The sequence below is a fragment of the Diabrotica virgifera genome, chromosome 10 (assembly GCF_917563875.1).
Source record: "Diabrotica virgifera virgifera chromosome 10, PGI_DIABVI_V3a".
In the NCBI taxonomy this organism is placed as follows: domain Eukaryota; kingdom Metazoa; phylum Arthropoda; class Insecta; order Coleoptera; family Chrysomelidae; genus Diabrotica; species Diabrotica virgifera.
In genome coordinates, this window is record NC_065452.1 from 105049301 (window position 1) to 105193479 (window position 144179).

At 34.4% G+C, this 144179-nt stretch overlaps 1 protein-coding gene across 8 annotated transcripts; it reads right to left on the reverse strand.

Moving 5' to 3' along the window:
- Nucleotides 1-5754: 5754 nt before the first annotated feature.
- On the reverse strand, nt 5755-102634 carry LOC114339958 (DNA-binding protein Ewg). Of its 8 annotated transcripts, none has more exons than XM_050663627.1 (9): nt 102132-102634; nt 76555-76783; nt 52934-53058; nt 52449-52874; nt 41183-41311; nt 25285-25413; nt 11173-11311; nt 10918-11090; nt 5755-7076 (listed from the first exon to the last, which is right to left on the reverse strand). In XM_050663627.1, the coding sequence occupies exons 2-9, from the start codon at nt 76754-76756 to the stop codon at nt 6870-6872; spliced, it is 1530 nt and encodes a 509-aa protein (XP_050519584.1). In that variant the 5' UTR covers nt 76757-76783; nt 102132-102634; the 3' UTR covers nt 5755-6869. The 8 variants fall into 8 exon arrangements, with proteins under 8 accessions (XP_050519584.1, XP_028146451.1, XP_050519585.1 ...); XM_028290650.2 differs by having other exon boundaries at nt 11173-11326; XM_050663628.1 differs by having other exon boundaries at nt 10918-11036; nt 25285-25425.
- Nucleotides 102635-144179: the final 41545 nt, after the last annotated feature.

Consider the following 144179-nt stretch of genomic DNA (forward strand, 5'->3'; position numbering starts at 1 on the left):
AGGGTAAAAACAGACATCAGCACAATATCACTTGTTTTGTTTGACATGTTAGCTACGTGTATGCCAAATTTCAGATCAATCCCAGTGGATTTTTTAAAAATTAGAGCAAAGTCGGAACGTGGTTTAAACTATCACGACTAGCGGCAATCGATTTAGCGTATAAAAATACTATGAAAAATACAACCTTGCTGTAGATAGCGCATTTCGGCGAATAAACAATTATTTTGTTATTAACAAAATAAGAACACATTTTGAGTAATCGCGACTAGTCGCATTCGATTCAGCGACCAAAAATACACCAGAGAAGACCTTAACACTATCAATTTATTTACAGGGCTTCTAATAATTCCTGAAAAACACCTAATTTTATCATAATTTGTTATTAACAATTAAACGCACCACATTTGTGCTTCCAGACCACTGCCATGGGATTCAGCGACCCAAAAACCTATAATACCACCATCAAATCGCGGCGAACTAAAAGTGTCCACGGGACCCTCCATGTTGCGACTAGACTATAAGTTTTACTCGTTATTAAAAATGTCTTTTTAGCTTCACAAATTCCTAAACGATATTTCGACATTCACCAAGAAAAAATAATTCGGGACAATTAGTGGCTGAGGTGGTAACTGATTCCTTAAGTTATAGTCGATATTATCCGGTGAGGAAAAGTCCTAAAACCTTTATTTAATATACATATGTATATACTAAGAATTTCCACAGTTTTCACTGTATTCCTTTACTCAACCGTTCTCTCCAGTTTTCTGTTTTACCAGTCTCCCTCCTGCAGACGGCTTCTTTCCATTGCTTCATCCACATCATCTCTGAAAGATTTTCAGGGTCTACCTCTCTTTCTTCTGCCTATCGGGCTCCACTCTGTTATTCTGTTTATCCAACGTTTTTGGTATGCTCTTCTGACATGCTCGTACAAGGTTAATCCCTTCTGTTCTATGTAGTCTATTATATCTGAGTTCATTCCCATTCTTTCTTAATCTCTGTTATTTAGTCTATCTCTTCTTGTTATTGCAGCCTCTCTCAACTACAATTTTCACATCCATAAGTGAGGATACGTCTTGTCATGGTGTTATATATTCTTCTTTTTGTTTTTATACTGACACACAATACGGGTTCAATTTTCGTATGCACTCTCTTTTTTGACCTAGTCTATTTTTTATCTTTTTCAGTTGTTTCTTTGTTTGATATTACGAAACCTAAATACTTGTACTTGTCTCTTCCTTTGATTTTTTTTACCTGCATCTATTTCCAGCTATTTTATTTCTGTGTTTTCCGTTGTTAGGTATTCAGTTATTTAGGTTTATTTCCCTCTCATTCTTTGTATATTCTTGTTCCAGTTCTAATAATAAAACAGGCCACCTTCGTCTTGTGCGATCATTATTTGGTCGTCAGCAAAACTTAGGGTATTTATATAGGTACTCATTTCTTCCTGGTACACCCATTTCTTCGCACTTTCTTTTCCATGGTTTCAGGGTTTCTTCCAGGATTATTTTGAACAGGGTAGGGGATGTGGAGCAGCCCTGTAGCAGTCCCTTTGTCGTCGTAAATGGACTACATATTCTATTGCCCGCATTGATAGCTACTTTGTTATTCTTGTAGAGTGCTTTTACTGCTTTAATTAACATTTGTGGAACTTCGATGTCTTCCATTGCTTCCTATAGCTTGGTTCTAGGTATCAAGTCATAGGCCTTCTTAAGATCTACAAAAGCCAGATGGACGTATCTATTTTTGGACATTCTGTTTTCTGTTTTTTGACCGTGTAAATGTGATCTAAGCATGCTTTTCCAGCTATGCACCCTGCCTGTATCATGCCACTTTCTTAAAATCGCTCAAAATTTGGAAAAACTCCCACTGACAATCAAAGAAGTTTCGATGACAGTGATGCTGAAAATATGATCCATCATTTTTTTAGGAATTGTGGGACCGACTATATCTAGTCTTTGGTTTTAAAACTGCGATTTAAAGTTAATACTAAAAGAAATAGTAGGCAAATTTAAGTTACATAATATTATGTTACTTTGTTTAAACAATAGTATAAGGAATACCCTATCTTATACCCGGCTTACATCAACAATAAATTCATGAAGAAATTCAAAGTTCTTTAAGATCAAATTTGAGTGTACAAAGCACAGTTTGACATCCAATTTTGCCGCGAATAAAAAGAAAATGAAGAAACTTGACGAAATAAAACAAGTCGTATAATAGGACATGTTCTATTTCTTCAAACTTCTTCATTTTCTTTTTATTCACGGCAAAATTAGACGTCAAATTGTGCTTTGTACCACAGATCACTTATTTTGAACACGTCAAATTTGACCTTGAAGAACTTGGTGAATTTCTTCATGAATTTATCGTTGGTGTAAAGCGGGTATTACTAGTGTAATTAACACTAACTCACTAAAAAGCGCAGCAGTGACCTCTGTTAGCAGTCAGAAGACTAGATTAAGCTTACAGTGTTGTAAGATACATCTTTTGTATAGTAGATTTCAAAGGCTTTAGACCATCGTGAGACTTAGTTTCATGCTACTGATTAGTATTCCTGCTCAGTACGGGGAACTGAATTGACTGATGTACTTACTAAAGTAGAAGCCACAGTTAGAATGCAGTGTTGGTCTTACGACGCGCAGCGATGCCGCTCATGTCGGCACAGTGGTAGGTGCGTGGTAGTTTGGAGATAGACTTAGAAATCACCGGTCATGATGCGCCGCTCGGGGCAAACCGACAACGTGGTCGGTCGTTCTCCCGTAAGAAATACATTGTCCTATGCTATGCGCACTGCATTCTAACTGTGGCTTTTAGTATAGAGCAGGTAAAGGTGCTAAGAACCATTATGGCATAATGATGGAATTATGCCAGCCCGTCTCTAAGACCGTATGCTTTCTAGTAAAAGGTGGCAACTATATCTCGTGGAAGTTCTGACTAAGCCCTAGGAACTACAATAAATTCTCTTACTAGACAATCATAGTTCGCTAGCTTTACTCCGAGTTCAGTCTTATGAAGCCCCAAGAGTATTTTTGCAACGCGAGCTGAGATTGCCATAGCCTTTTGCTTGGTTTTGGCCTAAAATCTTTTTCCATTGGGCTCTACTATCTTCTTGGCATCCTGTGTTACCCCGTCTATACACCTCAGCTTTGGTCTACCTCGTCTTCTCATTCCCATTGGTTGCGCTATAAGAATTTTTTTTATCATGTTCGATTTCAGTGTCCGAACTACATGCCCTACCCACTGCAGACGATTTTACTTGATTATAGTGGTGATATAATTTTTATATTATTAGTGTTGTTACAGCAGTCCATTGTGAGATTTATGGTATCCTCTAAATTAAATATCCATATAATTCAATATATTTGCTGTATAATCAATTAAATTTATTTGATATAAAATTATTTTTTATTTCCTAATAACGTGATCAATGTATAAACATTTAGCTGCAACCTTCAAGGTCACTCTAACCGTAAATCGAGGAGCAAATAGTTAGTCTCATGAAGATAACAGAGGTATAAAAATCCATTTAGTTAACATTGGACACAATTTTAGAGGGGTTTCAACGTTGCCAGATAACTTCATAATTCGTGAAATGTTGTTGGTTGAATTTTCTATAAGACACTAAGAGGTGAATTAATTCTTTATTAAAATGAATGACATTCTGAGTGCACAAGCTCGTGAAATCATTATATTCTATTTTAAAATATACGCAACAGGAAGCAGAAGGAAATGCACTTCCTACTGAGTTATCCATAAGTACATAAATGAGTAGCTGCTTTGACAGGTGCTCAAGAGGTAGTGTTATAATATAAAGATATGAAATAATCGAATATGGGGAAAAAGTTTATAATATTGACCAAAAAAGTCCTCAAAAAAACAGCTAGATGCATGTGATCAAGTTATATTACGGAGACAGATATATGATTTTCATATTAGCGATCAACAAATTCCCACAATTAAAAAAATTCATCAGAAATTTGTAAACGAGATGAATTATGCAAGAAGGAGAGAAGGTATTAGAAGGAAATTTCACAAACTGGGGTTTCGCTGAAAAAAACAGTAGACAATAAAACAAATGTTGATAGAGAAACATGAAATTAGACATAAGACTACAATACCTGAGGAACATTAAGGAAGATAGAAAACCAAATAAATTTATAGTGTTTATCGACGAGACTTATTTTTAATAATTCATATTTCAAAAATCAATTAGGCAACGCTGCATTACCGACCCTCTCTCTCGTTTTCATCTTCACGGTTGCAGATAAATGTGTTCTACTGTACCTTATGTTTATCACAAATAATATAATATAAACTATATTATTGTATTCTGTTTATGTAGACCTGCGGATTTACTCCAGGTGCTGTGAATTTTCTCTTTTTCCATTATTTCTAAGAAAGAAAGAGTAAGCGTTTTCTTCATTTTAGCGTTTCTATATTATGCAATTTTGTCCAGAAGTTTTATTGGATTTTTTTATTTTATTGTTTATTTAGGATTTATTACTTACTGGTTGAACATCAGGTTTCATTGTTATTTCTACTTCTATTCATTTGTGTAAGTTTCCTAAAGTTTGGCTAGGGACTTTATTGATTTGGTTTTCTGAATTTTTCATTCCTCATTTTTTTGTTGATTTTGTTAATCTCTATGAATGATATACAGTTTGACTGCTTAAGTTGGAACCATGTGAGGAACTTTTTTATTATTAATTTTACGAAAAAAGTTATTCTTCATAAAAAGCTTTTTATTTTTTTTTCAATTAGTAGGATGTAATTACATATTAAAACATAGTTTTTAATACCAAATAACTTTTCATAAAATTTTTCGATATTGTGTAACTTGTGAGAGTACTCTTGAGCGAAATTCATATTTTTTTATATATCTCTTATAAGATTGATAAAATTTTATACCTGATGGTTGCATCTTAGATTGTAGACCATGCAGGGCTTTTTATGAAGAATAACTTTTGTCCGTAAAATTAATAACAAAAAAGTTTCAACTTAGTCAGACACTAGATTATGTTAATAATTTTCCTGTTCCAATATTCTCTTTTAACCCGGGAGTAGTCGCGCTCACTTCTGTAACGTGAATAGTCGCGTGTTAGATTCTATCTCAAAATACGAATTTACAACAAATTTTTATTTTATAGTATTTTTATTTACTTGTCATGTTAAAAATATTATTTCTAACAATTATTAAAGCTAATTGGCTCTCCCCAAAGCCATAAATTCCACAAAAAGAAGAAGAAAAAAATAAATAAAAAATTCCTTCGCATTACTACACCCTTCCTCGAGGCACTTATGAAATTTTTTCAAAATTGCAAAGTTTTTCATCAAGTTATCGAGAAAAAGGATAAAATGTGAGATTCTATCTAACGGCGCGACTACTCTGGGGTTAATTGCTAAATCTTTTGTTTTTCCTGAAATGTACATACCATTTACTTTATCTACCTCTAATATTTCCATTTCTTTGCGTACTGTAAGTTCATTGGAACCGTTATCTCATCTATATTTTTGATTATAATAATAAACTGACAATTCTTCTTGACGTGCAGCCACCCTATTAAAAAATTGCAGCCTCAATACTTAATAGCTACTAATCTAGAAGTTATGACTGCATAAGTTCATCGTCAAAGTAACACATTCAATATCCCCCAAAACTTAAAAAGCATTGCTAGTAAATATTTTGACAAGTCAAACCTTTCTTTCAAATTGAAATAAAATAAAAATATAAAGTAACTAAAAAATTCTAACAGCAACGTCAATAAGCGTCTGTATTTTATAAATACCTAAGAAAAAAGTAATCTAACATTCTAGAACTTGGTATAAACAGGTGAATTCGTGATTTGTAAAAAAAAAATAATTAAACATTCTCGAAACTGGTGTAAAATGCCATTTCATGATTCTACAGATGTTTTCTTTATCTGAGTTACATATATGCTATTTATTGAGTTATATAAAGTGTCTACAAAAACTAAATTCTAAAACGAAAAAACAGGATTCCTTGATAACTCAATAAAAAGCAATGAGACTTATTATATTGTAGGACTCCAGGGAAATAAGCAAACAATAGACCATGTTCGGGACACTGAATTATCCAGGGATCTGACAACTTTTTTAGTTCTTGTAAACCTGTAGGAAGAAAACCTACGTGTTTCCTGTCTAGAGTTCGAAGCCGTTTTTCAATTATTAACAATTTAGTGCAAAAAACGCGATTTTTTCGATTTTTTGCGCCCCATAAAAAAGCTAAATAGTTAACAAAAATGCTGATTTTTAAAATTTAAAAAGTCAATTTGTTAATAACTTTTATTAAAACTAACGTTTGGTACTGAGGTACTTAACAAATCTCTTAAAATTTGAGACCCATCCATTAATCATCCCAGAGACCTTTGTTTTGCAATAAAAAACGTCTTCGTCTACACCAAAGTTCTACGTTAGTTTTAATTAAAAGTTATTAACAAATAACGATTTTCACTTATTTTGCAGTTTGCGAAGCAAAAAATGGTTTTTTAACTTTCAAAAATCGGCATTTTGAAAGCTTTTTTAATGTTCTAAAAAATCAAATTTTGTAATTTTATATCAACTATTTAGCTTTTTAATGGAGTGCAACAAAACGAAAAAATCGCGTTTCTTTGTACTAAATTGTTAATTATTAAAAAACGGCTTCGAACTCTAGACAGAAAACACGTAGGTTTTCTTCCTACATGTTTACAATAACTGAAAAAGTTGTCAGATACCAGGATAATTCAGGGCCCTGAGAAAATCCTTATTTCCCTGGACTATTGTTATAACCAAACGCTTTACCCATTTAGTTATAACTTTAACAAAAAGCGATACTAAACATATACACAATTAATTTATAAAATTTAAACCTATTGGTCCGTTATAATAGTTTCTTCGGTTTTAACATCGGCCAAGCCTTGCATTGCCTTCGTCAACACTGTTGCATCCTTAAGAGATAAAACCTGAAGTACCTGTGGAGCCTCACCGGCCGACCCTTGAATCATCATTGAATGGGTGGTAATACCGTTGGGAGTCACTGTTAAAGTGTCCATATTGTCACTTGAATTGGGTTCCACCTTTAAATACAATAAAATTAAAATTATTCTTGTCGTTACTAGGTAACAGACACCAAAAAGGATGTTGCGCTTGTTCAGTGAATTTTGGCATCCTATAGGAGTTTCATTTGTTAAAAATTTGCCTCGCTATTGTTCTTTGACGAGAATATCTATTCTAAAAAATAAATACTATACAAATCAAAAACAAAATAATACTAAGTGTTCAAACAAAAACAATATAAAATAAACGTAAAAAAAGTGATGACGTCACCTGACGTCACATATTTGACTAGCTATCTTGACAAATGTTAATTGTATCGTAAGCTGTACCGAAAGTTCTTTAAAAGTCCGTGTTGCTATATACAAATTCACCAATTGGCGTAATCAAATTTAGCTAATAAGAAGATAAAAACCATGTCTAGGACACAACAGTCTAAAGAACACACCCCTGTTGAACTGCCCCCCCCCCACTTGCAGAAATTAAAAAACAAATAGCGCTGATTTACGAGCTTTCATATCACGCAAATTAAAAATTTTGAGCTCGTTACACTGGACAGGAATTTAGTACACTGACTCAGCCCCCCCCCCCCTCCCCAACTACTTAAAAATATAGATATTGAATCGATCTTTGCGACAGAATTACGAGCTATTTATGAGCTTTCGAATTTATATAGTTTCTATTTTTGAGCTCATCCCCTTAACCCCCAAACAACCCTTTAATTGATTCAACTCAAGAGAAAAATGTTGAGAAAAATTAAAATATATCCTATTGCGGATATAATTCGTATAAATTCTAAGAATAAACTCGTAACGCGCACTTAGATTATTGAGCTACACCTCCTTCGCAAAAAAACCTCCCCATCTTCCCAACTTAAGAGAGAATTGTACTTAAAATGAATAAAATTTAATAATTATTTTGCGAATACGTATCATTTAATAATTTACCTCCACCGATTTTCACGAAAATCGGTGAGTGGTTAGAGGATACCTCAAGAAACAAAAGGGACATGATACCACCTTGCGCTTTTACTCTGGGGTGGATACAACCCCGTCTTGGGGTGAAGAGGTTTTCTTGCGAAGGGGTTGTAGCTCAATAATTGAAATGCGCGTGTATCATTTATTCTTAGAATTTACAGCTATACGAATTATATTCGCGATACGGTATATTTTAGTTTTTCTCAACATTTTTCTCATCAATTAACGGGTTGTTTGGGGGTGAAGGGGACGAGGTCAAAAATCGAAACCATATCCCTTCTAAAGCTCACAAATAGCTCGTAATTCTGCCGCAAATATAGATTCAATATCCCTATTTTGAAGTAGTGGGGGGAGGGGGAATTTTTAATTTACGGGATATGACAGCTCATAAATAGCTCGTAAATCAGCGCTATTTGTTTTTTAATTTCTGCAAGGGGGGGCGTAGTGATATTTACAATAATATCACTAGCTGGATGGAAGAAACTGAACACAAAACAAAATAGCTTCAGCCAAAGTAGATGTAAAGCGCGTCTACTTCAAGAGATTTATCTTGATCATATTAACTGTACATCATATATCAAGAGACCCGACTAGCTATGATATAAAAATAAAGGATGGGAAAATATCAAAAGAGAAAAACAAAACAAAAATAAACTTGCGATTGTGAAACGAAGAACTACAGACTTATATAGACCTTCAGCTTATATAGAGCTCCCACAGAAAAAAACAGACGAAACTGAGGCTCTAAAGAAATCTCCCAAGCTGAAAGACAAGGAACCACAAAATCTTCAGAATAACAACGTTGAAAGATACTGATCTCATGAAAGACGAAAAGATTAAGGCTGTAAAGCAATCTGACATCTCCAAGGCCAAAATCAGAAAGCTAGTGAAACAAGGCCAAGATTACATGCAAGCCAAAAGGGCTGCAATCAAGGCCGCTAAAAGGGCAAAAGAGATGTCGTCAAAGCTACTAGAGACTATTTCAAAACACAAACAAACTCAGAAGGCCACAGGGTCAAAAAGGCCAAGGTCAGATGGAAACACACCACCCGGAAGTCAAAGCAAAGGGAAAAGGCCAAGAACCGAGGGTGTGACTTTCAGCGAAGCTGCCAATTCTGTTAAGGTTGCAACAGTATTAACAGGAATCCCAGAAGCCAAGATGGATGTGGATAAACTTAGGGGAGTTCAAAAAGCCATCTTGGTCGATTATGAAGAAATTCCGGAAACAGGATCTTGGGTTCGCTTTCTGAAGAGTACCCACAGACCGCGTTTTCTAGAACTTAACTGTGCGGATGACATAAGTACGAAGTGATTAAAGGAGGTCTCAATCCTAAGGCCTTGGGAGGATGCATCTCTCAGGTCTTTGGAGGGGGAAGATATTCCCAAGGCGCACTCATGTACTGCCCTCGTATAGGATTCTTAATAGACTAAGGATAAGTAACCATGGGCTTAGGACACATCTATGGATAATTTAGAATAAAAAACCTTCAGACAAAGAAGTTTTATAGACCTTATCAATGGATTTTAAAAAGTTCCAGTTTAAAAAGTTCTAAAAGAGTTCCAGAAATTCCAAATGTCACCCTTTTTCGGAGTGCGAAAGTTAACTTTTCGATCCAAGGAAGGGAAGACAAAAACACTTCACTCCAGTGAATAAGGGGAAACTTCCCTACATATGGTATAGTAGGCATAAAGCAAGGGATACATTTTCGGGTAAGTATAAAGCCATCATTACTGCCAGGAAGAAATAGAGAGCCAGAAAAGAACGTACCGATCAATTGACATCTTTACAGATGGCCAGGCATCACTTAAGGCACTAAATTCTGTAGAGTTCAATTTTAGCTAGTCATAAGGGCAATGAATGGCCAAACAAGGAGAACCAATGCCATTCGTTGGACAGGAACCCTTCTGCGGCGTTGCAAAGGCAATAACAAGAACGGCTGCAAGAAAGTGGGTGGCCCACAAATCTCTAGAATGGTTGAGGAATTCAACAGGACAAAAAGAGACGAAACAGTTTACAGAACATTCACCAAAATTTGCGGTAGACTTAATAGGCGGACATAAAAACAGTCAAAGCCATAGTAGGTCTGCTAACAGGGCACTGTAGGTTGAACAGGGAGTTGAAGCACCTAGAAAAAGAGCCAAAAAATAGCAGAGCACATTTTATGTCAGTGTGACAGCCTGGCAAGTGTGTGGTTCTTTGCATTACGCGAAGAAAAGCCATCGATAAAAAGCTACATGGAAGGTTCAGTCTCGAAGTTATTAGATCTTTTAAAAAGGTTCAGTCTAAAGAATGTAATCTAGGGCTAGAGGACCACAACAGATCTGAAAAGGTCACAGAGGAATAGGCAAAAGCTACCTCATTGGATCTAGATACTAGAATCTAGTAAAAAGTTTTTCCTTAAAACTTTTTTGTAAACCTGAGAAAGATAAATAAGGGAACTACGCTACATTAAAACTATTCCTAGTCATCTTAGCCTCATGTCTCAGGTATCTCTGGTATATCTCTCTACCATATCTGTGTACTTGCCATACAGTCTATGGATTCTCGCAATGGTTTCTACATTAGGTCTGAGTACTTTGCAGATAGTCGAAATACATTTCCTTTGCCAAATATGCAAAATTGTCAGTGTTTCCCCAAAAAAACGATATGCCAATTGTTCTTTATGTAGCGTATCGATAATGTACCAATGGAACTTGTTTATATTTTCAGGAGTACTTCCAAATCCCTTTTTTCATATAATTTTTTCTCCACTTTAACCTCTATGATGATCAGTTCCAATTAACAAGTTATTTACAATTAAAAGTGCTTGAATCTCCATTGTCTTAAATAAATTCTTTTTGTTTGAACAAAAAAATACAAATAAAAATATAATTAAATAGTACTTACTTTTGGTACTTGAACAACAGGAGCAACACAAACAGTACCATCACTACTCGCGTGAAGAGCCTGGATATTGGCCACCATAGAGTGGTACGCTGTGACAGGTACGGTGATGACGCCGCTAACTGTAGAATTGTTTACTTTTAGTATGTCTCTTGACCAAAAGTTTAAAAACTTACCTTAAAACAAAAAATAAAACTATAATGAGATTTACATAACTATACATATAGAACATCCGAGTAATGGCTTCCACATACGTACCATGTCCATCTTCTGCTGTCAAAATAATCTGCCCTTCGGAATTCAAGGTGGCTTCCGTTACAGAATTAAGGTCTACTACTTCACCCGCGGCACCACCTTCTGTAATCGTTTGGATGGCGTGAACCTGGTTTCCATCACCCTGTGCAGACTGTAACTATTAGAAGTGGAAATGTTAAATATTTACCGTTCCCCTTTCCTTTAAACCAAACCAAAACACACTGAAAGCAAAACTTAAAAAACAAACAAACACATTAACCCTTTCAGCTCCGGTGACGCGTCAGCGCGTCCACGGTAATACGTAAGTATTCAAACGAAACTATTTCTGCCGGCACAGGAGCTAAGGCTGGAAATATTACAGCGGAGCTGAAAGGGTTAAAAGATGCAAAAATTGGATACGAAGGAGCTGTAAGATACATTATATTGTAGAAAATAAAATCAAGAAGGAGGAGAACAGAAAGTTTCGCACCTTATTAATAAAAAATTGGTACCCCAGTCTGACCTTTTACATTCAACTTAGTTTCTTTAAGAAGGTTCATCCCTAGACCAAGAGATTAAGATAGCTATGAGCCCTAACCACTATCCTAAGCTGTTTAATAAGTTTTGCGGTTCGACAAGAGAGGGCGTTGCTACTAGCCAAATTTTATTTTGTTAGTATTGGTACACTCTTCATATAAAAGTGAGTGAAGTTTCATTTCAATCTGTCAATTTATTCTTTGTTTACAAGCCATTTAGTATCGACGTGTCACAGTATTTTTTAAAATGGAAACAATCAAGTATCGTGCAGTGGTTGAATTTTTATTTTTGAAAGGTTTAAAAGTAAAGGAAATTTATGAACGAATGTTATAAGGACTCTTCGCCTTCAATTAGTACAGTACAAAGATGAATTGCTGAATTTAAACGTGGTCGTACAAGCCTTGAAGTTGATCCACGTCAAAGACTTCCAAAAACAGCAACAACGCCCGAAGAAAAAATACAGGATATGGTATTGGAAAATAATCTAGTGACTGAAAGAGATTTAGTAGAAGCCCTAGGCATCTCATTTGGCAGTGTAACCATTATTTTGACTGAAGTATTGGGTTTCAGAAAGCTGTGTTCACAATGGGTGCCGCATTCGCTAACAATGGAACAAAAACACATTCGAATGCGACTTTCTTAGCAATATTTAGAGCGTTTTCGAAAGGATAAAGTACATTTTATGTCTCGATTTATCACTATGGATGAGACTTGGGTCTATCACCATTATATTGAATCAAAACAAGAAGCTAAAGAGTACTGTGGACCTGGTTCTTCGGCTCTGAGTTCGTGTCCAGAAATCGAGCGAGATGTTAGCATCAGTTTTTTGGTATCCGAGAGGGATTTTGATTGTTGATTACTTGAAATCAATTGAGCAAAGAATGCTCAAACTATAGAGGAATAACACTTGAAGCACAGTAGGAAAACTATATGCTAGTATACTGAAAAACAGGCTCAGAGAAAAACTAGAAAACACCTTTGAGGAGAGCCAGAGTGGTTTCAGAAAAGAAAGAGGGACGAACGATCAGATTTTCATAATAAGACAAATAATAGAAAAAGATCTTAAAACAGAAAAAGAAGTACATGCATGTTTCATAGATATGGAAAAAGCTTTCGACATAATTTAAAAAACAGATATTTGGAAAATACTAAAGAGAAAAATTGAACAAGAGCTAATAGGATGCATCCAGAGTTTATACGAAAAAACGAAAAGCGTAAGGACAAGAAATGAAAAATCAAAAGTATTCGACAGCAACATTGGATTAAAACAGGGCTGTGTCCTCAGCCCACTATTCTTTAACCTAGTACTAGATGACGTAATAAAAGAATGCAAACACAAATGGAGAAAATATAATGTAGGATATTGGAAATTGAGAATGATACAAATAACAGAACTATGCTACGCAGACGATCTAGTGATCATTGGGGAGTCAGAAAAACAATTACAAGAAAATATAAACATATTGTATGAAGAGCCAAAAAGCAGAAACATGAAAATAAACAAAGAAAAATCAAAAACAATGATAATTGGAAGACAAAAAGGAAAACATGCAATAGAAGTAGATGGCAAGCAACTTGAACAGGTAGACAGATATAAGTATTCGGGGGTAATCATAAGCCTGGATGGAAAATTAGAAGATGAGATAAATGAAAGAATTGCAAAGACTGTTAAGCTGTACAATATTATTAAGAGTAACTTTTTAAAAAAGAAAGAAATACCTAAGAATATAAAAACGGAAATAGTAAAAAAGATTGTAAAACCAACTCTAACTTATGCCTGTGAATCATGGGCATTAACAAAAAGGCAAAAGAATAGACTAATCAGCACAGAAATGAGATTTTTGAGAACAATAGAGGGAAAAACAAGGAAAGATAAAATTAGAAATCAAACCTTTAGAGAAAATCTGAAAATACACCCAGTTACAACAACAATCGAACAAGGACAACTTAGATGGCTCGGACATGTACTGAGAAGAGGAAAAGAAAAAATAGTAAGACAGATATATGAAGCGAAAGATATGGGAAGAAAGAAGAGAGGAAGACCAAGAAAGACGTTGACAGAAGAAGTGAGGGAAGCGGTCGACAAAAGAGGAATAAAATGGGAGGAAACAAAAGTATTGGCCATGGATAGAAGGAAATGTGGAAGAAAACGACGGAGAACCTAACTCCGTAATAACACACCGAAAGGTAGACGAGTTCTGGATTAAGTAAGTAAGTAAGTGATTACTTGAAAATTGGTAAAACAATAAATTCTGAATATTATTGTAACCTTTTATACCGACTGAAGGAAAAAATTCGTGTTAAAATACCCAGTTTGCTGAACAAAAAAATCCTTTTAATCAGTACCATGTGTCGTGTCATATGAGCATTTTAACAATGGCTAAAATGCATGAATTGAAGTTCGAATTGTTGAAGAATCCACCGTATTCATCAGATTTGGCCCCTAGCGACTTTCATCTGTTTTCGTATCTAAAAACAATTCATGCTTGGAAAGCGTTTATTATCAAATGAGGGGTCATAAGAGCCGTGGAAGCGTATTTTGCAGACCTTCCAGATTATCACTTCACGGATGGCATGTATCAATAATTGGAATGTCGTTGGAACAAATGTGCTGATGTTCAGGGAGACTATACTGAATAAAAAAATGTATTTCAAACCATGAAATTGTGTTTTTCTTTCTTATCGAACCGCAAAACTTAATAAACAGCCTACTACATTGGGACAAATTCAAATATATAACAAATTCAGGTGTTCGACTGTTAATTTATTATTTTTTAATAATCATGATAATAATGCTAAATAAGCAATATTCTAATTGATTAATAACCATAAAACATTTTTTATACAACCCATATAACCTATCAATGTCATGAGAATCATCAAAATAGGTAAAAATTAGTGACAACTAAATAGTGGGACAGTATAAAGTACGAGTAATTGCCAAAAACCAAACAAGATAAGATAGTCTAAGAGCTAGTGAACCTTTTGACTAACGGTCGTCCTGTAAGGCTAGAAATTTGTAGAGTGATAATTCATAGCACACCAAAGCTAAAAACCATGACCTGGCAGGCCTCAGCGGTGCACGTGTATCTACCAGGTGAATCGAAAAGTGCAAATTTAGGGGGTAAAATAAACTTTCTCCTGTAAGGTTTAAATTTAAGTATGTGTTTGAGTAAGTCATTTAAAAGAAATGTGTAAAATGACAGGCGATTCTGAAGAGCATAAGACCTTGCCAGGCGAGGGGAAAGATTAGGGGTTTTTCCTAAATTTATTTTTTTTGCATCGAACAAATTTTTTTTAAGTTTTTTAAATCATTCCAAACAGAAAAGGTCTTTGGTGATTTTTCTCTTAAGTTAATAGTTTTTGTTATATAAGCGATTGAAAATTTTGAAAATTGCGAAATCGACCATTTTTAACCCCAAATCGGATATTTATCTAAAAATCTCAAAGTTGCCAAGGTAGGTAGATATTCTTTAAACATTGATTGATGAAATCCCAAAGAGTTTTTTGCAATACAGTATCGGAAACCCCTTTGTTTTTTAATTGCTAATCAAGCGGACGCTTCACTGTAGTATAAGTGAGGACGTTTGAGTTGGCATAAATTCATTATCTCGAGAATTGGCAAATTTCAAGAGCAATCTTCAGACAGGTCGATTTTTATTTTTAAATTAGGACTTTATGGCATATATATAATACTAGTGACGTCATCCATCTGAGCGTGATGACGTAATCGATGATTTTTTTAAATGAGAGTAGGGGTTGTGTGATAGCTCATTTGAAAGGTTATTTAATTCTCTATTCACTAATATAAACAATAACATAATTATTTATACAGGGTGTACAAAAAATTTTTTTTTATTAAATTAACTTTGATTAAATTTGACAAATAGAAGAAAAAATTTTTTTTGTACACCCTGTATAAATAATTATGTTAATGTTTATATTACTGAATAGAGAATTAAATAACCTTTCAAATGAGCTATCACACAACCCCTACTCTTATTTAAAAAAATAATCGATTACGTCATCACGCCCAGATGGATGACGTCACTAGTATTATATATATACCAAAAAGTCCTAATTCAAAAATAAAAATCGACCTGTCTGAGGATTTCTCTTCAAATTTGCCCATTCTCGAGATAATGAATTTATGCAAGCTCAAACGTCCTCAATTATACTACAGTGTAGCGCCCGCTTGATTAGCAATTAAAAAAACAAAGCGGTTTTCGATATTTTATTGCAAAAAACTCTTCGGGATTTCATCAATCAATGTTTAAGGAATATCTGCGTACCTTGCCAATATTGAAATTTTTAGATAAATGTCCGATTTGGGTTAAAAATGGCCGATTTCGCAATTTTCAAAATTTTCAATCGCTTATATAACAAAAACTATTAACTTAAGAGAAAAATAACTAAGGACCTTTTCTGTTTGGAATGATTCAAAAAGCCTAAAAAAAATTTGTTCGATGCAAAAAGAATAATTTTAGGAAAAACCCCTAATCTTTCCCCTCGCCTGGCAAGGTCTTATGCTCTTCAGAATCGCCTGTCATTGTACACATTTCTTCTAAATGACTTACTCAAACACATACTTAAATTTAAACCTTACAGGAGAAAGTTTATTTTACCCCCTAAATTTGCACTTTTCGATTCACCTGGTAGATACACGTGCACCGCTGAGGCCTGCCAGGTCATGGTTTTTAGCTTTGGTGTGCTATGAATTATCACTCTACAAATTTTTAGCCTTACAGGAAGACCGTTAGTCAAAAGGTTCACTAGCTCTTAGACTAAGACAAGTGGGCTGTAAAAACAATGCAGCAGGTCACTCCAAGAAACGTCAATATATTTTACAGCTATTTTTTTTTGTCAAATTGAGTGAATCACTGCAAGTGGCGGATGAACTTAATATTACTAAAACTACAGTGTGGAATATAACTAAGCAGTTTGGGGAAACATGAAGTATCTTAGATAAAAAAGGTAAAAGCCTGGGTCGTCCAAAACTAGATTATAATAGGACTAGGAGAATATTAGTAAAAGTGTGCAAAACGACAGAACACCTAGTAGAACGCTTAGCGGAACTATGGTGGGACGTCGGCCAGTATGAAGACCAAAGAATAGGTGGATAGACGAAGTTAGAACCGATGTTAAAGAGATATTGAGGGTGGACAACTGGAGGAGAGCAGGTAGAGATAAAGATACTTGGAGGCGGATGCTGGGGGATGCCAGGACCCCACTTGGGCTGTAGCGCCATAGGAGAGAGAGTAAAAGTGTGCAATAAAGTCTATATATAAGCAATAAAGTGTGCAATAAAGCGGCTTCCCACGATCGGCAATATCGCGGACGGACACGGACCAGCTCGCACCACGCACCGTGGGAAGTGTATCGTCCGTGGTAGCACAGACGCGTCGGTGCTGGTCCGTAATAACAACGGCTTCCCAGGATCGGCAATTTCGCGGACGGGCACAGACCAGCTCGCAACGCGCACCGTGGGAAGTGGTCGTCCGTGGTAGCACAGACACGTATGTGGTGATCCGTCGAAAATCGGTAAAGATCAAAGGTGCGTTATACGCCCGTGCGGTGTCATGATTTTTTAACACGTAAACGCCAGTTGTATCATTTGGGCAACCTGCATCCAAACGGATACAAAGGAATACTTTCACTTTGGGCTAACTGCGTTTGTATTTACTTGAATGGGGGATTTATAGCCCGGGAGGTAGTGTCAAATTTGACCAGAGCATTTTAGCATGGCTGTTTTTTCTTTATTTAGTTAGGGGTTCCAAAGCTTATTAACAAATAATGTCTCAGCTGGCCCAAAACCAGGGTTTTAGTGAAAAAAAGATAAAATATGAAACTAGATGGAAAAACCTTATAGCTTATATGTGAAATATTTATCTCCTGGCCTAAAATACCTAGCTCCTGGCTTTCACTCAGGCGAGTCGGCTTCGATTTCCCGCGTTGGTAGTTTTTTTGTTTTTAAAATTGACATTTTGATTTGAAAAATATTTTTTTTTATAATACCACGTTTTTATTATTTATACGACACAAATCGTAAACTATGCATTTGATCATAGTATGATGACCTTAAGCAAAGTTGTTGTACATGAACCCCTGAAGGTTGCTGAGTTGGTACGACCAATCTAGGGGTTTACCAAAAGATACATACAACCCTAAACAACCTTTTTTTCTAATAAACAATAGTTTTTTGTGGTGTCTGCGTAAATAATGATTACTTAGGTTGGTCGTATTAATTCAGAAACCTTCCCGGGTTCATGTACAACAACTTTGCTTGAGGTCATCATATTATGATCAAATGAATAGTCTACGATTCTATAAAGGACACACAGAGTTTTTTATAAATATTGTGTCGTATAAATAATAAAAACGTGGTATTATAAAAATAATGGTTTTTCAAATCAAAATGTCAATTTTAAAAACAAAAAAACTTCCCAACGTAAGGAATGGAACCCGCCTCGAAGGATGAAAGCCAGGAGCTATCTATTTTAGGCCATGATGGATGTAAGCCACGGAGAAAACTATTTGACATATAAGTTGTAGGGTTTTTCCATCTAGTTTCATATTTTATCTTGTTTTGCCTAAAAGCCCCGGTTTTGGGCCAGCTGAAACCTTATTTGTTAATGGAACACCTAACCAAAATAAAGAAAAATACCCATGCTAAAATGCTCCGGTCAAATTTGACACTACCTCCCGGGCTATTATAAAGCATATCCAAAGTTGGTCCAAAATTTGTTTTTGGCCAACGATTTTGTATAAGTTGATAATTTAACACATTTTGTTAAAAATAAAACAAATATTATGTGTATAATTATTGATTTACATGGAATGTGCATACTACACATTTCACACCGTATGCTATTAACGAAAACATTGAAAGAGATAAGAAACATGAGAAACGCAATGTAATCAATATCCAAATTAAATGAGTCACATACATAATTATTATCTTTCGCTAGCGAGGAATAAAGTTAAATAGTTTAATCTCAATCAAAAACACAGACTGTCGCGGACCATGGGAAGACCTCTGTCCGCGGTGCGTTGCTGTCCGTGGTCGTCGGCTGTGCGTGATGATCCGTAGAATCGCAGACCGTGGGAAGGAGCTATAAGAAACAAGAAACACTAAGGCCGCTGAGTGGAACCATAAAACTGGATTAAGTGTGCCAAGGGAATGCTACTTCAAGTGGATACATAAATCTGCAGTGGCCTTTTGAGGCTGGACGATGAGGGTTAAATTACAGGTAATAAAAGTTTATTCGTAATTTAAAAAATCATATTTTCTGATAGGCAATGGAAAAGCCACTGCAAACAGCAAAACAAAAGCAAGCCAGGCATGATGGCCAGGGTAGTCATGTGGACAAGATCTAAATTTTCTTGGTCGGTAGAGGATTGGTTCAGAGTAATTTTTAGTGACGAATTAGTTTAGATTACATGTACGGGTTAGTGATTACCCGCAAATGAGTCAGGACCACAAAAAACTGGTTTGGAAACCCTAATATAAACGACCTTTCTTGGCCTTCTAACAGTCCTGGCCTAAATGTCATTGAAACAGACACTAAGAAACGGACATTACACGAACTTAAAGACAAAATAGAGCAGATTTGGAATAAATTTACCCCTGAACAGATGCAGTTGAGTCAATGCCCAACCCAATTCGAGCTATCATAAAGTTTAAGGGCGATACTAGCCCGTTTTAAAAATACATAATATGCGTTCTATGCCCCAATATTTACTTGATAACAAAATTAACATTCTATATTATTAATTAGTTATGTTAGAGTAAGTACATTTTGTTTTATGTTGTTAATTGTACTTATATTGTTAGTAATTAACTAATTACATAGTATTACATTAAAACACATTATTAGAAAAAAATAAAGCGTGAACTATCTGAATTATGCATGTAGTTTATTTTGTTCTGCTATATAGTTGTTAGGGCTCGTAGATACTGATACACTAGACGAAATAAAAAGAATATTGGAGACAATAATAGGAGACAGTCGTTTCTACCGAAACAACGAAAACCTACATAGAAACTAGCATTCATTCTAAAAAAGAAAGAATTCTAGAAAATAATTTTAGCTGCAAATTCATATATGATTTTAAACGAATACAATTATGGATTTCTTCTAACCAATTACTCTTCCCACCATGATATTAATTGAATAAACAAATAAAAAAAAACAAAAATAATAAAATAATAGATGACCAAAAGATAACGTTCAAATGTAAAGTAAAGACACAGTAACATGTAACGAATTACAGATACCTAGGCACCATAGTGCTAAACGATTAGAAAAAGACTAACGCACAATAATTGGCATGTTGTGGAAAAAATCAACAAAAATATATTATTTTTGTGCATAACAATAAATTAAAATAAAAGCAATGCACAAAGGTTTTAGAAAAGAAGCAAAACAAGATAGAAGTCAATAACAAATGAAGAAATCAGGAAACCTTTAACCAAAAATTGATAATCACCATAATTTATTTGTTACTTGAATTAAAAAAATAAAATAGAAACTAGAAAGAAATAAGTAATTTAACAAGTAAAAAGAAAAATAAAAGGAATGAAATAATTTGGGATACCAAACTACAATATGACACCCTGGAAACGAGGATATTTCTCCATATAAACTATGATTCTAGCATGGGAAACAAATACAGCCATCGTCAACCAACCAACAATTTTTACAACATATACAATTTGTTTGGCATGCCATTAAGCAAAACGTCAATTAATTATAAGAATTAGTAGCGTTCATTTATTTTACAGATAAAGCAAAGCAACACGAAAACAAAAATTATAAAATATACTTTAAAAAAGAGGTTGTTCTACATTAACAAATAAAAGTTCAATTTAGAGTCGCTCTATTAATTTTTCGGAATTCTTGATCCTTATAAGTAGTGTGTCTTCATACTATTACACCTGTTGTTTTAGATTACAGCTGTATAAAGTTATTTTCGCTTATTTAATTAAAGAGTACTGACATGGCTTTATTAATCATCAGGCCGTTACATGGAAATTTGCCAACAGTGAGTATAGGGCTTTTTTATATATAGGAAATCTGTTGGTGTTTATACAGTCTGCGTAACTTGGAACCATATGGGAAACTTTTTTAATATCAATTTTACGACTAAAAGTTATTCTCTATAAAGTGCTCTGCATAGTCTAAAACCTAAGATGCAATCATCAGATATCAAATCTTGTCAACAGTATACGAGGTATGTCAAAAAATATGAATTTCGCTCAAGAGCAAACTACCTTTATATTTCAAAATATCAAAAAATTTTATTATGAAAAGTTATTTGTAATTAAAAACCATATTCAAATATGCAATAACAGCCTTCTACTTGAAAAAAAAAAAAATTCTGAAATTTTCCTAAATTTCCGATTCCGAACATCATTTTAATTTATTAGACATGTAATAACTCTTTTATTAATAATTTTAGGAAAAAAGTTATTTTTCATAAAAATCTGTGCATGGTCTAAACCTCAAGATGCAACCATCAGTTATCCAAGTTTGTTAATTTTATACGAGGTGTGTCAAATAATATGAATTTAGAAAGAATTTCTAAATGCTTTCTAAATTCATATTATTTGACACACCTTGTATAAAATTAACAAACTTGGATAACTGATGGTTGAATCTTGAGGTTTAGACCATGCACAGATTTTTATGAAAAATAACTTTTTTTCCTAAAATTATTAATAAAAGAGTTATTACATGTCTAATAAATTAAAATGATGTTCGGAATCGGTAATTTAGGAAAATTTCAGAAATTTTTTTTTCAAGTAGAAGGCTGTTATTACATATTTGAATATGGTTTTTAATTACAAATAACTTTTCATAATAAAATTTTTTGATATTTTGAAATATAAAGGTAGTTTGCTCTTGAGCGAAATACATATTTTTTGACATACCTCGTATACTGTTGACAAAATTTGCAGAGCACTTTATAAAGAATGACTTTTTTTCGTAAAATTGATATTAAAAAAGTTCCCCATATGGTTCCAAGTTACGCAGACACCCTGTATATGCAGATGGTGTGTTAAAAAAACTTTTCCAAGAAAAATACCTACTCTTATAGAAATTACTGTTCCAAAGATATTTTCAGGGCTTCCAAAATATTTGACAAAGCAAGAAGATGGTTCTAAAAGGAACAGTCCCACGAAAAGAAGATAATTAATTATAAATAGGCAGCAAAAACAACAAAAAATGGCTTCAAAGTGATGTGATTGAATTTTTGTAGTTTCAGTGAAAAATTTAAGTGTAAATTAAGTTATTATGCGGTGAAATGGAAGTGGCACCAAGAAGAAAATCACATTTATTTTATCTCTTGAAATTTGAGTTTGGTGACCCAGAAATCAGGTGTGGTATTAAAATTAAAGAAATGATGCAAATTCAAGTACATATTATTTATACAGTATTATTAACAGATGAATTAAGATGGATATTACCCATAACTTCAAAACTAAGTATTTGGTCAAAAATTGAAAATATTTTATCTTGTTTTTCTGAAACCGTAAGGTTGCGGTAGCCTGGTTACTTGGGTACGAGGGTCATAAGGGTAATAATGAAAAAGCAGATGAAATGGCCAAACAAGGTTCATTAATGCCATTCATTGGACTGGAAGCCCTCTGCGGCGTAGCAAAGACAGTAAAAAGAACCGCTACAAGAAAGTGGATAGCTCACAAATCTCTGGTGGAGAAATTCAACAGGACAAAGACAGGTGAAGCAGTTCATTATAGAAAATTCGCCAAATTTACGGCAGACCTAATAAGCAAAAAGGCATGAAAACAGCCAAAGCCATAGTAAGTCTATTAACAGGGCACTCGAAGCTGAATAGGCAGTTGAAGCTGATGAGATTTGCAGATGATGAGCTGTGTAGATTCTGTCAATTAGTGGAAGAAACAGAAAACACATTTTATGTCAGTGTAACAGTCTGGCAAATGTGTGGTTCATTAGGCGAAGAAAAGCTACCGGCAAAGAGCTACAAGGAAGTTCAGTTCAGTCTCTTAAGTTATTAGACCTTGTAAAAAGAGTTTCTCATAGGATAGGACTGCGTCTAATTCTTGAATGAAAATGTAGAAAAATCCTTTATTTCTCAGCATATTTTTAAAGCTAACCAAACTACACTGCGCGCCAAAATTAACGCATATTTTAAAAATTCTGGTAATTTTAATGTTCCGATTTTTGTGATAATACAGGGTGTAACAAAAATACAGGTCATAAATTTAATCACATATTCTGAGACCAAAAATAGATCGATTGAACTTAACTTACCTTAGTACAAATGTAAACATAAAAAAGTTACAGTCCTTTGAAGTTACAAAATAAAAATCGATTTTTTCCAATATATCGAAGACTATTTGAGATATTTTATTGAAAATGGACAAGTGGCATTCTTATGGCAGTAGTATCTTAAAAAAAATTATAGTGAAATTTAGACACCCCGTAAAAATTTTATGGGGGTTTTGTTCCTTTAAACCCCCCAAACTTTTGTGTACGTTCCAATTTAATTATTATTGTAGTACCATTAGTTAAACACAATGTTTTAAAAACTTTTTGCCTCTTAGTACTTTTTCGAAAAGTCGAGTTTTTATCGAGATATTTTGAATATTTGACAAATCCACCACATATTTGTATATGGTTAAGTACGATTATGGAGACTTGGTAATAATATGAAAATTTATTTATAATTTACATTTTAATGAATATTTTGAACCATATTAAAAAAGAAGCCACATCTCGATAAAAGGTGCCTTATCGAAAAAATACAAACAGGCAAAAAAGTTTTAAAAACAGTGTGTTTAACTAATAGTATTGCTGTAATAGTTTAACTGGAACGTACACAAACATTTTGTGGGTTTAAAGGAACAAAACCCCCATAAAATTTTTATGTAAACATATTAAAAAAGAAGCCACAACTCGATAAAAACTGCCTTATCGAAAAAATACTACGAGCCAAAAAAGTTTTAAAAATATTGAATTTAACGAATGGTACTACAATAATAATTTAATTGGAACGTACACAAAAGTTTGGGGGGTTTAAGGGAACAAAACCCCCATAAAATTTTTATGGGGAGCACAAATTTCACTATAATTTTTTGTTAAGATGTTCCTGCCATAAGAATGCCACATGTCCATTTTTAATAAAAAATCTCTAATAGTTTTCGATATATTCGAAAAAATCGATTTTCATTTTGTAACTTCAAAGGGCTGTAACTTTTTTTATATGCATATTAGTACTCAGGTAAGTTAGGTTCATTCGAACTATTTTTGGTCCCAGAATATGTGGTTTAATTTATGACCTGTATTTTTGTTACACTCTGTATATCATTGTTATCTCCGCTATATTAAAATTTATCAAAAGAACCGTAAAACACGCTGATTTTTTATCATTTTTTGCAAACAAATTAAAAACATGCTAGTTGTGCTTCATTTTAATTCGAATTTAATTTGGTTGGAATACGTTGTCCTGAATGTTCGAAGTGTTTTTCCTTTGAAATGAATCACCAGCAGCAAGAAAATCGAAATTTTGTCAGAAAGTGACTGTATTAGAATCGTTACTCTTCACGAAGAAGGACACCGTCAAGTTGAACTCGTTGAACGGTTTAATGTCACTTAGTCAATTATTTCAAGAGTCTTGACACGTTTTACCGTTACTGTAAGTAACACGAGAAGATACGGTCAAGGCCGTAGAAGGGTTACAACTCCTAATCAAGACCTTTTTTTGACACTGCGTACACTGAGACAAAAGTTTGTTACCAGTACTTCTCCACAAAATGAATTTTTGGATCGTTATAACTTTAGAATCAGTCAAAATACGATAGGGAGAAGACTTGCCACAAACGATGTGCGCCCTAGAAGGGCACCCACCGCCATTATTGACCATAGATGGCAAATATTGCATTCTGCTCGTGAACATGTTTTTTGGAATAATGACGATTGGGGAAGGATATTGTTTACCGGTGAATCCAGGTACTGTCTTTTTTCTGATGACAGGCGGAACAGAGTGTACAGAAGGACTAGGGAACGCTAAGTACACTGTAACAGTACAGTATGGTGGCGGTTTAGTAATGGTGTGGGATAGAATTAATTTGGAGGTTCGTACGGAGTTAGTTAGAACATATCACAGGCGGCTTACATCACACAGGTACATTACAGAAATTTTAGAAGAACATGTCGTGCCATTTGCAGCATTTATTGGAGATAATTCCATACTTATGCAAGATAATGCCTGGTCACAAATTTCTGGGCAAGAATTGTGCAGCAATACCGTCAGGAGGTTGGGATTCCTGCCATGGCCAAGCAGTAATAAATACGAGAGGAGGCAATACTCGCTACTAGTTTAATTTTCTTCAACTTTGAAAATTTCCAATTCCGTAATTTATTTATGTTAGGTAGTTTTATGACTATACATTTTTCGTAAAAAAAATATTTTTATTTCAGGTAAAAGCAGCCTTAAAGAATAAACATTTTTTTTTTCATTACGACTGAAATTATAATTTTGAAATGCGTTAATTTTGGCGAGCAGTGTATAAACATTAGTGTGTAAAAAAACTAATCATTCTAATTTACTTACCGTTGCCATTCCCTGGACATGGGCAGTAGTACCGTCTGGTAACGTGATGATGGGGTTATTGGGATCAACTTGTACGATACTGACTGTGCCATCTGGGTTGGTAATAGTATGAAGTACTGCCGGTGTATACTGCGTAGTAATCTGTAATGTGGTTCAGATCCCTTATTTGATACTAAATATTACAAAAAGTGGAATGTCAGCAAATTAAATGAAAAAAAAATGAAAGTAATTTAAACAACTAACTAATACTTAAAAGAAACAAAACCAAGCTAATAGGAGCACGCAACTAAAAGTTATAAATAATTATTTTTAAGAATCTCATAGTACGTTTCTATTTTGATCAAACAACTTAAGTGTAATGATAACAAAAGGTGCCACCCCGTTAAAATAGGCAAAATGCGCTCACTCACAGAATTATTTTGTTTTCATTTTTTACGTTCTATGTGATTGAAAAATAGCTCAATTTTAACCCGCCACCTCCCCCACTAACAAACACGTCATTTTTCCGTTTTTATTTTTGGGGTGCAATCAATTTAAAATTTCAAAAAATTCGCACGCATGTATGAGGCTTTTACGAAACATTTATTTTTATAGACCCGTAAGTTGAGTGTGCCCCCATAACCTCAAAATGCATTTTTATTCATTTTTTTCAGTGTATAAATTTTTTCGGGATGGTTGCAGGTCTATTTTTTTTATTTTGTGTATTTTATGAAAATATATATTGCTAATATTTATTAGACTTTCCGTAAGGTGCGTCACCTTCAAAAATCCAAAAAAACTGTGTTTTTAGGGTGTTTTCCCCATTTTATAGACTTTAAAATAAATCAAATCAAAGTATATTTATAATTTGAATTCACCGAGTCCGTTAGTACATTCAAAGATGAAAGAAACACGTTCAAGTGTTTGGGGGGGGGGGAGCATTCAACGGGCATACGTTTATAAAGCAAACTGTCATTATTTTACCATGCAGAGTTACCCCTCAAAGTTTGCCGTACTTATTTAAAAACACCCTGTATTGACGAAAAACAGGGGTAGTTGTTAAAGTGCCTAACTTTTTTATTATCCAACATAAGCGAATGAAACAAAAAACATAATGTTAAGAAAACCTGAGGCTATAGTTGGGTTTTAATTTCAGTATTTTATAAAAGCTAGAACATTCCACAGGGTGTTCCAAAGTTTGAGAAAAAAACACAGTTTGATTCGTACACCCTGTATACAATGACAATGTACCTGTCTAGCAACAATATTATTACAGCGATATTGTTAAAGAATAAGGCTATAACATATTAAAAGAATTACTTAAATCGGACATCAGGTTTAGGAAATACAAGACATTAAAAATGACCTCCCTAGACATTTTTGGGATGGCGGTTTTGTGCCGGTGAGTGTATGTATGTATGCATCCCACCTAAAAAAAAATAAAAACGAAAAAATGACGCATTTCGTGGTAAGGGGAGGAAGAAAAGAGGGTGGAGAGTTAAAGCTGCACCGAGACTTATTTTTTAATCACATACATTGTAAAAAAATTAATTCTGGGAATGAGAACATTTTGCCTATCTTAATGGGGAGTGCCCTTTACAGAAAACATCTCATAAATGGAAATATCTTTCACAAATATTTGCATATCGGTGTGTAAAAAGTAAAATAAAAAAAAACTATTGCAAATCACCCAGAAAGGTACGAAAAACAATATGGATCATTCAGAAATTAATAAGCAATACCAACTGTGGCACAGAAAAAGGCTCGATTAGATCTGACGATAATGTAGGCAATATTATTAAATGTTTTTCGTCTTTTTTGTAAAATTCACAATAAAAATGAAGAAAATTGCTGTATTGAAAGTCGAGAAAATACATTTTTTTACGTATACCGATTTTGAACTTTGAAATTCAGTTTTCTTAAACCTTTTTTATTTTGGCATTTTTCAGGTGCAATAACGACACAGAAAATTTAATTTTCGTTAATGTTGTTCTGAAGCTATTTTCTTGTGGCATTTTTATAATCAAGTATATTCAAATGGGAAATAAGCCACAATTTTACCTAAAAATGATTTTATTAACGTTTCGACGCCCAAGTCGGGTGTCGTTGTCAAAATACAAAATAATTTTTGTATTTTGACAACGACACCCGACTTGGGCGTCGAAACGTTAATAAAATCATTTTTAGGTAAAATTGTGGCTTATTTCCCATTTGAATATACTTGATTAATTTTCGTTATTTTATTTCCTTACGACTTTGCTCCAAAAAGAATCGGTTAGAGTGATAAGCAAGGAAAGTAGAAAAACACCATATTTTTAGTAATTTTTAAATATTTTAATTTTTTTATTAATGTTCCCGACCTACTGGAGAGGGAAGATAAGTCAATTATTATTACTGAAGTTATCACAACTTTTTCTGCAAAAATCCGTCTCTTTCACATCCAAATGTAAAAAATACTTCAAATGTTCAAAATGCTCTTAAAAGTTCACATCCTCACAATCTGTAAGCATATTTTTAATTTATTATATATACAAATAAAAGGCATGATTGACTATTTGAAAGAAATAATCGTTGGGCTGAAAAGTTCGTAGGCTAAGATAGAAAGAATTTTTTTTGATAAAATTTGATTTTATTATTCAATATTATAACGGTCATACAGCTTTTCAATACCATTTTTATAAAACAATTTGTCTTTAGCCTAAAAATAAGCCTCAGTTTCGGCGATTACCTCTTCATTGGTGCTAAATTTCTTTCAAGCGAGCATTCTCTTAAGGTCAGCGAACAGGAGGTAGTCGCTAAGAGCCATATCTGGTGAATATGGTGGCTGCGAAAGCAATTCGAAGCCCAATTCATAAAATTTTGCCATCGTTTTCATTGATTTGTGGACACCGTGCGTTGTCTTGATCAAATAGCACTTTCTTCTTCAAATGGGGCCGTTTTTTTCGCGAGTTCGTCCTTCAAACGCTTAAATAACGCAATGTAATAGTCGCTGTTAATGGTTTTTACCTTTTCAAGATAGTCGATGAATCTTATACCTTGCGCATCCCAAAATACTGATGCCATAACCTTGCCAGCCGACTGTTGCGTCTTTCCACGCTTTGGAGTCGGTTCATCACGTGCAGTCAACTCGGCAGACTGTCGATTGGACACCTGTATGAAATGATGAAGCCATGTCTCATCCATTGTAATATATCGACGAAAGAAATCCGGTTTTATTACGACTGAATAGCTTGAAACACTTCTCAGAATCATCAATTCGTTGTTGTTTTTGATCGATTGTGAGCTCTCGCGGCACCCACTTTGCACAGCTTTTGCATACCCAAATATTCATGCACAATGCACAATATATCCAACACGTTCCTTTGATATCTTTAGAGTCTCAGCTATCTCGAACAACTTCACTTTACGGTCATGCAAAATTATTTTTTGAACTTTTTTGATGTTTTCGTCAGTAACAGCTTCTTTGGGGCATCCATTGCGTGCATCGGGCTCGGCGCTCGTTTCGTCTCGCTTAAACTTAGCAAACCATTTCTCAATGGTTGATTTTCCTGGTGCAGAGTCCAATAATGTTTATCAAGCCAAGCTTTGGCTTCAACAGTATTTTTTTCGCCAAAAAGCAATGGTTTATTAAGGCACGAAATTCCTTTTTATACATTTTTTTAAAACTAACACAAGTTGCTTCATTCAAAATGCTATATCTCATAAACTAATAGTCGACAGCTGTCAAATTTATACACGCATCATTTGAAGGTTAGGGTTGACTAAAAATCATATGGATTTAATACCAGTAGTGTCATCTATGTGTCAGCCTACAAACTTTTATCCCACCTGTTAAATATTGTCATTTAAGTTAAACAGGTATAAATATAACAACACTATAGATCATCGCAAAAAACAAACAAAAATCTGTTGTTAACGGACCTGCTTCCAAGCCATCTTCTCTCTCTCTCTCTCTCTCACACACACACAAATTTTTTTAAACCTGGAAAAATATACAGTGTCCTACTTAAATTAAATAAGTTGAGGGTATTTCCAGTGAAACCTGAGGTGGAGTAGTAACAAAACATATGGCGTCAGATGCGTTATGTGTCATTGTACTTACAAGTTTCACGAATGGCGTCTTTTTTGTCTCAAAGATATTTAGTTGGTTCCATACTTCATCCTAACACTGTCGAAACAAATTTTATCTATACATTGATCTAAATTTTAAATCTTGCCGAGTGTCTCACATTTATGATTTGGTCCTTTCTATCCGGCATTTTCTTGATGTCCAACTTTACATGTCTTCTGTTCTGGCACTACCTGATAGTTCTGGATAGTTCTCAATAAGAAGAAACATGGTCCATCGTAGTGTGAACGAGGACAGACTTTTACAGTTACTCTGCTACTATGAGAAATTCATTTAATGCACATGTGTAACATTCTCTCGGGTTCCGCAGCTATGATGTGCTACGTCTCCCTATGCTTCTTCTCTTTCATTAGATCTTTTCCTGCATAATCAGTTGGACTAAATTGTATTTTCTCCAAGTGTAATATGTCCCAGATATTCCTATTTTCTTGTTTTGATTGTACTAAAAATTTCCATTTCCTCTTCACAACCATCCATTTCAGAACCTCTTTGTGACGTGATCTGTGCAAGATATTTTCAAAATTCTTCTATACATCTAAAACTCGAGTGGCTTGGGCATTAATTTCCTAAAAGTCTAAGAGCTAGTAAACCCTCCGACTAACGGTCTTCCTGTAAGGCTAGAAAGGGCCAGGCAACACTCCTTATGGAAAAGTAGTCCCGGTCAAATTTGATGAAAGTTTGGTCAATGATACTTCTTGATGTGTAGATTAAAAAAAGTCCATGGCACCTGGGTCTGAATAACTACTATTCTCGAGTTACAGCCTTCTGAAGTTATTGGATTCGAGTGCTCGGTTTATGTTAAGTGCACTAATTTACGGTCAAGTGAACGAAAATATTTATTATTAGAAGAAGAGAAACTCATGGTCTTCATACATTCTTGCGTGTTGTATATGAATTCGTGGTCAAAAATAGTTGGATCGTATTTTAGTCTTAAGAAAACCTCCGAAAAGTCTTCAGAAAACTAAAGAAGTGTGGTATAAAAGGTGTTGCTCGATCGATATAAGCGTTATCATGTTTTCATGAAAGCTTCTCAGTTATGGAATACCAGCAAAACTACAGTTCCGCCTTATCTTTAGAAAACTACTGAACAGTGGCGGATCTAGGGGGGATGGGGGTAATTCCACTCGTAACATGTTCCAGAATAATTAAAGAAAAAGAATGTGTGTGTACTTTGTACGCACGTAAGAAGTTATACTTCTATTATATGATTTAAACGAAATTAATATACTTTTTATTTATATTTTATTTAAATATTAAACTAATTTATACTTACTACTTCTCAAACATTTTTATTAAAACAGTGCCAAAAATTAAAATAATAAAAGAATAAAACACACAAACACATTAAAAATGCCACAAATGATTTCTGAACATTAATTGTCGGAAATTTTTTTAACTAAATACGTATTTTCTGAAAATAAAATTATATAATAAATATACTTACAATCATAAAATGTATAAAAAAAATAAAAAAGTAAAAGTTTCTATTGGGATTTGAACCAGCTTATCAGCGCGGTTGGTATTGACGTTGTATTGGGGTTCATTCGCCTTAAACGCTTCGCCACGGAGACAATGTGTCATTATGTGCGAAGATCGACTAATTAAACGGATTAAACTTTTGACATTTTTGAATTAAATTAAATTATTTGGATTTTGAATTGAAATGATTTAGAATTGAAAAAATACAATAAAACATAGAGTAAGAAAACAATATATTAGGTGAATATTGATAGAAATTTTGATTTTAACTATTTATATAAATAGTTAAAATTGTAAAAATGCCACAAGAAAAATAGCTTCAGAACATTAAGAAATTTTGATGGTAATCAAATTATGTAAATAAAAGTATTACATACTATGTATTTTGGTAGGTTCAAATAGGTAGGTGTAGGTACCTATGATACATTTACAATTATTACGTACCTGTTGCTTTAAAAACTATTTAAAAGTCACTACAGTTATAAACTTTTTTGTTTCTGTCCTCACAACAATAAAACTAATATATTATACATTTGTTTACCTTCATATTGAACAATTATTTACTATTGACAGATCATTTCAACACCCAATCAGAGCCCGTATAACGACTAATACCATACTGTCGGTGTGCGCATGCGCGCAGATTAATATAAATTCACCCTCAATCTCAACAAAAAAATACATTAGTTGACATACAACTTGTGCCACATATCAGATATAAGACAGGTAGAGAACATGGACTTGATTTCAATACAAAAAAAAAACAAAGTAAATGGTAGTTTGTAAATGCTAAATATTAATTACAATTGTCTATGGAAAAATCGGGTTTAAATCATCTTCGACTATTCGTATGTTAACATTTTGCTGATTTCGGTTAGATGCATCATATGTCGTGTTAACTAACGACCTATCAGGATACTTAACATTGGGTTGATGTCTTGCAAAGCCTAAAAACCATAACACACTGGTGATATGAGCACAAGTACCTACAGTTCTCGCACCAGATTGATAGGTACAGTAGTACCCGTTAATCTGTTCTTCTACAGGCTCATCTTCATCATTATCTTCATCAACCGTATAGGAAATGAATATTTGGTGTTTTGTAGCTTTCCGAAACCTAGAAAATATTCGAACTCTTATGAATCCCGGTTCATCCATATTCTCATCAATTTGAAACTCTTCGTCATTTTCTCTTATTATTTTATCTTGTATGTAAGATGGTGCCAGTTTAATTTGATATATCCCAATCGTAAGGTCTTTTAGGTGTTATAAAAATAACCCTACAAAATTATTCTCCATATTTTGTATTAAAAAGCTCATCATCATTGGCTGTAGAACCCCTGGTGGACCTCGGTCTGTTCGAGAATCAGCTTCCATTCCATTTTATCCTCCGCCTTGGTTTTCTAATTTTGTACTCTTAACACCAGTAATTCATCTTTTCTGGTCCTTAAATCGTACTCTGGGCCATGGGCGCCCATACCTATGCGCAGGGGGGGGCGTGACCCCTCTGGCTTTTCGGGTGCTTTGAATTATATATGGTTATTCAAAGTATACAAAATATAATGTGCAACATCTTCACGTTTGCCACCCCCCTAAAAATTTTTATATGGGCGCCCGTGCTCTGGGCTTACGTCTTTTCGTCACACTCTCCGCTCTTTGGTTATAAATGTGTTTTGATGGCTCCATCTCGTTCATTTTCGTTAAATAAAGTTATTCCATTATTTCTGGAACATGTTACCGGCGGAATTACCCCTATCCCCCTTAGATCCGCCACTGTTTAGTAGTTTTCTAAAGATAAAGCCGAACTGCAGTTTTGCTGGTATTGCATAACTGAGAAGCATTCATGAAAACATGATAATGCTTATACCGATCTAGCAGCACATTTTATACCGCACTTCTTTAGTTTTCTGAAGACTTTTCGGAGGTTTTCTTAAGACTAAAATACGATCCAACTATTTTTGACGACAAGTTCATATACAACACGCAAGTATGTATGAAGAACATGAATTTCTCTTCTAATAATAAATATTTTCGTTCACTTGACCGTAAATTAGTGCACTTAACGTAAACCGAGCACCCGAATCCAATAACTTCAAAAGGCTGTAACTCGAGAATAGTAGTTATTCAGACCCAGCTGCCATGGACTTTTTTAATCTACACATCAAGAAGTATCATTCACCAAACTTTCATCAAATTTGACCGGGACCACTTTTCCATAAGGAGTGTTGCCTGGTCCTTTGTATAGTGATAATTTATAGAACACCAAGGCTAAAAACCATCACCTGGCAGGCATCAGCCCTGCACGTGTATCTACCAGGTGAATCAAAAAGTGCATAGTTTAGGGAAAAATAAACTTTTTCCTGTAAAGTTTAAATTTAAGTATGTGTTTGAGTAAGTCATTTCAAAGAACTGTGTACAATGACAGGCGATTCTGAACAGCATAATACCTTGCCAGGCGATAGAAAAGATTAGGGTTTTTTCCTAAAATTATTATTTTTGATCTAACAAAGTTTTTTTATGTTTTTCGAATCATTCCAAACAGAATAGGTCTTTAGTGACTTTTCTCTTAGATTAATAGTTTTTGACATATAAGCGATTAAAATTTTAAAAATTGCGAAATCGGCCGTTTTTAACTCAAAAACTATGTGAAAAACTGAAAATTTCCATATTGCCTAGGTAGGTAGATATTCTTTAAACATCGATTGATGAAATCCCAAAGTTTTTTTGCAATACAATATCGAAAACCCCTTTGTTTTTTAATTGCTAATAAAGCGGGCGCGACACTGTAGTATAAGTGAGGACGTTTGAGTTTGCATAAATTCATTTCGAGAATGGGCAAATTTGAAGAGAAATCCTCAGACTATCGATTTTTATTTTTAAATTAGGACTTTTTGGCATATATCTAATACTAGTGACGTCATCCATCTGGGCGTGATAACGTAATCGATGATTTTATTGAATGTAAGTTTTAGGGGTCGCGTGATGGCTCATTTGAAAGGTTATTTAATTCCCTATTTAGTAATATAAACGTTAACATAATTATTTATACAGGGTGTGCATAAATTTTTTCTTCTTTTTGTGTAAATTAATTTAATATTTTTTTTTGTTTATCCTGTACAAATAATTATGTTAATGTTACACCATGTTAGCTACCACACAACCCTTACTCTCATTTAAAAAAATCATCGATTAATGGCGGATTTTTGAAAAAAAAAACGTTGACTTTTTTTATTAAAACACCCAGTATATTTTTTTGTATCTTGAAAAAACGGTCATTTACCTATCCAGCGATATAAAATTTTTTAAAATCGGTTGCCAAATAAATGACTGAGCAATTAGTTTTTAAAATAAGAGATGCAATGTGGAAATCACATAACATAATATCATTTTGCTCAGTTATGTTATTTAGGTATGTGATATCCACGTTGCACACCTCCTTTTAAAAAATATATAGTGATTTGACAACCGATTTTGAAAAACTTTATATCGCTGGATAGATGAATGACCTTTCTTTCAATTTACAAAAAAGGTACTGGGTGTCCCATTAAAAAAAAGTCAACGTTTTTTTTTAAAAAAATCCGCCATTTTTTTTTCGTATTTGAAAGCGATATAAAAAATGCAATCCATTCAGACAAAACTTTTACTAAAATAAAACATTTCAGCGAAAACCGCATATTTCTATATTGAGCCGTTTAGAAGTTATAGGCAGTTAAAATGGGGGAAAATATAAGTGGACACCCGGTAGTACAGTGTCGCGCCCGCTTGATTAGCAATTAAAAATCAAAGAGGTTTTCTATATTGTACTGCAAAAAACTCTTCGGGATTTCATCAATCGATGTTTAAAGAATATCTACCTACCTTGGCAACATTGAAATTTTCAGTTTTTCACATAGTTTTTCAGTTAAAAATGGCCGATTTCGCAATTTTTAATCGCTTGTATGTCAAAAACTATTAACCTAAAAGAAACGTCACTAAAGACCTTTTCTGTTTGGAATGATTCAGAAAACCTAAAAAAACTTTATTCAATGCAAAAAAAAAATTTTAGTAAAAAACCCTAATCTTTCCCCTCGCCTGGCAAGGTCTTATGCTGTTCAGAATCGCCTGTCATTGTACACATTTCTTCTAAATGACTTACTCAAACACATACTTAAATTTAAACTTTACAGGAGAAAGTTTATTTTTCCCCTAAACTATGCACTTTTCGATTCACCTAGTAGATACACGTGCAGGGCTGATGCCTGCCAGGTCATGGTTTTTAGTCTTGGTGTGCTGTGAATTATGTGTGCTATGAATTATCACCATACAAATTTTTAGTCTTACAGGAAGAACGTTAATCGGAGGGTTCACTAGCTCTTAGACTACAAAACAAAGCCGAGAAAGCGTAGCACCTCGCCAACGTAACTCTTAGCTCCAACTTTAACTCACTTGTCCAGAGCACTCTTCTCTTTTTGTTGAAATTGGCTCTAGCCTTTTCTGATTTTGATTTCCTGAAAGCAATAATTTGTGGAGTTAATCATTATTACAAGATATGCATATTTGTTCACTCGTTCGACATTGATTCCGTTTCTTAAAAGATTATTTGTTTCGCTTAATTGTTTCTGTAAGATAGAGATTATATACGTAAAAGATATTAATATTTAAAATAGTTTGTCACTAAATAGTTAACTTATAAATAAGAAATGGGTTCTCTTGATTGAAAAACATGTTTCTCTGATAGATAACTCTAGTATCTTTCGCTAGTTCAATTTTTCTGGAAACTTTCATTAAAACAAAATTATATGTGCGGAAAAAATAAAATACAAAAATAACATGAAATTGCAATTCAACTGAATAATTTATATATATACTTTACCCCAACTTTAGAAGAAATGTTTGCTGAAAACAAACTATACAAGACACCGTCAGAATATTGAAATATAGATTTTCAAAAATAATAATCCTTAAAATTGCTCCAATTTCTACAAACCAAACAAAAACTACAATAGGTGTCTACCAATTTTTGCCTAAAACCTTAATTGTAATTTTAGTGTACTTCGTGATAATCTCTATACTAAAATTGCAATAAAGATGCACTAGAAATAAACAAACCAAGACACGTTGAACGTTACGAGGAGCACTCCCGAACAATGAGTATCATGATTTGGAATTTACAATGTATATATGTAACGGGATGCATTATGTTACCCTAAAGTTAGGTAAACGGGTAATCCTAGGATTACCCGGGTAAAGTGCGAAGTGCCCGCCAGGTTTTGGTAAAATAAATGCAAATGTATAATGTAAAGCTGCTGGAAATATTTGTAACTAGAAATGCCACAGCAGCTTGTCTTGTTTGAACAAATAGATAATAATTTTTATTTCTGCAGTATTTATAGTTTCTCTTTCCTTACGTTTGTAAAATATTTTCCTTTTCCTTAAATTAAGATACCTTTTCTTTCAAACAGTTACGGCCATGGCATTACTAGTATACCCAATCAAGCATTTAACCAAGAGGCAGCAGATCGAATGTGTTTTACCCGAATAACGCCCGAAATTTGAACTATTTAAATTATAAAGTAAGTTATCAATCGAAGTAACACAGAAAACGACAATAAATATCGTTCCCATACCACCAGATTGACAACAGGTGGAATACTTTCTTTGGTTACACCTCCTGAGATTTTCAAAATTTATAAATCAAACAGGATGCCGAGGAAATTAGGATGAGAGAATTTTAAATAATTCACAACTCATCTGCTCAGCGTGGTAAAAGTTTCAACAAGAAAGATTCCTTAATACTCCTACAAAAGAGTAAGGCCATCCGCACACACAGCTGCTAAAAAGAAACCAGTTGGTAATTTTAGTTACCAATCAGTTACTTAGTAGTCACTGTCCATGTATTTTAATGAGCGTCCGCACACAGCACTACTAGTTAGCAGCCGGTCTATAATGCGGGAGTGATCAGTGGACAGCGGACTGGACATGCAGGTCGCTGGGGGACTAGTTTCTAGCCTTTTGTGATATTTTGACACGCAAAATTGGCGGAATCGTTTAATATAAAATTAGTGCAAGAAGTGGAAAACATCCGTGCCTATATAAACTTAATTAACTAGTACCTATTGATGGGAAATAAGCCACAATTTTACTAAAAAAATGATTTTATTAACGTTTCGACGTCCAAATCGGATGCCGTTGTCAAAATACAAAAAATCTTAATGAATTAAACAAAAATGTTGTTGCTTAGTAAAAAATTCTTCTAATATGTAATTCATTTTTAATCTGACTCATTTATATCGACAATTCAGATATATTATACATTTTAAAGTAGAAGACTTTAAAATGATATTGCTAATATTTATGAGTTGCGTTCCTGGGACGACTTTACTGAAAGATAGTTTATTCGATTACATGAAATCAACCCCAACTCAAGAATATCCGTCACAAAAAAATCATGACATGTGATCTGTTTTTCAAAATACAACTACGTGCAACGGTGACAATAAATAATAACAACAATATGATTTTAAAGTCTTCTACGTTAAAATGTATAATATATGTCTAAATTGCCGATATAAATGAGTCAGATTAAATAAATTATTAGAAGAATTTTTTTACTAAGCAACAACATTTTTGTTTAATTCATTAATATTTTTTGTACTTTGACAACGGCATCCGATTTGTTAAAAACTAGTTAATTACAAAAATTTCACAAGAAAATAGCTTCAGGACAACATAATAATATATAAACTTAAACACCGCCTAACAAAGCTACTCAGTACAAAGTACAGTCAAGAAGTGACTCGTTTTATTAATTTTCGGTAGCGTAATGTGCGAGCCATAGTTGATAACCCGTTGATAACTCTAGTTACCAACTAGTTTAGTTTCTTTTTAGTAGCTGTGTGTGCGAAAGGCCTTAATGAATTAAAAATGTATAAACATTTTCAATTTCTTTGCAACACGAAAATGCAGCAGCTGCATAATACTCTGGTTAAATCGGAGAGTGCAGGAAGAGTCTATACCGGTTTCGGAGGTCTTTTCCCCCTCATCAGTAGTCCCATATCATCTTCTCTCCGATTTCTCCAGGTATCATACTTTGGGTTTTTCCGAATTGCAAAGAAAGACATGTCACGGATGACTAGTCATCTACCGAAAAACAAAGTAAGTTATCAATCGAAGTAGCACAGAAAACGACAATAAATATCGTTCCCATACCACCAGATTGACAACAGGTGGAATACTTTCTTTGCTTTCCAAAGTATGATACCTGGAGAAATCGGAGAGAAGAGGATATGGGACTACTGATGAGGGGGAAAAGACCTCCGAAACCGGTATAGACTCTTCCTGCACTCTCCGATTTAACCAGAGTATTTGCAGCTGCTGCATTTTCGTGTTGCAAAGAAATTGAAAATGTTTATACAGTCTTAATTCATTTACTATTTTGTAGGAGTATTAAGGAATCTTTCTTGTTGGAACTTTTACCACGCTGAGCAGATGAATTGTGAATTATTTAAAATTCTCTCATCTTAATTTCCTCGGCATCCTGTTTGATTTATAAATTTTGAAAATCTCAGGAGGTGTAACCAAAGAAAGTATTCCACCTGTTGTCAATCTGGTGGTATGGGAACGATATTTATTATCGTTTTCTGTGCTACTTCGATTGATAACTTACTTTGTTTTTCGGTAGATGGCTCTAGTTCATCCGTGACATTTCTTTCTTTGCAATTCGGAAAGGCCCAAAGTATGATACCTGGAGAAATCGGAGAGAAGAGGATATGGGACTACTGATGAGGGGGGAAAAGACCTCCGAAACCGGTATAGACTCTTCCTGCACTCTCCGATTTAATTAGAGTATTATGCAGCTGCTGCATTTTCGTGTTGCAAAGAAATTGAAAATGTTCATACATATTTAAATTATATTTCTGACTTACTACTCCCGGATATTACCGGTACCTCGAGGGTACTTCGCACTTTACCCGGGTAATCCTAGGATTACATACACGTTTACCTAACTTTACCCGTAACATATACATTGTAAATTATGATTTGTAAGTGCTCCTCGTAACATTCAACGTGTCTTTTTTTTGTTTATTTCTAGTGCATATTTATTGTGATTGTAGTATAGAAATATTCAAAATAAATTAGATAATTTATTAGAAAAAAAAAGGATATAAGGAAATAGATAATTTAAAAGATTTGCAGATTAAAAATATTTTAGCACGAAATATTACATTTTAAGAGAATATTAATTTTGCTGTTTAAATATATGTCCAAGGACAAATAGAAGTAAGTTAGAAACCAAATTTTTTACTATGGTAAAAAACGTATTGAAACCATTACTGAAATGAAATGAGTCAACGATTAATGGTGTATAATCGATTCGTATCAGCTTTGTGGACGAAATAATTACTATAAGTACAGATATGAAACAGATATATCATGGGTAATTGACCTGAATGGCAATACATAGTTGTAGACAGAATCACACAATTAATCTTGGCCATAAGATTCTGATTGGTAAAGAATTCATAACATCGCACTGTGATTCCAAATGCCGAAAACGTGGTCATGATCTTTTAAAAGCGTATATTGTTCATATACTTCGTGATTTCTTTCGTACTTAAGGGTTTTTGGCATCGTTGATTACGAATCTGCCTTTTTTTTGGCGGAACAAAACAATTTCTTTCCGCCATTTTAACAAAATGGCGAAAAGAAATTGAAAATATCAATCAAAACGCAATAATTTTTCCATATTTGGTAATTTAAAGAGTATTTAATGTTGCTGATTAAAAATATAATATTATTTTTTTGAGAAACAAAATAGAGGATCTAATATGACGGAAAGAAAGTGAAAATATTATTTTAACGCATATTTTTTGATTTTTATAATATAAGGGATTTTTGAAACTTCTGATTAAGAATGACGTTCTGATTAAAAATAAAATGACGGATCCAATATGACTGAAAAAATTAAAAATACTAATTAAAATTCATAATGTATTTTGAATTTTGATAATTTAGGGGCTTTTTAAGATCTATCATTACTAATCTAATTACTAATCTGTCACTCTCAGAAAAAATAAAATGACGGCACTAATGTGGCGGAAATTTTTCAAAACATATAACAAACGGATACTTTTTTGAAATGAGTTAATTAAAAACTAATATATGTAACGTTACATATACTGGCAGCGCCATTTCACACTTGTGTATTCAAACAGCTGCCAGCAATGCAATTGCAGCTAAACCAATGTGATTCTGTATCTTCTTACTATACATTTTCGGATTAATAAACGTTAATCGCAGAATTATGTAGATACTTTTTGAATGTATTTTTACAAAATTTTGATTATTTCAAATATATTTTTACTGTTTAGTCAGTCATTAACAAATTTTATGCATTTTTTGTTATAAAATCTTTAAAGTACCTATAGTAATGTAGGATAAGTCAACTTTTCCTACATTAACACATACTTATAGGAACTTTTTTTGTCTCATAACAGTATTTGGAACCACAGTGCATCGAGATTATACAAAGAATTCAATGAAGTTCTGCAAAATGTTTAATTATAGGTTCAACTTTAAAATACCTTCTAGTTAATAATATCTAAGAAGTATTTTTTCTAACGAAGAGACAGTTTATGCTTCATTTCGGTTCAGAGGCGATCATCATCCCCTTAAGTAGGTTTCACTCTCTCAGGGATCTTCAGAGAAGCTATACGATATACTAGAGATATATAGCCTCTCTGAAGATCCCTGAGAGAGTGAAACGTACATAAGGGGATGATGATCGCCTCTGAACCGAAATGAATCATAACTATCTTTCATTTTCTCAGTTTACTCATATTGTGAGTACACAGAATCAACTTTCGTTGGAATTTTTACATAGACGAATGGACGGAATGTGACTGCATATTGTAGAGTCCCTTTCGTCTTCTTGCCTTGCAAATTGTACAAGGCACAGATTGAGGTTGTACCCAGAATTTGACTCTTCGGTGGTCTTCAGATTTTCGGATCTGGGATTCTCTCATTTTGTATTTTATCTAAATTGGTAGACACCTTAAAATATCGAACTAAAAAAGAAAGACAAAACGAACCAAATTGAACCAAAGTATAAACAACAACGAAACAAGGACATTTAATATAGATAAAATTTCTACACACATCGACGTCGGAACTATATCCGCTTGGATCTAGGCAAACCTGCGTCGATGAGCCTGAAAGGCCATCGGGTGAGGCTGCTATAATTTGTGGCGACCCGTTAGCTTGGATCTGAATCTTATGGGTGGGTACCATGCCCGATGAATGCATTTTTAATACTCCTACTGATGTACTGACATTAGCGTTTGCTGTTGCCGCCTGGTTGGCCTTCTCATCTTCTTCTGTAAAAGCGGGAAGGAGGTCTTCTCTACCATGAAACTTGTAACAGTTTATAACAATCTGTCGGAGAGCATGCGTCCAAGATATCTGGAAAAAAATTAATTTTTGAGCATACATACATATATCCAATATATCTATTATAGATAAATACTTACATACAGATACTCCCAAATGAAAAAAAATCTAAACTAGCTCCTAAATCATCGGAGTATCCGGCAAAGAAAATAACAAAGCCTAAAACAACAAGAGAAACATTCGATGATGAATTAGAACAAGTAGTAGACTATCAGAGGAAAGATGCTAATACTGGGAGATTTTAACGCTCAAATAGGCATACCGGAATTAACCAAAAATATAACCAGAATGTTAAAAACGAAAATGAAGAACTGATGATAAACCTCTTCGCGAATAAGGAACTTGAATAAACAACACATTTTTGACCACAAAGACCAACACAAATATGCATTCAATAATGTCCGTGGACAAAGATATATGACAGAATATGATATACCCAACAGAGATTATACATCAATCAAAAATAATCGATGTCAGATGCTCCAATTCAGTAGATTTAGGTAGTGATCATAGTGATTCCACGGAATACCTATACAGAAAAAGAATATCAGAGATGATTGCTGAGAATGGAATATTAGAAAACGATAACATCGAGGAAAGAGTCAAAAATAACATAATTAACCCAGTAACAGAAGCACTTCGAGACAGAAAAGTAACGATCACTAATATATCAAAAAAACCCCATGGTTTAGAGAGGAAATGAGGACAAAATGTGAAGAAAAGAAGAACGCCTTTTTACAATACAGAACACAACAAACAAAGCAGGCATACAAACACTATAAACGAATCCGAAATGAAACGAACACCTTAGTTAGACAAATAAAAAGGAAACACACGGAGAGCTTCTCAAAACAGATGGAGCACGGCTGCTATGGAACACAAAGAGAAATATGGAGAATGATTAGAGAACAAAGAAAAGAGATGAACGAACTAATAAAAACGATACAGATTTAAAAGGGCAGAGTACATTAAATCCTTATTTGCTAAAAGTGACAATAATAAACCACCAATACAAGAAGTGACAACAAATGAAGAAATAAACATTGAGGAGGGAGAACTAAAGGAGTCATTAAGAGACGGAGAGGGATAGAACGCCGAATGAACTCCAAAGGTATGGAAGACCAGATCTGACCAAACAACTATCTAAACTAATTCAAAAAATAATAGAACAAAACAGAATACCACAAGAATGTAGGTCAAGCATACTAATACACCTCTTCAAAAAGGGAGACAAGTCGGACCCAGAGAACTACAGAGTAATTAATTTATTAAACAAAACAGTAAAACTAACAACCAAAGTGATAACAAATAAACTGAATGAAGTTATAATACTAGCAGAAGAACAACAAGTTTTTAGGTCGGGAAGATCATGTACCGACACTATATTTAATGAGGCATTTGACTGGGTCACATTAAAGGACGTTACTCACTTATTGTACGCAAAAGAGATATCTCTAGGAATAATCAAAACCCTCGAAAATATCTACCAGAACAACACAAAAAAAGTAAAAGTAGAAGAGGTACTAACCGACCTAATTGAAGCTGGCAATCACATACGACACGAGGAGTTTGGATATACCCAAAAATTTCGACCAATACATACTCTCAGTCTTAACAAATGGACCCAAAACGTGGGCTTTCAATAACAGCATAAACTCTAGAAGAGAGACTCGGCGCATGTATTTTAAAAGATTGATAAGTTAAAATGAAACTTGCAGGTATAGAGACAACCGATGGACACAGCGAATTGTTGAATGAAGACCAAGAGCACACAAGAGAATCAGAACACTCGAACTAGATAGATCGATAAAATAAAAAGAATTACTTGTTATACGCCACATTCCTGTGACAAATCTTTGTTTGAAGGTCCACTTTTTAACTGTGAATAGATTGTTTATGACATTTGAAAAAACCTAAAAATATACCCTAACAGCCTCAATTTGCTACCCCCACTCCTCAGCTAACGCGACTTAAAGGTTTAAACTCACTAAGGTACTTTTTAAAAAGACCCTTTATTAACTTTTACAAATATACTTCACTTTTAATTGATCGAAAATAACTGAAATTAATTACAATGATATTACTTTTATATAAAATCAAAATGCTGAATATAAAAGGTAAAACTGCTGATTGCGATCGCTGACCTCTGGGGTTATTGCACCATAATTTCTCCATCCCTTTAGAAGTTTTGTGAGGGAGGACAAAACTGAAGGCGTTGGTTCCGGATCGGCTGCATCCTCTTCTTCTTCGTCTTCTTCCATTTTCTTCTTTTTCCATAACTCTCGTAATTTGTAAACCAGGAGAATGATAAGGGCAATTACCAAGAAATATATTGGTGGTGTCCACAGATGAGAATGGTCCATTGTTGTTAGGGACACGGGTTGGAGTCTTTCTTCTTCGGTTGAGAGTTTATGCAGTTCATCTAATTGGATTCTGTCTAACTTTAGAGGCTTCACTGATGGATCTTCTCCTTGGAATTTAATTTTGATCTTTGGCAGGGTTAATGGTTCTTCTTTTACTGCTGCTTTGGAGTTGATGTAAACTTCGTTGTTGGTTCTGAACTCGCATCCTGGGGGTAGTTCTATCAGGAATGTTCCTTCTAGTACTTCAATTTTGGAAGTAGAACAGTGGGTGGAAATTTTAGTAGCTTTTGGAAAAACAGCAATATAGTGGGCTTCAGATAATTTTTGGATAATTGTTGTGCTAATTGTGATCGGCACGTTTTGACATTGAGCAGCGTCGTTGGATAATTTTAGGATTTGATTTATGCAGTCATCGGTTTCTGTATTTTCTTGTGGGAATTTCTCTGGACAGATGAATTTCTTCGGTTCGCTTTTTCTGCATGGTAGGTCCATGTATTGGAAAAGTTCCGAATTAGAAACTAAATATGGCCCAGGTGGGATAATTATTGTATTGTTGATGGTGGGAAGTGAATATAAATGAAAATATGTAAATACTTTGGAATGAAGAATGGGGAAATGTAAGATAAAGACTAGAGAATGGTTGGAATAGTAACCATCTACTTCTACTATCTCGTAGTATTTCATCAGATCTTCTTCTTGGAGGTATGGTAGCTGAGAAGCTGGGTGATGTTCTAGCATCTTCTGGATGGTCCATCTGATTTCGTCTGGTTTTATAAGTCCATTGTGAAGAGTTTTGATTTTGCAAACGTAATTGCTGTCTGTAAGTCATCTAATATTTGTATGATCGTTTGTAAGGCTAAATTCATCTGGTCTAGAACGTTTCGAACTTGCATGTAGTGGTTGAAATCAAAGACGAATTGGTTTAAATCCGTTCTGATTCTGTTGGTTTCTGCTGCTATTATCTCTTGATTGTGGGTTAGCAACGTTACTGTCTCATTATAGTTGTTCATTATTTTCTTATTAAGGCTTAATTGGTTGTTGATGTTGTTAATAATATTCTGTTGATTAAGTTCAAGTGTCTGAATTGCAGCATCATATCTTACTGCATCTTCTTGATCTAAGTTTCCTGATATGGATTTTATAATACTTCCTAAGCCATTGATAAGACCTCTTTTACTTCTGGTTGCTGGAGAGATTGAGTCGAGTTTCTCTTGGGCTGTTTTGAGGAGATATCGCAATGTTTGGTCGAAGTTCTGTAGACTGTCGAAGTACGGTTGGCTGAGTCCATTTTTAAATTCGGTTCCACTGTCCGAAATTATCATATGTGGTAGTCCATGATGTGTGATGAATAACAGGAATGCGTTTAAAATGTTGATAGCGTTTGATCCTTCTATTGGGTATGCTTGTCCGTATTTTGAAAATGCGTCGATGATGGTAAGGAATTTTTGTCCTGCTGCTTGGAATGTGTCTACGTGAACAATTTCCAGTGGTTTCGTTGGTGTTGGGGTTAACATAAACTTCGGTTTTTCGGGATTTCTGTCGTATTTGTTTGTTTGACAAGTATCGCAGAGATTAATATATTCTTCTATGTCCTTTTTCAACGTTGGCCAATAATAGTGTTTTCTGATTTGAATTTCTGTTTCGTTAATTCCTCTATGGTTTGTTTTTCCTTGATGATAGTCTTGTACGATGGTTTTCTGTCTCTCTGTACTGTTTATATCTTCTAAGAGGTTGTTGCATTTGACAAGATCAAATGCAGAATTCTTGAATGTTTCACGAAGTATGTTGCAGACAGTCTGGTAGAGTTCATCAGTTTCGAATAGGATGGCGTATTTCTTTTTTGTGTCAACGTAATTTTTGAAGAAGTTGAAAATATCATTTTTCAGGTCGCTTTTGTCGAGTTGGACGTGCATTCTTTTCTTTGTTGCGAAGCACTGTTCTGTTATGGGTTTTGCAGGATTGTAGTTTACCAATTTGAATATGATTTGATTGTTGTAACAGTTCAATGGTTTTTCGCTGATTGGAATTCCGAGTATTGGGTTTTCTTCTGTAGAATGCTGGGTACCATCTGTGTTGTTACCTTGTTGATATAGAGAACTTATTGGCTGACTTTCAATTTTTTGATTTTGTTCCTGAAGAATTTCATCTATTACTTTCATTTCTTCTGCAGTGAGGCCGGATGTTTGTTTTTCTTTAATAATTTCTTCTAAGTCATCCATAGGAATTACTTCGTCTGGATCGCATACTGAACTTGGGTGGTTGACCATGGATATGTCGTCATCTTCTTTTCTGGATAATAGGCTGATTATTTCTTCCATGTGCTCATCAACGGTGTTCATTTCTTTAGTGTGGATTTCAATACGGGATAATGCATCAGCGTTGGTGTTGAATTTTCCTTTTTTGTATATGACTTCGTAGTCGAATTCTTCGAGTTTTAACCTCCATCTAACAAGTTTTGAGTTCGGATCTTTTAGAGAAAATAGCCATTGAAGTGGTCGATGATCGGAGAGGATTTTGAACTTTCTTCCAAATAAATAAGGTCGAAAATATTTAGTAGCCCATACGATTGCAAGCATTTCCTTTTCAATAGTGGAATATTTGAGCTCTGTTTCGTTCAGTGTTCGTGATGCATATGCGATGGGTTTATCTTGTCCTACAGGACCCTGTGACAGGATAGCACCTATAGCAAAGTTGCTTGCATCTGTGGTGAGGTTGAAAGGCTGCGTAAAATCCGGGTATTGTAAAAGTGGTTCGTTGGTTAGCAGGTTCTTGCAGATTTTGATACAGTTGAGGAATTGTTCAGTGTGTTCTATCTTGGCATCTTTCTTCAAACATGAGGTGAGAGGCTTTGTTATTTTTGCGAAATCCTTGATGAACTTCCTGTAATAGCCAAGTAGTCCGAGAAATCCTCTAATCTCTTTTGTTGTCCTTGGTATGGGATAGTCTATGATGGCTTTAATTTTGCTTGGATTTGGCTTTATTCCTTCAGGAGTTACGACATGACCCAAAAATTCGACTTCCTTTTTCAGAAATTCGCATTTATCTATCTGTATCTTGAACTTTGTTTCTCGTAGTCTCTCGAAGATTTTCTTAAGGTTGACCATGTGTTCCTGGAGTGAGGTTGAGTATACGATAATGTCATCCATGTATACTAAGCAGATGTCTCCTACAAATCCTTTAAGCACGTTGTCCATTATCCTCTGGAATGTAGCTGGTGCATTCTTCAATCCAAAAGGCATTCTGAGATATTCGTAGTGGCCATTTTCAACGTTAAATGATGTTTTCTGTATATCTTCCTCTGCCATTTCTATCTGGTGAAATCCACTGGCTAGATCAAGGGTGGAAAAATATTGACAGCGTCCCAGTTTATCGAGGATGTCCGTGATATTTGGGATTGGGTATCTATCATCTATAGTCTTCTCATTCAACTTCCTATAATCGACTACGATTCTCCATTTGACTTTTCCTGAGGCGTCTGGTTTTTTTGCCACGACCCAGATTGGCGACGACAGGGCGACTGACTTGGTCTGATGATGCCTTGGTCCAGCATTGATGTTATCTGCTTGTTAACTTCTTCTCGATGAACATGTGGATATCGATATGATTTTGTGAAAACTGGGACTTCATCTGTTGTTCTTATATGGTGTTTTATTTGATTTGTAAATGTTAAAGTCTCATCAGGATTATGGAATATGTCTGCAAATTTTCTGCATAAACGTCTGATATGCATCTCCTCTTCTGGATTTAGATGATCTGTTCTGATGAGGGGATCAATGTCTATTAGTGTTTCTGTTTCCATAGGAATGATGTCCGAAGTGTACAGATGATATTCATGAAGATCTATTGGATTGCTCTTAACAGGATCGGTGAGTGCTACTTGAATAGGTTCATCGGTGTTGTTGATCATTTCGGTCCAGGCTAGTTGATTGCAGGCTTCGCTGAGAGTTTCTCTTAAAATCGCCCCCTGTATTTCCTGTTTCGGTATAAGTATGGTGCCTTTTGTTTGTTTCACTGGAAGTCGTACTTGTGTGATTGTTCTGGGTTCTAATTGAATTATATAAAACTGTGTCTTATTGGTTTCATAATAAAAGATAGGGAGAACTGAATGTGCCGTAGTTAGTGTGGATGCTGGGAAATTAAGATGTGCTTGTAGAAGTTTTAAGTTATCAAGGCCTATAAGACCATCAAATGTTTTATGAAATTTAAAAAGGTAAAATTTTAGGTTAATATTAGAATTAAATTCAGGGAAGATGGGAATTTCGGCACAATATTCTTGTGAATGGTTTTGAAATATTGAACTGACTACAAACGGTTCGTGCTTGATGAAATTTTTATAAAATTTGGAAGCAATTTCGGGGTTAAGAAATGATTTGGTTGCCCCTGTATCAAGAAGAAGTTTGAGTGGGGGATTTTGGATTTTGATATACGGAAGTTCTTTTTTGTCTGAATAAGAATTGAGTTCGACTACGTTTCTTCGTTTTCCTCTTGGGGTTTTGGAAAATTTACATCTTCTTCCTCCTCGTATTGGGTATTCTGGTAGTCTTCTACGTGGTAGTCATCCGAATATGTGTCCTGATTTGGGTAGTACTATGCCTGTTCTCCATAGTAGGCATTGGTGTCGTTTTCGTCTTGCTGTTCAATATTAAACAGCTCTTCTACGATGATATTTGGAGCGTATTGTTGCTGTGGCTGTGGTCTAAAATTTCTGAAGCTTTGTCCTCTGTTAAATCCTGTTTGGCGTGTGCTTACAGACATCGGTGTTGGCTTGTATTGTTGCGGTGGTTTGCTTGCCCATGGGTTAGGTCTTGGAGGTTGTGTATTTGTTATGGTTTGTTGTTTCTGTGGTTGGAATCGAGCGGGTTGTATTGGCCATCTTGGATTAAATGTGGACTGTTGTGGTCGTGACGGTCCTGGATTATTTCCAAAAAATTGTTGATGTAACTGGGGCCTGGGCATGGGTTGTTGCCATTGTGGTGCTGTTACGAACTGCGGCTGTCTCTGGGGTTGTATGTGAGTAGTTTTATTTGGCAATGAGAAATTGGTTCTTTGTAAGTATCTGATACTGTTCTCTTCTTGGATAAATCGGAGAGCGACAGCGAGGCTTGTAGGCCTCATTGATCTTATGGTTGATCCTATTGGTTCCCTTAATCATGCTAGGAACGTAGTTAGGGCTTGTTGTTGGAAGAATGTCTTTTTGCTTGCTTTTACAGCTTCATTATCGTTATGGAGTTCGATATGATTTGAAATTGTGTTTAAAAGTGTCATTACTTTTTCATGAAATTGTTGGGGAGACTCATTGGGCCCTTGCTTCCAGTTTACCATATCTCGTGTGAGCGAATTTTCATTGCGTTGGTCGGCAAAATTTTGTATTAGCGTGGTCCTTATTGTGTTCCAGTCTTTACACCCATATACAGAAATGACTTCTCGAGCACGACCTTTAATTTTATTCATTACGCCTCGAGTCAACATGTGATTTTGAAAGCTTTCGGGATTAGCACGATCCCAGAAATGATCAAGAACCATTGTAGTAACTTCAATGAAGTTATGCAGTTCGTTAGGGTTTCCATCGTAATCAGGTACGACAGATAGATGTTTATTGACATCAAAAACAAGAGCGGGAGCAGGTGCCACGGCCATAATATCTAATTGACTAGCGGGAGCAGGAGTAATAATTATAGACGGTATATCTAAGCTTATTGGAGTATCATTTGAAGAATTATCGTTAGCTTTTAAACTAAATTGAGCAACTGAGTTATTTTGCGAAATAGAAGCAGCACCAGGTTCGACAATCGATTCACTGATAGTTGCAAGAGAATTACTAATTTTAAGCGATGAAATTTGTGAAGCAATTCAATTAGGATTAGAAAAAATATTAAATTTGCTTACAGATAGAAGATTATGCTTTGGTGCATTTCTTCTCGAAGGAACTGGCTTCTTTTCTGCTTTCTTCTTATCGTCTTTCGGCATATAAATGGATTTTTACACTTTGACACTGGTCTTCCGTAGACTTCTGGGGTTGAACGGCTGTGGTTTTCCCTGGAAGTTGGTTCGTAGCGGGTAAACGTTTAAAAACGACGAGGATCACTAAATGACTCTCCCACTTATCTTACTGCACTGTGCCACTTAAAGGTTTAAACTCACTAAGGTACTTTTTAAAAAGACCCTTTATTAACTTTTACAAATATACTTCACTTTTAATTGATCGAAAATAACTGAAATTAATTACAATGATATTACTTTTATATAAAATCAAAATGCTGAATATAAAAGGTAAAACTGCTGATTGCGATCGCTGACCTCTGGGGTTATTGCACCATAATTCGCGCAAGAAGGGGTAACAAGGGGTGTGACCGGCCAGCTATTACTTTGTCAGGCAGCGGGATGGGTCGTGGGCCTTAAGACAACTAAAAGAAAACCATAAAGTACGGGCGCCAGTCGGATCCTCGACGGTACAACCCCTAGGCAACAGTGATCTTACTTCTGAACCGACAAGAAGAAGAATATACCTAATTGATCGAATACTATGAATGCTACGCTATTAAACACAAATACATCAAAATAAATAAAACCACAATATACCACATTGATTAAATATATTATTACCTAAAGAAAACAAAAAAATAATTGATTAAGAAAATACAGGGTGTCCCCGAAAATAGTGCGTTCCTTTAAGGTATGGATATAATACACAATTTAGGACAAAAAAGTCGTCCTATAAATTTTTGTTCTAAAGTTAACCGTTTCCAAGAAAAAATTACATTGTTCACCATATAAGTGAATTTTTATTTTCATAAATTTGAATGACATGGCAACGTAGCCTAGAAGAACTTGCTGTGACTGTTGAAATTTAACCTAATAACCCCTTGTTTATTTACTTTGAGGTGTGATTTTTGGGGTTCGTAGGTTTGGGGAAGGTACCTACCTGCAAAATAATGCATATGGGTTTGGTTGATATTTACATTATTTTACCTACCAGATGCAACTGACCTACAAACATACTTTTAATCTTTAGATTTTTGAGTTGCGCGTTGTTGCCAGACTTCAATTTGCATATCAAAATGTATTTTCGTTTTTTGGTCAAACGGATCAATTTAAAAAAAATGTTAAAAGACTTTTTTGCTCTACATTGTGCCGTCTACCTATACCTTTAAAGAACGCACTATTTTCGGGGACACCCTGTATATGTGTGACTCTCTTATGCTGCTTTTATCTATGCAAGAAATTATATAACACAATCAGTTAAATCTAATAAACAGTAAATGAATAATTAAAAAAAAATCATTCCAATAGACCTGGGCACATCAGTAAGTAGTCGAGTCTTTAAAATCATAAATTCCCATTACACATTTTCAAATTATATTTCAGATTGACAAAATAAATTTATACACATAGCTACTATTACCCTGTATGGTTCCCCCAGAACCTTAATGGAACCACATGCAAGCGAATCCAGGAAACTACAATTCACCAAAACTCCAAGTACTACAGCAAATATGCAATCTCTTTGCAAAAACTCTCATCAGAGATAAAATTATACGGGAAAACTGGTCCCCCCAAAAAAAAACCTCAAAATAATGCCACAATTCAGATTATCTCGAGGTTTTTCTATAATTGGTCTCTTTTGATCCAAATAATTGAAAAAGGGTTTGGTCCAACCACACTCACCACCCTTCTAGGTATGCTACGGCCTTTAAAACCACCATCTGGCAAAGAGAACACCTCTTTTCCGAGCGCCGTACACAAAATAAAAGAACATACTTTCCACTTTCAACAAAGGACACCGCACACATCTTATGGAAAATATAATGTCACTCAAGTTCAATAAAATTTATATGAATAGATTTTTTCAAATTAACGGTCAATTCTTATCATTGCGCCAACTTTGAATTTTCAATAGTAAGAGCAGAAATTGATATAAATAAATCTAAATCAAATGGGTACGTACATAAGTTAGAGAGAGAAAAAATATTTTAAAATACCCAAATTATCGGTACTTCATAAATCTTTCCGGGCTATTAAGCATCTTTCATCTTATTATAATAGTTTCACTAATCCGCTTAGGCCCAGCGAGGTTTAAGCTGTTTTGAGCAATAGTGATTGTAACTGACACTGTTATAGACTCCAAAAATGTGATTTCGATAAACTTTAATTGCAATTTGAGCCGTAATTAATCATAATTAAGAGTTGGAGCAATGATAAGAATTGACCGTTAATTTAAAACGAATCTATTCGTATAAATTTTATTGAATTTGAGTGTCATTATATTTTCCATAAGATGTGTGCGGTGTCCTTTCTTCGTTCTATCCAAAGTGTCAAACGCCTACGACGTTGCCAAGCATCTACAACCACCTAGAATACCCGCAGAACAGCCCATCTACGGCATTCTCACATTACACAGTATTATTCCTATTTATACTAAAATATCCTACAAGTATTTCCAACATTACTAAGATATGGGAAATTATGGAAAAACACGCTCCGCGAGAATTCCTTTTTCCCTTAGTAAAACAATCCCCATGAACAAATACAATAAGACAACAACGAAACGGTACTTCAAGCAACACCAAAAGTCCATCTGTTTTCCAATTAACGAAATAGATCTACACCAGACGTAGGAATTATAGCTGACAACACCTGCGTTCTGGGTTTTTGACCTCAAGGTGACACCATAGGTATGAAATAATTGAATATTAATTTACAAATATCAATGTTGTGATGGATATACAGGGTGGAGTGTCGTAGTATGATTTTGAAACGTAACAAATTATTAACAAAATACACATTACCTTTTGTTTTTCATCCTCACTTCTAGCATCCATTCTGACATTTGCCCAAGGCAACTCTTTGGGCCACCACGGTGGTCTTGTAGATTCTCTGCCCCAACCGGGTTTTCCCCTTCCTGTCGAGTATTTAAGCATTAAAGGAATAAACGCTCGCAACTGTGCTTGCGTCATTTTTTCAACAGGTGTTGGAATTCCGTCAATGATCAGTGGAGGTAGTTCGAAAAGGGTGGGATCTTCTTGAATTGGTGGAGGCGCTTGAGTTGCAAGCGCAGTGTCAAGTTCGTCCATTATCATTCCCCTAAGATTCTTAATTACGTCTTCAAGAGGTTTGGCCCCAAAGACCTTATAACTAGTATTTGGTTTTCCAGGTGTAGCTACTAGTACTATGGCTTGTTGACCAACTCTAGTTGCAAATTCGTCAATTGTTTGCTGTAAATAATCATTCGAATTTATATATATTCGTCGATACACATATAATAAAAACTTACTCGTAATTTCCTTAGCAGTCTATTTTGTTGCCGCTTACGTATCGATGGATTGGTCTCAAAAGAATGTGGCCTCTTTCGTTTTTTCGATGAAACAATGGCAGCTGCTGCAGCTACACCAACTGGCCCTGGAAAATTTAATATTAACTATTATATATTTAATTTTAATTAATAATTTTAAAAGTATATTATTAACCTGAAAGAAATGTACTTTGTAAACACAAGGCAGGCGTGATCAAGTCATTCACACCCTCTAGAGGTGCTGAAGAAAGTATCTACTTGTTACAAAATCAAGAAATCTGTAACTGATTAGGTACATATACAAAAGCGTAACAATAACAAGTAGGTACTCACAAGTAACGACAATCAACACCTCTATTCACGTGTTCTGCGCATGTACGTATTGACAAGCTATATTTCTTACAAGTGAATATACTTATAGTACAGTCACTCATATTATACATGTTTAATCAGAATGTATTAACGAATTAGTTAGTAACTTTTTTATTCTCTTTTGCGTATCGATATTTTAATATTAGGTTTGTTCCATCTCAATACAAAACCGTTCTTGAATCGTTATGCGCATGCGCAATAACGAATAATTATGCGCAGTAACACATTTTTCGTTACTGCGCATACTCGTAACTGTTCAAGAACGGTTTTGTATCGAGTTGGAACAAATCTATTATGTTTGGTTTTATTTGCACAGTTAATCCATTGCAAAGAGGACTTAGGCTAGTTCTCACGTTTACGCATATAGTTATGATATTTGAGGGGTTTAACTGCAAAACTAACATTCTTCACTTTTTCAAATTTAACAAGAACTAAAAAAAAACTTAATTTAAAAAATTAACTAGTTTTCAATTATTTCTTTTTTGTAAATTATAGTGTAACATAAGCAACTTTTTTGATAACATATAAAATCATTAACTGGCCTAATAGGGCAGAAATTCCACATTACATGTTGGAGAATGTGTTGTTCCTTTATTATCGTTTGAGTTATTTCGTTTTCCTTGGTTTCTCTTTGTTGGAAGTACATTCAGGAGTTACTGGAGTTACATTTAATTCCATTTTATAAAAAATTTATTCAAAAATATAAAATTAAATTAAGGTATTAATTAATTATAAAGTACTAACTAAAATATCTAGTGTGGGCAGATCAACACGTGAAAAATCAGGCTCTCTAAAAATTCAATTTTTTGGCGAATAAGAAATAGTTTCTAAAGTGATTTTAGTTACAGTGTGTCAAAGACGATTAGTGTTAAGTGAAGTTATAGAAATAAACTTTTGAAACAGACTGTAAGTACAATAATATTAAATACAATACATAAACTTAAAACAACAAATACAATTTAATTCAACATCAAGCCAAAAAAGTAGATCATTAGAACGTTGATTACAAGCTCCAGAAACTGGAATTTTGAAAGTTAAAGGTGGGAACTGTTGAATCGAACTGCTCCAAAATAACGTAAAATAATTTAACTTAATTTAATTCAATTTAGGGGTAACACATTCGAAAGAGAAACATATTGCTTGAGAAAATCATCTTCCTCTGGCGCGATAGGTGGTGAGGGTGATTTTATCGCGAGCAATTTCGGTAAGAAAATGAACCCCGACGATTACACATCCGACGATAATCGGAAAAGATATAGAGAAAATGAAGAGCAGTCTTTTTCGAAAAGCAAAAAAGTATCAAGAACCCCAGATAAAAGGAACACAGAGGAAGACAAACTAGACCAAATATTAAATATGATGGCAAACTTAACGAAAGAGACACAAGATCTGAAAATTCACGTAAAAGAAATTAAAGAGGAGCAAAGGCAATACAGAGAAGAAATGAGGGAACTCCGAATTGAATTAGAAGAATTAAGACAAGAGAATGGTGAAGTGCGAAGAGAAAATGAACACATGAAAAAGGAACTGGAAGATGTAAAAGTGCGCCTTGAAAGACTCGATAGAGCAAGAAAAGAAAATAATGTTATAGTACAGGGAATGACAATAGATACGGGAGATAGAAGATTACTAAAAGAAACAATGGAGAACTTTATGAAAAAAGAACTAGATATTAATATAAAGATAGAAGAAGCTGTGAAATTAGGAAACAAAACATGTTTAGTCAGATTGCCAAACAAAGAGGAAAAAATAAAAGTAATGGAAAATAAAAGAAAACTTAAAGAAGTAAAAGAAGAAAGAATATATATAAACAATGATTTAACGAAAGAGGAATTACAAATACAAAAAGAAATAGTCAAAATAGCAAATGATGAAATAAAGAAAGGAAAACGCGTCCAAATTAAGCACAACAAATTGATAATAGATGGACGGGAGAGGAAATGGAATAAGAACAAGAATCAGTTGGATGAGGTTTTTCAAAACGTTTCAAAAAACTAGCAACTGATGAGAGAATACAAGACAATACTTATTTGGCGACGGACGAGGCAAATAAAAAGGAAATGAGTGCAGATAAATTGATGTATCACAAAAAAGAAATAAATAAGAGCAGACAAGGAAACAAAAATACAAGACGAAAACAAAAAAATAAAAAACATAAAGAACTGAAAATAAGCACATGGAATATAAGAACGATGTTGGCACCAGGAAAAATGCTAGAAATAAGCAAAGAACTAGCAAAGTATAAAATAGATATTGCAGCACTGCAAGAGATACGGTGGGAGGGACAAGGACAGATTGATAAACAAGACTTTACACTATTATACTCAGGAGGAAAGAAGCAAGGACAAAAAGGAGTGGGATTCATGATTCTAGGACAGCTAAGAGAAAAAGTCATAAACTTTAAACCGATATGTGAAAGAATTGCGTATGTAAGAATAAATAATAAACCATTCAATATATCACTATTAAACCTATACGCACCTACAGAAACAAGCAACACAGACGATAAAGACAATTTTTATGATAAGATAGAAGAAGAGATGGAAAAAATACCCAAAGAAGATGTTATAATTATACTAGGAGACCTCAATGCCCAGATTGGAAAAGAAGATTTTTTACAGCAAATTGCAGGAAAACACACCGTACACAAAAACACTAATGATAATGGTCTAAGACTATGTAACCTAGCAACAAGAACAAACATGATAATAAGCTCAACAAAATTTGAACACCCTAAAATGCATAAAGTAACATGGAGGTCACCTGATCAGAAAACGTATAGCCAAATTGATCACAAACTAATAAACAAAAGAAAACAATCTTCAATGAAGGACGTGAGAACTTTCAGAGGTGCGTGTGCGGATTCAGACCACTATATGGTCGCAGCCACCATAAGACAAAAAGTTAAAATCCAAACTAAACAGAAAAATCAACAGAAAAAATGGAATGTCAATAAATTGCAGAATGCAGATATTAGAAAAAAATATGAAGAAGAAGTAACAGTGCAAATAAGAGAGAAATATAAAGCAGAGGACATCAAATCAGAATGGGACATGATCAAAAAGTCAATAGAAGAAGCTGCAAAAAAGCAGGTAGGCAAACACCAGAAGAAAACAAAAAACGAATGGTATAACAACGAATGTAAAGAACTAACAGCACAAAAGGTGCAAGCAAGAATTAAATGGCTGAGAACGGATAAAGAGGAAGACAGAGAAAGTTATGAAAAATTAAGAAAGGACGCTAAGAAAATTATAAGACAAAATAAAAGAAGATGGGCAGATGAAAAGATGCAAGAAATAGAACAGGAAAGAACAAATAGAAACACGAAACATTTCTATAAAAATATTAAAGAACAAACCAAAAAATACAAAGGTAAAACAAACGGAATAAAAAATAAAGAGGGAATAGTCATTGTAGAAGACACTGAATATAGGCAGGTATGGGCAGATCACTACAGAGAACTCTTGACGGAGGAATACACTGGAGAAGAAATGCACGAAGAGGAAACGGTGGACGAAGATGCAGACGAAATACACATTGCAGTCTCAAAAGAGCCAACAATAGATGAACTCGAGGAAGTAATACAGAAGAGCAAAAATGGAAAAGCTCCAGGAAAAGACGAAATTAACATGGAAGTTATAAAATATGGAGGAAAGGAACTGAAGGAAAAAATACTATCACTATTGAAAAATATATGGAAGGAAGAGAAGATGCCAGAGGACTGGGAGATAGGGCAGGTAATAACAATACATAAAAAGGGAGACCAACAAATTTGTGAAAATTATAGAGGAATAACACTACTAAGCACAACATATAAAATATTGACTTCGATAATAAGAAAAAGATTGTCAAAGATCACGAAGAAGAGAGTGGGACAGTACCAATGTGGATTCACAGAAGGAAGATCAACAATAGATGCTATACACACAATAAAACAAATAATGGAGAAAGCAAATGAATACAAACTGCAATTAGAAATGCTATTCATCGATTTCAAACAGGCATTTGATTCGATTAAGAGAAAACAACTAATGATTGCCCTGGAAAAATTAAAAATCCCACATAAACTCAGAAAATTAATAAATATGACAATGAGAACTACCAAAATTAGCATAAAGACGCAAAGAGGCGAGACAGATGAATTCATTATAAATAAAGGAGTGAAACAAGGGGATGCCTTATCCACGACACTGTTTAATCTAGCTTTAGAATATGTACTACGAAATATAAACAAAGGAAACCTAAGAACAAGAGGTGGACAAATAATCGCATATGCAGACGACATTGTTATTATTACAAAAAATAGAAACATAATGAAAGAAATGCTAGAAGAAATAAAAGAGAAAGGGGAGACAATGGGACATTAAATGAAGAAAAGACGAAAATATTAAGACTAGGGAAACCAGCAATAAAAGGAAAAACCAAAATAGGAAATTCAGAGTTTGAAGATGTAGAACATTTCAAATACCTAGGAGTGACAATAAGCAAAACGGGTGAAAGAATACCAGAAATAAAAGAAAAAATATTGGCAGCGAATAAAGCTTATTTTGCAAATAAAACACTACTTAAAAGCAAAATACTGTCTATTAAAACCAAGATGAGAATGTGTAACACCATAATTAGACCAATATTATTATACGCAGCAGAAACAATGACGATGACTAAAAAAGATGAAGAAAACTTAAGAATAGTGGAGAGAAAGATCATGAGAACCATACTGGGACCAATCAGAACAGAGCAAAATGAATATCGAAGCCGAACAAATGCAGAGATTAAGAAAGTACTAAAAGAAGATATCGTGACCAAAATAAAGCAATGCAGAGTTAGATGGTTAGGTCACATCTGGCGGGCAGGAGATGAAGCAGTGACATATGCTATGATAGAATGGAATCCAGGAGGAAGAAAGAAAAGAGGAAGACCAAGATCAAAGTGGTTGCAAGAAGTTGAAGAAGACTTAAAAAACGCAGGAGTCAGAGAATGGCGGGGAAAAACTAGAGATAGGAAAAAATGGAGAGAAATCGTTAAGAAGATAACATAAGCAAAAGGGACTGATCCTCCTAAGAAATAGGATCTAGAAAGCTTACGCGACTTAGCCCCATATCGGGGTGTAGTCACTATATATATATATATATATATATATATATATATATATATATATATATATATAGTTTGAGTTTAATTCTTGAACCTTGATATATTTTTTTACCAATGTTTCTTAGGTTTAGGTTCATAAAAAAAAAAAAAAAAAAAAATAACAAAGCTGTCAATGATAAACGGGATGTCAAAAACCTTAATAGGGTATATTTCAACTTAATCTAAAATTAACTATATAATATTTCAGCACGCCTATGAGACGAAGACAACTATTTTGACTTAACATAAAATCAAACATCAATAAACACCATAATAATTTTTGACACAGTTCATTACTCTCTTAACGCAATGACTTAGTGGGTCCGTTCCTATGCTTTAACATTTTAACATTGTTTTAATTGTGACGTCTATTTGTGTACTTGTTTCAAAACTAAATTTACGATTGCATGGTAAGTTGATTTTCTTTTAAATTGTATTGTAGCTTTCAATAAATGTTGTTTTAGTCAATCCTTGAAAAAGGCATGGATTTCCTGCCGAAACGTCGGATAATATATCAATAAATATGGTCATAACATCATAGACAAGCTTTTTTTATGAACCTAAACCTAAGAAACATTGGTAAAAAAATATATATATATATATATATATATATATATATATATATATAACTAAAATATCAAGAGCAACTCACTACTGTAGTATCTAGTACATCTTGTATAATATCCAACCACACAATGTTGTAAACACATGCGTCATGTGACTATGTGACCGAAATGCGTGCCTTTGATTGTCGAAAATGTGAGTTTTGGAAATGACCCTTGGTTTTGTACTTGATTTTATATGGCATATTGTTAGTTTTGGTTATCATCCTATAGTACAAATTATGTAGTTTAACATGTACAGCTGGAATCGATTAAAAAGTCATATTTGAAAAAAGTGGAGAATGTGAGTTTTGCAATTAGACTCTCCTCATTTGATATAATTGATATGATAATTCACTATTTCATTTGCTATGATAACAACTATTTTTTGGTATGTATGGAATGTGTATATTTTTGAATATAGTTTGATATAGTGAATTTTGCCATTTTTTATTTAAGATGATAAATCTCTTTGTTTTGTAAATATCTCATTCTGTATTTTTTGTGATTCAAATATTTAAAAACAGTGGCTGCATTGTCTTTTTAGGAGTTGTTCTCTTCATTGTTTCTTTTATGATGTTTCGTATTCGTTCTTTTGTTTCTCAGTTCTACGAACGACCCCGCCCATAATCTACCGTACTGAGTACAACAAAACCTTCGAACCTATTGAGTACCGGTGTTCCAAGATTAATTCTTCATAATCTAGATTTTCTGGATCACTAGATATGGTGCAATAGTATGTTCTTGAATTTTTGAAATTATACCAATATTTATGTTAACTTTCTATTCGCGCAAAAATAAATAGCTAGTGACAATACTAGCAGTGGCGTAACCGGGTGGGGGTTTTGGGGGTTATAACTCCCCTCATTGGAATGTACTTTGAGCTCTATATGCTTAACACCATTACTATTCCATACCCCCAGAGACCCTCCAGTAGTTGTAACCCCTCCCCTCTTAGGATCATACTGGTTCCGCCGTTGAATACTAGCAAATAAGCAAATATTCTGTACAGGTTTTCATAAATACTGACAAATACACAAATTCTGAACTCTTTACATGGATCAGACAGTACCGGTTTAAAAATTTTCAAGTGGACAATGGTCTAAGTGTACCGGGTGTCCCAATAAGAATGGCTCTCGGCCATATCTCAGGAACCGTTTATAGTAGAGCTTTGAAATAAAAAATTTTATAACAAAAGTTGCCTCAGGAAAAGCCTGGAAATTATTTTCATAATTGTGGGACCACCGCTAGAGGGCGTAATTGAATATCAAAAATGAAAAAATCTAAATTTTACAAAATTTTCCTAATGAAGGGGCACTGGAAATCCGATCGTCGTATTCTTCATAAAATTCTACGCATATTTGATTTGACAAGTTTAGGTTTACCTTTGGAAATAAGAGGTGTGGGGGTGAGTGGGAACCTTGTTATGAAAAACTGGCTGTGAGTCCGGTTCTGCTTAATCAAATTTTGCAAACTTGGTCTTGTTGAAGACAGATCTTGTTCGTTAATGTAAAAGTTATGATTTCGAAGCAACTTACTGAGTAATATGCCAGCTAGAAGGCGTTACTTAATTTTTTTCAGAAATCTAGTGTTCCTTGGAAAATATTAAATACAAACATGCATTTTTAATACCATATTACAAAATTAGACAAAATTAGCAACAGAATAGCGAAAACCGCATGTTAATACCTTTTTTCTATCTCGAGATATCTTACAAAACGTGTAAATTTAAAAACATAACTGTTACTGTCACCGGTAAACGAAATTCATTAAAAGTAGTGTGCTATGGAAACAACAAAGAAACATTTTCCAGCTGTCAACGTATATTAGGTCTTTTCAACGCTTCTCATTTGTTTCGAGCCTCGTTCATATCTCGTATATTAATATTATACACGGATTATACGGCATAAGACAGAGGCTCGAAACAAATGAGAAGCGTTGAAAAGCCCTATTACAAAGAAATAAAAACAACTATTTAGTGATGACATAAACGTTCAAATTTTTGCCCATCATTTTCGTTGCATACATTTACTCTTTCAAGAGTAGATTGAACAGCAGTCTCAATTTCTGCTCTCGATATGCTTTGAATGGCGTTTAGTATTATCTGGATAATGTATTCTAGAGTAGTGTATGATGGGCAACAATTTGAATATTTAGGTCGTCACTAAGTAGTTCTTTTTGTTCTGTGTTATATTTAATTTTAATAGTATTGTTTCTCTTTATATTGTTGTTTTAATTAATTATATTTTTATACGTTGACATCTGGAAAATGTTATTTTGTTTTTTTCCACAGCACACTACTTTTCATTAACTTAGTTTACCGGTGATAGTAACAGTTATGTATATAATTTACACGTTTCTCGAGATATCTTGGGATAGAAAAAAGGTATCGACATGCGGTTTTCGCTATTCTATTGCTAATTTAATCTAATTTTATAAAGTATGATTAAAAATGCATACTTGTATTTAATATTTTCCAAAGAAAACTAGATTTCTGAAAAAAGTTAAATAACGCCTCCCAGCTGGCTTATTACTTATTAGGATGGTTAAAAATTATCACGCTTACATTGAAGAAAAACAGCTGTCTTCAACAAGACCCAGTTTTCAAAATTTGATTTAGCAGAACCGGACTTACAGCCATTTTTTCGTAACAAGGTTCCCACTCACCCCCACCTCTTATTTGCTAAGGTAGAGTTAAACTTGTTAAATCAAATATGCGCAGAATTTGATGAAGAATACAATAATCGGATTTCCAGTGCCCCTTCATTAGGAAAATTTTGTAAAATTTAGATTTTTTTATTTTTTATATCCAATTACGCCCTCTAGCGGTGGACCCACAATTATGAAAATAATTTCCAGGCTTTTCCTGAGGCAACTTTTGTTATAAATTTTTTTTATTTCAAAGCTCTACTATAAACGGTTCCTGAGATATGGCCGAGAGCCATTCTTATTGGGACACCCGGTACAGTTGAGAATAGTAGTTGTTAATACCATACTGTGACCATACCATAGATTGATTAGTGGGGTAAAGCTCAACAGATCCGCTATAGCAGGGGTCACCAATTATGTTCCCTGAGGGTCCGTTTCGCAAACCTATGACACTTGCGGGGCCCGGATTGAATGCTACCTGTGTCCGGTTATTCCGATTCCGTTTATTTGCGAATTCTTGTTAAAAAAATATTCTTTTTTTTTTGTTTTAACAACTTTTTTGACAAATTTAAAACATCATCTTTTTGCCCTCGAAGATATGTTCTTAGCATTTTTGGGGTCATCTTAAACAAAAAATAATCATTTTCGAAGCTTGAAAACTCATGTGTAAATTATTATTTTTGAGGTTGTCAAGTACCTAAATTGAAGTTTAAACATTCAATTTCAAGATTCTGATGAGCAATCGGGGCTTATTTCAATTTAGACCGTTGTTTTTAATTGTTAAGTAGGCTCGTCTACTCGACCCTTAAGTCGCCGCGGCGGCGTGTCCCACTATATAGTGCCTATCGCTTTATATGATTGGCGTATTTAATTAGCACATTGGCAATAATTAAAGAATAAATAAATAAATTATTTATAAGAAACTATGTTAATAATATATTATTAAATTTTAATAAATTCCATTTCACGGATGCTGAGACTAGACTAGAATTCTCTCATCTTCCTTAGTCTCAGCATCCGCATGGCTTGCATATTGTAGAAGCCTCGGAGGTGTAACCAGAGAAGGTTCCCATTGTTTTCATTCTGGTGGGGTGTAGAATAGCATTATGTTGTTTTATATACCATTAGAGTGAGAACTTAATCTTGTTGTAGCAGTTGCCGCTAGGGCATCTATGCCATTTCGTTCGTTGCAATCCGGGACTGCACGCTGGGGTTTGTCCTGGTTGGGTCAGAGAGAGCAGCATATGTGCCTCCTGCTGAGAGACTAATAAGTTTCGAAACCGGTAGGGGTGCTTGATGCACTCTCTGATTGGACTGGAATATGGTTCGGCTGTATTTTCGTTTTGCAACGAAATTGAAAATGGTTATTCATTGTTGATCTTATTCTTTATCAGTAATGTACCCCGTCTTATGGTCAGCAAAGGTCAGATCATTCTTCGGACAAAAAAGATTCAAACCTCTATACTTTTTGTATAACTGTCATATTTGGGAAAACTAGTTCTAGATATTTTCATGAAGTACTGGCATAGCCAAGGATGAAAGATGGACTAAGACGATTATACATTGGAGACCGTGGAACCACAAACGAAAAAGGGAAAGGCCACAGATGCGATGGTCAGATGACCTGAAGAAACACAATGGGTCAAAATGGATACAAATTTCCCAAGATAAAGAGGCATGGAAGAAAGAGGAGGAGGCCTATATCCAAGGATGGATGTTTAGGGCTGATTAGATAGATAGACTGGCATAGCAGTAATGGGATAGCACCTTTGGGAGGTCAGCTAAGAACTTTTCTAAAGGTTCATGTTCACCAGTTTATTTGGGAGCGCTTCAACTACTTATAGAGCTGACCAAGTCTGGAGGCATTTCACAGTCAGTTTTCGTCAACCACTATCTTTCAAACCAATTCTTAATGCCAAGAAAGCAAATATTTTTAAATAATTGGTAACGACTATTATTAATCGTAAAAACATAAGTTCGACTATCAGTTCGTTTTTTTTATTCTGCATTTTTAGTAATTTTCTTTGGAACAAGAAAAATCAAAAATTCGCGAGAAAAACGATAATAATTTATGAGTAAAAAGTCATACACAAAATAGTATGTAGACCAACGACTTGTGCGGTGTTGAATTTTCAACTGACTTGTGCGCTGTCAAGAGTTTTTTGAATATTGGCCATTGATTGACTAAATTGTTTGGAAAAGATAAATAATTCAAATGTAAAAACTGACAAAATGTACAAAAAATGTGCGAAAACAACAAGTTCAAAGGCATTTAGCAATTTGTCATCATCATCAATGGTGCATGGTGCTACAGTCCTATAAGAACCTCGACCTTCCCAAGTCTATTACGCCAGTCAGTCCTATCCATTGCCAGTTTGCTGCGCCTATTTTTCTCCCATCCTCATCTACACCATCCTTACATCTGAGTTTTGGCCTAACCCTATTTCTACTTCCCACAGGTTGTGACATAAGGATTCTTCTAGGAGAGTTGTTCTGCTGTGATCTTGCTAGATGTCCTGCCCATCTTAGTCTTCCTATTCCTACAAGAGATACTACGTCTTTACCACGAAATATATCTCTGTGGTATACCTCGTAGTTGTACCTCCAAACACCATTTTCACTGATGCCACCGAATATTCCTCTCAGAGTCCTTCGTTCAAATATAAGCAGAAGGTTTTCATCTGCCTTGGAGATAGTCCATGTCTCCGATCCATATGTCAACACTGGTTGTATAAGGGTTTTGTATATGGTTATTTTTGTTTTTTGGCTAAGTTTCTGCTTCTCATATGTCTACGCAGTCCAAAATAGTATTTGTTTGCTAGAATTATCCTTCACTTGATTTCTTCCCCGTCATGACGTTCTCCCTGGTGATCGGGGAGTCTAATTATGTGAATTTGTCCATCACTTCAAAGGTAGAGTTATCAACCGTGAATTGGTGACCGATGCTTCTGGCTCTATTGTTGGGTGTTGATGGCCATAATCTTAGTTTTCTCCTCGTTACTTGCAGGCCCATATTTTTTAGGCATTTGAGAAGGCGGTATAGCTATTTCTCCTAGCTTGCGTGTTGTGCGGGCAACTAGGTCCGCATTATCTGCATATGCCAAAATTTGGGATGATTTATTTAAAATATTTCCTCTGTTGTCTACTAGGGCATCTCTGACCGCCTTTTCCAGAGCTATGTTGAAAATTAGACACGCTAGCGCATCTCCCTGTCGCAGCCCTACATGCGTTTTAAACGGCTGTGATTGTTCGCTCTGTATTTCGACTTTGCAAACAACTTTACGCATTGTAGTCTTAACCAATCTTATCAGTTTAGTTAGCAATTTGTAATATTTTAAAATTTACATGAAATGAAGCAATAAAGGGACAATCGGTAACAGATTTACAACACAAACGAGGGCATCAAAAATTAAAATGGATGCATTTGATTAGAGTTTACTTCGTCGCACTATCGTTAATTTTCACATAACGGAGAAAATAGCACCAACAATTATTGATCGCTTACATTAAAAATTTACTGGTCAACGTGGTTAATCAGGAACTATTGAAACGTCAAGAACAGAAATTCGTAATTTAGGTTTTTGAAAGGACAAAAAAACTACAACAGATCATCGCATTTTAACAGAAAATCACGATATAAAAAAATTGCTGCTAGATTATTTACATGGTATTCAAAAAGTGTGTCCTGTGTTCCAGCCGGACACAGGACAATCGTGTTCACCAATGAAACATGTAGGTACACATCGGAAAAGTCTAGGGATGTTTTTAAAAAGAGACGTAATTTCTTCTTTAACTATTTTTAATAAATAATAATCGATCTGTAGTGATCAGTAGTATTTAATATACAACAAAATTTTTTTAAATGTCAAAAATAACCAGAACACCTTTAAGAAATGTCAAAAATATCGAGAACTCCATTAAAAAAAGGTTATCACAAAATATAGTCGTAATAGGAAAAAACAAAATTAATACACAGTATGGCGTCCACCCTGGTTTGATATGGCTCTACATCTGTCTCTCACAGACAAAATAAGATTGTCGATATCCTGTTGAAGTACGTTTGCCCATTCTTCTATTAGGCGAGACAACGAAGCATTAAACCTAGGAATTTTGTGCAGTAAGATAAATCGTCATGCAACTTTTTGCATTCGATTCAAGAGTGTCAGGCAATTTTGTGAACTAAATTTATCTCCGGCAAAAATGTTTGTGCATGAGAAAATGCATTTTCAAATGCATCTCGAAGAGATGGAAAGAGTACTAATTTCATGACGGCGATGGTCTCCGAGGTACCTGGTGCCCAGGGCGGAACTCCTCGCTTAGGATAATCAAATAATTCGCGGGACGATCGAATAATTCTCGAAACAAAGATTGGATCGAAAAACTGAAAAATACGTGTTCAATATTTTTTAAAAATCTATCGAATGACACTAAACACGTCCCCCCATTCCACCCCATTCCATCTTAATTGGAAACCCCCATTTGTTATTGCAGATTTGGATTACTCATGTAGCAGTGTATTATTCTCAGAAAATACACTACTGCTTATGCAACCAAACTTACCGGGACGCCGAGAACAAGACTGTCACTTAGGACGTTAAAAAAAAAAAGGCGAGAGGCCTTTCAGTTTTGATGGTGGAAGTTTTTGGTCAATTTTTATAGAAAAATAAGTAAATGTCGTACAGTGGATGATCTGGATCATTTAGAAAGAGTATTCTGGTTATTGAGTGGAGGAGAGTATTGGTTGGTGTTGATTTTTGTTTTAAAGACAAGCAAATCTTTGTTGGAGGTTGTGCAAAGGATGGATCAGTCTACACTGTAAGCCCAATGTTTTGTCAGTTTGTCAGTTACCGTACCGTGGAGGCTTTTAGTAGCAGTACGTTTGCATGAACATATTATTTATTTGGAAAGTGGTTAAGTAAAGTGCCATATCTCAGGTAACAATTTTGACTTGACTTTATCTCAAAAATAGTTTGGTGGTTATACGCGATTTTTTTAGACTGAGCGTTTCATAGATATTGCTAAATTTTATCAGTTAAAGTGGGTAGACTGTTCCAATAAGTACAGAACAAAAACCTTTTATTTTGGTGCTAGATTCGTATAAAAAAATGATAACGTCTGAGTATTTAGTTTATGTTTCATTTATATCATTAATAATATCTATAATTTGTTGAGCTCAGCATCTCAGGTACCTACCTACATAAAACCTAAAGTGCTGACATTTTTTTTTGTTTCTTTGCTATATTATTGTTAAGACTTTTTTATAAAATAAATTTCGAATAATTGTCATTTTTTTACGATTGTCATTTTTTTATTATCTTTATTTTTTTTATTTTTTATTTAATCCACCTACATTTCAGATAATTTTACAGAGTAATTTGGCTATCAGTTAGTTCCTGTTCAATTGTATCCACAAGGTAAGGTAAGGTAAGGTAAGGTAAAATCCTACGCAGGTAGGTTGGCGTCCAACTTTTCGTTTTCTTCTTCGTTTTCTTTCCAATTTTCTTTAATTTTGTTATCTACCGACCCCGACCCCTCCGAATACTGTAAAGAGCAACGGTGCACTTATTCACATATGTCGGGACCTTCAGGCTGTAGCCATTTTATAGGCACCTAAGGTTGCCGCACTCACATAAAAATAAGTAACTTTTATTCGAGACACTTTTTCGAATTTTGTATAGATGGCGCTATAATCGGAAAAAACCATTTATTGTGATAGTATAGGTAAAATTATAGAAACGGTCTAATATCTCGAGAAATACACTTTTGTGTATTTTAATGCTTTCTACACCTACGATATGGAAATGAAATATGAAACCCATTTAGATTATTCCGACAATAATTTCAAAAAGGTGACGCCTATACTATTTTGACCAATATTGAATGTCGAGTGACAATGAATCACCATCTTGTAAGATTTGAAATTTATAATTTTTCTTTTATGGAAAGTATATTGTTTTGGAGAAACTCCGAAGAAAACTTAAAAAACAACACAATGTTTAAATTTACAAAAAAAAACTAGCGCTTGGAGATAGATCTGATATAAATGGTGAAGATGTATTCCATGAGACCTGTTACCAATATTTTTTAAAATTATAAATTTTAAAAATATTATTTAAAAAGACACAACTCCACTCGATATTTTAAGTTATATATATTCTAAAATAATTTACTCTCCGTTTCCTAAATATTTCAACATGTTTAAGGATATATTTAACACTTCCAGATAAATAGCTGAAGGAGAAAGGTCTTTTTCTAAACTTAAATTGATCAAAAATAATTGGCTTTAATAAGTAGGTACCTATAGAAAAGCAAGTAAAAATAGATATCACCGAAGCAATAAAAACTTTTGCCAACTTAAAAGCTAGAAAAGTTGACTTGGATATACTTTAAAAAATATGGTATAGTTTATAAGATTGATCTTTTTTGAATACTGAAACCATGTTTTTTAATATACAAGGTGGGCCAAAGAAAACAGTCCACCTCGATATTTGGCAGTAGTTATTAGAGTTTAAGGAAATGCAGAAATATTTCGATTCTTATTTTTATATTGCAATTTTTTGGCACATATTTCATACTGGTGACGTCATCCATCTGATGACGTAATCGATCATTTTTTTAAATGGGAATAGAGGTCGTGCGTAACTCATTTAAAAGGGGTGTTCAATTCCCTATTCAGTAATACAAACATTAACATCATTATTTATACAGGGTGACCAAAAAAATATTTTTTGAATTAATTAATTGACGCAAAAAGAAGAATGTATGTAATTTATTTAACTCAAAATACATTGTACTGCTGTCAGAAAATAGAAAAAAATGTTTATTTCACAAATAAACATTTCTTTTCGCTTAAATGAAATCACAAACAACTTCCCAGCTACCTCTTGGCAGTTTGAACATTTAATTTAAGCGAAAAGCAATGTGTATTTGCCAAATAAACATGCTTTTCTATTTTCTAACAGCAATAGAATGTATTTTAAGTTAAATAAATTACTTAGATTCTTCTTTTTCTACCAGTTAATTTAATTCAAAAATTCTTTTTTTGTCCAACCCTGTATAAATAAAGATATTAAAGTTTATATTGCTGAATAGAGAATTGAACATCCTTTCAAATGAGCTACCACACACGACCCCTATTCCCATTTAAAAAAATCGTCGATTATGCCATCATGCCCAGATGGATGACGTCACTAGTATGAAATGTATATCAAAAAATTGTAATTTAAAAATAAAAATTGACCTTTTCGGCATTTCCTTAAAATCTAATAACTACTGCCAAATATCGAGGTGGACTGTTTTCTTTGGCCCACCCTGTATAAATAAAGTAAACATAATTAGTTTTAATTTTAGCGTACCTATAACCTATATAATCTTCTGACAAAAGACGGCCCTGTTTATTCGATAGGTTCTTGAAAAATATTAAACACGTATTTTTTGAAGGAAAAGGCAGTTTTTGTTTTTATTTGCTTCAGAGTTGGACCACCATCTCCAGATAGATATTTCTGTATCTTATGCGTCCTCAGTGGAGCTATGCAGTCACAACTCTAAATCAAATATCAACAGCCTGCATATTTAAGGGAAAACACCGCGATGCAATGATTCCACCTTTGAGACGCAAATCAGCGACATCTTTCGTAAAACGAGGAAGACGACGAAAAGCCTTAGATACAAAGTTTACTACATTTAAGGGGGTCGTCTAGTGTCTCGGGTGAAAAAAATCGATTTATTTTTTTTTTGCATAAATCTTATCTAAAATATGTGTAGAAGACGTGGGTAAAAGGATTTTTCGAAATTGAAAGTGGTTTAAAAGTTACAACCGTATATCGGAGCAGGTATACGGATAGCACGGGAGCTCGCTCAGCGGGGCGTGTCAGCGCTGTCACGTGACAGTTCTCGCATCGACCATTCAGAGAGACGCTTGAGCGATTTCGCAAAAGTAGCCCGGGTTTTAAAGAGAGAACATAAAACGGCTTTGCAGGACTTTTTTGAAGAAGAAGGTGAACTGTATGGTCCAGGTATAGCAGATTGATGGTGAGATCATTTATTTATTATCAACTTTCAAAAGCGTTTTTCTCGAAACACGTTTTTTTTTTCAATTTGCTGCCATAAAATTTCAAAAACTATTGAACCGATTTTGCTCAAATTTTCACAGTATCTTTATAACATATATAGCTATACAGTGAACTAAAATAATTGAGATTGCTTTGTTAGATTTTTTTTAATAGCTAAATAGACTCCCAAAAAAGTGGAAAAATTGAATTTTTTTTTAAGTGTGCAAAACAATTATTTTTTGAAATACCGACTTTATTTTAGTTCCATGTAGAGCCTGAAGTCTCACAATTCAAATGGTGTTTGATTTTTTGATTTCAGATAAGCAGAACAGCCAAAATCATGGCAGCAGTTGAGAAACTTTTTTTTTATATGTGTCCCTGTTGGCTGATGTAATTAAAAAAAAACACTATATCGACTTTAAAAAATTCATAAAGTTTGTTAAAATGTTAATAAATATGATATAAAAATGATTAGATTATTTTATTTAAATCCTTTTCTAAAAAAAAAAAACATTCCCAACAAAGCGTTAAAAATACCGCCTAGACACTAGACGACCCCCTTAAACAATTAAAATAACTGAAATAAAAATATGTAATAAACAATATTTTAAATCCAAGACTTTTCGTTAAGAAACTGCTTATCTCTGGCTTTTAAAATATATAAACACAGAGACGACGAATATAGAAGAAAGTAAATAAAGGACATAAATATGACGTATTTTTTGGTTTTTTATTTGGAAGTGTATTTCTCCAGATATTAGACCGTTTCTATAATTTACCTATGGTATCACGATAAATGTTTTATGGCGCCATCTGTCCACAATTCAAATAAAATTCGAATAAAAGTTGCTTATTTTTATGTGAGCAATCCAAATCTGCAATAACAAATGGTGGTTTCCATTTAAGATTTTAAAGTTACCCCCACCCCACCTCCAGTGGGTGGAGTGGGGGGACGTGTTTAGTGTCATTCGATAGATTTTTAAAAAATATTGAACACGTATTTTTCAGTTTTTCGATCCAATCTTCATTTAACTAAGTATTTGTTCGTCCCGCGAATTATTCGATCGTCCCAGGCGACGAGTTCCACCCTGGGCACCAGATACCACGGAGACCAATGCCGTCATAAAAGTCGTGTTCAGTGATCTCCAAAGCCCCCAAGTATAAAAATTGAACTCATTTCCGTCAATATTTCCTGAGTTTTTCATTCTCCATCTCTTCGAGATGCACTTTGAAAATGCATTTTCTTATGCACAAAAATTTTTGCCGGAGATCAATTTAGTTCACAAAATTGCCTGCCACTCTCTCGAATCAAATGCAAAAAGTTGCATGAAGATTCATCTTACTGCACAAAATTCCTAGGTTTTGGGCTTTTTAGTGCTTCGTTGCTTCGTCTAGACGAGGCAACGAAGTATTAAACCTAGGAATTTTGTGCAGTAAGATGAATTGTCAGGCAATTTTGTGAACTAAATTGATCTCCGGCAAAAAATTGTGTGCATGAAAAAAGCATCTCTAAAGTGCATCTCGAAGAGATGGAAAATAAAAAATTTAGAGGTCATGAAATATTGACGGAAATGAGTTTAATTTTTATACATGGAGTTTTTGGAGGTCACTGAACACGAATTTCATGACGGCGATGGTCTCCGAGGTACCTGATGCCCAGGGTGGAGCTCGTCGCCTGGGACGATCGAATAATTCGCGGGACGATCGAATAATTCGCGAAATGAAAATTGAATCGAAAAACTGAAAAATAGGTGTTCAATATTTTTCAAAAATCTATATAATGACACTAATCACGACCTCCCACTCCACCCCCTGGAGGTGGGGTGGTAACTTTAAAATCTAAAATAGAAACCCCATTTGTTGTTGCAGATTTAGATTGCTTACGTAAAAGTAAGCAACTTTTAATCGAGACATTTTTTAGAATTGGGGATAGATGGCGCTATATTTGGAAAAAATAATTTCTTCGTGACACCATAGATAAATTATAGAAACGGTCTAATATCTGGAGAGATACACTTCCAAATAAAAAACCATAAAATAAGTGTTTAATATTTTTCAAGAACCTATCGAATAACATAAAACACGACCCTACACTCCACCCCTGGAAGTGGGGTGGGGGTAACTTTAAAATTATAAATACGAGCCCCCATTTTTTATTACAGATTTGGATTCCTTACTTAAAAATAAGTAACTTTTATTCGAGACATTTTTTCGAATTATGCATAGATGGCGCTATAATCGGAGAAACATTATTTATTAGCGCCATCTATTAACAATTATAAAAAATGTTTCGAATAAATGTTACTTATTTTTTCATGAAGAATCCAACATGGAGATTCCCACTTAAGATTTTAAAGTTACCCCCCACCCCACCTCCAGGGGGTGGAGTGGAGGGTCGGTTTGATGTTATTCAATAGGTTCTTGAAAAATATTAAACACGTATTTTTTGGTCTTTTATTTGGAAGTGTATTTCTCGAGATATTAGACCGTTTCTATAATTTACCTATGGTATCACGATAAATCGTTTTTTCCGATTATAGAGCCATCTATCCACAATTCGAAAAAATGTCTCGAATAAAAGTTGCTTATTTGTACGTAAGCAATCCAAATCTGCAATAACAAATGGGGATTTTCCATATAAGATTTCAAAGTTACCCCCACACCACCTCCAATGGGTGGAGTGGGTGGTTCGTCTTTAGTGTCATTCGATAGATTTTTAAGCAAACATGGGAATAGTTACTATGATGTTAACGATATTATTTTTTATGAAATTGGTATAAATTTTTAAATGTTTTATGAAAAAAATTGAAATACAATTACATACATCATTTTCCCAATGCCCAATGTGTCCCATGGTGGGGCAGTTTGGATTCGTCGAGGGGCACTTTGGAACAAACAGTCTGCCCCAATGGTGAGAAACATAAATAATAATAAAATTGATCATTTTCGTAAATCTTAAACGAAATCATAAACGAAACAGGAAATAGACCAGGGCATTTAGCACTAAAAACATCCGAATAAATAAATTTTTAAATACAGCACCTAGAGACCTGCGGTTTTTTGCATTATGTTCAGGATGACGTGAGGAAAAGAGTCTACTATTCAAAAATGGGTGGGAATGCATAATTGCACTGTAAAGTGCATAAAATGCATCCAAAATTGCATAAATATAAAAATAAAGTCAAAATCAGTATACTAAGGAACAAAATTTATTATTTGGGGGGTTTTTGGGGTCACTGAATACGAGTACGCCATTAAAACTGACCCCCGGATCACCTGGTGCCCAAGGTCACGGCAAGAGACATCATCTTCTGGAGTTTCGATGGTTTTCGGCATTAAATCGATGCAAACGGATTACTCACGGGTTTTATTAGTCGCTAAATACGAATATGCCATCAGAATTGACCTCTGGAGTAGCTGGTGCCCAGGGTCGCTACTAAGACACGTCATCTTCTGGAGTTTCGAGGGATTTCGGCACTAAATTGATGTAACTGGACTACTCGAGGGGTTTTTGAGGTGGTTAAATACGAAGATGCCATCAGGACAGACCTTGGGATCACCTGGTGCCCAAGGCCACTGTAAGGGACGTCATCTTCTGGAGTTTCGGGGGCTTTCGGTATCAAATTGATGCAAACGGATTACTTAAGGTTTTTGAGGTCGCTAAACACGAATATGCCATCAAAACCTATTCTCTGTGCACCTGGAGCCCAAGCTCACTACAAGGGGCGTCCTCTTTTGGAGTTTGAGAGATTTCGGCATTAAATTGATAAAAATGCATTACTCGGGGGTTTTTTGAAGTGGTTAAATACGAAGATGACATCAGGACAGACCTTAGGATCACCTGGTGCCCAAGGCCATTGTAAGGGACGTCATCTTCTGGAGTTTCGAGGGCTTTTGGTATCAAATTGATGCAAACGAATTACTTACGGGTTTTTGAAGTCGCTAAACACGAATATGCCATCAAAACCGACTCCCTGTGCACCTGGAGCCCAAGCTCACTGCAAGGGGCGTCCTCTTCTGGAGATTGAGAGATTTCGGCATTAAGTTGATGAAAATGGATTACTCGGGGGGTTTTTGAGTCGTTAAATATGAATATGCCATCAGAACCGACCACCGGATCACCTGGTGCCCAATTTCACTTCAAGGGACGTCATCTTCTGGAGTTTCGAGGGCTTTCGGTATTAAATTGATTCAAACGGATTACTTGCGGGTTTCTGGGTCGCTAATCACGAATATGTCATCAGAATTTAATTTCGGAGCACCTGTTGTCCAGGATCGCTACTAAGGCACGTCATTTTCTGGAGTTTCGAGGGTTTTCAGCATAAAATGGATGTAAATGGATTACTCGGGGGGTTTTTTAGGTCACCAAACACGAATAAGCCATTAGAATAGACCCACGGAGCACCTGGTGACCATGGTCACTGCAAGGGACGTCACTGTGCTATTCAATTGTCTTACTTATGTATATATATATATATACAGTCGGAAAAATGAAAGAATACCCATGAACGAACATATAAAACACGCTGTATTTTCCTGTCACCGTGTCACACAAAAAATTGGCCAGCGCAACTACATATAATAATTATTATTACATGCACTTGCGTTGGGCAATTTTCTTTGTGACAGGGTGACAGGAAAATACAGCGTGTTTTATATGTTCGTTCATGGGTATTCTTTCATTTTTCCGACTGTATATATATATATATATATATATATATATATATATATATATATATATATATATATATATAATATTTATACTAAATAAAATATAATACTATAAATTTATATATTACCAGATCGATTTACTATATTCTAATAGGACAATGTTATTATGCGTTGGCGTTATTATTGATCATCGTAATCACTAGGTACTTCAGAATCCTTCATCTAAGTCATACTCGTGTTTAACAATCCCAAAAACCCAAAAGTAATTTGTTTGCATGAATTTGGTACCGAAAACTCTAAAGTGTGTGTTCTAACGGCGTACTCGTATTCAGCAACCCCAAAAAGCCACGACTAATCCGTTTGATTCAATTTAGTACCGAAAAGTTTCGAAACTCCAGACGATGGCGTGCCCTAGGCACCAACTGATCCGGTGTTTGTTCTGATGGCATATTCGTATTCAGCAACCCCAAAAACCTATAAGTAATCGGTTTGCGTCAAAATAGTACCGAAAAACCTCGCCCAGAGGATGACGCCCCTTGCAGTGACCGCCAACACCAGGTGCTACGATGGTCTGTTTTGATCGCATGTTCTTGTTAACGACTTTAAAAACCCCCCGACTAATCCATTTTCATCAATTTAATGCCGAAATCCCCCAAAACTTCAAAAGATGACACGTCTCTTGCAGTTACCTTGGGCACCAGGTGCACAGGGTTTCGGTTCTGATGGCATACTCGTCTTTAGAGACCTCAAAAACCCTCCAGTAATCCATTTGCATGCCGAAAACTCTCGAATCCCCAGAAGATGACGTGTCCTAGTAGCGACCCTGGGCACCAGGTACTCCGGAGTTTAGTTCTGATGGCATATTCGTGTTTACCGATCCCAAAAAACCAGTAAGTAATTCGTTTACATCAACTTAATGCCGAAAACACTCGAAACTCCAGAAGATTACGTGCCTTAGTAGCGATCCTGGGCACCAGATACTCCGGAATGCAATTCTGATGGCATATTCGTGTTTATCGACCCCAAAAACCCGTACGTAATCCGTTTGCATCAATTTAATACCGAAAGCACTCCAAACTCCAGAAGATGACGTCCCCTGCAGTGACCTTGGGCACCAGGTAATCCGGTGGTCTATTCTGATGGCATATTCGTGTTTGGCGACCTCAAAAACCCCCCGAGTAATCCGTTTGTACCAATTTAATACCGAAAGCCCTCGAAAGTCTAGAAGATGATGTCCATTGCAGTGACCTTGGGCACGGGGTGATCCAGAAATCTGTTCTGATGGCATATTTGTGTTTAACCACCTCAAAAACCCCCCGAACAGTCCAGTTGCATCAATTTAGTGTCGAAATCGCTCGAAACTCCAGAAGATGACGTGCCTTAGTAGCGACCCTGGGTACCAGGTACTCCGGAGGTCAATTCTGATGGCATATCAGTACTTAGTGACCTCTAAAATTCGTAAGTAATCCGTTTGCATCGATTTAATGTCGATAACCATCGAAACTCCAGAAGATGAGGTCTCTTGCACTGACCTTGGACACCAGGTGATCCGGTGGTCAGTTCTGATGGCGTAATCATATTCAGTGACCCCAAAAACCCCTAAAGTAATAAATTTTGTTCCTTAGTATACTTATTTAGACTTTATGTTTATATTTATGCAATTTTGGATGCATTTTATGCACTTTAGAGTGCAATTATGCATTTCCACCCATTTTTGAATAGTAGACTTTTTTCCTGACGCCATCCTGAACATAATGCAAAAAACTACAAGTCTCTGGTGCTGTATTTAAAAATTTATTTATTTTGTGCTAAATGCCCTCGTCTAAAAGTTTAATATAAAATGCCAGCCTTCTGGTACTCCCTGGCACTTTATTGGGATATGGCAGTTTAGCTACAATGTCGCGTTTAAGTATACCTAGAGCTAATATCATCCCGTATCGGGTAAAAAAATCCACAATTTTGCTTGTAAAGCAGTTTGATACACTGTATCAATCTGTCCCGTCTATTTATGTATATAATGTTCTGTGACATAAATGTTTTATCTATAATAGTCTTAATTTAAATCAAAGTTTTTAAATTACATGAAAAAGCCGATATATAGATTCAATGTTACTGAATCTCTTACCTGCAGCAGCAAGTTGTGCGGTAACTTCATCTCCCATGGCCGCAGCCATAAGATCGGATCCTTCATCATAAGCTGACCCTGGTGATGACGGACAGTTGTCGTCATCATCAGAAGCAACAGACATCCCACCGGGTGAACCTACGACCATTGCAATTTGTTCTGTATTTTGATTCCCGTTTGAATTATTCATTATCAACACCATTCACCAGTACCATGGAACACACGCCCCCTGAAATAAAACTATAATAAATACACAGTAAATATGAAAGTCCGATAAAGAAATCTCGGGAAATTAGGAACTTTCTTTTCTTTATATCACATTATCAAAACCCAATCCAGGTAAAAAACACAAACAGCAAAGCAGAAGTGTAAGATAGCAACAGAGTGCGTTGAAATTATTAGTTAAGTTGTTTGGAAAGGTTTCCGCGGTTAATACAATGTAACTTAAAGCTAAAATCAATATTATTACAAAAGTTAATATTCAAATTAATCCAAATTCCGCTGTCAAAAATCTTCGCGCCAACCGAAGCGCTACTCTAGCGAACAGGGTAACACTATTGCAGTGACCAGTAGGCCGGGCCGAAAAATTTTTTATTAAATTTTTCTACACGGCTAGTTGCCAGAAGTTGGAACTAGTGTCTATATAATCCTATACCAAATTTGGGCCGGTTTAAAAAATAATTAACCGGGCCCCCTAGCCCTTAAATATTTTTTATTTGGTCGAATTTTTTTTTAAATTCTTGTAAGTACAAGGCTAGTTGCTAAAAGTTGAAACTAGTATTTATATATTCCTATACCAAATTTGGGCCGGTTTAAAAGTAATTAACCGGGCCCCAAGGAGAATTTTTATTTTGTTAAAAAAATGCCTGGAGCTCTTAAAAAAGCTTTTGTTGTCATATTATACTGTTAAGCGAAGGAAAAAATAATAATATTGTCGACAGGGAAAAAAACTTACGCCTAGGAGGGTGGGCGGGTGGAAATCGCCGTGCAGCTACCTCATCGTGGTGAGTTCTGGGTTAAATGAATATACGAAATAATGTTAAATATGTTCATAATGGTTCAATGTAAAAACCTTTCGTGCCAAATATTGATTCAAGCAAAGAGCTGCACAGTTCACAGCCCAAAAATAGTAAATAAATATGCATTGTTTACTCCTCTTTTATATTTTTAGTCCTGGGGGCCGGTTAAATTTTTTTAGATCATCATGAAAATTTTTAACGAGGTAGTAGCATCGATATTAATATTTTAACCATTAGCCCGCCCCAAAAATAAAACAAAGAAAATATTTTTTTTAGGCCCCCGGGGGCCCGGTCAAAAATAATTTAATTCGGCCTATATTTGGTACAAGGACTACCATACACAACTTTTTTTTAGTAGCCCGTTCAAAATTTCCCAAAAAATTTTTGTTTGCCCTTTTTCGGCCCGGCCTAGTGACCAGTGGTAGTGTCTGGGGGCGCAAGAGACTGAGACACCGGAAGCCCTGAAGATGACGTGAGAAAGGACGTCGAAAACTTGACCAAGAGAATATCGACACGGTTCAATCCAGAAGCCTGGTGAGTTTAATTTTAATATTAATTCTTGTAATAATATTAATTTTAGTTTTAAGTTTTATTAGTTAAGTTGTTTATATTAAGCACATCAAAGACACTGAAAACTACACCTTATACAAGAAAGTACCATTAGGTAAATTGGGATTAAAGGTGGACACAACGGAACGCGTTAAAAATTTCATATAGTTCGTCCACTCTAACTTTTCCCATGCGTCACAATTCATTTTCAAACAAGTTAAATCAAACAATAAAGTAAAACGTACGTCGACTTGCAGATCATTGATAAGTACTGTCAGAGTGTCAGTGGTAATAATTAGGAAATGGCTATTATCACGTGAACGTATTTTATAAAGTTACTTTATTGTGAAGTGTTTAATCTTTTTCGCTATTGAGGATATTGATGGTCTCAACATTAAACATAAAATATAAGACCTATAAAGCTAAATATAGAACGGTATACGGTAATGGTAAAAAGAATCACAACAAAAAAGTTAATATTGTTAAGATTTAATATTACCTAAGGTTGAGAAATACAAAACTCTCGAGTGAATTACATAAATAAATTATTAATATTTTTAATATCTATATCGTACCTTTGGCGAAACAGTGATACAAGTGCAAATTTTTCACAAATTGAGTTATCAACACTACGATATTACTAATACTCGTCTTTGTCTGGGGATCCAAAAGTCAGTAGGTATGGCAACTCTTCTTTTATTTAAATGAAATATTATATTTATTTTATATAAATTTAAAACCAAGTAGACTTTATTGATAAATAAATAAAACTTTATTGATTTATAAAACCAAATTAACAATAAATGCAAATAAACCAATAAACTGTCACTGTCATTGAAAATTATAAACGTTAAAATTCATAAGCTATCAAAGACATTCTGTAATGTTTATCCTTGTTTAACCTATTGTGATTTCTATGGAAAAGTGGCTTAATTTTGCGATACTAGTTTCTGTGAGTTAAAAAGAGACCTAATATAAAAAGTAATTTGTGAATAATTTCATGCATGCGAAAAGTTAGAGTTGAAGTACTATATTATTGAATTGTAAGATGCACGATAAGCAATAATAAAGAAAAAAAAATATGAAAAAAATTTTTTAAGAAACGCTTTTCTTTAGTTACGAGTGACTAAAATTAAAAATATTATAAAAAAAATCAACTAAAAAGCAAAAAATAAAATAAATTGAAAAAATCTAACACATTCGTCAAAGAAAAGCGTGGCGCGTCTTCATCGAATTAAATGGTTTTCGCCCCACGCTTTTCTTTAACGAATGTGTTAGATTTTTTCAATTTTTTTTATTTTTTGCTTTTTAGTTGATTTTTTTTATAATATTTTTAATTTTAGTCACTCGTAACTAAAGAAAAGCGTTTCTTAAATTTTTTTTTCATATTTTTTTACTTTTTACTTTTTAGTCTTACACTTTTCAAACATTAAAATATATCATCATGTTTATTAACATATGTATAAAGCATATGATGTACTAACATGAAAAGTAGTCGGAATCGGCAAAAAATTTGAAACTTTATTGTTTATTAATGAAGCATAACGTAAACAATTAACGTAAAAAGTGAAATTATGTATTGTTCATACATATCATTCGCTGTACCAATCCGTAAAAGTTTCAAGTTTTTACATTGTAAAAAACAAGAGAATTTAAGCATTTTCCATTAAAATCGTTTTTTATTATTTAAACAAGTAATAAACATAAAAAAAAATTATTGACTTCGTGTATTGTTCCCACAAATGCATATGTCTGCAAATTTTCATTCATTTGCATTGGGGAAAAGGCAGTCAAATTAACGTCTAAAGATTTGACGCAAACTATTGAACTAAATAAAAGCGTTTAAAAAACTGATCTCACGATAATGACCAAAAAATGAGTCAGCCACATCTCGATATCGAGAAACATGAGTTAAGGAAAATGGAAAGAGTCATCTCTATCTCAGGAGTAGAGAGGGCGAGTCAAGTCCCACAGCACTTAGGCCACAATTGACCCATTGTGCATCCACCCAGGGAGCTGTCTTCCTTAGGTCATTGTCCATCCTGCCATTTCCAGGAAGGCGAGCAAATCACCAGGGGACATCTCTCTTATGTTGGCAGGTGTAGGCCAGGGCTCTCGTACTGACGATACCTGCGGACATTCACATAGTACATGCTCGACAGTTTCGTCCTCTCGTTCACACTTCCTGCATAGAGGTGTGTGTAGAGGTGTTTGCTTAGTTGACAATTAGACCGAGCTGTATCGTCGCCCCGCTAGCGAAATTATTCAGATTCGATTTTTTTGCACAAACTTAATCAAAAAGAGGTCCTTATAACATATCCACAGGGTGCCGGGCGGTGCCGTGGTCAAAAAATTGTTTAAACAATTTTTTTAAACAAATTCACAAAAATATTTTTTTTATTTCAAACAATACTTTTTTTAGATAATTTGGGTCATTCTGAGCAAAAAAGGTATCTTGTAATTTTTCTCTAAAATTGATTGTTGTCGAGTTATAGGCGATTAAAAATTTGAAAAATGCGAAAATAGCCATGGGACTTCAAGGGATTAACTCGATTAAAAATTATTATTATGAAATTCAAAAAGTGACCAAATCAAGTTTCAAACCCCTTCTTGAAGGTCCTGAAGAGATTTTTGTCATTATTTTATTACAAAGCTGCTATTTTTAATTATTAACAATTAGCGCTATAGTCCAATTGTATCGTCACCCCCGTTAGCGAAACTATTTCGATTAGATTTTTTTGCACAAACTTACTCAAAAATAAGTCCTTATAACACATCCACAGGGTGCGGGTGGTGCCGTGGTCGAAAAATTGTTTAAACAATTGTTTTAAGCAAATTCAAAAAAAATATTTTTTCATTGCTAACGATTTTTTTTAGATAATTTGGGTTATTCTGAGCGAAAAAGGTCTCTTGTGATTTTTCTCTAAAACTGATTATTGTTGAGTTATATTAGACAAAGCGAAAACGGCGGGTTCTTTGGAGAAAATACTCCCATGAGATTTTTTTGCACAATCACATTCGTGAGACACCCCAGAATAAGGTTCAAGAAGTCGCCCTCGCGAAAAGTGGTCCAAATTTTTTTTAACAATTTTTTTAATCAAATTGCAAAAATCATTTTTTTTGGCCCGGACAAATTTTTTTTAGGTTTTTTGGACTATTCTAGTTAAAAATGTCTGTTATAATTTTTCTCAAAGTTAATAGTTTTCGAGGTAAAAGCATTTTAAAATTGAAAAAACGAAAAATGGCGATTTTCAAGGCTTAACTCAGTTAAAAGTTATTAGTATGAAAGTCAGAAAGTGACTAAATCAAAGTTTAAAGCCCCCCCCCCCCCCTACAAGATCCTGAAGAAATTTTTGTCATTATTTGATTACTAAGCTGTTATTTTTAAGTAAAAATAATGAGCGCCATGCACGTATTAGGCGGCCGTCCATGATGAGTGCGAAAGAGATGCCATTCAGGCAGTCCAATGGCGCATCTCACTCGCACTCACATTTACAGCCGCGTCAATACGATCTTACCGCTCATTACTAATAAATAAAAATAACAGCTAAGTAATAAATTAATGACACAAATTTCTTCAGGATCATGAAGGGGGGGGGGGGGCTTTAAATTTGATTTAGTCACTTTCTGACTTTCATAATAATAATCTTTAACCGAGTTATTAAGTCTTAAAAATGGCCATTTTCGCGTTTTTCAAATTTAAAATTGCTTATAACTCGAACACGATCAATTTTAAAGAAAAATTACAAGAGACCTTTTTTATCCAGAATAGTCCAAAAAACCTAAAAAAAATTGTCCCTGCTAAAAATACTGATTTTTGCAATTTGATTTAAAAAAAATTGTTAAAAAAAATTGGACCACTTTTCGCGTGGGCGACTTCTTGAACCTTATTCTGGGGTGTCTCACGAATGTGATTATGCAAAAAAATCTCATGGGAATATTTCTTCCAACGAACCCGCCGTTTTCGCCTTGTCTATATGGGCACTTTCCCATTTTTCAAATTTTAAATCGCGTTTAACTCGACAACAATCAATTTTAGAGAAAAATCACAAGAGACCTTTTTTGCTCAGAATGTCCCAAATTATCTAAAAAACATTGGTTCGAAGTGAAAAAATTATTTTTGTGAATTTGTTAAAAAAAATTGTTTAAAACAATTTTTCGACCACGGCACGGCCCGGCATCCTGTGGATATGTTATAAGGACCTCTTTTTGAGTAAGTTTGTGCAAAAAATCGAATCGGAATAATTTCACTAAAGGGGGCGACGATACATACTGGACTATAGCGCTAATTGTTAATAATTAAAAATAACAGCTTTGTAATAAAATAATGACAAAAATCTCTTCATGACCTTGAAGAAGGGGTTTGAAACTTGATTTGGTCAGTTTTTGAATTTCATAATAATAATTTTTAATCGAGTTATTAAGTCTTGAAAATGGCTATTTTCGCATTTTTCAAAATTTTAATCGCATATAACTCGACAACAATTAATTTTAGAAAAAAATTACAAGAGACCTTTTTTGTTCAGAATGACCCAAATTATCTAAAAAAAATTGTTCGAAATGAAAAAATTATTTTTGTGAATTTGTTTAAAAAAAATTGTTTTAACAATTTTTCGACCACGGCACCGCCCGGCATCCCGTGGATATGTTATAAGAACCTTTTTTGAGTAAGTTTGTGTAAAAAAATCGAATCGGAATAATTTCGCTAGCGGGGATGACGATACAGGCCGGTCTAAAGAGCCAGTTAAAAAACAAACTGTGAAGCGTAAGTTTTTCCTGGTCATTTCCAAGTATTTTCTGATGCTGACTTCCCAAGGTTTCTTAGTGTTACCTAATGTCCTGGCCCTCCTTCCCACCTTTTCACGGTTTGCATGTGGGAGCGACATTTGGTAATTTCCGTAATTATTGTAGTTGACCAGCCAAAAAGATCACCAGGCCCTTAGGCCGATGCCGCACTGCAGGAAGTTTGGTAGGATGGTGGATGGTAGATACCTGCCTGGCGACCATCCAGCTACTTATACCACGAATAATACAACGACGGTAGCCGCAGTGCCCTCCCACTACCATCTAACCATCCGGTGGTCCGCCAGGCGTCTATCCACCTAATCAGTCGTGTTTGATAATCCATCCGGGTAGCCTCGCTATGGAGGAAAGCGTAATAAGTGCTGTGTATAAAAGAAAGGCAATTTGGGACCCAGCAGACCCACTATGTGACGAAACATGGCTTAAAATATCTGTTTCATTTTTATTCTTTGCAGTTGCATTAAAAAAAAATCCAATATTCAAGTCAGGTGAATTTAAAAAGCAATTTTTGCCTTTAAGTCGATTTTTCTCCACTTTCTGAAAAGTTTAGTGAGTAAGTTTTACCTCTAATATGACGATATGCTAAAAAAACAAACCAAATGTAACGTAACAAATTAAACAAACGGTTCCTCAGCAGTCAGTTGGATACTGACTTCTGACTTCATTTCACTCTTTCACTGCGTCCAGGATGCAGCGACCCTCCACCATCCACCTTTACAATCCACCCTCCAAGCCACCACCTAGCATCCTGCAGTGCGGTATCGGCTTTAAGTCGTAGACTTCCTGCTTTCCTAGCTAGCTGGACAGCAATGCAGTTGCCTTTATTTCCATTGTGTCCTTTATCCCAGCTCAGGATGATGTTATTACCATATGAAGCTTGAGGTAGTGACTCATCACATCCCATTACTAACCCTGATGTGACACGTGGTCTATTCAGGGTTAGCAGCTCTTGTCTGCTGTCTGTGCAGATTATTATGGTTTTACCGGCTATACCTTTCCCGATTATCTCTTTTGCGGCTATGAACCAGCCAGTTCAATCTGGACTATGCTGGCATTTTGCCCATACCCCATTACTAAGATTCAGTGATCTGGAGTATATCCCACATCCTGAACCTTGTTCCATTTTGGAACCATCGGTGTATATGCAATACATTTTCATGTTTGACTCGCTATGTTATCTTGTAGCGATTTTGTAGGGTTTGTCGAAGACAAACGTAGGTTTAATTGAGTCGCAGCCTGCATGTAGCAGGGGTAAGGCCTCCAACTCTCCCCGCCAGAAACGACATTTCAATTATTGTTTCATTCCTACATGGAAAGAGTCATGTACTTGGTAGCTATTATTATCTTCAAAACAAATCCAAATCAAAAGATGCCAATCTGGTATATCTCATGTAGAGTGAGTAAATGATAAATTGCTCATCTCTTTCTTTTGATCTACTGCATCAGCAGACAAAGTTTTTCTTTTTTCTACAAACCTGAAGTTGTTCAGTAGTAATTTACACAAGAGCCATGGAACTCATGAAATTTCCACGAGATTTTAATCTTGGTGGATGCTTTAGCTGACCATACATGAAACGATGTGGGCTGCTATCTTATTTCTTTTCATTATCAGAAAAAACTTCCTTTCTGATTTGTGGAGCAATTTCTATTATATGTGAGAGTCACAGTGCTCTTCAGATAAAACTATCCACCTTAAATAATTTTTAAATTACTGATTTTTAGAAAAAACGCAAAAGCACGTCAAATAATACTTGAAGGAGACATTATGCCATATTTAAGCTTACCGGGAAAGCACTCTATCACCCCCCGTATCATCCCTTATTTTTTTTTTAAATTAAATACTACTCCCTTTTTTATTTTATATTTGAATTCTCCTCTTTGTACTGATTTCAAAAATGTATAATACATAAAATGTTAAAGTCTAATAAATAAAAATGATGTTCGGAATCGGTAATTTACGAAAATTCCAGAATTTTTTTTTTCAAGTAGAAGGCTGTTATTGCATATTTGAATATGGTTTTTAATTACAAATAATTTTTCATAATAAAATTTTTTGATATTTTGAAATATAAAGGTAGTTTGCTCTTGAGCGAAATTCATATTCTTTGACATACCTCGTATACTGTTGACAAAATTTGATATCTGATAATTGCATCTTAGGTTTTAGACTATGCAGAGCACTTTATAAAGAATGACTTTTTTTCGTAAAATTGATATTAAAAAAGTTTCCCATATGGTTCCAAGTTACGCAGACACCCTGTATTACATAATTACAAATATTTTGGTGGTTAGCACGTAAGATCACGTGAGTATAACGTACAACTTTTTTAACCGTAGTCAAAATTTTAAAACCTTTGCACCATTTTATAAGGTTATATTCATTTTAGGAAAGCACTGATGATGATTGGTCAACCAATCGAAAACTAGTCCTGTGATGTAGCCCTTTTTAGGGATTTTAAATATAGACCTTATAATATAAAGGACTTTATTCGTTTTTTTGTATTATATGGTATACAGCCAACTACAGGAAATAGCTATTTGTATAACAAGGGAGGAAAGGGCTACTTTTCCTCCCGAGAATGAAGTTTACTGCCCGACGCGTAGCGGAGGGCAGTAATCATTCAAGGGAGGAAAAGGCACTTTACTCCCATGTTATACATATGGTTTTTCCACCTTCCTCAAATAACAAGTCATGTTTTCATTTTTACTTAATTTATTTATGTAACTATACAAAATTTATTAGAACTAAAACTAACAAGTACGTAAAATATAACTGTCAACTGTCAAATATAAGTCAAATTAATAATGTAAACATTGTTAAATCAAAATAACAATTTACTGTTTTTTACCATTCTGCAAAATACAGGGTGTTTTATAAATAAACGTTAAAATGTATAGAAACTTACGTAATAGAAAATAGATATTGTACAGGGCGTCAATAAGTTACATTTCATGAATGAAATACCATGACGTCACTTTTACTTTTCCTCCCTAGGGAGGAAAAATATTTTCCTCCCTAGGGAGGAAAAGTACAACTTTGCTCCCTACAATCAGGTCCGGAAAAGTATACTTTCGGTAGAGGTAGGTGGAAAACCTTTTTCCTTATGGATCATTAATAATACATTAACAATAATTTTTCTATTCTCATACTGTAATATTATATCCATTATGATGTCACTACCTGTATCATAATGAACTTCATTATGATACAGATTTTCAATATGATACAGATTTTTAACCAATAGAATCGCGATATGACATTCGCGATAAAGGTGGAACACGCGCAGTAACCAATGGCGAGTCAAATATAATATACGCTTTGACAGTTCTCAATATGTAAACAAACTGTCAGACTGACAAACTACTTAATTTATTTGCGTTACAAAATTAATAAATTTGAATATATTTTTTTGTGAATGATCATTGAAAAAATCGTGTAAACAACTTGCATTTAATTATCATTATGAAGCTCGTACTCTATACGAAACTCGCCGCTAGGCAGCTCGTTTCGTATCCCTTATACTCGCTTCATAATGACCATCATTAAATGCTCGTTGCATAATATACTATTAAAAACCAGTCTCATTTTAATTGGCTTTAATAAAAATCGTCTTTTTGTTCTACGAATATTTTTTAACATACCGTATATGAATTTTGCACCAAATAACATTCCAAATACTATAATTGTTTTATTTTTATTTAATAATACAGTAACAAGTATTTTAAAATTAATCTCCTTTTAACAGACTCTAATAAAAACTTATCTTTTTCGGTGTACGAAAATATAACATTCCGTATATGAATTTGGAACCGAATAACATTCCGTATATGTGTTTGGGACCTCGCCGCCTATTGGTTAAAATATGACCGCGTGCTGCAACAAACCAATAGAAAACTCCTAGGTTCCAAATATATATACGGAATGTTTAGATGCTTCCCGGCAAGCTTAAATATGGCATAAAGTCTCCCTCTTTAATTATTATTGGACGTGTTTTTGTGATTTTTCTAAAAATCAGTGGTTCAAAAGTTATTTAAGGAGGATCGTTTTATCTGAGAAGCACTGTATATGAACAGTTCTAGGGCCGGTTGTTCGAACGCTAAACAAAAATGGAATCAACTGATCATTATCAAATATTTAATTACTGTCACCAAGTGTCAAAATGTCAACTTTTATTGGGTTGCTGAAAACATAATTGATTACAATTATGAGATTAATTGATTAGTTAATCAATTATGTTAATTAATAATTAATTAATCAATCAATAATTGTGTTAATTATCCTAATGATAATTAAGTTAATTGATTACAATCAACTGATTGGCGTACGAACAACGGATTTTGTTATTTGATGGTTGTTAAGGGGACTTGATTATAATCAACTCCTTGATTAGCGCTCGAACAACCGGCCCATACAGTATCAATTTCATCTGCAAAATAGAGGTGGTTATTTCATTTAGTTCTTGAATATTCTTGGAAAATCGTTACTTGTTAATTGCTTCAATTATTCATTAATTAAATTAATAACATTATCTTTTAACTATATGAAACCCTTGGCGTGAAAAGGGTACAAGCCACAAAACTATAAAAATCGATATTTTCTATTTAAAGGATTCGGGAATAAGGGTACTAGCCATACAAAATTTATTTTGACGATTCTCTAACAGATGGCGCTAGTGTGGTGAAGTGTCATTTTTACAATTTCTGTAGCACATCGGTCATTTTCAAGAAAAGGTTACAAGCCACCATCATGAGTGAACCACGTGCCGGATGTTCTCGTGATTTTTATCAGTTTTCAAGTGATTCAAGTGAAAAAAGCAACAGTGATTGGGACTCAGATGATAGCATAAAAGACAAGGATTATGTTGAAAGTGAAAATAAAGATGGTTCATCGCCCTCCGAGCAGCAACAGGTACGTTTTTTAGGTTTTGTGGCATACACCCTTTTACTGTAATTTTTGTGGATATATTTTTGCAAGTCATGTGGCTTATTTTGTGGCATATATCCTTTTTCTGATTTTTTATATCTATTTTAGTAGTTTGTGACATGCTGTGATGTTTTATAAAGTTTATGATGCTACACATGCGTAACCAATAAAACTATTAAGATATTTTTTACCATTCAAAATATGTTTAGAATACCAACTGCCATTAACAACGCATTTTTTTTCAGGAAACCCCAAGAAAAAAGAGCCGTGACGAACTTCCTACCCCTGAAAAAGAAACAAAAAGTAGGTGGCGAAGGAAAAATGTAGATAAATACACTTTAAGAAAGACGCGCCGTAATCTTGGTTCATCCTATACAAGCAAGAAAGGTAAAAATGTTTCAGCGAGAGTCTTGGGTCCGCCTTGTAGATGCAAAAAAAACTGTAGGATGCTGCTTCAAGGTACAGAAAACCATATTTTTGACGGATTTTGGAATATTGCAGATTATAACAAACAGAACTTATACTTATTTCATAGCATGAAGCGGCAAGCTAAAAAAAGTTCATATCCTAAGAAAACAAAGAAAGTTGAGTCTTCCCGAAATTTTAGTTTTTATTACTTTGTGAAAGTCAATGGTTTTGATGTGAAAGTATGCAAAAAAGAATTTATGTCCATCCATGGTTTGACTTCTCCAAAGCGCTTACAACTGCTGCAGAAACAAATGGTTGCAGGTTTAACAACACCTAAATCAGATCAAAGAGGAAAATTCTTGGAGCGTCATAATAAAATATCGGAAGAGGCGTGCCAGTCGGCTCGGGATCATATTAATAGCATTCCAAAATACATTAGTCATTATAGTAGAAAAAAACCCTCATAAAACATACATTGATCATGATCTAAATATATCTTCTTTATATGACGAGTATTACAAACCTTGGTGTGCTGAAAGAAATCTATTACCCATTAGTCAAGATAAATATAGAAGGATATTTTGTTCAGAATTTAACATAGGTTTCAAGATACCTCGAAGCGATACCCGTAAAATATGTGATGAACTAGAGGTAAAGATTGAGAATTCCAAAGAAAATGAAGATACTTTGAAGAAATTGAAGACAGAAAAGGAGTTACATTTAAGGAGAGCTGAAGCAATGGAAGATACGTTGAAAAATGAGATAGGCATGTAAGCTTCAAAAGATACATCCGTGTTATCGTTTGACCTTCAGCAAGCACTTCCTGTGCCCTCTTTAACAACTGGTCCAGCTTTTTATTTGAGGAAGGCATGGGTGTATAATTTGGGAATTCATGACTGCGTAAATAACAAGGGCTATATGTATATGTGGTCTGAGAATACTGGGAAAAGAGGGAGCGATGAGATTGCAAGTATTCTCTTGAAACACTTTAAAGAACAAGAACACCTCCCCAAAAACCTAATCGTTTATACGGACAACTTCGGAGGACAGAACAAAAACATCTTCTGTCAGACGGGGATTTTGCTATTATAGAGAAATATAAGAAGAAAATGAAGGTGGTATATGAACCAGTAGATTGGTATGAGGCAGTAAAAAAGTGTAAAAGGAACAATCCATTTCATGTGACAGTACTAAAGAGAGAAGACTTCTTATCATTTAAAGTGTTGGAGGAGAATCTAAGTAAAAAAAGGTTACAGATGAAAAAGAAAACGTCGCGTTCAGCAAAATTATCATCTTCAGATTAGAATATAAAAACCCGAACATACTCAAAATAAAACATTATTTAAACGAAAGTTTTAAGGAATATTGTGAAAAAGGGTATGAGAAGAATATCGTTGACAGAATGTCTCAAACAGAAATATTTGGACCCAATAAAACTACACCAAAAAAAGATAAATAATTTATCGCTTTTACTTCCTTATATTCCTGAAGTCAATCACCAATTTTATATGGAAATTGGCGCTAAAAATTGTGTTCGCCAAGAAGAAACATTAGAGGCCACACAACCAATGGAAGTCGAATATTTGGACGAAGATTTGCCGTTAAGTGATGAGGACTAATGTTTATGTATTCGTTTTGTTTTTTAAGTGTGTCGTTTATTCTTTCATGTAAAAGGGTCCAAGCCACATTTTTTTTTGTAAATAAATCATTTAAAAAAACTTGTGATTTTTTTAGTTATTATTATTGCTAAAATATTAGGAATAAATTCAATTAAATTTTGTATTGAAATTGGATTTCCTGGATTTAAAACGACTTTCTAAAGGGGATTTCTCAAAACTAATTGTATGTGGCATATAACCTTTTCACGCAAAGGACTTCATATATTCAGTGATTACAATAATTTATATACTATGCAATAAAAACTATCTAATAATCGAGAAAAATGGATAAAGTGGTTTTAATAACATACTGTTACTATCGTAACGAGTAGATAAATTTTGAACATCTTTAACAGTTAAAATACGATTTTAAATGTTTGGTATAAAAAAATGTTTATAGACTTGGCAGTATTTTAACAATTGTTTTAGGTTACCTACTTATTGTAAATTAGTCATTTCAGGACTTAAAGTAAAAAACTTCCATCTAGTACAGTTAAAATTATTATGCAATAAATATTACAGAAGAGAAATTAAACTTTTTTCTATTTTTAAGGACAAAAAGCAAGTTCATGAGCGGAACCGAATTCAAAATTATTCTGCATATTATATTTGGAGCATTATTTGGTTGTGTCTCTTCAATCCCCGGAGGGAGTGTAGTGGGCGACGTGACGTCATGTATTGTCCGTCTCCAAAGATCTCTGTCTCTGGCCATTTCTTTTAACTCATGCATAGGTCTTTTGCATATTCCTGTAATTTGTTCGATCCACTTGTTAAGGATCTTCCTCGTGATCTTCGGCCTTCCACCTTTATTATTTGGGTGAAACATCTCATTTTTGGTGGAAAAAAAAATTTATTAATTTGTCTGGACTAAATGTGGTACTGCCCATGGACGATTACGCAACATACTATAGTAGAATAATAAGCAATAGGCAATCTTGCCGATTTTAGCGCTCCCTTCACTGTGGTGTATCTAATTAAAAAGTAAATGCTCTGTATACAGGGTGTCCAGAAACTCTACCGACAAACGAAGACAGGAGATTCCTCAGATAATTTTAAGACAATTTAACCCAATTCACCTAGTCCGAAAATGTTTCTTAAGGGAGCTAGAGCTCTTTGAAGATGGCGTCATGAAATTAGTTTTTCTTAAATACCTCCAGAACGCTTCTATTTAGAAAAACGAAAATTGGTATGCCTATTTAATTTTCAGAGATGAATCGATTCCATCCATTGCAAGTTTCTAGTACCAGTCATAGGCGTCCGTTTTGGGTAGAGCAACGGGTATTTTATCGCATAACTTTTTTGTCCTTAACTTTTATGCATTTTTGATAGCGGATTATTAAATTGTGAAGTATTATAGTACTAAAAGGTACTCTTGCTTTAAGTCGGTAGGACACACCGTTTTCTAGAAAAATCAATTTGAAAGTTTTTCGTTTTTGAAATTTGAAAAAAAATTGAAAGAACTTTTCAACAAAAAACGAAGTATTTTACCAACATAAAGTAAAAGTAACTTTTAGTACTCGAATACCTCAAAATTTAATAATCTAGTGTCAACAATGCTCAAAAATTCAAGACAAAAAAGTTATGCTATAAAATAACTGTTGACCTACCCAAAACGGACGCCTATGACCAGTACTAGAAATTCGCAATTAATGAAATCGATTTATCTCTGGAATATAAATAAATGTACCAGTTTTCGTCTTTTTAAACAGTTTTTTTTTGAATTTTTTTTTTAATTCAAAAAGCGAAAAATTTTCAAATCGATTTTTCTAGAAAACGGTGTGTCCTACCGATTTAAAACAAGAGTACCTTTTAGTACTAGAATACTTCACAATTTAATAATCTAGTATCAGAAATGCATAAAAGTTAAAGATAAAAAAGTGATGCGATAAAAGAACCGTTTCCCTACCCAAAACGGACGCCTATGATCGGTACTAGAAATTTGCAATGGATGGATTAGATTTATATCTTGAAGATAAATACGCGTACCAATTTTCGTTTTTCTAAATAGAAGCGTTTTGGAGGTATTTAAGAAAAACTAATTACAAGACGCCATCTTCAAAGAGCTCTAGCTCCCTTAGGAAGCATTTTCGGACTAAGTGAATTGGGTTAAATTATCTTAAAATTATCTGAAGAATCTCCTGTCTACGTTTGTCGGTAGAGTTTCTGGACACCCTGTATAAAGGTAACTTATGTACTGGGAGAGGATAAATCTGCTAAAAAAATTTTACAATGTGCTAAATACGGTATTATTCTCGTTATGTCTTACTGTTAACGAAACGAATATATGTTAGATAGTATATACAGGATTGATATTTTATAAATGTGATCTGTGTATGATGTGCTCCTATCTTAAGTGTTTTTATTTATCCACATTTGGCAAGAACATAATATGACTAATATTTAAAATTATTTAAATCTCTATTTAATACTGGAAATCTTTTTCTTTTCCTTGTGGATACTGGAAATCTCTTTTATATGCAATGCTAATGAATTTGGACGTTGTATACAAAGATCCAACCATTCAAACTCAAAGGAATATTTTTACAGATTTATGGATTATTAAAGTTGGAGAGGAAATTTATCATTTTATTAAATGTCAAAGTGACAAAAATTTAAACAATTGATGGATTCGACCGTTACTTGATGGAAGTTCATTTTATCTAACAATAAAATACTGAAAACCTTTGTTTTCTATACTTCCACAAAATTTATTATAACTATGTGACTACATACAGCTGCCGAAACAGCTGTATCTAGTCACATAGTTATAATAAATTTTGTGGAAGTATAGAAAACAAACGTTTTCAGTGTTTTATTGTTGAAAAAATTAAACGTTGAACTCTCGATTATTTATCCATACCAAAACATTTGATATATTGAAAAAAAAAAATACGGAGATGTGGATAGTTTTCTTGATGAAAGTTCGTTTGACAAAAATGATGTCATAGTACATGGCTAGAGAGATGATAGCAAAAATGTTACTATACTCTTTTTCCAGGAGACAAAAGAATTAAAATTCTACGACTGGAACTAAGAACAAGCATGCATGTAATGACTTATTGTAGGACAAAAAGCACTAAAAGCAGTCCTCAGCCGACCATCATAAGTACATGAGGGCAGAACTATTCAAAGAAATAGGCAATGTTGCAATTTTTATCTAAAACAATTTGGTAATGGTGTTGGACAATGTGTCATACCCTTCTCCACTTTATAGCAAAATTAAGAAACGAATACCAATATTAAGAAACGAGATATCATAGAAATAATACACAACAAAGGAATGGAATTACCTAAAAATTTGATTAAACAACAAAATTTTCAAAAAGTAAGTATGTGTAATTCAGTCCCGGCGCTAGTGTATAAGGTAAAAAGGTGCAAAATTAGCATAGGCAACCCTAGTTTTTTAAATTAGTATTTTGAATAACACCAGCAGAAAAAAAGCTCATTTTGGCACAGGTGCGCCCGCTTTCAGTGCTTCCTTTGTAGGCCCGTTATCGCTGGCTCTGAGATCAACTCTCAAACACCACGGATGAACAGTGTATGTGTTTATCCATATTATTACTGTGTTTTCAAATCTGTTAAAGGGATATAAGCTGATTGAAAAAAGAAATTGTGGATTACAAGAGCTCTAAAATTACTGATTTGTATCCCAAGTAACAAGTTGACAGTTTTAATTTCAGAAGAGGAGGGAAATTATGTCAAATTGTCAAGAGGGCAATACAAATCAATAATTTTTAAGAGGTCGAGTGTGATTCAGTAAGATTATTTCATGAAAAAACTGTATTTTTAAATAGTTTTAACTAATATTTTATTGATATCTGAATATTTGCTAAACCTGCTCATGGTGTTCTCTTTGACAAGTTGTAAAACATTAATTGTCATTAATGAAACTGAATGGTTACTTTTGCGTAGCAACAAATGACATATGTCACGCTACTTGACAGGAAATTATCAAAAAAAAATTATTGCTGAAATTTTTATTTTTGTAGGTTTCTATTAGTCAAAATCTCTATAAATGAAATAATCAGTATAGTTGCATATTTTGTTTACTCTCATTAGCATTGTATCAGATAACTAGTGAGTTCAAGAAAAAATTCTTTGGGATTCAATGTTTGCCAATGATGTGGTGTTAGTAAGAAATACTGAAAGGAAATTGCAACTGACTTAAGCAAGGAAAGCTCTTGCAACGAAAGATGTTTACACTCATTAAGAGGAAAACAGAACATCTACAGCGTATTTCAGACATAGTGCAGTCACTGAAGGTTTTCACATCCGATTTCGTTGAACCTCGATCGATTTTCATGAAAATTGGTGAGTAATTAGAGGATACCTCAAGGAACAAAGGTGACATGATGTTAACTTGCGCTTTTACCCTGGGGGTGGATGCCACCCCTTCTCAGGGGTGAAAATTATTTTATTAAATATAATACAATAATTCGATAGAGGGACAAATTATAAGCAAAATTGGATATATAAAGTTATTAAAATAAAGTAACACTTTTTGAGTTATTAAAGACCAAAGATTTTATTTTTTCATAAAAAAAATGCATGTTTTAAATTGGTTTTTCACGTATAAATCAAAAACTATAAGCTTTTACAAAAAAGTTATTATTACTGAAATTGAAGATAATAAAAAATTGAATACCTACATTCCTCACATAAAAATCTAAACTAATGTTAGTTCAAAGTGAGTTATTGGCAATTGAATGTGTATTTTTTTCGACGAGTACTCAAATCTAAGTATTCAAGCTTAAATAACGGGAAAACGATGCAATGTATAAAATATTCCTGTTAAACATTTGCCAAAGTACTTCGGAATACCTATCAATAATTGAGCTTCACAACAAGGTAATAGCGTTAAAATTAAGCAAATTATAATGAAAATAAAAGAACCGTTTCGAATTTTTTTAGGAAAAAGTGAAAAATAAAACATACGCCATTTCCAAAAAAAAAAAAAATAAAATTTATAGTAATCCTTACAAGACCTTCTTTATATTAGCATAAGTAATTTTTTCGATAATTTTGACCGGTTTAGAATGCATATTTTTGAAATAAAGGTATAATTTAAAAAATCATAATTTTTAAAATTATTGTAATTCTCATATTCTTTTGATAATAACTCCAAAAATACTCAATATACGTAAAAAATTATATACAACCAAATTTTAGTTTTTTCTGTGCCAAATATTTTACCTGTTTTACTATGTCTATAGGATAAAAAATAACCGAGATAGAAACGTTTAAATCTTAAATTTTGCTGTGGTAACCATGCAACCGGGGTCATTTAACCTTTTATTTTTAAAAAAGTAATGGGTTTAAAAGATTAAGTTTAACGTGGTTAAATAGCACTTGGAATTAGCTTTCAAACAGTTCTTAGATGAATCTAATATCGTAAACACGAACGGAGTTATTAAAAAAAAAACAATAACATTTTTTGGAAAAAATTTTAAAAGATAAATTTTGAAAAAATTTTGGAGCATAAATTTTAACGCTATCAACATGTTCGGGGGCTCATTTAATAGATATTTTTAAGTACTTTGACAAATGTTTAATAAGTTTATGTTATAAAATGCATCAATTTCCCGTTATTTCAGCTTGAATACTTACGAGTTTTTTACTCGCGGAAAAAAATATATATTCAATTACCTATAACTCACTTTTAGTTAACATTAAAAGGTTTTCGTAGTAAGGGGTTTATTTCATTTTTTATTAGCTTACATTTTGATAATAATAACTTTTTTGTAAAAACACTTTTTGAGTTATTGATGAAAAGTCGGTTAAAAACATGCATTTTTCCCAAGAAAAATTAAAATCTTTGATCTTTAATAACTCAAAAAGTTTTGATTTATTTTAATAACTTTATATAACAAATTTTGCTTGAAATTTGTCCCTCTATCGAATTATGGGGTTATTTGTAATAAAATAATTTTCACCCTCGAGAAGGGGTGGCATCCACCCCCAGGATAAATGCGCAAGTTATCACCATGTCACCTTTGTTACTTGAGATATCCTCTAACCACTCACCAATTTTCATGTAAATCGATGGAGGTTCAACAAAATCGGAGGTAATAGCTCATATCCACCTTCAGTGACTCCACTAACATGCAATTCAGTTTACAGAACAGTTTAGGGCCAATGCAAATTAAATGAGAATTTTGTTGACAATATTGCCGCTCTCAACGGCAGCGGCTGTGAAAGGTAGTACATATTAGGCAGGTACTTGTAGAGGATTATCGCTGTTAACTGTTGTGAAATACTAAAGGAGGATTTATATATAAATCACAAAATGGCAATCCGCCTTGCAATATGCAACCATACTGATTCTAACGTTTGAAACGTAGTGCAGAGTAGTGCAAAGTAAAATCCTGAATGTTGCACAGTTAAAAAACAACAAATGCATGTTGAAGAAAGGAAAAAGCTGTAATGAAAAGTTCTTAAAAAAATAAAAATTGGAATCATCCCACTTTAATACTGTTCAATTTTAAGCAATTTCAATTTTTTGTATTTTAAACAAATAAAAATAAAGAGCAAATAAAGGGGTAATAAATAAAACAGGAAATGAAACACTGAAAACAGGAAAGGAAATTACAACTGACTTAAGGAAGGAACGCTCTCAAAGAAAAATGTTGAGATTCATTAGCCCTCCGTTAGTCACTATTAGTGTCACACACCAACGACAGACTTAGGGGAAAGTCGCCAATGATGGCATAGTGAGTGTATTTTGGAACGCAGTCCACTTATTCTGAAAACTGATGTATTAGTATGTGTTAGATAGTCAGTTTGTAGTTTCATATAAAGTTTATGGTGCTCTTATGCTGGTGGTTGTAAAAGTAGGAAAATTATACATTTTTCGGCAAGTCACGTAGTAATATTACACAAAATTAAAATTTAGAATCCAGTACAGTAATTAGAAGAAAATCTTAAATTTAGCCTTAAATATATTTGTTAGACATATCATGTTTGTTGTGTGCGTTATCTTGAAGTTATCTTTCGATTTAAGATTTTTTGTCTTCTTTTAATAAAATGCCGATTTTTGCCTATGATGGCACACTTCAGGGTATCCCATTTTGGTATAGGTATGCCATCATAGAAAGTCCAGAAAAAAAGCGTTTTTAAGCATCCACTATTCACTCCAAAAATACTAATGATGAAATATCTTCGAAATCTGAAATTAAAGTGCCAAAAGGTAATGTATTGCTGTTACAAAATCTCGTGAACCTAATTCATTCATTTGGTGACGTCAATATACGAACGAAACGATTGAATCCGACATTACTGAAAATATCAGGGTGCAGATGGGACCCTGTCGCGCAATTCGCAGCAAATAAAATAGTCGTATGTTTTTAGGCTTCATTTTATTTCGGTTATACATACGCATTTTCAAGGTTCACGAGGTTTTGCACCATCTCTACATGGACCTTCATTTGTACAAAAAATAAGGACCAGTATTGTAAACCTCTTGTAAACCAGAAAATGAAAAAAGCGAAAACGTGGGAAGAACAGTATGCTCAATTCTACCCCAGACCTGATTTGAGCTCAGACAGAAGTAAGAAGAAAAAGCAATTTAATAAAGAAAAAAACTGCCAAGAAGGGTCATGAAGAAAGTTTTCGTGGAAAAAATAGCAGTTAAGAAGAAGAAGAACAAGCGGAATTCTGGAATGATCTTAAAGACGACAACCCTGATGTCGATTGTTTGTATTGTAATGAACTGTACTCACTATCTAAATAAAAAGAAATATGGATTCAATGTCAGACATGCCATTCATGGTGCCATGTATAATGTGCGGATGTGGAAAAAAAGTAAAACAGTTTATATTATGGGAATTGTGTTTATAAATAATATTATTTGCTTAATAACCTTTATAACCTTAATAACCTTAATTAAGTTAGTAGCATATTATGAATGTTTACGAAGTTATTTTTTAATTTTTGTTGTTATTTTTCATAATAAAACATAAAAAATTAAGTTCTTTTGTTTTATGGTGTGCCATCATAGGAAACGTGTGTCACCTATGATGGCATACTTGCTAATTCAAAAAAAAAATTAAAAGCGTGCAAAAAACGTTCAAAATCAATATTATATTGTACAAAACTTAAAATGTAGCTTAAGTTCGAATCACTAGGCACCACAACAATGCTTAGAAATTTTTAAATACACTTAAAAAATTTAGTTAAAATTAGGTATGCCATCATAGGCGACTTTCCCCTATTCACAGTATTCAATACTAGTATTTTTCATATTGTATCTGTTGTTTTTTAATAAAACATTTTCAAAAATATTTTTCTGTCATTCCTAAACACAATATAAAATATTTGTATGAATTTTACAGGAATAATTTTTTTTTAAACTGAACTTTGACAACTTTGAACTATACGAAATATACCAGGAGCCAGATATCATAACATTCATTAAAATAGGACGGCAGCGTTGGATGGGACATGTAGAAAGAATGGAAGAAGGCGAAATACCAAACAAAATATTCAAACAGATGCCAGTAGGAAAAAGAACAAGAGGAAGACCGAAGCTGAGATATTTAGAACAAATAGAAAATGATATAAAAACCTTAAAAATAAAAAACTGGAGAAAAAAAGCACGAAACAGATCAGAGTGGAGAAGAATCCTGGAACAGGCCAAGACCCAGAAAGGGCTGTCGAGCCAATGATGATGATGATGAATTTTTTTTTTAAATTGTCAGTCTCCGTAGTGATTCTTTAAGTTCCGTTTTTTTATAGCCATTAACGGAGGGTTAAAAAAACAAAATACCTAGCATAATAAGTTCAAGTACAATCCTAAATGTTGCACAGTTAAAAAATAACAAATGGATGTTGTAGAAATGACAAACACAAAGTTCTTAAAAGCTGATATTAAAATTTGAATTATCCTAACTTTAATACTGTTTCAATACTGTATGCAGCTTCAACTTAAGGATTAGCATAAAAAAAACAAAGATAAAGAACAAATAAGAGTAATAAATAAACCAGAAAATGAAACACTGAAAAGAGGAAAGGAAATTAAAACTGACAAGCAAGAAAATCTCTGAAGAAAACTGTTGACACTCATTAAAAGAAAAACAGAGTATCTAGAATAATGCTTTCAAGTACAATCTTGAATGTTGCACAGTTAAAAAAAAGCAAGTGCATGTTGTAGAAATGAAAATGCTTAATGAAAAACACAAAGTTCTTAACCCTTAAAGGGTGGGTAAAAAATGTCCACCTAATGCGTATTCCCTTGTAACATATTTATTCATCATCATCATAAGTGGCTCAACATTCCGTTGTGGATCTTGGCCTGCTTGCACTCCTGTCAATTCCTAGCAACTTCCCTCCATTTTCTGACCCTTAACATACTTATTACGTGTTCCAACTTTTAAAAAAATGATTGTTAAAAAGACGCCCCTTTATCAAATGCTAATTTGGTTCTAGCAATTTTTTGAAAATAAAAGTAATATATTGACTTAAAAATATGGGTGGGTACAAAATGTCCACATTGTCCACCCTTGGTAAAACTTGTTAATAAAGGTTTCTAGATAATTTCCCGTTGGCAGGAATTTGTTTAGAGTTGCCTCCCCTTTCAAAGGAATTGGACACATCTCGCATTTCCGCATTTTCCTTATTTACACTTAACCACCCACAACGGAATATAAGAAAACATAATAGAAGGTTTTTTTCCTCCAGGAACTAGGCATCAAACTAATAAAGGCTCTTGTCCAACAAAGGGCTGAGAATCTGAAGGAGTTGCATCTTCACATTGTAGTTGCAATGGAGGGTATCTTGGGGCAAAAACTTAAATGCATAAATGAAGCTAAGTCTAACAATAGATCCCAGACTACAAAAACGTGGTGTTCCATTTGCTTCAAAAAAGCTATTAGTAGAAATGAAGGTGTAAAAAAACTATAAAGACAACCATAGTGTGTGCGAAGTGTGTGGCAAACACAGTGAAAAAACAAATGTCTGTTTCAGTTGCAGTGATGCTGCAGTTCAAGATTGGGAGTCAGATTAGCCTTCTTATTTCAGACTGTTTTTTTAATGGTTCGTTAGTTTTGTAAAGTTGGTACACCGTTTATATTAATATTTTAGAAAATGCTGTGTTTACTAAGCATAAGATTCTAAGTTTAATCCATTTCTGGATATAAAATAAATAAAATAAATTTTCTGCAAAAAAATATATTAGCAATTTTCGAGGTGGACATTTTTTACCCACCCTTGGGCATATATGGAACCTACATATTGTTGGGCTTTTAAGGGTTAAAAGCTGATATTGAAATTTAAATCATCCGAACTTTAATACAATTACAATTTTTTGTATTGTAAACTAACATGCTATTTCAACTTGCGAATTAGCATAAAAAAACAAACATAAAGAGCAAATAAAGGAGCAATAAATAAACAGGAAATGAAGCACTGAAAACACGAAAGGAAACTTCAACTGACTTAAGCAAGGAAATCTCGGGAAGAAAAATGTTGACACTAATTTAACCCGGCATTGGTCGCTAGATAGGTTGTTACGCGAGTGGTTGCGCGTGAGATTTTCTCTCACATATCCAACTTTTGTCTTTCTTTGCAAAATTTTACAAAAAAGATGAAGTTTCATTAACGATAAAGCCATTTGCTTTAAAAAGACACGACATTTTTCTGTTTTATTATTATTATCTTTATATTAAATGTGACTATTGATGCCGCCAATATTTAACATTGAAAAATATATGGTAAGTGACCATCTACAACTAACCCGTGAAACAGAATATAGGATTTTCATGTCATCGACCACATCCACGGCGCCTTTTATTATATCATAAAAGGATATTATTTTAGGTTTTAAGGGGAAAAATAAAATTAATTTTTATACACAGTTGGTGACGCCGGTGGTCGCTTGATGAGAGAATCTCTCACATGAAGCACACTGACTCAACAATCTGCTGATACTAAGTAAACTGAGTCACTATCTGAGCAGATAAGTCTATTAGATTGTCGAGGGAGGATAGTTAGGAGACTAGAAGGAACTACAGCACGTATAATTTCCCAGAAAAAAAGTTGTGCGTAATTTTCTGAAACCGTGAGAGAAAATCTCATATAGCGACCACTGGCGGGTTAAAGAAAAACAAAATATCTATAACAATGACTTCAAAGTACATTGCACACTTAAAAAACAACAAAATGCATGTTGTAGAAATAAAAATGCTTTAATGAAAAACAGAAAGTTCTTAAAAGCTGATATTAAAATTTGAATTATCCTAACTTTAATACTGTTCTATTTTAAACAATTACAATTTTTTGTATTTTAAATTGACATGCAATTGCAACTGAAGGATTCACATAAAAAACAAAGATAAATAGCAAATAAAAGAGCAATAAATAAAAGAAAAGGAAAATATTACAATTGACCTAAAGTATTTTAAATGAAAACAACAACAAATACAATGAGGAAGTAATATTTAAGTTACAGAAAAGATAGCAAAATTAACTAAAAAATATAGAATTAGGAAATGAGTTTAAAGCATGCTAAAACAAACTCAGAAAATAATTCACAGTGCTAGGAAATAGTTGATGGTACATACATTATCTGGGCTTAATTTTTTGGCTCTGGGTTAAATGGTACTAATTTTTAATGGTTGAGGTTAGGTAAAGTGCTTTTACAAACAGATAACACAACTATTTATGATGATTACATACACTACATTCAAAGAAGACGCAAATAACATAACATTGATTTGTTTATATATTTACTGCATGTATTTTGTACCGACAGGATCATGAAGATATTGGAATGTATAAATGCTATGTACAAAATCAATAATTGATGTACCTATCCCCTTCCCCCTTCCGTAAAGATATTATGACAGAAGTTTTCCATTGAATGATTAACATATTTGAAATTATGAAAATTAAAAAGGGATGACGAATTTTGTTTTTTGTATTTGGACACATAAAATTTTTAAACTTATGCACATGAACATATTCAGGCTTTGCGCAAACGGTAAGGTGGTTTGGCGGGATACATCATGGTACCTCAATGTATAAAAGAATCAATGAGAAATATGGCTTCCCACTGCAAGTGCAGTAAGCATTAACCTGTTATCTGAATCATCATAGTTTATTTATAAATGTTAGTGTTTATATGTTTAAGAGAACCTGCTACATTGTCTAAATTACTGAAACGCGCGTTAATCAGAAATGGAGCAGGCTCAGTTAAAATTATTAGTACGTCTGCGTACGCACCTGCGTGAGTCTTTCACTTTTAACACAAAAACATGTCTGTTAGTACACTTTCTTTAATTTCGCGTTTTTGAAAGATTATTTTCGTTTTAAAACACCTAATAAACTATATTCACATTGGTAAATATTTGGTGTACTCTAAGAGAGTGACAGACAATTTTACGTCATGGCAGCTGATATTGATCAAAGCTGTCACCATTTGTAATACAGACGTTATTTTACATTGCAGCCATGTTATCTGGGCATGCGCACCTGCCAAAAATAAAATTCAAAAATTTGGTGGAAAATGGGTTTTTGGTAAATATGTTGTTCCTCCATACACAAAAATAAATTAAAAAATCTGTTTATCTTGTTATATGCTTATTAATTAATAATCCTGTACGGAGTAAAATAATAAGTTGTATTTAAAATTAAATCCGATTGTGCCATCTATCGGACATAAGACAAAGTATTTATAGCGCGAACGGAACGTCACTCGCTAGAGGAAAAAGTCGAATGAAAGTTGGAGCGCAATGGCGGATGGCGGCTGAACGTGGTTTTATGAAAATGTGTATTTTACGATATCTATTTACCTATATAGATCATTCCTATGGAAAAGTAAATTTTTTGTAATATTTTGTAAAAATAAATCGCTTTAATGTTGGAGCTTAGAGTAATAATATTATATGTAAAGTTGAAAATTGCAGTGAGCAAGAAAAGTGCAATGTCAAATATGACGACAATGCAAGTCAAAAAATAGACGAATGACGCTCGTCGATCATAATCATTTTCAAAAAATACTTTTATTTTTCTAATATGCACACTATGCACAGCCAGAAGTCATTTAGCTAGAGTATGTTCAATAAATTCAAATTCTAATAATCATGATTTTTGAGATTCTCGCTGAAACAGTCAGAATGTTCAGTGTTGCCACTACCAAAATTTTGTTCCTAGAACCTTGTACAATTTCGATAGAAATCGATAGATGCAAACTTGAGCTGTGTTTTTAGATAAACTTGGGTGCTACCATAGTATACGGTCTACCGTCGCGATTCTGCTATAGCTTGCGGTCTACCGAGGGATGCGGTGTATAACCTGTATGTAGGTACCTAAGCCAATGCCAATTAGGAATAAGCCAATTTTGTGGCTTATTCCCAATTAAAGTGGTAAATTGATACAACAAAGTATTAATTTGATTTATGCGTTTTATTAACTTTGTAAAGATTTTTTTCCGGCACTCTAACAACACCAGAATCCTTTCTCAGAAGGGTTTGCACACAATTATAATAAAAGGCACCAAACCATTTGTAGGCAAAATGTTTATTACTAAGTATAGTATTAAATATTTTTAGGAATATTAACAGGGTGTTTCACTGGGAAACGAAAATACTTGAATGGTGAATTGAGGTCTGCAACAAATAAAATTACGATATATTAATATATTAATATTATATTAATATATTATATATTAATATACATATATAATATATCGTCCGGTATATTAATATATCGGACGATCGAGTCGATCGTCCGATTAGGACATAGTTCCGCCTTTATTTTCAATATTTTTTCTTAAACTTTCTCCATATTTCTCTATTTCCTGCAACTCTGAAGCAAAGGTTTAGTGGAGCTCCAATCTCTTTTGAAATGTGGTCCACATACCTACCTTAATGTTGTTCTGAAGCTATTTCCTTGTGGCATTTTTATAATTAACTATATAGCGATACGCTTTAATTACTATTTTTGCTAATTTTAATTTTAATAATTTTTCTCAAAACGAAATAATATGGGTCATATAAAAGTCACAGGTAATATACAAACCAGATGCTAAGAAAGACACGGTTTTACGAAACGAAGTGCATCACTAACCGTATGGTTTTTGGTGTATTCAGTTTAACAAAATAAATTCCCCATAAATTAATTACCATATCAGACCATATAGATTCCAGATATATCAAACCACATCAGACTAAATTAATGTTGTCAGAAATAGTCAGTGTTGTAGGCTAAGTTTTAAAAAAGGGGTGCATCACTGGAGGCCTCCCTATATGTCATTCCTAATTATTGTCAGTCCTATTACTTATTGTCTGTTATCTACCTAAACATTTAGGTTTAGATTGTATAGATAGATTGTAATAAATGTGGGGTTAATAAAAAAAAATATCAGACCATATGTATCAACAACTCACAAAGGACATGCATTCGAGACGTTTCTTAAAACTGCAGATGTGTACTGTTTTTAAACGCCAGATCTAAATAATTTATTGCCCTCTTCGGGCCATATTGTAGAAAGGCATAACATCGATATAATAGTGTTGTGGTTTTAGTTAGTCTCTTCACACCCTGCGAACAACGCAGACACGCCCGCACTCTCGCTAACAATCGACCCTCTTCCGAGATATAGGCAAACACCTTTTTTTGTTACCAAAATAAATAAATATTTAACTGTTCGTTTGTTACACTTCTTATTTTTATTATTTCAAATAATTGTTTCCGTCAACATACACCAACGGAACATTATATTGGTGACCCCGCGAATATTTAAAACGCCGCGAAAATTTAACAAGTTAGTGTTAATAATATACTTTTGCCGGTTTTAAATACAGTGAACATCGAAAATGACGGACAGTACCAGTGCCAATACCAGCGCTTCAGTGCTTCAGGATAACAGTGCTTCAGTTGATCGGATTTCAGTTAAAATCCCACCGTTTTGGTCCAACGATCCTGAAAATTTGGTTCCTGCAAGTGGAAAATAAATTTACACTGGCAAACATAACAAGTGACGCCACAAAATTTAACTTCATAGTTGCTAATCTCCAAACAGCTTACATATCAGAAGTTAGGGACATCATTGTGTCACCACCAGCTACAGAGAGGTATGTAAAATTAAAGTCAGAGTTAATTAAGAGACTTAGTGCATCACAGCAACAAAAAATTAAGAGACTACTTGAGCATGAAGAATTAGGCGATCGAAGACCTTCTCAATTCTTACGACATTTACAGTCTTTAGCAGGCACAACAGTACCAAATAATATTGTAAGATCTCTGTGGTTAGGTAGACTGTCATCGTCTACACAGGCTATTCTAGCTACTCAAGCTAAGGCTAGTTTGGACGCAGTTGCTGAGCTAGCTGACACAATCTCCGAAGCTGTAGCTCCTAGGGTCCATATTTCAGAAGTTTCCAACGCGCGCGAAAGTACCCAGTGGCGGATCCAGAAATTTTGTTTGGGGGGGGGGTCATGGGTCTTGAGGGTGATTTAATTACCTATCTTTGATGCTAGGTCACTTAGTCTTACCAACCCTATGATACGTGGGTTTACAATTATGGGGGGGGTCATGACCCTGTGACACCCCCCTGGATCCGCCAGTGAAAGTACCATCGATAAATTGACAGCCGAATTAGCTGAAATGAAAATTCAGCTAGCTAGTTTGTCGCAGGCTCAAGCACAAACTAACACATACCGTCGTAACCGCAGCAACTCAAGAGGCAGACATTATCCTAGAGACAGAAGCTACAGCAGGGAACGTAATAGTGACATTTGTTGGTATCACTACCGTTTTGGTGAACAGGCTCAAAAGTGTTCTCCTCCATGCAAGCATCAGGGAAACATCGCGGGCAGTCGGTAAGTGCGGCATCCGATCCAAGCTCAAAGTCTCACCGCCTTTACGTAACAGACTATGATACTAAAAAACAATTTTTAATCGACGCCGGTGCCGATCTGTGCGTTTTTCCGCGGAAATATGTACGGGGTGCACGCGAAAAGACTTCATACGAACTATACGCGGCCAATGACACTAAAATCGCGACATACGGTTATGTGAATTTGATTTTAAACATCGGACTACGGCGTGATTTTACGTGGCGATTCGTAGTGGCGGACATTTCAAAGCCTATCATTGGAGCTGATTTTCTTTCCCATTTCGCTCTCCTAGTGGACATTGCCAACCAGTGCTTAGTAGACAGTACGACAACCCTTCGAACAAAGGGACTCGTTAAAGAGTGTTTCGATGGCAGCGTAAAGACTATCGCGGAAGTGTCGCGTTACCATGAACTGTTGCTACGATTTCCGGAAATCACGCGACCCGCCGGTATCGTGAAAGACATTCAGCATCAAACCAAACACCACATCGATACAACACCAGGTCCACCCGTTTTTTCGAAGCCGCGACGATTAGCACCTGACAAACTGCAATGGGCTAAAAAAGAGTTTGAAAATATTCTACGGCTAGGCATCATAACACCATGCGGAGATTATCGACGTCTCTCATTTCGACTATCAACTTATTAGTCTCTCATTTCGAAACCGGTAGGGGTGCTTGCTGCACTCTCTGATTGGACTAGAATATGATGCGGCTGTATTTTCCTTTTGCAACCAAATTGCAAATGGTTATTCATTTTTGATTTACCTGTTTACTCTTATTGGAGTATGAAGGGAACCATTCTCGTTGGAACTTTACCGCGCTGAGCAGATGGGACGTGAATTATAAATTGTAAAATTCCCTCATCTTCCTTAGTCTCAGCATCCGTTATGGCTTGCAAATTGTAGAAGCCTCGGCGGTGTAACCGGAGGTTCCCATTGTTTTCAGTCTGGTTGGATGTAGAGCAACATTATGTTGTTTTATATGCCATTAGATTGAAAACTTAGTCTTTTGCTAGCAGTTGCCGCTAGGGCATCTATGCCATTTCGTTCGTTGCAATCCGTGACTACACGCCGGGGTTTGTTTTGGTTGGATCAGAGAGAGCAGCATATGTGCCTCCTGATGAGAGACTAATAAGTTTCGAAACCGGTAGGGGTGCTTGCTGCACTCTCTGATTGGACTAGAATATGATGCGGCTGTATTTTCGTTTTGCAACCAAATTGCAAAAGGTTATTCATTTTTGAAAAATTTTTCTGTTCGTTTTGTTACACTTATTTTTATTATTTCAAATAATTATTGTTTCCGTCAACATACACCAACGGAACAACTATTTAGATGGGAAATAAGCCACAATTAACTTGAAAAAAATAATATTATTAACGTTTGGACGCCCAAATCGGGAGTCGTTGTCAAAATACAAAATACTACTAAATAAACAAAAATGTTGTTGCTTAGTAAAAATTCTTCTAATAATTTACTTAATGTGACTCATTTATATTGGCAATTCAGACATATATTATACATCTTAAAGTAGAAGACTTTAAAATGATATTGCCAATATTTATGAGTTGCGTTCCTGGGACGACTTTACTGAAAGATAGTTCATTCGATTACATGAAATCAACCCCAACTCAAGTATCCGCCACAAAAAATCATAGCATGTGATCTGCCTTTAAAAAGATAACCAAATGCAACGGTGACAGTAAAATGCTCGCGTTAGAGATTCCATAGTAAATCACGAGGGAAAACCAGGAAAAAAAATAACACACACCAACAGATATCTCAATTACAAATCAAATCACAACATCAACGTTAAAAAGGGAATCATTAAATCCTTATATGATAGAGCCAAAATTACTTGTTCTAACGAAAATTCATATTTAGAAGAAAAACAATTGTTAACATCTGTTTTATTAAAAAATTATTATCCTTTATTGTTTATAAATAAGGAATTGTCAATATTGGATCGAATGGAACAGAACCACTTAGAACGGGATCCTACAACATTCACAATAAATAATACGAGGAAAATATCAATACCATATTACCTAAAAGGACTATCCGAGAAACTGAAAACAATAGGAAATAAATTCAAAATTTCAACAACATTCAAAACAACAAAAACATTGAGATCTATTCTATCTAAAACTAAACCTAACAATGAGCAAGAAAGAACAAAGAATTGTATTTATGAAATACCTTGTGAATGCGAACAATTTTATTTAGGTGAAACATCAAGACCATTAAACGTTAGAATACGTGAACATCAGTCTTATATTTAAAATAGAGAATTTGATAAATCTCAAATATGTCAACACGCATGGGATAATGAACATAGAGTTCAGTGGAGAGATTCAAGTATAGTCCTGAAAGAAACAGATAGTAAAAAGAGAAAAATCAAAGAAGCGGCTCTAATTATGCTAAATGAAACCAATTGTGTCGCAAATTCCTCGATAGAATGCAGTAGAATGTGGTTACCCATACTGAAAGAGGAAGTCAATAGAAAGAAAATACCACGAATAGTCAGTCAATAACATATTGAGTTAGTAAATATTTTATATTTTAGTATTACTTATATATCTATGTAGGTATTATTAATATTATTTATAATTTAAACAACATATATTTTATATCACTTAAAACTTTTTGACTTTAAAAAAAATATTTTATTTTGAAAATACAAGAATTAAAGTTACGACATGAATGAAATATAAATTATTACGAACAAATATTAAACACCGGCAAATTGTTTTATATGTTTAACAAAATGCTGAGGTCGTGAGAAAGTCTGGACATTGGCATTGCAACTGGATGCGTCGATTCAGATGGCTGACACCTGATATATCCTGATGGGAAATAAATAGGTACTTCATTATTAAGGCTAGTTGGTAAAAACGGATATAACAACTCCCCTTGTTAGATGGGACGCGTGGCAGCAACTTTCAGACTGTTTGTTTGTTGGTATTCATTTGGATCCTCTCCTCTTCGTCTATGGAGTCACTTAGGTGGATACTGGGTCTTCGTCTTGGAAGGATTTTCTTCCAATTCCTGGCAAAAGCTGTCTCTGGGTGTCTTGGTGGAGAAGGTGGATGGTCATTGTCATTGGTATTGGCAATTCCTATCTTGAATCTTCTCTTGGATCTGCATTTACATAAGATGTAAAGAACGACGAGAGTCACAATGACTATTATCGTTAGGATTGTGAACCAGCTTAGATGTTTATTGACGAATGGTTCATTGATTAATTTGTCGAGTTCTTCAGAATACTGATTGAGTTTGTGATGGGCTATTTCGAGGTCTTCAGTGTTGATCTTGCTAAGCTTTAGTGGTTTTAAGTCGGGAAGATGAATCTTATCTGGGAAGTGATTGCAGCAATTGAATGGTATTTGAACTGGATGACTTTTGTGCGTAACATTGTCGTAAGCGTCGATCAATTTTTGGGAGTGTACTCTTATACTTCCAATAAAGGCATCGCACGTGGGTTGTAGTTTGAGCACGTGGTTGGTGTAGATGATTTCTGACTTGACTTCTCTGGATTCGCATTTGATAGTCATAGGCAGTGGGTCAGAAACTGTTATGAGCCAAAGGTTCATGCTGATCTTCTGAACGTTGTAGTCTTTAGCAAATACTACGGAAGTCTAGCATGTTCTGGGAAGGCGTTCTTGTCTCTTCAGGAGTTGGGCTTCGCATACGGCGTTGCTGTCAATTGGGTATGAAAGTATATTGTAACAGATCTTGGTTCTGGCTCGAAGAGTTTTGCATGACTCAAGACTATTTATTGTAAGGTATAACAATGAATCATCGTTTCGCGCAGTATATTTATATGTTGTTGTTAAAATTGAATGTAAACCTGTTCGATTATCCATTATTGGTATTGGATATAGACGATATAAAGTATATTGTTCTGCATCAGTTAAAGGAATATTCAAGACAAACACAATTCTTGTGTCTAATTGATAGGCCTGTAATTCGATAATATCGAGATATTGAGGGAGATTTGAAGTATAGATTAATAGGGGAAGATTATTTTTCTGTAATGATTGTGATATAATATGCCTAAGCGATTCAATTAAATCAAACGGGGTAATGATTGAACTATGTAATATTTTTAATCGAGCAAAAGTTATAGCATTTACTATATCATTTAATGAATCTCCTATAAATAATTAGCTTTCCATTAGCAATTCACAAAAGTTCAGCATATCGATTTGAGATTGATAGAATTTTAATTGGTCAGAGATATCCATTATTGATTCTCGAATTTCTTTAATATCGTTCGTTGTTGAATGTTTCCTCATCTATTTGTAATTTTTGGATGGTCGCGTTGAAGCTCTTAATCACGGAGGTGGTAACCGATATTTGATTTTTTAATAGGTTTTCGATTTGATACTCATCGCGGGTTATCTTATTTATACATTCATTGAAATATTCACCGCCAGATGAATCTAAGTTTCCGGTTATTGATTTCCATATCGAACCTATACCGTTAATAAGCCCACGTTTTTCTCGGAAAGCGTATTGTTTCGTATCAGCCATTATTTCTGTATATTTAAGATTGACGGAACTAGATATTTGTTTGAGGAGACTTATGTGAGTTTGGACTTCAGATTTGAATGCCAGCATTCGAGGTACATTTTCTTCAATAGTATCTAATAAGTTGTCTAAGATTCTGTCATTTTTGTCGATAACATCTTTGATTGGTTGCATGTCTTTGTATACCAGGAGGGTCCATTTGTCGTTTGAAATTTTGAGATTGGTTTCTTCATGAAAGAAAACTTCAACGGTGTTGTTAATTGGGGTTAACGTATACTGGGGGTAGGTGACTGGAATCAGTCCGAGGAATCTGAAAGAAAATTACTCATGATAGGGTTTCCCACATAACAATTTCATGTTCTTAGTAGATTCATAGAACATACTTTTCAGAAAAAGTATATACTGAGAATATGCGTAATTACCATTGCGAATGTTCAGAGCACATACTGAGTATATACTACATTACAGTACTTAACCGTTCTATGTATATACTTAGAATGTACTACCGCACTTCTTTTCAGTATATACCAAGAATGTTCTTTTTAGAACATTCCAAGGACGTGCTATAAACCTTCTATGTGTATACTTAGAAGATACTACCGCACATCTTTTTAGTTTATACCAAGAAGGTACTTTTTAGAATATTCCAAGGAAGTGCTATAAACCTTCTATCTATATACTTAGAACGTACCTACTACCGCACATCTTTGTATGGGAAGAATATATATTTTTAAGAATATTCTAAGAAAGTGCTATCAAGTGCTATATTGCTTAGAAGTATGTTTTCAGCATCACCTAATCCCATCTTAGGTTCTACTGGTTCTACCAAATACTTATTATATTTACATATTTTAATTGCAAATGAGAATGTAGTTAGTACCTACATTCTACAATATTACTTAAAAAGTAAGTACATATTTATAAATTTTAGTCATTTATATAAATCATTATATATTTAGCTAAACTAAACTATGCATAAGTAACTAAAATTTATATAATACTTATATGTACTTACCTATTTAATGAGTTACCAAAATAGATTATATTTTATGTATTTTGAAGCACCGCAAACAAAATAAAGATATTACAATAAAGATATTGTATGTATGTTCTTTAGTCCTAGTACTACATCATTCGTCTTCATCCTCAACACTGCATAGATCCATAGATGATACAAATAATGAAATAATGCCTGTTTTCTTTTTCATATTTTACGGTTTTTTCCTATCCCTGATCCATTCAAGTAAGAAATGGTCAGATGGGGGATATGAATGTATGTATTGTGGAATAACATCGGTGGTCAGTGTTGCCAAACGGAGAGAAATTTCCCTTTTTGCGGGAATTTTCAACAAGGTGATAAAAGGAAAAAGTTAACTCAAAAGGTAACTTATCCATTCCAAATTGTAAAATATTAAGAAAAAATCAAAATATTTGAAAATAATTAAACATATTTTCTCAGATTTTGTAAACAGGAGGGAAGTTTTTTTTATAAAAGTGGGAATTTTTAAGGTAAGTTGACGGAAAAAGCTTACTCGACGGTTGGCAACGCCAAAGCCTTTGGTTGTGCAGTTTGGCACGTTTTGGTTCTGCGAAATGTACCTAAATTCAAATTCCAAGGATATAAAAATACTCATGATTCATGATAATCTCGAAATGGTAAAGTCATTTCAATTATGAAAACGAATTTTTAATAGTATCTATCTATGTAACCGTTAATACAATTAATGTTTAAACTTTTTTACTATACAACAATTTTGAAATGAAATTCGTCCAATACTACCTACATACATAAATTTTATTAATTATTCTAAAATATAACGAAGTTGATAAACTTCCTATACTATACATACATATTATTTTTAAGATATTTTAAAAGTATCTACTTATAAGTATGTGTTAAGAATGTACTTATAAGTATGTGCTAAGAATATTCGATAAAGGTATATTCTAAGAATAAACTTTTACGATTATTCCGAGTTACTACGTACACGAATGTACTCAGTATATTCGGTACGAGAATATACTTTAAAGTATATGCAAAGAACATGAAATTTAGAATGTTTTTTAAGGTACATGCTATGCTTGTACTACGCATATATTAAACAGAATATACTCCGACGAATGTTGGTAGTATATGCTTAGAACATGATACGAACATCATTGTTATGTGGGTTCAATCTATCAAAATTCACTTTCATTGTTCTATTTGTTCGTGTATTCAATAAAGTAGCAGAATTTACGTGGATTTCTTGGATTTCGAAAGGGCCATTAAATTTATTTTGGGATTTGTCTTTAATCTATTTTTGCGAAAACTCTTTGGTAATAAAGAGTTTCTATTATTCTGCTCTTTAAAAATAAATGACTGCAATCTCAATAAAAAACTACTAGATTAATATACAGTATGTCCCTGTAAGTTGTATCCATATGGAAAACTTTTTTATTATTAATTTTACGAAAAAAAGTTATTCTTTTTAAAAAGCTCTGCATGGTCCAAAACCTAAGATTTAATCATCAAATATCAAATTTTTTTAATATTATACGAGGTATGTCAAAAAGTTCGAATTCCACTCAAGAGTAAAGTAGCTTTATTTTTCGTAATATTAGAAATTGCTATTCTGAAAAGTTGTTTGGAATTAAAAACTATATTCTAATATGCAATTACATCCTTCTAATTGAAAAAAAAATTTTTTTGAGAAATTATGGATACATATCATTATTTTTTCAGTTATTTCAATTCTGATAACTCTTTTATTATTAATTTTACGAAAAAAAGTGATTCTTAATAAAAAGTTCTGGAGAGTCTAAAACTTAAGATACAACCATCTTATATCAAATGTTATCAATTTTACACGAGGTATGTCAAAAAAGATAAATTTAAATCAAAAGTAAAGTACCTTTATAGTTCAGAATATTTCAGTTAGAAGGATGTAATTAGATACTGAAACATAGTTTTTAATTCTAAATAACTTTTCATAATAACAATTTTCGATATTGTGAAAAATAAACGTGTTTTACTCTTGAGCGAAATTCATATTTTTTGACATACCTCTTATAAAATTGATAAAATTTGACAAAAGATGGTTGTATTTTAGATTTTAGACCATGCAAAACTTTTTATTAAGAATCACTTTTTTCGTAAAATTAATAATAAAAGAGTTATCTGAATTAAAATATCTGAAAATAATGTTACGTTATCCATAATTTTTCAAAAAAAAAACTTTCAATTAAAAGGATGTAATTGCATACTAGAATACAGTTTTTAATTCCAAACAACTTTTCATAATAGCAATTTTCAATATTGTGAAAAATAAAGGTACTTTACTCTTGAGTGAAATTCAAACTTTTTGACACACCTCGTATAATATTTAAAAAATTTGATATTTAATGGTTAAATCTTAGGTTTTGGACCATGCAGAGCTTTTTATAAAAATAACTTTTTTTCGTAAAATTAATAATAAAAAAGTTTTCCATATGGATACAACTTACAGGGACATACTGTATAATATTACTATATATAATATAAGGTAGCCAACTACTCATTTACTGAGTTTTGTACACTTTTTTCGTTAACTGTACTCTTTTCAAATTCTGTACTCTGAAAGTACTCATTTGTATAATTTTATACTCATTGGGAATGGATTAGGGCTTCCAATCCCGCAGTCTGAGTTCAATCTCGGTATTTGCGGGACTACGAATTTTCAATCCCGCGGGATCTCGGTATTTGCGGGATTCCGCATATTGAAAATAGTCATATTTTCATATAGTCATATATTCAAACAATAACAAATACTGAAAAAACAAAAAATCTATCTTCTTCAAAAAATACACCAACAAAATTTTAAAAATCAACCAAAAAAACCCATTTTCAATTTAAACCGGGAGCATAAACTCCGAGTACGTTCTCATGAGTATGAGCATAACCTATAAATTTATACTACATTTCACATGAATAAAAATATGTTGATGTGATGAGTTTCTACCATAGATATAATAACAGGAGCGTCATTTGAAATTTTGATAGGGGGGGGCAAGCATTATATATACAATACATTTATATGCAAACATAATACAAAATTGATCTATTTTTTGTAAATTTCAGTAATTTTCAGGGTCAGGGGGGGCAAATGCCCCCCCTGCCCCCTATCAAATGACGCCCCTGTATAATAACCTGTAGATTAGGCTAGCTATGGGCCGCTCTGTGCATCGAGGTGTAACGCCGATATCAAGGACGCCATTTTAACCATCTACGCCATCTAACGAAGCGGTTTTGAAGGATGATCTATTAAATGAAAATATTTTTATCTCTTTTTAACTTCCGGTTATACCGGAAGTTGCTTATAACTTCGTTTTTTTAAATGGGACACCCTATATATTTTTATATTTTTGGATTCTCCTCAATATCTTCTTTCTTAAAATATGAGGTTTTGTAATATTATACAGGGTATTTTAAAAGATATTTACGTTTTCTTATTAATTTCGTAGCAATATTCACACCCTGTAGAATTGTAATAGTTTGACATTAAAAACTCTGCTTACGTTCAAGTGATTTTTAATATAGTCAACTATTGTTAGGAATCACTATTATAGCTAATTTTGAAATTTTAGTATACAGGGTTGGTCGAAACTCGGAATGAATATTTTCTGAGTTTTCTTAAATGGAACACCCTATATTTTAGTATTGTAATGAAATGATATTTCATGGTCCTTTTTTATTTTATAAGTATTCCCTATACCTAATTGCTTTAATTTGTGAGTTATTGGTGATTCAAGCAAAACATTAATTGCAACAAAAATACGTAAAATTGTATTAGGTTGGCCGTGAAAAAATTAAGTCACAAATAATTTTTCAAAAATAAATACATATTAATCCAGACTGATCCTTAAAATTACCAATAATGGTTTAGTTATCAAAATACCTACATAGTTAAGATTGTTGGTGCGATTAACAATTAAGCACAAATTAAAGCAGTTAGGTATAGGGAATGCTTAAGAAATAAAAAAGTACCATAAAATATCATTTCATTACAATACTAAAATACAGGGTGTTCCATTTAAGAAAACTGAGAAAATACTAATTCCGAGTTTCGACCAACCCTGTATACTGAAATTAAAAATTTAGCTATATTAATGATTCTTAATAATAGTAGACTATATTTAAAATCATTTGAACTTAAGTAGAGTTTTATATGTCAAACTACTACAATTCTACAGTGTGTGAATGTTGCTACGAAATTAATAAAAAAAATTAATTATCTTTTAAAATACCCTGTATAACATTACAAAACTTCATATTTTTAGAAAGAAGACATTGAAGAGAATTCAAAAATGTAAAAGATACAGGGTGTTCTATTTAAAAAAACGAAGTTAAAAGCAACTTCCGGTATAACCGGAAGTAGCAAATAGATGAAAATATTTTCATTAAATAGATGACTCTTCAAAACCCCTTAATTCAAATTTTCATTATTCTGTTGCCTTTAGTTCTCGAGATATTTCTAATAGGCCCTTTATTTGCCTCACCCTGTATAGTACGTTCTTTAACGGTAAAATATTGCAAAACTTCTAAATTTTAAACAACCGCTTGGATTGACATGAAAATTGGCATACACATAGCTAACAAGTCAAAGAAAAAAACTGATATTGTGCCGATGTGTGCTTTTGCCATAGGGGTGAGTTTCACCCCCTTTTAGGGGTCGAAAATATATGTTCGAAATAAGTCCGGAAATGGATAAAATTACTAATTCTAAGCAACGTTTGTTCTATAAAGTTTTTTCACCAAGTTAATACTTTTCGAGTTATTTGCGAGTGAATATGTTAATTTTTTTACAAAATAACCACGTTTTCAGACGGTTTTTCGCAAATAACTCAAAAAGTAAGTACTTATTTGGTCGAAAAAAAAATTTATCAAAAATATAGCACGTAAAAAAGTGAAAAACGCGGTGTATACATTAGGTCACTATAGGGCTTGAACTAGTCACTTATCACGAGTGTATGCAAATTTGAAAACACCGAATCTTCATCAATTTTTGTTTTACGGAAAAACAAAAAAATACAAAATATTCAGAAAAGTAAAGCCGACTTTTTTTATTGTTTAAAATTTTTGGTATCTCTAACAATTTTTAAGTTCTTTGAAAAAAAGCATTTTTTTCAAAATTAAATTTTTTAAAAATTTTGCTTTATAACCAAATTTTTTCAAAAATAAGCACTTTGAATCGATGAAACTTACAGATCATAAATAACCACAACATAAGTAAAGTAACTTGTGAAGCGGTAACGATTAATTTTATTTAAGTTGCTAATTGGGGGGTGATCTTCCTGATTTTTTTTGCCAGAACAAAAGGGACCAACTTTATTTTTAGCGTAACTTTCTTACATTTGATGCTAGAAATTTTTTTTATAAAAACAGAAATAAAGCTTTTTTTAAACACTTTAAAAAGTTGATGTGTATTTTCCCCAAGAATGCTACGTTATTTGAATATTTCACATTGAATTATTCTATTTGGAATTTTTCGATTATGAACCTAGTTTTCATTAACTATAACTCTGTTTTTGCTAGGTATAGAGACCTAATATATACACCGTTTTATTCACTTTTTTATTGGCTATAGTTTTTCTAAGCATATTTTTTTCGACAAAATGCTTAAGTTTTGAGTTATTTGCGAAAAACCGTCTAAAAACTTGGTTATTTCGTTGAAAAATGAACCATATTCACTTGCAACTAACTCGAAAAGTATTGATTTGGTGAAAAAACTCTATAGAACAAAAGTTGCTTAAAATTAGCCAATTTATCCAATTCGAGACTTATCTTGGACATATATTTTTTCACCCCCGAGATGGAGTAAAACTCACCCCCAGGGCAAAAGCACACATCGGCACCATATCACTTTTTTTCTTTGACATATTAGCTATGCGTGTGCCAAATTTCATGTCAATCCAAGCGGTTCTTTAAAATTTACAGCAAAAACCGTAAAAGAATGTACTAATAGCCAGCAGCAGAAAATGCCAATTCGGTTTCCATACATCGACGGTATTCCTTTTTAGGCTTTATATGTAAATGTAAGATATTTTCCCATTGACTCCCCAGATTCATTTCTATTTTAATAATGGACTCAAGCGTATTAGCTCGAGATGGCGACGGGCAAAGTAAATACATTACATGCTGACGATATAGTAAACTCTAACTCCTGTTCCAATGTAAGATCAAGATCGGAACCCGATGATGGAACCTCTACATTGTTTCTCACGTGTTTCTTACTTGATCAGCCTCTTCGTCATAATTGCTCTCAGATGAATTTAAAAGGCTGAAGTTCATTCCCGTTACAAAATCATTAATTTCTTTTCGAAGTAAACTTTTCGGTGGGAGGAAAAGTTTCATCGTCACACGAGGCTTGGATAGAATGGCTAGTGAACGTTAGAGCATTAAATTGTTTCAAATGGACCCTTCTAAAACAGTAAAATTGAATGGAAAGAAGTTTCTTCAGCAGTCGGCAGCAGCATTTGTAATGAAGGAAGTAAAAGATATTGCTACTGATGACAATTTTCTCTTTGAAGAAAATCGAAGAGTAAATTCATATTTAAATGAAGAAAAATTGGAAAAATGGAACAATGAGAAAATAGAACTTGACAAAAGATGGGTAGAAATCTTTCGGCATTTTAGAGTAGAAAATATCCCACATCAAAATTTAAAAGTTTTAATAGAAATTTCCTTATGTTGCCCAGGCACTAATTGATGCTGCTGTGGAAATTGTATTTTCACTAGGGAATGATTATTGGAGCAGTGAGAAGTCGCAACTTTCGGTAAAAACAATATCTGCCGTCTTAACAGTCAAATTTAATAAGCAAAATGAAAGTTGTTCGAAAGGTGGCAACATTTACCTCGCACCATTTGCCTCGCACCATTTGCTTCGCACCATTTGCCTCACACCATTTGCCACGCATTTGCCTTGCACCATTTGCCCCGCATCATTTGCCTTGCACCATTTGCCCCGCTCCATTTGCCTCGCACCATTTGCCTCGCACCATTTGCTTCGCACCATTTGCCTCGCACCATTTGCCTCGCACCATTTTCTCCGCACCATTTGCTTCGCACCATTTGCCTCACACCATTTGCCACGCACCATTTGCCTTTCACCATTTGCCCCGCAACATTTGCCTTGCACCATTTGCCCCGCACCATTTGCCTTGCACCATTTGCTTTGCACCATTTGCTTTGCACCATTTGCCTTGCACCATTTGCCTTGCACCATTTGCCTTGCACCCTTTGCTTTGCAGCATTTGCCTTGCACCATTTGCTTTGCACCATTTGCTTTGCACCATTTGCCTTGCACCATTTGCCTTGCACCATTTGCCTTGCACCATTTGCATCGCACCATTTGCCTTGCACCATTTGCCTTGCACCATTTGCCTCCCACCATTTGCCTCGCACCATTTGCTTTGCACCATTTGCTTTGCACCATTTGCTTTGCAGTATTTGCTTTGCACCATTTGCTTTGCACCATTTACCTTGCACCATTTGCCTTGCAAAAATTTGCTTTGCACCATTTGCCTTGCACCCTTTGCCCCGCACCATTTGCTTTGAACCATTTGCTTTGCACCATTTGCCTTGCACCATTTGCCTTGCACCATTTGCTTTGCACCATTTGCCTTGCATCCTTTGCCATGCACCATTTGCCTCGCACCCTTTGCCCCGCACCATTTGCCTCGCACCATTTGCCTTGCACCATTTGCCTTGCACCATTTGCCTCGCACCATCTGCTTTGCACCACTTGCCTTGCACCATTTGCCTTGCACCATTTGCTTTGCACCATTTGCTTTGCACCATTTGCCTTGCACCATTTGCCTTGCACCATTTGCCTTGCACCATTTGCCTTGCACCATTTGCCTTGCACAATTTGCCTTGCACCATTTGCCTCGCACCATTTGCCTTGCACCATTTGCTTTGCACCATTTGCTTTGCCTTGCACCATTTGCTTGGCACCATTTGCTTTGCACCATTTGCCTTGCACCATTTGCCTTGCACCATTTGCCTTGCACCATTTGCCTTGCACCATTTGCTTTGCACCATTTGCTTTGCACCATTTGCCTTGCACCATTTGCCTTGCACCATTTGCTTTGCACCATTTGCCTTGCATTCATTGCCCCGCACCATTTGCCTCGCACCCTTTGCCCCGCACCATTTGCCTCGCACCATTTGCCTTGGACCATTTGCCTTGCACTATTTGCCTTGCACCCTTTGCCCCGCACCGTTTGCCTCGCACCATTTGCCTTGCACCCTTTGCCCCGCACCATTTGCCTCGCACCATTTGCCTTGCACCATTTGCCTTGCACCCTTTGCCCCGCACCATTTGCCTCGCACCATTTGCCTCGCACCATTTGCCTCGCACCATTTGCCTCGCACCATTTGCCTCACACCATTTGCCTCGCACCATTTGCCTCGCACAATTTGCCTGGCACCATTTGCCTTGCACTATTTGCCTCGCACCATTTGCCTTGCACCATTTGCTTTGCACCACTTGCTTTGCCTTGCACCATTTGCTTTGCACCATTTGCTTTGCACCATTTGCCTTGCACCATTTGCCTTGCACCATTTGCTTCGCACCATTTGCTTCGCACAATTTGCCTCGCACCATTTGCCTTGCACCATTTGCTTCGCACCATTTGCCTCGCACCATTTGCTCCGCACCATTTGCCTCGCACGATTTGCCTTGCACCATTTGCATCGCACCATTTTTATAATATTATAAACTAACTTTAAATTTCTATAAAATATACTTTGGATGAATACATAAGACAAGTCATGTAAGATTGTATTTTAATCAGAGAAATAGAGACTTTTCATTGTGACGTTAGGTATATAAAGAGACTAGTTGCGCGAATTAAGTGAGAAAAACTATTATTTAGTAGATAGCAAAAACTCATATTATTTATTTAGCATATATTTACAAGTTTTCGTTCGTAATCCTTTTTTTTATGTACATAAATATTTTATGGGTCCGCGGTCCCAGACACAGATTTAGTAGTAGGATTTAAATTTTCAGCCCAGAAACATTTAGGACCAATTCATTATTTTTGGCCCAGAAACAGATTGAGTATTAGGATTAATAATTATTTTTGGTCCAGAAACAGTAGGATTAATTATTCTTGGCACAGACACAGATTTAGTATTAGGATTAATTAAATTTTTGTCCCAGAAACAGATTTAGAAGTAGGATATTTAAATTTTTAGCCCAGAAACATTAGGATTAATTATATTTGGCCCAGAAACAGATTAATATTAGGATTAATTATTTTTGCCCAGAAACAGATTTAGTATTAGGATTTAAATTTTTCTGTAGGTTTAGGAGATTTTCATATTTTCAATACTTGCAAAGTGTACTCTTTTTGAACAAAAAATAGTTGGTCACCTTAACTTATTAAAACATTAGTGGATTTTCAAAAATCTATTGATTTTGAATTAAACTTTCAATGCAATGGTTTCATAAAAACAACGAAGAACCATTAACCATTATTATTGCGAAAAAATTGATCTCATCTACTATAATATTTTAAAATGTAGTTGCTGTAAGTAGCGGCCCTGGTACATAGTGTAGGAAACAAAGGTTGAACCTTGCAAAATGGACACAAGTCCGGTTTTATTTTTTTTCTGGTATATCAGGGGGTGCTTATTATAAGACTAACTTTTTCTGAAAAAATTTCGCCCCGGAACCCCCCTTTTCACCCCTTTAAAGGGGGTAATTTGTGGTTTTTGCGGAACGTAGCCCTTCCTGTACTTTTTAAAAAAAAAATTTTTTATAGAGTTATGAAGAGGACTATATTTTCTACGATTTATTTCTGACAGCATCTCTCTATCATCCACCGTTTAGCGGGGGTGGCGCCCTAAATTTGACAAGTTTTTAAAAAAGATGTTTTTAAAAAAAATATATTTTTCCCTAACTTTAACGGAAATTAAGAAGAAATCCTGCGACAATTATTTACAAATAATTGACGGATTTTTTGGTATAGGTTTCACTTAAGGATAATTGCCCTTTTTTTAATTACAGGGTGTTACATTTTAAAAAACCTCTTTTTATACCATCTGAACCGTTTATGCTAGAGTAAAATGACTTTCAGAGATTACCCATGTACTGGTGCTATTTACAAATTTGTATAATGCATCCTCATTTTTTCCCCGGAACCACCCCAAAAAAAAAGAAGAATTAATAAATAAAGTGATTTTCTTGGAATCCTTCACACACAATGCCCTTTATTAATATGCTTCATATATCGTTTTGTGCACGTTATTATAACCCATGCATGGACACCAAAAGCGATTTCCTAGTGCAACCCCTGTAGCAAAAAAAAATAAATAAAATGGGGGGTTGAAAATGTTTTTTTGTTTTTTGCTTTTTGATCCATATGGGCATATGCTTCATCAATAGTGCTTTTCAAAAATATATATAGTTATTGCAACATCTCTGCGGAAACTACCCCTATCCTTGAAAATATACTGCAGAAACTACCCCTATCCCTTGGCGAGCATGTTTTTACGATTTTCCCATTACCTATGCATTATTTTTAAACAAAACTTATACAAGGTTAAAGACCACTATTTGCTCTAAAAATTAGGTTCTTTTCATTTTTTTCGTATAAGCAACCGTTACGGCACAGTGGCGCCATAAACCTCATATATGCTTTGGCGGGCTCCAGTTTTTGTTTTTTTTTTTTCGTCATCTGTTCGTTTTATTGATAAAGTACTTATGTAAAATAAAACAACACAGTGTAACCTACAAATTATGACTTATGCACATTTTACATTCTTTGCTCCCCAAAGCCACAGTGGTGGCCCAAAATAAATTTTTGCATATTTTCGCCACCTACACGTATTTTATTGCATTAATGCTACCTTAATAGCACAATATTTACCCTTAGGTGGTCGCTAGGCAGTGGGGGATGCAGGGAGGGGTGATGGGGGTGATCACCTCACTCCTCTCAAACCAAGTGATATTATATTCAAAGATTATAAAAATATTCATTTATTTTTATAGAAATTTAACCAATTGGCACCCACCTCATTCTTATAAAAATAATATTAATAGAATATAAGTATTTCTATAAAAATAAATGAATATTTTTATTTTTATAATCTTCAAATATAATATCACTTGGTTTGATAGGGGTGGGGGTGATCGCCCCCATCACCCCTCCCTGGATCCGCCACTGCTTAGCGACCACTTAGGGGTGAATATTGTGCTATTAAGGTAGCATTAACGCAATAAAATGCGTGTTGGTGGCGAAAATAAGAAAAAAAAAATATTTTGTGCCACCACTGTGGCTTTGGGGAGCACAGAATGTAAAATGTGCATAGGTCATTATTTGTAGGTTACACTGTGTTGTTTTATTTTGCATAAGTACTTTATCAATAAAACGAACAGATGAAGAAAAAAAAACAAAAACTGGAGCCCGCCAAAGCATATATGAGGTTTACAGCGCCACTGTGCCGTAACGGTTGCTTAAACGAAAAAAATTAATAGGACCTAATTTTTAGAGTAAATAGTGGTCTTTAACCTTGTATAAGTTCTGTTTCAAAAAAATGAATAGGTAATGAGAAAATCGTAAAAACATGCTCGCCAAGGGATTGGGGTAGTTTCTGCAGTATATTTTCAAGGATAGGAGTGGTTTCCGCGGGGATATTGCAATAACCATATATATTTTTGAAAAGCACTATTGATGAAGCATATGCCCATATGGATCAAAAAGCAAAAAACAAAAAAAATTTTCATCCCCCATTTTATTTATTTTTTTTTTGCTACAGGGGTTGCACTAGGAAATCGCTTTTGGTGTCCATGCATGGGTAATAATAACGTGCACAAAATGATATATGAAGCATATTAATAAAGGGCATTGTGTGTGAAGGATTCCAAGAAAATCACTTTATTTATTAATTCTTCTTTTTTTTGGGGTGGTTCCGGGGAAAAAATGGGGATGCATTATACAAATTTGTAAATAGCACCAGTACATGGGTAATCGCTGAAAGTCTTTTTACTCTAGCATAAACGGTTCAGATGGTATAAAAAGGGGTTTTTTAAAATGTAACACCCATATAATTCAAAAAAGGGCAATTATCCTTAAGTAAAACCCATACCAAAAAATCAGTCAATTATTTGTGAATAATTGCCGTAGGATTTCTTCTTAATTTCCGTTACAGTTAGGGAAAAATATATTTTTTTTAAAAACATCTTTTTTAAAAACTTGTCAACTTTGGGGCGCCACCCCCGCTAAATGGTGGATGATAGACATGCTGTCGGGAAATAAATCGTAGAAAATATAGTCCTCTTCATATTTCTTTAAAAGAAATTTTTTGTAAAAGGTACAGGAAGGGCTACGTTCCGCAAAAACCACAAATTACCCCCTTTAAAGGGGTGAAAAGGGGGGTTCCGGGGCGAAATTTTTTCAGAAAAAGTTAGTCTTATAATAAGCACCCCTTGATATGCCAGAAAAAAAAAATAAAACCGGACTTGTGTCCATTTTGCAAGGTTCAACCTCTGTTTCCTACACTAACAAGTAAATTTGCTGTACAATGTTGCCAACATGGCTTGAGTTGCACACCATGTTTGACGATAAATTTGATCGTTTGTGACCCGTTACTCTTAAATTCTGCTTAAGTCAATTCTTATAATTATTTTGAATCAGCTTTATAACAAAGTTAGCACTAGTTGTCTATTCAAATTTTTCTTTGGATTTTATATGGGGCAGTACATTTAGGTAGAATTGGAGCAACGCATAATATCTTGTGTAACTTTTTTTGCGCAAATTTCACGCTTTGGCAGAAATGCAGAACAAACCCAGCACTAACTTATGGTCTACTTAGATTTATCTATTCCATCTATTCCACGAATATACGACTGTTTTGGATTATCTTAACAACGAATATTTTACTGTGCAAAATATGAAGAACGAAACTAAATTTCAAGTTACATTGTTGCTTATTGAAATAATTATTAGAGCCATTTACTTTCGTACTTCTTATGCTGCACAGTAAAATATTCGTTGTCTCGATAATCCAAAACAGTCGTATATTCGTAGAATGACGTACATATTATATTCAGAATTGCTTCAAAGGTTTTAATTCTGTATATGGGACAGTACAGCTTTACGTAAAATTGGAGCGCAACATTATATATCTTGTATAACTTTTTTGTTTATGCAGAACATATTACACGCTTTGGCAAAAATGCAGAACAAACCTAGCACTAACTTGTGGTTTATTCAGATTTTCTCTAATCGTTTGGATTCTATACGGGCAGTCCAGCTTTACGTAAACTTGGAGCGCTCACATTATATCTTGTATATCTTTTTTGTTTATGCAGAACAAATTACACGCTTTGGCAAAAATGCAGAACAAACCTAGCACTAACTTGTGGTTTATTCAGATTTTCTCTAATCGTTTGGATTCTATATGGGGCAATACAGCTTTACTTAAACTTGGAGCGTCACATTATATCTTGTATATCTTTTTTGTTTATGCAGAACAAATTACACGCTTTGGCAAAAATGCAGAACAAACCTAGCACTAACTTGTGATTTATTCAGATTTTCTCTGATCGATTGGATTCTATATGGGCAGTACAGCTTTACGTAAACTTGGAGCGCCACATTATATATTGAATAACTTTTTTATTTTTTTAGAACAAACTTCAAAATTACAGAACAAACTAGAACAAACCTAGCACTAACTGCTACAGTTATGAAAAGATATATTGGGAACTGGGGCAATACAGGTTTACAGACATGTATAGTTCACAAAGATCTTTCATTAAAGTATTGTCGAATTCACGTCCATAGTCACAGTGTATGCGTAGTGGAGTGCCATAGTGTTGGAAAAAGACAATAAGATTATTGACAATTAATTGATTTAGCTGTTTTGTCTTCAAGGGGATACGCTTGGGTAAATTTAGTGAGCTCGTCTCTGATAGTTAGAGCGTAATTTCTAGTAGGGTATTCGAAAAGATCTATGTTAACTCTTTCGAATGGTGTTTTAGGTGTTTCGGTAATGACTAAAGGGTTGCTTAAGTTTTTCCTACATATCTTCACCTTTTGACAGATTTCACAATTTTTTATAAAATTTTCTACATTCTTTGTGATGCCTTGCCAATTATATTTTTCTTTTATTCTCCGTATAGTCTCCTTTATTCCCCGATGGAGATTGCTTTTACCACGGTGATAGTGATCCAATATTTGGGGTATTTCGTCTTGTTCTGGGGTTTTAATGACATCTTGACATATTCTGATTTTTATTTCTTTATCGGCAAAGATAAACGAAAATATTTCTAAAATTGGTAATTCGAGTTGATTTTCGACGTAGTAGATTTGCGATAGGTCAAATTTATCTTGGTGTGCATAAACGATATAGAATAAGTGTTGTACTACCGTTTCGGGATCAAAAGGAAGGGGAACGATAAACTATTTCCGATTTTTTACAGTTTTACTAGTAAATATGTTAAGCTGTTAAGCTTTGATAAGTTAAAATCTATTTCGTTTTCATCAAAAATGTCGTCTAAAATTTTGTGATGCATTTCTTCCATTTTATTTTGCCTAAGGAAGGTAATGATGTTTTTATGCGATTTATCTATTAGTTGATCGTTAGATATTTCGATTTTAGAATAATCAATGAGTGAGTTAGTTTTATACAGGTCCACAAATCTATTGAAATGTTCCGTGATTTCTTCTTCATTGATTTCGTTTGGCTCTTCATCAGATTCCGTATCATTTGAGGCTAACATTGATATTTTCTTATGAAAATTCGCGCATTCTTTGAAGTGATTGATTTTTATTCGAGAAAGAACGTCCGCTTTTTTGTTGGTTTTTCCCGGTTTATGAATGATTTTATAATTGTACTCCTCAAGCTTGAGGCGCCATCTAGCTAGTTTGTTGCCAGGGTCTTTTATAGAAAATAACCAGGTGAGTGGACGGTGATCAGTTACTAGGGTGAATTTTCTTCCGAACAGATAGGGTCGGAAATGTTTTACAGCCCATACGATAGCAAGAAGTTCTCGCTCAATTGTCGAATATCGTGTTTCAGCGCCACACAGTGTACGTGAAGCGTATGCTATAGGCAGATCTTTGCCAATGGGAATGGGGCCTTGGGATAAAATAGCGCTGATGGCGAATGCACTGGCGTCTGTTGTGAGAACAAATGGTTCCTCAAAATTTGGATAAATTAGAATCGGGTCAGAAATTAAAGCGTTTTTCAAATCTTCAAAAGCTTGCCTACAATCTGGGTCAAAATTAAAAGTAACGTCTTTTTGAAGTAGTCTAGTGAAAGGTTTGGAGAGTTTGGCAAAATTAGGGGTAAAACGACGATAATAACCGGCTAGAACTAGGAAAGATTTTATGTCTTTGGGTGTTTTCGGTTCAGGAAATCGTTGGATACAATCAACTTTTGAAGGGTTAGGCTTGACGCCATCTTGGGTAATGAGATGTCCGAGGTACGCTACCTCTTTTCTGAGAAATTCACATTTATCAGGCTGGATTTTAAGATTAGCATTTCGAAGACGTTTGAAGAATTCAGTGAGACGGGAAATGTGGTCATGAATGGTAGGAGAGTATACTATAATGTCGTCCATGTAGACAAGATATCGCTCGTTTAAAATACCTAGGAGAATGTTGTCCATGACACGCTGAAATGTGGGCGGTGCATTTTTGAGTCCAAAAGGCATACGAGTAAATTCGTAATGTCCGTTTTCCACGGAGAAAGCTGTTTTAGGAATGTCTTTGGGATCTATTTCGATCTGATGAAAACCGGAGGCAAGATCTAGAGTTGTGAAATATTGACATTTTTCAAGTTGGTCTAAGAGATCGGAGATATTAGGGAGAGGATATTTATCGTCAATGGTACATTCATTGAGTTTGCGATAGTCTATTACTACTCGCCATTTTTGTTCTCCAGAAGCGTCCATCTTTTTTTGGACAACCCAAACACAACTCGACCAGGGCGAGGTGCTTTGTCGGATGATTCCTTCGTTGACCATCTTATTCACTTGAGATTTTACTTCCTCTTTATGGACCTGAGGATATCTGTATGGTTTCGTAAAAATGGGTTTGGCATTATTGGTTTCAATTTGATGTTTGATCTCACTGGTAAAGGTGAGGTTGTCTCCCTCTAAGTAAAATATATCTTCGTATGTTAAGCAGAGATTTGTAATTAGTTCTTGTTCTTCCTCGTTAAGATGTTCTATTCGAAGTTGAGATTTGATATTGTTAGTTCGGTTGATTTTATCAGGGCAATAATTTATGGAGTCATCGTTTGACTGAAAAGGAGTCATCGGAAAAATCGATGATTTTGGGCATTGCGTTTGCGTTTACTACGGATGTCAGAAATTCACCTTTTTCATTTACGTGTACTAACGCGTTGGGTATGTGAACTTTATCTTTTTCTTTTCTATACAAAATTGCATCTGTATTCGACAGATGACACGTTAATTAAAATCTTTGCTCGGTTCTGCGATCTATTTTAATTTTATTTTGTATTTGTTTAGGGGAATAATTGTTATGGGAATCAGTTTCTACTTTGTAGAGAGGTAATGTTTTAAAATTCGTGATTAATGTTTTGTTCTTGATGTTTATTTGACATTCGTAATATTCAAAATAATCAAGGCCTAAGATTCCATCAAAATCAATATCTAAATCATAAATGAATACCTTATGGGGGTTTCCTTTTTGAAACGGGACTAAAGTTGATTCGGTGACAAGAAGTTTTTGGTCTGTAATCTTGTATGATAATACTTTCGGGAAAACGCGGTTTGAAATTGTTCGCGGTATTTTCTTTAAAGATGGAGATACCAGCACCGGTATCGATAAGTAGTTTAAATTTGTTTGCTGCGTCTGTAATATAATAGAGATTTTTGGAGTTTACAGCAAGAATTCCTGATCTGGAAAATTCAGAGACGGGTTCATGTTGTCCAAATTTAGAGTTTGGATCTGATTTTCTACTTGAGACAAAGGTTCGCTCATTGAAATGGCATTGTCTGGTGGGTGGTTTTGATTTGGAACTGTGAGAAAATCCTGATAGTCTTGGCTATCAATTAAATCGATCGATTCATCGAATGAATGGTAGAAATCGGGAGGTGGATAATTATTATCGAAAAAATCGTCATACTGATAGCTTTCAATTGGATCTGAGGTATAATCATTAACATAGTCAGGTTCATAGCTAACGAAATGAGCTCTCTGTCTATCGTTCGAAAAATTTGGGTTCTTATGAATTACAGAAGGACGTATTTGTGGGTTATTTTGATTGAACTGAGGTCTTTGTTGGTCGTTAGGTCTAGTATTTTGATAGGAATTATTCGGGCTGAAGTTTTGCCTCTAAAAGCCATTATTTTGGGCATTATTAAAGGTTTGATAGCTACTGGAATTTCGAGTATCGTTAAAATTCTGGGAATTATTTTGGGAATTTTGTTTAGAACGACATTCGTTGTTTGAGTGGCCCATACGTCCATAAAATGTTCATCTAGGTGGTTGAAAGTTTGGTCTTCTAATGGGTTGATTATTTTGATTGGGTCTGGGAGAATTGGGGCGATTGGTTTTCTGTATTTCGAAATAGGATAGTTGTAGCTCTCGTCTGATGCGGACCTGAGCTTGAAGGTCTTTCGGATTACTAGCACGAACAATATGTGTAATTTTTGGATCTAGGCCGGTCAATAAGGTATTGAGCGCCATTGACTCGATTAGTACGATTTGGGCTTGTTTCTCTTCAGGAGTGAGGCCAGATTTCTGGATATTGGCATGCATTTTTGCATAAGAGACTTGGACACGATTGAGGAATGTAAGAACCGATTCATTTGGAAGTTGTTTGACTCTCTGTAAATCTTGTATGAGAGAAGATAGGTCTCTAGTGTCTCAAAAGTGGGAATAAAGAAGTTGTTTGATTTCTAGATACGATAATGGATTTCTAGAGCTTATGAGTTGCGCTGCTCTTTATTTTTTATGTGAATTACTAATAGTTGTTTTTGATCACGCGTAGACATATTATAGGCATAATCACAGGCATTTAGAAAAGTTTGTAAGAATATTTGATCGCCTTCAAATTCGGGTAAGATCGAAAATATTTCGAATAGTTTATAAGGTTCTACTTCGGGTTCATTCTCGATATGAGATACGAGGCGAGAAGTGTTACCGTTGTCGGTCATGATAGAAAATAGGTAATCAATATATCAAAAATGAAAAAAAAATGGTCAAATAAAACAATTTAAATATGAAATAATCAAAATATCAAATAATAAAAATAAAAATGGTCAAATAAATCAATTTAAATATCAAATAATAATCAGAAATAATAAAAAATATCAGAAAATGTTTTTATAACAACTGTCCGATTAGCGAAATGTGCGTGTTTCAGACGTATATATAATAACAATAATGATAATAAAAAAGTAATATTTAGTAGCTGTATTTAATAGGTACCAGAAAAATGTTTTTATAATAACTGCCCGCTGAGCGAAGAGTGCTTGTTTCAGGCGTTTTATAACAACAATAAATAAATAAAATTGACGATTTACAGTATAAATGTCAAATAATGTGAAAAAATATTTAGTTGTCTTTATTGATTTTCAGTATAATCAATATGGGAATATCGAACAGTATTCAATAATAATAATAAAAATATAATAATAATATATGAGATGATTCAATATTAGACTTACACTAAATCCAAAAACATCTAGTCGTCTTGTTCTCGACAGCGTCTCTACCAGGGGCTTCACCAGGTGTTCGTAATCCGTAGATATCTGCAAAGTGATAACGGCTCTGCTTTTTGGATGGTTCGTTTCTGAATCAAAGGATTGGAATCCACCGTTGTCAGTTAGGCTTTTCCGTGTTCTAACAACGTTTCCAGATCCTACTGACTGCGCCAAATTTTTATATCACAAAACTTTTTTGACTTTTAAAAAAATATTTTATTTTGAAAATACAAGAATTAAAGTTACATGAATGAAATATAAATTATTTCGAACAAATATTAAACACCGGCAAATGGTTTTATATGTTTAACAAAATGCTGAGGTCGTGAGAAAGCCTGGACATTGGTATTGAAACTGGATGCGTCGATTCAGATGGCTGACACCTGATATATCCTGATGGGAAATAAGTAGGTACTTCATTATTAAGGCTAGTTGGTAAAAACGGATATAACATAATATATTGTATATTAAAGTCAGAATTTGGTATTAGTTTGGAGAGTAAACTAAATGTAAAACCAAGTACTTACGATACGATGTCGGGATAGTATCACGAGTTTTTTTTTCTGGTTTCCCTCGTGATTTACTATGGAATCTCTAACGCGAGAATTTTACTGTCACCGTTGCATTTGGTTGTCTTTTTAAAGGCAGATCACATGCTATGATTTTTGTGACGGATATTCTTGAGTTGGTGTTGATTTCATGTAATCGAATGAACTATCTTTCAGTAAAGTCGTCCCAGGGACGCAACTCATAAATATTGGCAATATCATTTTAAAGTCTTCTACTTTAAAATGTATATTATATGTCTGAATTGCTAATATAAATGAGTCAGATTAAATAAATTATTAGAAGAATTTTTACTAAGCAACAACATTTTTATTTATTTAGTAGTATTTTGTATTTTGACAACGACACCCGATTTGGGCGTCGAAACGTTAATAAAATTATTTTTTTTAAGTTAATTGTGGCTTATTTCCCCTCTAAATAGTTAATCATACCTACCTTGTTGGTGATCTTCCCCAGACTCTCACTTCTTGCAAAATCCCCTGCAATTTTAGCTTCTCCAGAGCACATCTACATTTTGTTTGAAATATCTTTATTTTCTTCCCTCTTCTTTGGGTAAAACATTGAAACAGAATCTCGTTTGCGGTGTTTTTTCCTTCACTCTTCGTCTTTCACTTTCACCAAGTAGGTACTTAACGCATTTTTCGCACCCTCAAAAGTTTATTTATCTGTTAATTGCTGATTTAGTGCAGCAATAAAACTTTCAAATTCCTCAGATACTCGATCCATTCCTCATAACAAAAGATATCATTTATCTTCTATGGCCTCATCTATGGGTATGTCTACCAACTTTTGAACAATTACTAAGATATTGCTCAAAATTTGAATATTCAGAATGCTCAAAATATTTAATATTCTTCAATTGAATAGGAACTTTTGCGGGTGCGGGTATTAAAGAATTTTCGTGTGAGTTCGTATTTTGTGGCCCTACTATTACCTTCAAAAGCTTTTTTACCATATAGAAGAGAAGATCCTAAGAAGAATCTACGGGACAGGAGGAGATCAAGGGCAATGACCTATACGCACAAATGCAGAGCTCAGTGTGCTGTATGGAGAGCCCAAAATTGTGACTAAATTCAAAACTAATAATAGATTAAGATTAAATGACTGGATTACCTGAAGCGTATACCTGATCCGAGTGAAACAAAAGACCCACCATAAACTGGAAGGCCGCGACAAAAGGAAGACCACGGAAGAGCACGGAAGCGCAGTCGAGCAACTCCAGAAGATTGGAGAAGTTTTACAAAAAAAAAACAAAAGTTTGTATGAAACTTTTTATTTTTATAAAAAAATAAATTGTATATAAAATATTTATTACAAAATACTTTAAGTATTTAAAAAATCACATGCAGCATGCATTAGGATATCACAAAATATATTTATCATTATATCACAAAATATTATAAATATATAACACACAAATATATTGTGACGAATTACCGACCGTAAATAACAGGTTCCGTCTCGACAGCGCGTCACGTAGTGACGTAAGCAGACATCTGGAAGGATGACTCATCAGACGAGCAAGGAAAATATTTCTCGAGAATGATCGTCTATGCATTACTAAAGTTGGGCGGTTCCGTTTTTCTGAAACGTTCAAGAACATGACTTGTATTTTTGTATTCAATATAAATAAGGATGGATTTTTTAGGAGTAGTTAGTCTGTAAAAATAAATTTGTCTGTACTGTTAGATCAATAAAATCGTATATAAATACTTATTTAAAATATCACATGCATTAGGATATCACAAAACATCTTTAACTATCTTTGGTAGGAGTTGGGAATAATTGGGAGATGGAACACAATAGAGCAATCAAGAGTAGCCTTTTTGAAGATGAGGAAATTTCTGAGTAACCAAAGACTCAATCTGCAAATCCGATATCTGATGGTAAAATATTATATTCACTCTATTTTTCTTTATGGTGTCGAAGCTTGGACTGTTAATGTTGACTTAATGAGACAGCTGGAACTTTTGAGATGTGGCTTTTCAAGAGAATTTTGAAAATACCATGGACCGATCATATTACGAACGAGTGTTGCACAAGAATGGGAAGAGACAGAGAACTTTTGACCACCATTAAAAGGAGAAAACAGCATACTTGGGGCACATATCTAGAAATGATAAATATGAGTTATTACAGCTGATTATGAAGAGTAAAACTGAAGGAAAAAGGGGTCCTGGTATACGACAAATATCCTGGCTGAAAAACATTCGCGACTGGACCGGGTTAAACACACAGACGCTTTTCAGAAAAGCAGAAGATAGAGACGAATTCGCGATGGTTATAGCCAACCTTCATTAGTGGAGTGCGCACTAGAAGAAGAAGAAGGAAGACAGAAAATTTTCAATTCATTTCTTTATTTTCCCAAAATATTTTGACTTTATTACGTGTATTTTTAACGCATTAATTATTAGATTATTCTTATGTCTATGTACTTACTTTTTTGTTTGTTTGTATCATCTTGCTTTATAACTTCGTCATTCATTTCGGTTTGGGGGTTATAACCGGTTTACTGTAAAGAGGCCGAAATCATTAGACCGAAACCTCACTAGACCGAATAGTAGGAGACCGAAAAGCATTAGGTACATAATAGACCGGTCTACACTAGGTTCGCTTTCAAGATTCAGTAGAAATAAACAAACCAAGACACGTTAAATGTTACTAGGAGCACTCCCGAATCATAATTTACAATGTATAAACTTTGGAAATCATGATTTGGGATTTACAATGTATATACATTGTAAATTATGATTCGGGATTCGGTTGTGCTCTTAGTGGCATTTAACGTGTCTTGGTTTGTTTATTTCTACTGCATCTTGAAAGCGAACCTAGTGTAGTTAGACTCAAAATTAGAAGTGAGGTTACAATAATTACCATCAAGCTGAAAATTGGCAGAATTGTTCAAAATACCATCATAAATGAATTCTAAAAAGTCCTCATAAATCCGACCCGAGCTAAAAAATTTACGCGGGGTCAAAGGTCACCAAATATGGTTTTTAGCGATTTTCAGCGAAACGGTAAGTTTTATCATAAAATTAGTTGTAACAAAAAATGTAGATTAGATTATTATCTATAAAAAATATCTTAATACTTTTTTTCGTAAGAGCCACCGTTTTTGAGATACAACGATTCAAAAAGTTGAAATAGTTCTAATCGTCATAATATGTATTAGTACACCACGTATATACATCACTGAAGCTGTAATACAAGTAAACATAATATTCTATCGGTCAACTTAACTTATATTACACATAATAATATAATATATTATAAATATGATAATGTTTCTACTATACAGCTTGCGGTCTACCGAGGGATGAAATATATAAGCTGTATTATATTACAGTGCCAACAAAAAAATCTTTACAAAGTGAATGTTTTTTTTTTCCATAATTATCACTACGATGATGATTATTACAATTACAATCTGGTCATACTTGACCAATGAGCAATTTTAATCTAACCTAAATTATTACTGTTCCTTAAAATTAAGAGCTTACCCCATAGCGCCTCTTATCTAACCTAACAAGATAGTGCACTATTCTAGCATACACACTAACACGTACAAGCACTATGCTCTGCTTTTCACTATCACCTATCACTTAAACTAGTTCATAAGGTTTTGTCCTCTTCAGTCTTCTAACTTGCCCAGTAGTATCGAGGAGCTGGATTGCCTCAATATTCTCGTGCATGTGAAGTCGTTGCTCGTGACTTCCTGCCATCTTCTTGATGATTATATCCACAGTTTCCATTCCTAGGTCCTTATGGATATCACTGTTTGTAACATACCAAGGAGCATCTACAATATTTCTTAGTATTTTGTTCTGGAATCTTTGTATTACTGTTATATTACTTGGTCTAGTACACCCCCATAGTGGGCATCCATAAGTCCATACAGGTCTCAATATTTGTTTGTAAATTAGTAACTTATTATGCATCGACAATGTGGAGTTTCTTCCAATTAGCCAATACATTTTTTTATATCTTATATTTAGTTCTTCCCTTTTTTCTTAACGTGCACCTTCCAGCGTAGTTTTGCATCTAATGTTATACCCAAATACTTGCATGCAGTATCTGCATATGGTACTTGGATATTGTTGATTATAACTGGTATATATTGTATTTTTTTGTTGGTGAAATTAACATGGACAGATTTAGCTTAATTTAGCCTGATTCTTCATTTTTGTGTCCACTTATAGATTTGGTTAACTGCTATTTGGACCTTGTTGGTCGCCTCTTCACTTGTCGTCCCTACTGCTTGAATAGCTGTATCATCAGCAAAGGTGGCAACTGTGTTGTCTTCCAGTACAGGTATATCACACGTGTATAGTAGGTATAGGACCGGACCCAACACACTGCTTTGTGGAACACCTGCTCTAATTTCTTTTAAGTCTGAAAAACAGTCTTCTTGCTTAATTCTAAAATGTCGTTCTTTTATGTATGACTGTAAAAGTTTTGAGTACTGTATAGGTAAAAAACAATTTAGTTTGTATGTTAAACCTTCATGCCAGACTTTATCAAAAGCCTGTGCAGCATCAAGGAATACAGTTGAACAGACTTTCTTTTCTTCTAGGGATCTTTCGATAATATTTGTGATTCTGTGCACCTGGTCAATTGTTGAATGCTTATGTCTAAATCCGAATTGATGTGTCGGTATCAAATTCCTTGCTTCAATAATTGGTTTTATTCACTTAAGGAGCAGTTTCTCAAACAGCTTCGATATTACAGGAAGCAGAGATATCGGTCTGTATGACGAAACCTCATGTGCTGGTTTTCCTGGTTTAGGAATCATAATGACTTCCGCCATCTTCCATATCATTGGTACATATTTTAATCTGAATGCACCGTTAAAGAGGTTTGTTAATTTTACGATAGCTCTTCGGGGAAGATTTTTCAACAGCTCACCCGTAATTAGATCATAGCCCGGAGCTTTCTTCGGATTAATATTTTCCCTTATTTCTTCAAGCACTTCTTTTGGTGTAGATAGCCGAATTTCTTCCTCTAATTGAACAGGTTCCTCCCATCTCTCTTCATCCCCTTGAGGTTCATTTGGTTTGAATGTATTTTCAAGATGCATGGCAAATAGCTCTGCTTTTTGTGCACTACTTCTGGCCCAGTTACCATTTTCTAGTTTAATAAGGAGGAGAGTGCATAATAGGTCTTTTCAGTCTTTTAGTAGTTTTCCATAAGGAATAATCCGTACTACCGTCATCTGTTAGCTCCTGTAAGTAAGAATTAATCGAGTCATTCTTTAATTGTAGGATAGTTCTTTTGAGTTGTTGACTTGCACGATTTAGTTTAGTCTTATCTTGAGGAGACCTTGTTTGTTGCCAAATTCTTCTCAGTTTTCTTTTTTCAATTATCATGTTCCTTATTTCCTTTGGATAATTGTTTCCTTTTAGCCTAGGTTTCAGCGTAGGAGTGTTTTCCCATGCTGCTTGCTGGATATTGTTCACCAACAATTCTGCTTCTTTATCTAATTGCTCTGCGTTTTGTATTGGTACACTTAGATTTATTCTCTCTTCAAGGCTTAGCTTAAAACTTACCCAATCCGTCCATTTATTTGTTAATGTGGGGTTACTTTGTTTTTTAATAATCCTGTCACTCATGGTTAGTACTATAGGGGAATGATCAGAATTTAAGTCCCAACAGTCATCAATGTCTATGAAATTAGTTGAAATATTCTTAATAATAAAGAAGTCTATTAAATCAGGGGTCTTGTTTCTATCCGTAGGCCAGTAGGTTGGTCTACCAGTTGATAGTGCTTCACACCTCTGTTCTTTAATGGCTAACAAAAGCTCCTTTCCCTTAGTAGTAGTAATTCTAGAGCCCCAGTGTGTGTTCTTTGCATTGAAGTCACCTCCAGTAATGAACCTTTCCCCTAAGCTTTTCAAGAATTCATTATACTGCTCTTTTTTAATGAAATGTTTAGGTGGGCAGTATATTGAACTTATATTTATTTTAAAAGTTTTAGTTTTTATGTGTACTGTAGTGGCTTGAATATGTTCAGTTTTATATTCCAACTCTTCATGATGACATATATTATCCTTTATGATGATTGCACTGCCTCCTTTGGCCGCATTGTCAGGGTGTATTGTATGATATACATTATATCCTTTAAATTTGATGTAGGATTGATTTGTGAAATGCGTTTCAGAGACAAGAAACAAATCAATTTTTTCGATGATTGTAAAAAACGGATTGCTTGTAGTTCTTGTTGATGACTAAGCAACCCGTTGGCATTCCATGCGACAATTCTAAGATCATTAGCCATTTCTTACCTTTGGAATAGCACCTTGAGCTCTATATTCCAGGGAAGTGACCCTTTCATTTAATATTTTCAACTCCTGTAATATCATTTGTACGGTTTGTTCTGTTTCTTTTTCAATCTCTGTTGTTTTTTGGTATTTATCATTCTGATAATTTTCATTGCGATCTTTGATCTTTTGTTACCGTTTAGTGAAAGTAACGCGAAAATAATAAGAATTATTATTTCAATTTTACGGCTTATTCCCAATAAAGATAGAAAAATTGATATGACAAAGTATTAACTTATAATAATTCTTCTTACTTATGCGTCTTATTCAATTTGTAAAGATGGGTCTTGTCGGAATAAACTCGTTCTAGCGGTACGTCGGCTAATCTAATTACCCTACCTATTCTTTTCTCAGAAGGGTTTAAACATAATAATGAAAGCCAACTTTCTACGCAAAATGTTTATTGCTAAGTACTAATAAACATTTCAATATACAATAAACTTTATGCAAATTTAGTTTGTTTACTATTATGCAAATTACACCGTTATCTTCCTGGGTGGCGAAATTTTTCAGGTAGATGACACCCTTGAGGTATTAATTAGTCTTGAGTACTACTCCGGAGTGAACATACGTGTTAAACCTAATTACTTGAATGTGCTGAAATTTAAAAAAAAAAACTAATTCAACTCAACGAGAAGTTATTTCCAACGGAATTAGCTTTCTTCTCTCTATGTATGCTAGCGCCTAAAAAAACTACGTGCTTAGATAAGTTTCGATATGCATGTTTCTTTAAAAATACTCGAAATAAAAAACAAGTGCAATTACCTTGTCTTCCTCTAACCTCAGCGGCTGCTCATCAACATCTTTTTCGGGTATATTACCAAGTTCAAGTGTGGCTTGGTTATCAGCTAGATCCAAAAGACTGGGGATGAAAATTAGTCGAAAGTTCATTAGAACCAATTCAAACTTTACTCCCAACTGCTCAGGAAAAACTCCTGAATACAATTTTTTGCAACTGTAAAAAGGGATGCAGCGCTAAATGTGGTTTCAAAAAAGTTGGACTGTTTTGTTCGGTAGCATGCACTAATTGTCAAAACCGGTCGTGCTCCAATATTAAATCACCAACAATAGGGCTTTTCATTCACAGTCATTTGTTTCGAGCTTCTGTCATATGTCGTATAATCCGTGTATATTAATATTATACACAGATTATACAACATATGACAGAAGCTCGAAACAAATGACAATCGATGAAAAGCCGTATTGAGGATTCATTTGATTCTATCGAGGAGCCATGCGATGTGTCATTATTGGGGCAATTTATTTGCACCCAGGATGAACAAGAAGAAGAAGAACAAGAAGAAGGAGAGGAAGAAGAAGAAGAAGAACTAGAACAAGGAGAAGAGGAAGCGGTAGTTTTAGAAAATTATGAACCAGTTGGATAAATTTCCCTTCTTTTTTAATTTATACCGCTTTTTATAACTTTTATCATTTTTAACCCTTGCCAATATCAATTATTCAATAGCTTCAAATTAAACAGAATTATAACAGATCCGCGGAATAGGCCTACTGGAACGGGAAACCACGTTAAAAAATGCGCTAAGTATTACACTACAGCCGGCTTTCCATTTGTGCAACTGCGCATGCAACTACGCATCTGCCTTGCATACCTTATGCGCTTGCACAGATGCATGCTACCTGCTTGCAACTTGCGTGTTGCGTGTACCGAATTTCCATTTATGCGTCTAACTTTTTAGTGTACCTAGATATGGCGAGTGACGAACAAGCTGTTACAATTGCAGCGGCAGTACTAATTATTATTAATAATGATAATAATCAGCGAAAAAACGAAAGAAGCATTCATACTGGATAAACCCGTTTCTCCAAAGAAGGAAAGAAACTTTGAGTATCATGGATGAAGTAAGGCTGGCGCAAAGTTCTCTTTTTAAAAATTTCACTCGGATGTCACCTACTGATTTTGAATTACTTTTGACGCTGGTTGGCCCAATAATATGTAAAAGAAACACCTATTTTCGTGAAGCAATTCCAGAGGCGACAAGGCTCGCAATATTTTTGAGGTATGCAGCGAGTGGAGATAGCTTCGCGAGTTTAATGTACACTTTTAAAGTTTCAACCCCAAGTATCTCTCGCATACCTGTTGTGAAAGTTCTACAGGAATATGTACAGGTAAGACAATTATGTAATTGTAATTATTGTAAAATATTTTTATTTCATATGTAATTTCCATTCTTAAAACATAAAACTACATTAAGCTTGCTATTCTGCTTAAAAGTTCAAAAAATCTTTTATATGACAACTTGCCGCACTAGCATCCACTGTATTTTGCCCGTCGAGGGAGCTATTTTCGAATTGTTCAGTACGCGGTGAGAAAACAGAACTAATGGTAGAGCTGCTGCTTGGTCCAGAAGTTACCACTGCAGGTGAAAGTGTTTGATACCGCTTGGCAGTTTACCATGTCTAGGGATTTTCCCCGAATCTAGGGATTTTTTGAAGCTTTTGGAGCTCTGGAGGGATTTTTTTTGAAATCTAGGGATTTATTAAACTGTGCTGGCGCCATTTTTTGTTGTTATTAAATATCTTTTTGTTCAAATATTATTATTATTGTCATTATTTATTCTTCCCTGACATAAATATTTCTAAGTAAACATTAAAACATTACCTAATCAATGATTAAAGTGGATTAAACATAGTGTTAATAGGTTATAAATTAAATTGACAGCTGTCATCTGTCAATTTCTTCTTTTTTTAGGTTAAATTAATACGATTTAGGGATTTCTAGGGGAAATTGAACCTCCCGTCTAGGGATATTCTGAAACTTCATCTGGCAACCCTGAGTGTCAGTAACGTGTACAACTTCTGTGGGGACATCATAATCACTCGTATGGGTAGGCATATATAAATTGGAATTGATACTAGGATAAGCCTTGGCTGTAAGAACCTGATTAGAAGAAATGTGAATAGATGGTTGTTCCTGAAGTTCTTCTATTTCTAGTTCAAATAAAAGAGAGTTTATTCGCATTTGTGCAATTGCCTGTGTGCGAGGGTTTTTCAAGTTCCGGATTCTAGTTTCAACGTATGCGGCAAAAGAGGAAATTTGGTCTTTCTTTTGTATATTTTGGGTAACGTTTCTTAATAATGCGACAGCTTCCTCTGCATGTTTATTCTGTGTGTCTTCGAATGGTTTGGTACTTTTGAGTCTTTTAGACGGACCTTGTTTACGAATAATATTGTAGCAAAACAATGAGTCACCGGCCGCAAGGCGTAAGCCGAGAAAAGTCTAGATCGAAGCACGCTATACGTGGAACCGATGCGCGGTTGTTGGAAGGTCACACGATAGTCGGAGAGCTGGCTTAGCCCGGAATGATCGAGAATAACGACTAGGATATATAAGGCATAATTTTTGTGAATAGAGTTTAGTCTTAAGCTAAAGTTTGTAAAGTAAACTTGTATAAATAAATAATAAAGTCGTAAATAAATACCCGAACGCTCGTTATTGTTACAGTTGGTGTCGGTGTTCGGTAAACTTAGTGCGATATAAATAAGTGAATTACAGAGAGACTTTAAAAGACTTTTGAACTTTATTCGTCGGGAATAACCGGAGTGCGTTAATTGTTCGTATTCGGAAAGACTTTAAAAGACTTTTGGACTTTATTCGTCGGGAATAGTTAAAGTGCGTTGATTGTTAGGTATTCGGAAAGACTTTTAAAAGACATTGTGAAAAGTACGTGTGTGCCGACCAAAGATGTTGCTACAAGAACTGACCATAAAACAGCTCCGTGAACAATTAGAAGAGTACGAATTAGACAGCAGTGGGTGCAAGATAGTCCTACAAGCACGACTCAAGGAAGTCCTCACGAAGAACGGAGATGACCCAGAGACGTTCCACTTCCAGTCAGCAGAGCAAGTAATCTTATCGAAATTAAAAACTGTTTCTGAAACGATCGATGAAACTTGTAGACAGAACAACGAGAAATTTGAAAGTGTTTCTCAAGTAATTAAAGACGTTTGTAGACAGAACAACGAGAAATTTGAAAGTGTTTCTCAAATAATTAAAGACGTTTGTAGACAGAATGACGAGAAATTTGAAGAAGTTTCTAGAACATTCGATAAGATGCAGAAAAGTGTAGAGACCGTAGAAGAAAAGATCAAACAGCTAGAGAGCAGGATAACCGATACAAAAGTACAACCATCAGTTAATGCAGCAGCGTTAGATCCTTTAGTGAAAGATGAACTACCGAGAGACGAAACGTGGCATAATATGAGATTCAAATTACCACCATTTGATGGAAAGTCCTCTTGGTCCATATATCTTAGACAGTTTGAAGCTATTGCGACCGCCAATCATTGGACCGAACAAGAAAAGGCTGTTTCCTTGACTGCTGCTTTACGAGGTGATGCTGCAGATATATTAAGGTCAATTCCCAAGGGTCAAGAAAATTGTTACCAGACCTTGTTCACTCGTCTAGAAAAACGCTATGGAGATGCCCATCTACAACAAGTATACAAAGCACAACTGCGAAGTAGAAGTCAACGAGCAAGTGAGAATCTGCAAGAATTTGAAGCAGATGTGGCTCGTGTGGTGCGGTTGGCTTATCCAGAGGTGCCAGACAGCGTTTTAGAAGAAATTGCAGTAGATACCTTCGTCAATGGGCTGAAAGATAATGAACTACAGAAAGCTTTACGACTAGCAAGACCGAAAGTTTTAGATGAAGCACTTGCTATTGCATTGGAACACGAAACGGCTAGTCAAACTTCACGAGGCCATAGAGTAAGAACCATTGAAGAAAGTGACGAACACAACGATGAACGTCTGGAGGAAATGATACGGAGAGTATTAAGTAATCAGATGCCAAAGAGACGCGAGCCTAGATGTTGGAATTGTGGAGACGTAGGCCACAGTCGTCGTAATTGTAAGAAGATCGTACAGCCGTCGGAAAACTAGAGCGGGTCGACACCAAGGGGCAACTGCCGACCTCGAGAACTAGAGCCCCCATAGTAACTGTCAACCTTACGTCCTCCGGTGGAATCCACAACTTATACATCGAAGGTCGTATTAGTAATAGATGTAGATCATTTTTGGTGGATACAGGTGCAACGAGAACTATCGCACGTCCAGATGTAGTACGAGACCATAATAAATTATCACCTGCAACAGTAAAGCTTAGAACAGCGACTGGTGAGCTAATTAATACATATGGCGAAGCTAATATGTCAGTATCCATTGGCCAGACCACAGTTGAACATCAAGTATTAATTGCCGAAATCTCCGACGAATTCATATTGGGGATGGACGTACTAAGGAAAGTGGGGGCAATATTGGATGTTCAAAATGGAGTTCTCAAGATCAATGGTGAAGAGTTGCCCTTTCACGACGACAAAGAAGATGTCATCCGCTTACTTACTACATGCGACGTAACCATACCCGGTAATAGTGAGAAAATTCTGATGACCATGCTTGATGGACACTGCCGAGAGGGAAGTTTAAGGATGGTCGAAGATGTGGATAATGTCGAGTTCCTAACGGCGAAAACTTTGGTAAAAGTTCGAGATGTCATCCCTGTAAGAGTTATGAATTTAAGGGAAACTGCTATCAAGTTAAGTAGAGGAGCTTTGATCGGACAGTGTGTTCCCGTGGCTTCAATTTGCTCTGTGAATACCAATGAGAAATCATCGAAGGCGAAGTATCCAAAGGAGCTTGTTGAGATGATCATTGAAAGATGCCAAGATATTGATCATGAACGAACGGAAAAAGTGACGTCTATGCTGATAGAGTATCAAGATGTTTTTGCTATTGATAAGAAGGATAAGGGCAAAACAAGCATAGTAACGCATAAAATAAATACCGGAGACGCTCAGCCAATCAGACAACGGCCTAGACGACTTCCATTTGCGAAAAGAGATGAAGCCGAAGAGATTATCAAGGATATGGACAAACAAGGGGTAATTGAACCATCGAACAGTCCATGGACATCACCAGTAGTTCTGGTAAAGAAGAAAGATGGTTCAACGCGTTTTTGTATCGACTACCGCCAGCTCAATGCGGTAACAAAAAAAGATAGTTATCCTTTGCCCAGAATAGACGATACATTGGATACTCTCTCCGGTTCTCGTTGGTTTTCCACAGTCGATTTAAAAAGTGGATATTGGCAAGTAGACATGGAGCCAGCCGATCGGGAGAAAACCGCATTTTCGATAGGATCAGGGCTTTGGCAGTTTACGGCTATGCCGTTTGGTTTATGTAATGCCCCTGCCACATTTGAAAGATTAATGGAGGCAGTTTTAAGAGGTCTAACGTGGAAAACATGCCTGGTTTACTTAGATGATGTAATCGTGGTTGGAAGGTCCTTTGATGAACATACCAAGAATCTAATAGAAGTCTTTCAACGATTGAGGGCAGCGAACTTGAAGTTAAGTCCGAAGAAATGTCACATGTTTCGACGAGAAGTTAAGTACCTAGGACATATTGTATCGAGTAATGGTGTAACAGCTGATCCTGAAAAGATTGAAGCAATTAAAGATTGGCCAGTACCAAAAGATAAACATGAAATTAGAAGTTTCCTTGGCTTATGTACATATTACCGACGATTTGTCAAAGGATTTGCCAATATCTCCAAGCCCCTAACAAAGTTGACGGAGGAGGGCAAAGAATATACATGGAGTGAAGAGTGCCAAAAAGCTTTCGAACAACTACAAATGGCTCTGATCAGTGCACCGATATTAAGCTACCCGGGACAGGCAGGAAAATTTGTTTTGGATACCGATGCTAGCAACAGTGCCATAGGAGCTGTTCTCTCCCAAATCCAGGATGGACAGGAAAAAGTCATCGCTTATTTCAGCAAAGTCCTGTCGAAACCAGAAAGAAACTATTGCGTTACCAGAAGAGAACTGCTGGGTGTAGTGAAGGCTTGCGAACATTTCCATAAATACTTGTATGGCAGAAAGTTCCTTCTTCGCACCGATCACGCTGCTCTAAAATGGCTCATACAATTCCGTAATCCAGAGGGCCAGATGGCAAGATGGTTAGAACGATTACAAGAATATGATTACGATATAGAACACAGGGCCGGAAGAGTTCATTCAAATGCTGATGCCCTTTCGAGACGACCATGCAGTGCAAATTGTAATCACTGTGCCAAATTAGAGGAACGATTTTGCCCCGTGAGACGAACCACCGTAATTAATGAGCAATGGCAGCCCCAACAGTTACAAGACGCCCAGGAGGATGATCCATGTATAAAAAGAGTATTGGATTGGATGCGGAAAGGTGAGAGACCTAGTTGGCAGAACATTAGTGCATGTAGTCCAGAAGTCAAGGCCTACTGGAGCCAATGGAATTGCCTGGT

Excerpts from the sequence above, each read along its gene's own strand:
- LOC114339958 (XM_028290645.2), bottom strand. The coding sequence starts at position 76,756 with ATGGTGTTGATAATGAATAATTCAAACGGGAATCAAAATACAGAACAA. Across the intron at positions 41,312-52,448 it reads GTGAGGATGAAAAACAAAAG|ATATCTTGGACGCATGCTCT; the intron begins GTAATGTGTATT and ends ATTTTTTTCCAG. Across the intron at positions 7,077-10,917 it reads CTGTTGTTCAAGTACCAAAA|GTGGAACCCAATTCAAGTGA; the intron begins GTAAGTACTATT and ends TTGTATTTAAAG.